The 144,179-nt window shown below is 40.2% G+C and overlaps 1 long non-coding RNA gene across 1 annotated transcript; it reads right to left on the reverse strand.

The window, feature by feature from the left end:
• Nucleotides 1-53,622: 53,622 nt before the first annotated feature.
• Nucleotides 53,623-117,830, reverse strand: LOC138957883 (uncharacterized). The gene is made up of 4 exons (XR_011453213.1): nucleotides 116,400-117,830; nucleotides 73,023-73,069; nucleotides 61,163-61,249; nucleotides 53,623-53,672 (listed from the first exon to the last, which is right to left on the reverse strand). It is a non-coding gene; the product is annotated as an uncharacterized lncRNA (long non-coding RNA).
• Nucleotides 117,831-144,179: the final 26,349 nt, after the last annotated feature.

Here is a 144,179-nt window from a genome sequence, read left to right on the forward strand (position 1 = left end):
TGTAAGTACTTTGACAGTGACTTAGTTAGAAAGGGAGTCTATCCATATGAATACATGGATTCGTGGGAGAGGTTTGATGAAGATGAGTTACCACCGAAGGATGCTTACTTCTCACGGCTGAAGGGTAAAGGTATAAGTGACGAAGACTATGAACACGCTAAGACTGCATGGAATAAATTAGGATGTAATACAATGGGTGATTATCATGATCAATATTTGTTGGCTGATGTTTGTTTACTTGCAGATATATTTGAGAATTACAGAAGAACATGTATGAAGCACTACAATCTAGATCCTTCACATTACATATCTGCACCAGGCATGAGCTGGGATGCATTTCTTAGATTTACAGGAGTAAAGATTGACTTGCTATCAGATCTACCTACACTTCAGATGATTGAAAATGGACTACGTGGAGGAATCAGTATGGCTTCACACAATTACTGCAAAGCCAACAACAAATACTTGGACGACTTTGATCCTATGAAACCTTCTAATTACATCATGTATCTAGATGCAAACAATTTGTATGGTTGGGCAATGTGTCAGACGCTTCCACTTCGGAACTTTAAGATCTATTCAGGACCATTTTCACAATGTGTTGTGCTGACAATATTAAAAGCAGGCCCAGACAGTCGAAAGGGATGGATACTAGAAGTTGACTTAGACTATCCACTATCACTTCATGATCTACATAATGATTATCCTTTAGCGGCTGAGAGGTTAAAAGTAAACCCAAGAGAACCTCCAAAGCTGGTGCCCAATCTGTTTCACAAAAAGAAGTATGTGTGTCACTACAGACTGTTACAGTTTTACATTAGACATGGATTAATTTTGAAGGCTGTTCATCGTATAATTTTATTTGATCAAGAACAGTTTATGAAACCTTACATCATGAAAAACACAGAACTGAGAACCAAAGCCGCTGATGCATCAGAGAAAGACTTTTTTAAACTGATGAACAACAGTTGCTTTGGTAAGACAATGGAAAACCCACACAAGAGAAAGGATGTTAGACTTGTTACAAGAGAAAATGAGGCCATCAAGCTGACATCCAAACCACAGTATCAAGACTTTAAATACTTTCATGAACAGCTGTATGGTATCTTAATGAAAAAACTTGTAGTCAAGCTTGACAAACCAGTATTCATAGGCTTTACTGTGCTAGAGTTGTCAAAACTGTTGATGCTTGAGTTTTTGTATGATTATTTGAAACCAAGATATCCCAAATCGAGAGTACTTTACACAGACACAGATTCATTCTTACTTGACATTCCAGCGGATGACATTTACAAAGATCTAGAAGCTGAAAGTCCTGCAGTAAAAGGAAAAGATTCTTTTTATGACACTTGCGACTACCCTAAAGAATCACCATTGCACTCAAATGTTAACAAGAAGGTTATTGGAAAGATGAAAGATGAAATGAATGGGAAGATAATTAAGGAGTATGTTGGATTGCGTGCAAAGATGTACAGTGTTGCAAGTGAGAAAGGGGTGGTTAAAAAAGCAAAGGGTGTAAGCAAACAGGTTGTAAAGTCGAGCATATCGCATGATAACTACAAGGAAGCACTGTTTCAGAAGCGAGTGTTTCACCATGACAACCCTAAGATCAGTTCCGCGCTTCATCAGATCAACACAACTATTGTAAACAAGAAATCTTTAGATGCTAATGACACAAAGCGCGTTTATTCATCACCAGAATATTCTTATGCAATTGGCCACTGGAGAACAAACGCGACTCCAAATAGTCTGAGTGTGTAATAAGAATTTTTGTCAATCGGGAAAACCCGCTATGACAGCTTTGTTTTGACTGCAGCGGGGGAGAGGACGTCGTTGCTTGTGAAAGGGAAGTGTTTGTGAAAGGGGAGAAGGCTTTGTTGAGTTTCAAAGCAGCCACCAAGTACACTTATCAAAAGCTTGAATCAAATAAACAAGTCAATTGAATAAGTTAACACTCGGCGGCCGCCCGAAGGCAGCCTTAGAGAAAGGGGGAATGTACGTTCTGGCTCACCGATTCCGACAGACCCTAAATATTAACGCAAAATAGGCTTCTGGACTAAACTTTTACTAAAATGAAACATGCGACAAAATCAGAAAAATACTGCATAAATCCATACAAAAAAAAAAATACAGTAAAGTAAGGTTGTTTTGAACCAATGCCGGGTCTGTCGGAATCAGTAACCCAGAACGTACATTCCCCCTTTCTCTCATACAACCACGGAAATTACAAGCCGTTGCAGGTGTTCAAGCTAAATAATCGTCTCGTATCGAAAACAAAAGCAGACGACAAATTTAGTCAGTTGGAGTTGTCTCCCGTACTCCTGTAGCATGCACTAGTCAGTTTAGATCAGTGCGCTGCATCTCAGACTCTGTGGCTGCACCAGACGGTTCGGGAATTCCCAACAAAAGAAAAGATCATACGGCACTGACAACTTCAGTGTCAGCTGAACACGAGAGCGTTCAGTCTTTTAGAAGATTTGTATCTTGAAATGAAAATTAACGAATATCGCGCTGTCCGAAGTAATGGAGTACATATCGGACAATGACCACGCTCAGGCTAAAACGGATAGGACATCTGACCGACATGCGGCAATGTGAATCGGACATTTGGGGATTTTCATCGTTATATGTCCGATGTCCGACGCCTAACGACATCCCTGCCTACATTATTCTGATTGATCACAACCAAACCTACTATCATTGGACACATCCAAATGCAAGCGTCTGTTCTTGAAAATTTCCCACTGATCTAAAAATAAAACCAGTGCAATTTCCTCTGTCGCGCTTTGCCACAGAAACTCACGGTTTGGCCTGTATTTCTGATTTGTGCGCAAAAGCTTTCTTTCTTTTTTCTTTTTTTTAACATAACAATGTTTAATGTCACTGTATGTTTAAAAGACCATGGTCATATTTGTAAAAAAAATGTTAAATTAGAAAATAAATAAGACTTTGTTTTATGATTTTTCCTACACCTGTGCTGAAAATAAGACATAAAAATGTTGGTATATAAGTCGCTCAAATACAAGAAGGAATGAATGGCTCGGTTTGAGTTTGTTGCAGTTGACCCTGCACAATACGATCTATGATGTTTTTGGTAACAATTTTGCCGTGACGTCACTCCTCCACTTCCTGTGTTACACAAACTCAGTGATGACCAATTTTGCCTGTACCAGAAACAAGCCAGCTCCGAAATTCTCAAGAATTCTAGGATTCTAAAAATAGTACCGTTCACGCGTGAACGGTAGGTCTTGCTGGTAAACCGGCGGCTTGGGTCACTCTGTTCCAACGCTTCGCTTCACTACGCTTCAATATTTAGGCCGCCTGAAAAGGCAGCCACCGAGTGCACTTTATGCAAATGACTTGTGTAATATTGTTCCACCACGATTGGTTCTGGTGTATCACGTGGTTCATGAATATTAAAACTTGTTTAAATCAAGCTTTGACAAGTGTACTTGGTGGCTGCTTTGAAACTCAACAAAGCCTACCCCCCTTTCACAAACACTTCCCCGTCATAGCGGGTTTTCCCGATTGACAAAAATTCTTATTACACACTCAGACTATTTGAAGCCGCGTTTGTTCTCCAGTGGCCAATTGCATAAGAATATTCTGGTGATGAATAAACGCGCTTTGTGTCATTAGCATCTAAAGATTTCTTGTTTACAATAGTTGTGTTGATCTGATGAAGCGCGGAACTGATCTTAGGGTTGTCATGGTGAAACACTCGCTTCTGAAACAGTGCTTCCTTGTAGTTATCATGCGATATGCTCGACTTTACAACCTGTTTGCTTACACCCTTTGCTTTTTTAACCACCCCTTTCTCACTTGCAACACTGTACATCTTTGCACGCAATCCAACATACTCCTTAATTATCTTCCCATTCATTTCATCTTTCATCTTTCCAATAACCTTCTTGTTAACATTTGAGTGCAATGGTGATTCTTTAGGGTAGTCGCAAGTGTCATAAAAAGAATCTTTTCCTTTTACTGCAGGACTTTCAGCTTCTAGATCTTTGTAAATGTCATCCGCTGGAATGTCAAGTAAGAATGAATCTGTGTCTGTGTAAAGTACTCTCGATTTGGGATATCTTGGTTTCAAATAATCATACAAAAACTCAAGCATCAACAGTTTTGACAACTCTAGCACAGTAAAGCCTATGAATACTGGTTTGTCAAGCTTAACTACAAGTTTTTTCATTAAGATACCATACAGCTGTTCATGAAAGTATTTAAAGTCTTGATACTGTGGTTTGGATGTCAGCTTGATGGCCTCATTTTCTCTTGTAACAAGTCTAACATCCTTTCTCTTGTGTGGGTTTTCCATTGTCTTACCAAAGCAACTGTTGTTCATCAGTTTAAAAAAGTCTTTCTCTGATGCATCAGCGGCTTTGGTTCTCAGTTCTGTGTTTTTCATGATGTAAGGTTTCATAAACTGTTCTTGATCAAATAAAATTATACGATGAACAGCCTTCAAAATTAATCCATGTCTAATGTAAAACTGTAACAGTCTGTAGTGACACACATACTTCTTTTTGTGAAACAGATTGGGCACCAGCTTTGGAGGTTCTCTTGGGTTTACTTTTAACCTCTCAGCCGCTAAAGGATAATCATTATGTAGATCATGAAGTGATAGTGGATAGTCTAAGTCAACTTCTAGTATCCATCCCTTTCGACTGTCTGGGCCTGCTTTTAATATTGTCAGCACAACACATTGTGAAAATGGTCCTGAATAGATCTTAAAGTTCCGAAGTGGAAGCGTCTGACACATTGCCCAACCATACAAATTGTTTGCATCTAGATACATGATGTAATTAGAAGGTTTCATAGGATCAAAGTCGTCCAAGTATTTGTTGTTGGCTTTGCAGTAATTGTGTGAAGCCATACTGATTCCTCCACGTAGTCCATTTTCAATCATCTGAAGTGTAGGAAGATCTGATAGCAAGTCAATCTTTACTCCTGTAAATCTAAGAAATGCATCCCAGCTCATGCCTGGTGCAGATATGTAATGTGAAGGATCTAGATTGTAGTGCTTCATACATGTTCTTCTGTAATTCTCAAATATATCTGCAAGTAAACAAACATCAGCCAACAAATATTGATCATGATAATCACCCATTGTATTACATCCTAATTTATTCCATGCAGTCTTAGCGTGTTCATAGTCTTCGTCACTTATACCTTTACCCTTCAGCCGTGAGAAGTAAGCATCCTTTGGCGGTAACTCATCTTCATCAAACCTCTCCCACGAATCCATGTATTCATATGGATAGACTCCCTTTCTAACTAAGTCACTGTCAAAGTACTTACATGTGATTGGGAAAGCAGTTAGTGATGAAGATAAAGACTCAAGTGTTCCCATCAGATGTTGAGCAGAATCGTAGAAGTGTAAACTATTCAGAGTAAAGGCCATGTACTTTTCTGAAGACTGCGCAATGCATCTTGCTTTGTATTCATCAGTTACTGCCTGCATGATCAGATGTGAATCATAACCGCGCAAGTTATGGAAGAAGATTGGAAGCTTCCAAGTCTTAGGATCAAACTTTAATTGTAGATTACATTTGCTGTGTGCTGCTCCTCGGAACTGCCCACTTACATGATCATGATCTCTTACTATTGGATTGTCTGTGTTTGGTGTCAGACTTTGTTCGCATATCCAACACTGTGTGGTAGAGTTAAACTGTTCTTGGTCTTCAGGTTTCATAACAATGTCTGAAAGATTCAGTTGTTTGGAGCAGTCATTTCGCACTTGGTTCATTTGCTGTAAGAAGTTCTTTGCTGCATTAGGTCCTCTGTACAATTGCGGTTTAGAATGTTTACCATCTGAACTAACAACAATAAATGCATATGAACAGACTTGATGATTACTTAGAGTTACTGTTTTAGGTAGGTCTTTTGGTAAAGGTCCTTCATATGGCACAATGATAGATTCAAAGTCAGCATAAACAACATAAGGACTTTTCTGTAGTTTGCATACATTCTTAAAATACACTTTGCTGTCTGGCGGCGGTGTTGTTAACTTCACAACCGCATCATCAACGCTCTTACAATGTTGCTTGTGTATAAGTGCTGCATGAATTGATGGAATACGCAAGAGACATCGCCTACAAAAGTCTTGTTTACTATTGTGATTGCTTGTGCTCGCCATCAGTCTACTCATTGTACGAATCAAAGTGTAATGATATTTTACACCATCAGTCATTAGTAACATGTCAACATGGTTAGTATCACAATCACCAATCGTTGGTGAGTTCTTTGATATTCTGACTGGTTTCAGTTCATCTTCCTCATCCCACGTGTAAACATTTACGGTGATGGGTTTGTTTTGCTGTTCAAATTTGTCAATGCTTGTAATGCTGACAGGAAATTCAATACCAGTAAAGTTTAGTTTATTTCTGTATGCATGATAGTTAGACACTCTTTCTGCATTTTTCTTTACACTGTACAGTCTTGCCAGAACACACCACATAAAACATTTGTCATCATCATTCTTTATGTTCAGCACAGCACGTTTTTTGACAAGAGCAGGAGGTAAAGGTATGTAACTTCTACCTCTGATGGGGGCAAATTTACTTAGCTTCAATTCTATTTTTAGAATTTCACCTTCTGACCATCCGGATCCTTTCATCTTTGCATCCTCTGCAGCTTGCTCAAACCGTTTCATCATTTCATCTGCCCAGTTTCCATTCAATTCTGCCATAGAATTAAGTGCTAGTTGTCTGGTTGAAACATGAACTTCTAGCACCTCATCACTGATTGTTTTGTATTTTATTAAACTGACTATCTGCACTTTTACTGGAGGTTCAATCAACAAATTGTTTGGAATTTGTTCAATGGCGTCTTGCACACTGGACTGCACATTTTGAGGATCCGTTACTTGTAATTCAACGGTGTCAAATACTGTCGATAAAGATTCTAATACAGAGTCTTCCATCGCTGTGAGTTTGATTTTATAACTCAAAATAAAAATATAAATCAAAAAAATGAAGTTGCTTAGAATTCTTTCTCAGAGCTTCCATTTTTGTTAACACTATAAAATCTGAAATAAAAAATCATTTAACATTTGTACCACGTGGAACTAATTGTAATTCCTCTTTTACAAAGGCTCTTTGCGGTGCTGGTTCTCTCAAGTAATATATAGGTGGATTTGTCTCTACTACTCTCTTGATTTCATGAATGTCAATACTCCAGATTGGATCCGTTGCACGCTTCCTGCTGTCACCCTCAGCTTCACCGGGTGCATATAAATATCTGACTTTCTGATTGAAAGGTAGTAATGCCACTGGTGTTGTTGACTTTGGAGCAACAGGTATTGTTTTCTGTTTGATTGCATCAACTGGTCTTAACCCTGTAGCTTTAAATACCTCCAGATTCATTGCTCTAAGTACTGATGGTAATCTTTTGACCCATTCAGTGTTACGCAATTTACTTTCTGTGTCCAAAAATTCCTGATGGTACTGATATGAAAACAGTTTTTCTGCCAACTGTTTGTTAAAGCTCTCAACAATAGCCTGTGACCTGTGGTTTCCTGGAATACCTCTCTTCACTGTAACATGATGTTTTAACAGAAGCTGGTTGACAGCTCCTTTAAACTCCTTACCATCATCGCACTGAATCATTCTGGGATACTTTAGTGGTCCACGTCTGTAAATTTCTTGCAGGGCAACAGCTGTAGCTATAGCACTTTTCTCTGTCAACGGTTCAGCATCTTTGTATCTTGTTGCAACATCAACTACAGTCAGTGCATACTTATATTTCTTCCTTCTGACTGTGTCGTGCGGTAAATACAGCAGGTCTATTTGATGAGTGTCATTCGGTTTAATGTTAACAAAGTGTGGTCGTGTAATTTTTCTTGGTGCAGGTAAATAGATCTGCCAAACTGCCTGCTTTGACAACCATTTCTTTGCTATATCTTGAGAAACACCTGCTGCGTCACTGAGCTTGTCAATAGCAGTTCTTCCTTTCCAGTATCCTTTTGGGGAATAATATATTTTAGATAACAAAGCATCACTCATGGTTTTTTAAATGACAGAATATTAAGATTTGACAGCACGCGCAATAAAGTAAACAACAGCCATACCAATAACAATGAAAACAATCTCGCCCACCTTCTGCTCTTCTGAAGGCTGATAAAAGTCACCCAGTTTTGGAGGAGCACTTGTCTTCATTTTCTTTCCAGTTACAAGATAGTATTCTTGAATGGCTGCATCAACATTGGCAAAGGTTTTGTTTGCATGTCCTTGCTGCCTGAGTTTATCATTCATAAAGTCTAACTGCGCAATTCGTTTCTTCTCGTATTCATCCTGTGCTTTCGCCAGTTGTTCCATGGCTTTGTTGTGCCTTTCCCTCTCTTCACCATTTTGCAGTTTAGAAAACAAATAGTTGCTGCCAGAAAATGCAAGCGCATTTACAATCGCACCTCCCACCATCATAACCAAGCTAGCCATTTTATTGTCTTACATGTTTATATTTTCTGGAATAATTCCTTGCTTCACCAGGAAGTCTTTTGTTGCAAAGGAAGCTGTCACAACACCAATTAGTTTAGCACCGTCTTCGAAGTCTAACTTTCCCAAGTCGGCTGGTTTCATTCTGAGGAGACTTTTACCCAGCATTGTGTAACCTACACTCAAGCCTCCAATCACTGCAGCGTGATAAACTAGATTAACTATTGTCTTTTCAGAACTCATTTTTATGTTATCAAAATTAAAATATTAAAATTATTCCATATGAAATGAATCCACTGCAGGTACTACTGTGGGCTTTTTTATTGTTTGTACTGCTTTGTTTGTTGGTTTTGGTGTTTCTGATTTTGGTGGTTCTGATTTTGGTGTTTCTGACACTTTATATTTGCCTTGCCAAAGTTTGTAAAGCAAGTATCCACCTCCTCCAACAACAGCTGCTACAGCTACTTTTCTGTATGATAGAAATGAAGATTTTAATTCTTGATCAGTTTGTGTGACCTTAGTCACTTCAGGAATGTTTGGTGTCTGCTCAACTTCAGACATAATGTTCTGCTTTGCCTTTTGATTTAACTTTTTTTGTCTGTTCCATTCGGCTAGTTTTTTTCCTGCTTCTACTCTACCAGGTTTCTTTGTCACTGTGTTCACTTCTGGTATTTTCGTCTGCTCCACTGTCTGCTTCAACTGATCTGTCATCTTTTTTATTCTGAAAATTAATGTGTTTGAAAGTAATTAATCCAGCAACAAATGGTACTAATAAAGCACCAAATCGATAATACAGGCCACAGGCAAGAGATTCGAGGGACTTGGAAACAACAGGGTCATGAGTTAGATCATGTGTTAAGTCTTCCTCCGAGTCGAGAGGTGTAAAATGTCCAAAAATCTTTGTGTACAAACCTATAACAGTCTGTCCAATACTTCTAACCATCTTAGAACCAAGCACTGATTCATACCGTCCATGATACTTTTCTATATCTTCTGAGGAAAGATGTTGTACTTCTTCCACAGTTAACTGCTGCCCAAGGTAGTGTTTTGTTTTTCCACAAACAGCAAGTGAATACAATCTTTCTTTTTTATCAGGTATAGTCCTACTGTCACAGATTTCAATATCTGTAGCAGTCTGCATCAGCAATTCATCACAGTTCATTTTATTTTGATGCAGAATAAAATTAAAATCTAGTAATTAAACTTGAGTAAGAACTTGGGTAGGAACTTAACAAGAACTTAGGTAGGAACTTGAGTAAGAACTTAGGTAGGAACTTAACAAGAACTTGAGTAAGAACTTGACAAGAACTTAGTAAGAACTTGACAAGAACTTGACAAGAACTTGAGTAAGAACTTGAGTAAGAACTTGACAAGAACTTAGCAAGGATTTCTACAAACATACATACTGAACTGGTTGATCAGTTTTTAAAACCAGTTTCGAGTGCTTAGAAGATTTCAGATTATTCTTTATTCTTTCTCTCTCCTGTTTGTTTTCAATGACATCATTTTCTCGAAGACACTCTTCAAAACTGTCACGGTCCTTTGAATAGAACAATGTTATTGTTTTGAGTTGCTCTCTAAAGTCTTTCAGAACTGCATTGTATTTTTGTGTTAATATCCAAACTGATATTAATGCATGTCGTCCACTGAATGCAAGCTTTGCTAGTGCACTTTTCTTTCTAACAATGTCACGTTCTGCTGCACAGTCATCAATAATAAACAGTGTTGGCGTGTTCTGAAAAAGATCGAAATAATGCTCCAAGCAAACATTTAGACGATCAGAAGGATTTACAATAAATATATTTTGATCAGACCATATGAATTTTCTCTCCTTGTATGTTCTGTTATGCTTTATGGTTGGACAGAATATGACTATGTGTTCAAAGTGATTTATGTAAACAGTCTGTAATAAATCCAAAACATATCTTGTTTTGCCGCAACCTGTTGCCCCACAAATCAAAGAACAGTGTGGATCTTTTGGAAGAAAATCTAGATACTTCATTTTAACACGTTCAATAAACAATATCCTGTAATCTGCTTTCAGAGATGTTTAACTGCGCATCTGACACAACAAACACGTAGATCTTAACTGATTTACTACTACTCCCTACTTCCTTTTCAATTTGTATTGTGATTCCTTCTGATCCGTTTTCAATTCGCCTTCCACTTCCATGCAGTTTGTTGTCGTCAGTTGTTCTGAGATCCAGCCATAACGCATATTTATTTGTCAAGAAATCTTCTACGCCAACACCGTGTAAATGTAGATCTTTAGCCACAAGATCAGATGTTGGGTCTTTCAATCTTCCTCCAGTAAAGTACTTTCTTGCTTCATCATAGTGTTGGTATGGCAGCATGCCAGATGCAAATATTTGGTTTGGCTGCCCTTCAATTGTGCAATATACTCTATTGATTAGTGGATTGTAAAACTTTTCTATTTGCCTTTCATATGAATCTTTTGGTTCCTCAAACAACATAAGTATTCCCTTCATTGACCTAGCTGGTGTATTCAAGTTAATGTTCCAGATTGGATCAGCCTGGCTTTTTGAAAGTGTACTGTGATTCAACACTCTTTCATAATAGATAGGCAGCTTAGAACTGTACTGATTTTCTATAAGTCTAGCCAGTTCAGGATGGTTTACAACATCAAACTCTAAAGAAATTCCAGACACCTTATACTTTGCTTCCGGGTCTTGTGAAAGCATAACACGATCATAACTATTGAAAGTCAGGTCGTATGACAGCCTGTCACGCAATGCTCCTTGATAGAAGGGAGGATGTGAATTTATGAGTTCAAAGTCAAGTGGAATACAAAATTTGTTTCCAAAAGCAACATTGACAGCGTTATCTTTTTTGTTGTCAGCTTTATCTCCTGCTCCTATTCTAACTTTTATCCCATTGTCTGACTGAATCCCTTGAAACACTCTGTTTTTCTTTTCATTGTCAGTCAACCAATTATCTGCATAAACTAAAAATACATCTGCATTATTCAATGACATCACTTCCCGCCCTTCCAGTTTGACAGTAATCTTCCTCACAATTGCTCTTCCTACATTATAAGCCAAAGTCCTATTTTCATCTGAGCCAGATTCTAATTCTAATTTGAATGATAGTCTTACAGTGCCTGGTACAATAACATCGTTCTTACCTAGATTAGGAAACCTAACAGTAAGTATTTCATTCTGATCAATAGTAGAAGGATTATTTGTAACTATAACTGTTTGCCTTATTCCTTTTACCCCGAGAGGTTCTTTCAGCCTTCTGTAAGGATCAAGAACAGAACCGAACGATTGTGCCATCTTTTTTTATTTTCAAAATAAAAAATAAGTTACAAATGGCAGAAGGTGGATTTGAAGATTTATTTGAGCCAGCGGACGACATGAGCGAAGCAATCCCTTTGGTTCCCTACCATCATTCACTGCATTATGAGGTGGCACGACATGAACTTCTGGAAGGTAAAGTTAGAGATTTCTACAAAAGTTTAGGAGAAGAACCTGATGTTTTAGATCCAAACCAGTTCAAAATGGAAGCAAATCATTTATATACAACTAGCGATAAAGGAGAAAAAGTCCAACTTACATATAAATCTAATCCTGCTAAGTTTCTATCAAAAGTTTCACTAAAACAAAAACTTACTGCTAATCGACTTAGGCAATTAGATATTGTGCCTAGCATACGGTCATCACCTTCCCATGTTGTTTCCTTACTTCAACAAGCAGAACTAGGACTACCAACTGCTACTCAAATAGAATCTGTTCCATTGCAAGATCTTAATAAACTCGCAGAAGAGGCTGATCAACTTATACAAGAGATAGAAACTTCTTTTTCTGAGGAAACTTCACTGAAGACTCCACATGAACTATTACCTATGAGAGAAATAGAAGCCCTTAATCAATCACTACAAACCATCAGAGGTGAAATAGCAAATAATCTGTCAAAACTAGGTCAGCTGGATGAAGATATAAACAAAGAGAAACAAAAACTTGCTGATGCTGATGATTTGAACCTAGAACAAGAAGTAAAAAACAGAATTTCTAAGCGTTTAAAAGATTTGCAGGAGGAGAAAGCCATAAGGTTAGAAGTTCTAAGTAACAATAGAGAACAACTGAGAACACAGGTCAGCAGAATAAAAAATACAATTCAAAGAATCCTTTACGAAGACACAACTCTTGCTGAAAGAATTAGAACGCTTTTCAGAGAGCAGGGAATCACAATAGCTAGTATACTAACTGCGTTAGGATTTGCAATAAGCACATTAGTGTTAACACTCACAGGTGGCACTGTCACACCTCCACCTCCACCTTCACCTTCATCTCCATCTGATCCGGGATGGGTAAAGAAACAACTCAAACACATTGCAGAACTATTAAAGAAACTAGCAGCAAAAGCTTTGGATGCACTTCCAGGAATCATTGGTTCAATTGTTAGCTGGCTGTTATCTTTTGCAGGTAAAGTTGTTGGTTTCATGGCTGAACATCTCTGGACTCTAATAGTTTTAATTGCAGGTGTTCTGCTAACGAGAATAAAGCAAAAGTAAGCCTACACCCACTCCACCAATTACTAGAGCAGTCTTCTGCGATTCATGATCATCACTAATACTAACAGCTTGATCATCACTAGTGACAGAATGATCTTCACCTGCAGCGTGATCTTCACTTGTCACGCTTTGTTTCTGTTCATTGTGATATGGCTGTAACATCGTTCTGATTTCTGAATTCAGTTCTTCACCCTTTCCAAGCGGCTGGGTGTCACTAGCAATAATGATTTCATTGTTATAATTTGTTATTGTTCCAATCTGCAGCTGGAGATCAGAAGGTAACATGTAAAGGCCGTTACCAACAGCAAAGTCAACTTTTGATCTTGCATAACGGAGAGAGTCTTGATACCTTTTGATGCTGGAAGGCAGATCAACTGCAGAGTTTATGACATCTTCTAAATTTGATAACAACTGTTTCTGTGCACCAAACCCTGTGCTTGTTCTCATTATGTTTGATCGTGTCTGTGCCTGCGAGCCTAGCAAGCACCACGCATATGTTCGGATAGATTCATTGATCCTTTCAACACCTGATCCAGTGAAACCTTTGCCGGTGTCTAATATAAAAGTAGTCCATGCATTGTGGTGCTGTTGTTCTATTGATCCTAACTGTACCTGCACATTTGAAGAAAAAGATGTATGACCTGGCCAGTAATCAAAATTATACCTCCTGTGGACACCCCATAAATATAGTGTTCCCATGCCATGGTTTTTGTCTTGCTTTTGCCTAAAGTCGGTCTTAAAATCTATATTGAATTCATTGCAGAGACGCTCATACACTTTCATGTTTATCCTATTGTTGAATGGGTTCCAGCTCTTTTCATGCGGCATTGGTGCCTGAAGTTCAGACAAGATTCTCCTGCACTGATAGTAAACGTGAAATGTGTACACACACTTTGTCAGTAAGTTTGAATTATTCATGTGGTCTGCATAGGACACTCCACATCCTGTGGTTGCACAGAATATTGCAAAGTTTAACTGATTCTGATAGAACTGAATTGGGTGAGAGTTCCACATCTTTGGAACACTATCATTTTTGATTGGGGGATTTAGGTAAGAATGGAATGGGTCAGGCACTTTAACGCGAATGGATTCTGTTTCTGTTACAGCAAAGTCCAACTCATGGAAAGAAATAGTCTTTGGATTGTAATATGGTCCAGTTTTGTATTTAACGTCTTTGTTGAATTTATACTGAATCATTTTTGTTGTTGAATAAAAAATGTTTATCACACTAACAAATGTGAAGACTGGTGTGCCAGTTAAACTTGCAAACCCTATCAACAATCAAAATGGAGGAATGAAAGTTGCACTGCATGAAATTATGTACAAGGTTACTTGGTATAATATCAGTAAAAAAAAGAATAACAACTGGGTTAGAATTAATGGTAAAACACATTCTGTAGAAGATGGTTACTATGACTTCTGCACTTTAGAGAAAGAATTGTTTGCTCCAGTAGGTATTACAGCGAGTTTAAATCATGCAAGTCTCATTGCTACTCTTACTATGCCCAAAACTAGAGAAGTAAACAGATCATTTGAGTTTCCAACCAAACTCCTTGATATGCTTGGAATTACAAATATATACAAGGGAACACGTCCCATTGACATGGATGTTAACAGTGTACTGTTTGTTCACATGAGAGAGCTTAACACATCCTATAATCTGTTTAATGATCAGCGTTCTGATCTGCTTAGGATTCTTCCACCGAGTGATGCCTCTTTTTGTAAAATGCACGTGCCAACATTTAAGACACTTCAGTTCAAGGACTTGGAGGAAGGGTGTCATGAATTCCTACACATTGATCTGAAAAATCAAAGTGGACAACCAGTTGATTGTTTGTTTAACATTACATTGGAAATAGTTCCATAAAATATTGAGTATTAAAATGTCGAGTGGACCTACAATAGTTTATCCTGTTGCATGTTCAACTATAGAGTTGAAAGATTTAGCAGACGCTATCGACTTTGAGAGCAATGCTGAAGTTGGTGCGGTGTATGCATTCGAGTTTACAGACACTGGTCATTACAAGAGAAAGGAAATCGACGATGAAAAGAAACCAAGATTCCTCAAACTAGGTCAAATCCGTGATGTTAATGTACCTGATCCAATTGTCGATGACATATACTACATGTGGAAACATCAGAATAAAAAATGGGTACTTAGTCCTGTTATCAAAAAGATTGACTGGGAAATGAAGTTTGAATTTGTGAGTCCATACACTCTTGTTGGAAAAGACGACACATTCCGTAAGTCAATCAATGCTAAACCACTAATTGTTAGCCTTGTTCCTGCGTTTAACAGCAGGGGAGAAGTTGCAGTTAAACCTTTCCATAAGAACAACTATCTCATTCACAGAAAACAAAGTGTTGAAAAGGACGCTGACACCATTGTCGATTTTATACCCAAGCTTCCAATAGGGCAGAATGCAACTATGATATTTGATATAGTTGTCAGGAAAAGGGAAGAAACCACAAACACTGTTCTAATGAGAGGAATAAATCTCAACTGGAGACCATTAAATGTTGAAGAAGTCAGAGTATTTATTGCTGTTCAAAAGGATTCTAACACAATAAAAAAACAGACGTCAAACCAAAATGTTGTTGTTAACGCAGATATAAATAATTTAACAGAAATAAGAAGTATTAATCTTACTTATCTTGATTTGATTGCTTTCTACTATACAGATAAGGTGTTAAGCAATGAACAGCTTCAAAGCTTAGCAGAAACACTGGCCAGTGAGAATTAAGATAAATATTTTATATTTTGCATTAAAAGATGACTAGCAGTGTGAAGCTTTATCCTAATATTGATGAAAGTGCAGCAGAAAGTCAACAATTCAGACTGGCACACATTAGTAATATACAAAAACAACTAGAAGATGAATTAGAAAAATATTCTCGCGCTAGACGTAAGTACTCAACAACTTACAACAGCCTTTCTAATGCCAGCACTGGTTCTACTATCCTTGCATCAGCTGCAGGTGTAACGGGAACAATTCTGTTAGCTACCGGAGTAGGGACTCCAGTTTCTCTAATCCTAGGTGGTGTCGCAGCAGCAGTTGGTGGTTTATCATTTATAGCATCAGCTATAATGAAAAAAATTGTGAAAAAGCTTGAAAAACACGAATCCATTTCCACTCTTGCATCATCAAAATTGTCTAGCCTAAAACTGTCTATCAGTAAAGCACTTGAAGATTCAAAAGTTTCTGACGAAGAATTCAAACAGATACAAACAGACTTTGATGACTACAAAAGTAAGAAAGCAAGTATTCAAACAAAAACACGAGCTGAATATAACAAGCCAATCGATATAGAAGATCTGAAAAAGCAGTTTTTAAAAAAGGGGATTCAAATAGGACGGGAAGAAAAAGTAAAAATAGAATCACTTGTAAAGAGTTAACTATTCGTTTAGACAGTCACATTGCATGTATCAGATATAATTCTAACAGTGAAAGAACACATGAAGTAAAGTTTGTAAATGAGAGAGCGTATTGAGCTTAAGAATGTTGTATCAGAGAAAGGGAGAATGTACGTTCTGGGTTACTGATTCCGACAGACCCGGCATTGGTTCAAAACAACCTTACTTTACTGTATTTTTTTTGTATGGATTTATGCAGTATTTTTCTGATTTTGTCGCATGTTTCATTTTAGTAAAAGTTTAGTCCAGAAGCCTATTTTGCGTTAATATTTAGGGTCTGTCGGAATCGGTGAGCCAGAACGTACATTCTCCCTTTCTCTGCCTTTGAAGCGAAGCGAAGCGAAGCGAAGCGAAGCGAAGCAGGGTGTTGACCTATTTTGGCGCAACTGGCAGTTGCGTGACCTGATTGCAGTGTTAGCTCTAACTCTTTTTTCCTACTCTTGTGATTGCTGTTGATGTATATTTGGAACCATTGACGTCACTTTCTCAGCCCAATCGCGAAGCAGGGTGTTGACCTATTTTGGCGCAACTGCCAGTTGCGTGACCTGATTGCAGTGTTAGCTCTAACTCTTTTTTCCTACTCTTGTGATTGCTGTTGATGTATATTTGGAACCATTGACGTCACTTTCTCAGCCCAATAAAGCCTGATATCCTCATTCTTTTCAAACATGGTTTTGAGTTCTTTTCTCATGTTGAAGACTTCATAAAAAGACATCCCAACTGTGCTGAATTTGGCTCTGTATGGAAATAGTAAACGGGCAATCTCCCTCAATCTCCGTGCATACGTAGAAGAAATTTTAACGTTTCTTTCCAACCAGCCATCCCAGGTCTCATTATGAATGCCTTGTTCTGCTTCATAAAACTTAAATGCGATTTCTAGAACCATTCCATATTGCAAATTGAAGCCCATTGAAGTTGCCTCCTGTCTTTGTATGTGTCTATATCCCTCAACTAACTTTTCAATGGCACTTGCTGATGATGTGATATCTTCCGGATTAAAAAAGAACACTTCCTTCCTAACTTTCATGCTTACATCAACAATTTTTGACTTTAAATATTCGTGGAGTTCATTGAACGTCATTGTTGTTTTGGTTTTCTTTGGTTTTCCTCCATACAAATCTGAAAGTTTCCGTTTTGGGCGTGAAGGAAATTTAGGTAGTTTTCCACTCTGAGATGGCCCTTCATTTTTCATTTGCGATAATACTTCAACAAAATTGTTGAGGTAACTGAGGTGCTCTTCAATAGTTAAAAACTGCTCAGAATTCCATTCACTCAATGATTCCGGTATATCCATAGTTGGTGAATGTAAAATTAAAGTTGATGACTGTGTTGAAAAATCTAATAGATTTTGATGAGCAACTTGTGATTCAAGAATTTCTCTCTCTAATTCTTCAGAAATGCTATCTTGAGACATAAATATTTAGCAAATATAGTGACAGTAAAAACACTTCTCTCACAGAAAACACAACTGCACGGCAGGCGAGTCCGGAATGAAATGGCAAAATCACCAGGCTATGTTACTATCAACACCAAGTGTTGGGCGGACGTGACGTAACTGTTGCTATCACATGATTTAATCTTGTCTTGCCATTGGAGGAATATAGAAGACAGGCTTGCTGTTTGTTTTTACCAGATCAATACGGTAGTTATGGCTTGCCGACGAAGGGCAGATTGGATCAATACGCACGCTGGCTGCAACTAGTTAATATTTCAATGGAAACTAAATTTAGCGTTGCACAGAGAGAAAGGGGGAATGTACGTTCTGGGTTACTGATTCCGACAGACCCGGCATTGGTTCAAAACAACCTTACTTTACTGTATTTTTTTTTTGTATGGATTTATGCAGTATTTTTCTGATTTTGTCGCATGTTTCATTTTAGTAAAAGTTTAGTCCAGAAGCCTATTTTGCGTTAATATTTAGGGTCTGTCGGAATCGGTGAGCCAGAACGTACATTCCCCCTTTCTCTCCATCTCATGTCCCTCTGTCCTCCATCCATCTAATCAACCGTCTGACTGTCCAACCATTCATCCGTCATCCATCTATTCATCACTCCATCTATCCCTTCACATGCCCTTTCACACGCAAATCTGCAAGCAGTTATATGCATAATCGTTGCATCTCTGATACATAGCATCACATTAACGTTTTCAAAAAAGACAAAACTTTATTACTGTTTTTTAAGCAATCGACAGAAAGCAGCAAAAATAGCATACACATAAAACAAGATCGTGCAATATCTCATATTCACTGTCCCCACTCACTGCGTATTTTAAACGCGTTCATGATGAAGGTTGCAAGTCTAAGTAATATTGATCTGTTTGGTGTCGCTAGAAGTAGCGCCAGTTTAAAGCTTGATGGGCGGTTGTAATATTTTGCAGGTATGTAGTACTCGCGAATACCAGCATATTTTGGACATTTCAAAACAAAGTGAATTTCATCTTCGGTCTCGTTTGCGCAGAATGGACACAAGTAATCTTCAGCAGTTGACGACCGAGTGTGTCGTAATCGATGCACTTTGAGTGGCGAGACACCAAGTCTTAACCTAATCAGGCAGTTTCTTGCTTTGACGTGCTTCAGGTCATTTAAGTATGAAGACATAGATAAGGCTGACTTGAAAGTGCTATAGAAAAGGAATCGTTCTTTACTGTGTACTGTTTCTATCCACTCTTGCTTGTATAATGTGACTAGTCTGTTCTTGAATTCCGTTATGAACGCATTTTCATTTCCAACGCCTTGTTGAATCCAAACTTGGTCAAAGCCGTATTTGTACAGCACATAGCAAACTGATGACGCCCATGTTCTTTTATTTTGTTCGTGTAAATAAAGCAGCATTTTATAAGCTTTTTGTGGCAATCGATGACTAGGCATTTTCAGGATGCGCAACCAAAATCGTATGGACTTAACAAACGTGTTGACAAATAACGGGTGTCTGCCAGTTTCTCCATACACAAGTGTGTTTGGTGTTTTCATGCTTGTGTTCAGAAACCTCTTAAGGGCAAACAGATGCACCTTTTCGATAGGTGAATGGTCTGCATCAAGGCCCCAGACTTCTGCCGCATAATTGAGCATGGGCTGGATCTGGGAGTCGAATAGTTTATAGAATATGTTTGGTGATCTTTCTCCTAGAGTCCACAGTACCTTAAAAATACCAATCACACCCTTTCTTGCACGCAGCGCTAAATCGTTCAGCGTGTGAGAAAATGTCAACCTTGTAGAAAAGTAAATTCCTAAGTATTTATACATGTTCACAGTTTCCATTTCGATATTGCCATACATCCATTTTTCAATCGCTGCAATGTGACCACCATTTCTGAAGATAACTATGTTAGATTTTTCTAAATTAACAGTCAAGCCAAGATTACAAGCAGTTTGGTATAGCACGTTTATCTGGTTCTGTAACCCACACACAGTGTCGGAAATCAAAATAACGTCATCTGCGAACATGAGAATCAATATCTCAATAAAATCTGGGATAAGTTGTATACCGTGTCGTCCTTTTCGCTTGATTTCGTCCGCCAATTCGTTAATGAAAAGTGAGAACAAAATTGGACTATTTATTTCTCCCTGCTTCAGGCCTCTCGGACACATGAAAAGGTCAGTGACCTCTGCTCCTGCCCTAACTTTTGCTTTAACAACGTTGTACATACTAAGTATGGCTTGGTACATTTTACCTTTTATTCCTTTGCTTTGCAACACCTTCCACAGCTTTGTACGGTCTACTGAGTCGAAGGCCTTCTTGAAGTCAATAAAAGCAACGTATAGTTTTTTGTGTGACAGTAACTGTCTTTGTACCATAGCAAATAGAGTAAAAATATGATCGGTCGTACTGTACTTTTTACGAAAGCCAGCTTGACTTTCATTTAATAGGTTGTTGGATTCTACCCAACTAGTTAGTCTTTTGTTTATGATAAAGCTGTATAGTTTGCTGCAAATATTAAGTAATGATATGCCTCTATAATTGTCTGGATTGTTAATATCCCCTTTTTTATGAAGAGGGTGAATGATGGATTCAGACCAGTCTTCAGGATATGAACCTGATGTAAACAGTTTGTTGAAGAACCGGGCTAGGAATGGTACAACATGAAAAGCTGAATTTTTGAAAAGCTCACTAATAACACCATCTGGTCCTGCAGCTTTACCATTTTTTAATGCTCGTATGGCTTCGTAAACCTCTGTTTCTGTTATGTCATATTCCAGCATCTGGGTAGTCTCTAGTTCATTTTCATCTACTACCTCTTGTGCTTCGTCAACAGTAGTATTGTTTGCGTCCGTTTCTGTGAATGTGTTGAATACATTGTAAAAGTGTTCATACCATTGTTCAGTTTCTATTGTGTTAGCATTAGTTGTTTTCCTTGATAAAGACCTTATGGTTCTCCAGAATGTTTTAGGATCTTTACCACTTTTTTGCAACAGTTCAATTGTTGCTTGTCTGTGGGCAACTTTTTTGCATCTGTTAAGTTCGTTGTACTCATTTCTGTTTTGTGTGTACACAAGTTTGTCTAAATTACCGTTGTGGACATTTCGTAAGTCATGTCTTACAGCTTGCCTCTTCTCTTTGCATTCAAAATCAAACCATGCCTGTTTACGTTCTTTTCCTATTGTTATACTTTTTTTCATACATTCTCCAGCTATAAGCAGTCCTTCTGTAAACTTTCTAATCGAGGCATTTACATCCATGTCTATTTTGCTTTCTGCTTCAATAAAACAGTGTTTTACCTCTTCAGAAATTACACATGCCATAAATTCTTCCCTTTTATCAGGGCACCAAACGAGTTTGTCAATTCTATACGTCCCTGGTTGTTTTCTATCCAACTCATGTATTTCACTTTGTATTTGAATGTAGCACTCGACAGGCATATGTTTTGACTCAATTTTTTCCGCTACGTGCACTCTGATGTGCAAATCAAGGAGGAGTCTGGAGACAATAATATAGTCAATCACACTACAACCCGAGGTGGATATATATGTGAAATTCCCACGCTCGTCACCCTGGCCACCGTTCAAAATTTTCAGATCGAACTGTTCGCAGACACTGAGTAAACATTTACCATATTCGTTCAGTTCTTTGTCTTTTGAGTTCCGTTTCACACAGTCTTTTTCTACGTAATCCTCGTGTATCGAAAAAATGTCGAGATTCTCATCGAGAAGTGTTTTGTGCACCGCATTTCTCGAACTTGTTCTGGCATTTAAATCACCAATTAATATAAAAGGGAGGTCACCACAGTCTTGTATAATATCCATCATGCAATGTTCAATGACAGCTATGCCATTCGAAATGTCCGTTTCTCTGTAATACACAGAATTGATTGGGGGCACGTACACACCCAATAAGATCACGTCCTGGTCTGTGGCCAAGAGACTCTTCGACAACTTTAGAATTATCATGTTGTCGTATTCTGTTTCTATTCTAGTCACAAAGCGGGACAGTTCTTTTCTGACAAGCAGAGCAGTTCCTCCGGAAAGGCGTGCAGTTACACTATCTGACAGTTTTATGCCTGGGGATACAAATACTTCATGAGTCGGGAATATCAAAGTCGGAAAAGTTATTGAAAAGGTTTCCACGAGTAGCACAAAATCAAATGTTGATAGATATGAACCTATACCTGGATCATAGAGGCGTTTTAGACCTTCAAGATTATACGTCAAGAAACTTACGGTTTTAGTCGAATGGAGTTGATTAACAGGGGCCCGGCCGACATCCTATCTAGCGCCTTCGCCTTCGTCTGTGACCCTATTGGTAACCGTGGATACTGGCGTTGTGCTGTGGACCCCACAGTCAGCAAGAGTCATCTGGCGCTTGTCCATTCCCTCCCTCACAGTCTGAGCTCGTGCTCGAGTGAGGGGGCGCTTGTCAGGCACCTCGGCGATGACGTCGTTCTCCTCTGCATTGTGTTGTGTCGCGGGTGACACCTCTGTTGCTTGTGCAGTGGTGTCCGTGGCGCCTTGTATGGAGAGCTCTAAAGCTCGCAGGTTTCCCTCCTGTACGTCGTCAGACTCGTCTCCACTAGTCTCCACCAGGGCTGCTGATCCGGATCTCCTGCTTCCACTGTATCCCCGTTGACCTCCTCAGTTAGCCCCCCACCAGCCGGCATCTCCAGGCTGTGCGTTGAAGCGTCGTCTGGGTTGACCTTGGTCTCCTGCTGTTGGGCCGCTGCCTGGTGTGTGTTGTCGGTACCTTTACTGGTAGCTGGCACGTTCCCTGGCTGACTGTCTTCGTCTGGGCTGCTGTATGTAGCTGTGGTCTCGTCTTCCATCTGGTAGTCTCGAGGTGCTGTAGTTCGTAGGTCGGCCTTTCCTGTCTCTGGGTACCGTGTATTCTCGCGTGATGTTGCGGAGTAAGTCTTTGAGTTGGGGGCGCTTTGTGGGATCCTCCATGCCTCGGGCTCTTGGCGATGCAAGTAGGCGTCCCAATCTTGGTAAGAGCTCCTGTCATACCAATCATGGTTCCAGTCGTTGGTGTTGTAAGGGTCTGCATTGTACTGGTGGCTGTGGGAGTCCCCAAACATTCCGCTTTGATAGCGCTGCTCTGTTGAGTACTGTGTCGGCACTGCATCTGTATCATAGCGATTCGTGTGTTCATCCGACTCTTGGTAGGATCTCCTGTCATACCATGCTTGGTTAGTGTTCTTGGGATTGTAGTCCTCAGCTGTGTTGTGGCGGTTGTAAGAGTCCCTGCGGGATCTGCTATGTGAGCCCTGACCTATAGTTTGTCTCCACTGCTGACCGCCCTCGCTGTCTCTGTTGTAGTCGTTTCGTGAGCTGTGCTGCTGCTCGTGTAGATTTCGTCTCCCTCTCCCAAAGGATGAACTCCGGTTGTAATGCCGCTGTTGTAGTGGGCCATCTACAACGAGTTTGTTGCCCCTGTAGTAAGCTTTCAGCCCTCTGTCACGATGCTCCTGGATGATGTTCTGTTGTCTGGTAGTGAGGTCAGCTGCTACAGTGATGTTCTTCCTTCTAAGCGCTTCTCTGCCTGTTGTGAGCACTTCTAATTTGTCGGACCATCTTGCAAATCTTGCAATCATTGGTTGTGGCCTTGCTGGGTTGCTGTCGTGCTTTTTGTTTCCAAGGCGATGGGAACGCACGATGTCTGTCCTGTCCCAATGTTTTTCTGGAACAGTATCTCTTAAAACGTCCAGCACCTTGGTGACGCACGTGTAGTAGTCTTCGTCTGCGGACTGTGCTATGTTGAAAAACTTCAGATTGTCACGTCTAGAAAAGGCTTCTAGCTTGTCTATCTTGTCGTCTAGTTCTGCAGCGGTTTGATTAAGTCTCTCTTCAAGGGTTGTAACTGCAGCGTGCGTATCCCGTGTTTCCTGCAGCATAGAGAAGTAGTTTTGTTCTAAGTCGTCTGCTTTTGACTGTATGGACTGAATCTGCTTTCTGACGTCACTGAACGAGCTGTCCATTTTGGTCATCAGTTCACTGTTCAGAGATTGAAACTTTCTCTCCTGTGTGTCAAAGAGTCTCTGCATTGTTGCTAGGTCCAGCGGACCCCCTTCCACTGCACTGTGCTGGTGGAGATTATGTTGCTGTACACCACCATAGTATGAGGGCGTAGATGCTGGTACTGATGCTGGCACCACCCACGGGTATGGGTCCGCCCCTCCCGACACAGCTGGGTAGTTGTTGTGGTTGGCCAGGTATCTGAGGTAAGTATTTCTCTCTTCCCCTGACCTCGCTGGCCCAGGGTTGGCCTCCACATCGCCGCAGGAGAGCAAGTATCCAGCAATGAACACAAACGCACTCATTGTGAGCAGCGGAAGTGTAAGCATGCTTGCTTGTTGTGGGCTGATGCAAAGCTTATATCTCGCATGTTCTTTGCTCGACTGTGTTGCGTTTCTTTTCATGCTCAGTATAACTGCAAGTTCGAGCCACGACCGCCGCAAACTGTCAACGCACGGGGAAACAGTGAGTGAGTTGTAGTCTGTACTGTCACACACTGCCACAACAATAAACAATGTCGTCAGCATCGTGGTCCGAACGCTACTCACTGGCCAGTGCACGTGCAGCAAGTGTTTTTGGGCTGCCTTTTCTTTACTCTTTTTGCTTCTTTGACTCATGTAGGAAAGAAAAGTCCAAGAGAGAGAGAGAGAGAGAGAGAGAGAGAGAGAGAGAGAGAGAGAGAGAGAGAGAGAGAGAGAGAGAGAGAGTACTCAGAACTCAGAATGGTTTATCTTCTGCGTTCGTGGGCTGAAACTCCCACGTACACTCGTGTTTTTTGAACGAGTGGAATTTACTGTGACGTGTATGACCGAGAATGGTTTATTATATTAAGGCCACACTGAAGAGAGATAGAGACAGAGAGAGAGAGAGAGAGAGAGAGAGAGAGAGAGAGAGAGAGAGAGAGACTGACAGACAGACAGACAGACAGACAGAGAGACAGAGACAGAGAGACAGAGTGAGTGAACCAGCGAGTGAGCAAGAGAGAGAGAGAAAGATGGAGAGACACACACACACGCCGGCACATACACACACACACGGACACACACACACACACAAACACACACACACTGAAACAGACATATAAACTCAGAGGCAAAAGAAACGCAAATACTGCAGTGAAGATGGGTTACACATGAATTCTAATGTCGAATTAATTATTTCGGGTTAACAATAACAAGGAAACGAATTGACCGATACAAAAACCATACGGAAAAGTGTATTGGGATGAGAGCATGACGTGCCATGTTCCACTGAACACTGTTTGAAGACTGTTGAAAGTCAATAGCGTGTTGCTCCTCCCTGGGCGTTGATGACTGTGGCGCACCTCCGGTACATGGAGAGGACGAGGTGATTACTTTTCTGCTGAGGAACCTGAGCCCACACCTGGGTCCCGCCAGCACGCAGCTCTGCTGCTGTGCGGGGTCTTCGGGCAAGGGCATTAATCCTTCTTTGTATGATGTCCCCAAAGTGTTCGATTGGGTTGAGATCCGGAATCGAGCAGGATGAGGCAGAAGGTTCACGCAGTTGTGACGCAGGAAGTTCTGGGTAGCACGTGCAGTATGGTGACGGGCATTGTCTTGCTGGAACAGGCAGTTCCGGTGCCTCTGGACAAATGGAACCACATAGGGACGCAGGACTTGATTGATGTAGCGGTCTGCATTGACACCATTCCCACGACATTGGCCGACGCGGTTCTGAAAGACGACAGGCCCCACTCGCTGATTGACACCAATAGTGCCCCATATCATGACGCTGGCACCTCCCCATAGATCATGCTGCAAGATGTTAATGTTAGCAAACCGCTGTCCAGGTCTTCGCCAGATCCGGACACGCCCATCGCCAGGTTCGAGGCAAAAGCGCTTCTCGTCCGAAAAAAGAACCCTCCGCCAGTCCCGATGGCGCCAGTGGGCATGCTGCTGGGCCCAGGTGAGACGATCCAGGCGATGCTGAGCTGTCAAGACAGGACGTCGAGCAGGACGCCGATTTACCAGGTTCTGCCCACCAAGGCGTCGGCGTACAGTTCTGGCACTGACGGGTTTCCCATGCACCCCGAATGTGTCACGGGCTGTGTTGGTGGTAGTTTCGAATGCATCTCGCTGGTTTTGATGGACAAGATGGCGATCTTGTCGGGGTGTTGTTACCCGGGGTCTGCCACGTCCTGGTAAGTCGCAGGTACTGTTAGTGGCATGAAAACGTTGCTGCAGGCGATAAACCGTGGTGACATTTACTCCAAATGCCCTAGCAACTTGCTGAACTGATTGTCCGGCATCAAGTCTCTCGATCGCCTGTTGGCGCTGATCTGGTGATAGTCTCGGCATCGCGCCTGTGTCGCAGAAATGAATGTTGTAACAGTTTTGTGAGTACGGTACAGCTTGCCTGAATACTCTGAACACGAAAAGCTGCTTTTCCACATTTTGCACGTGCTGAAAGTTGTCCCCATGACTGTTTGGGATCCCTGTCAACAAGACCTCGCGTGTGACCCAGATAACGGCAAACACGGTTCTGACAAGATAAGACTGCTAATACAACACGTGCAGAACATGCTAGTATCATGATTTTTTTTTATTTCAAGTCCATAAAGGTTTAATTAACGCATCCTTTATTTGCGTTTCTTTTGCCTCCGAGTATACATACACACAAACCAGAATGAGTGAAACTGAGCGAGAGAAAAAATGAGAAAGAGAGAGTCGTCAGTAAGTAGTGGTATCGACACGTAGTGATAATAACACGTAGCGCTAAAAGATGTAGTGCTGTCGACACGTAGTGATAATGAACGACTGATAGCAACTCATAGACAAATCAAGTTATTTGTAGCGCTAATCAACTTAGCGATAGCGGCACGTAGCACAAATGACACGTAGGACAAATGACACGTAGCACAAATGACACGTAGCGCTAGCGATACGCACCCTGAAAGAACCAAGGTATGTTTTATGATTGTTGGTTTGGTCTGAATACAATTTGGAATCTTACTACACTCTTGTTAATTGCGATTTTACATTTTGTTGTCAGAAGTATTTTGTTCGTCGGTTCGTGTCTGGTGCGTGTGGTTTGAATGCCGTCCTGACAAATGTCTTTTAAAAACACATTCATGGTAACATCTTCGACACAGACACAGACAGTTAGGAAGGGCTCCTAATATGGACGGCTCCTAATATGGACCACTTTTTGTTTCATGCTGATAACGAGCTTGTTTTCTTGCGAACAAGTTTTATTTTGTGTTTGGTAGTCCTTCTCTCTTAGTTAACCGTTATGCCTAATCAGAGTGAATTAGCTGTGATAGACATTCAGCAAAAATGTAAATACAGACAAAATCATAAAACAGCAGAATACATCGCGCGTCGTGAATCGCAGCGCTCCTCGTAGCGCCGCGCGTTGTAAATCGCAACGCTGCACAAAGCGCCGCGCGCTGTGAATCCACTTCGCAGAATGTTATTATCCAAATTGGCGGCGAAATCTAACTCGGATAAGCTTGTGCTAAGAAACGTTTCAAAACCAAGCTTTATGGACGTTTTTATGACTACGTACTCCAGCAGACATCAACTTGTGGTCGACGTGCGTGGGTTTTGCTCAAAATACGTAAGTATTCGTCAGTTTGGCTTCTCGAATTAAGTTTCAACTTAGTCTCTGTCTCGAACCAAATAGCCTACTGTCGTACTGACAAGTACTGAACGAATCGTCGGTATGCTACCACACTGTCATAGCATTGATACATTTGTACAGGTAAACATGGCTGTTTGCTGAAAAATCATTGTGAAAAATTGTAATGATGTCTCTGAAGTTTGATTCAGTCCGTAATTCATTCAGTGATTCATTTTGATGGGACGTCAACCCATGGTGAGGCTAATAATAATATTTGATCTGTATTCTGCCATGCAGTGCCATTGCCAACTGCCATGGTTGTTCTTGTGTGCACTAATTAGTAATTTACTAGCAATAGGAATTCTAGTTCGAGTTCTACTAGTAGTATGTTACTAAATCATTACTACTGCTACTACTAGTACTGAGTACTAGCTTTAACCTTTACCTTTGACCATGGGTCCTCCAGGACCCAGAGACACAATAAACCAAAGATTTCTCCTAAACTACTGAACAGAAATCAATGAAACTTTATGTATGTAACAAAATAGGACTTTCCTAGTCTTGGTCATGTTCCGGAAGGTTTGAGTGAACTGAGATGCCGAGAGGATCGACGTCATTTGATGACGTAACTCGTTGCACTGTGACGTATTTATTGACTACCACGACTTGATGCGCGGTTGGATCAACATGGAGTTGATGACATGGGTTGTTGTGCGTGCTTTGGAAAGCGTGGAAACGTAAACAATTATTGTTGCAACATCGGTCCAGGTAAGCCAATCGATGATTCATTTTCCCGTCCACCCGTTTGACAAGAGAAGGCATTGTGTAGATTGTTTTGGGGTAAATGAATGGCGAAGGGCAGTATTGTGATAACCGTCTAACCGATAACAGTATATGGAATAGTCAAGTGCAATGTTAGGTGTTCGTTTATTTGTCCTGTTACGTGTGATTTCACAGTAGATTAGGTAAATGTTTTGCAAATGATGTTTAGTGAGATGCGCTGTGTACGAGCATATGCTACCGTTGATGTTACAGCGGCATGCTGATCCAATCCAAGGTGGAAGAAGGATGAAGTTCTTATTCCTACTTATGACGTTCCTGAGAACTGCGGTCCCGATTGCCAGTATTATCAGTCCCACGTCGTAACCTGTTGATGGATGTCCGACGTCCCGCACAGTTCTCAGTCAATGCAAACAAGCTCGAGTTGCGACAGCGTATTCACGCATTCGAGAGATTGTTCAACTCTAATGGCTTCGCGTGAACGAGGACAGAACGATAAGTGATACATGTGATCTGATAATGAAACGGAGATAAAAGGAAAACAAGTGCATAGTCGATGAATTGACTATGAACGCATATACGTAAAAAGAACGAGCCAATATTTGTAATCATCAATAAAAGATCTTAAAATAATCGAGAAGCGATTCGTGAAGTGGGTAGGGTGAGAATGTTTTAGACAGATTTGTTTAATATCACACCCTACGCTACAAGTTTGGGGGCATTACGTCAGGGATATAAGCTGCATAATCCAGCTTATTCAAAATTTCCAAAATTCTATTCCAAATTGTTTGAATAGCATTTTTTTTTTATCTCCTGTGAAATTATCTTATTGTTTGTCTGTTCGTTCATAAAGTGATTTATAAAGAACTTCATCTATTTTCCGACGTGTGTTAGGAAGCTTCACACGTCAGTAAAGAACATAAAAAAGCTAGTCTGTGTGTTGGCGTCGCACAGCCAAATAAATCTGTAAACGCTAATGCGGAAACCGGAGTTCTTCGCTGCATTATAAAAAAAAAAAGAAGAAAAGTATTATTCTTTCACATAATACTTGTTTAACCACTGTTTCACATTGATTCACGTTTCACTGTGAGTGGTTGGCAAGAGTAGGACGTATTACGTAAGGGTAATTGTCTTCTCTTGAGAAAGAAAAAACCGTTGGACGGGCAGGTAAAATCAGCGGACGGTTTGCCTGATCATACTCTGGTTGATAGCTTCAGTTCCTATGTCAATGACAGATCATGATGATTTCAATGTTGAGTGGCTGGTTGATTAATTCAACTACAACGTTGGTAGGATAATAAGCCTAGATTCGAACCATAGAGAGTAGAACGAATTACAGGCAGGTAAAATCGGCGGACGGTTTACCTGGACATACTCTGGTTGATAGCTTCAGTTCCTATGTCAATGACAGATCATGATGATTTCAATGTTGAGTGGCTGGTTGGTTAATTCAACTACAACGTTGATAGGATAATAAGCCGAGATTCGAACCATAGAGAGTATAACGAGTTATTCTATATAAAACGCGATTTATATTTAGAGAATATACTCGTGGGAGTAAAGTGTTGAGACATTTTACTGTAGAATCAGTGACTCATTGTGTTAGTTATCGAGTAAGCGATAAATGAGTAGATTCTAAGGTGCCAACTTAGTCAGATCGAAATGTAAACTAATTGATTCTTTGCTATCTTATACGAATGGCGTGATTTGTATTGATTTAGTAAAAGACAGATTAGGAACTCTTCTTTTCTTCAGTAGAGTATCTTCATTTCGTGTTAAGTGACAAGTTGACAAGGGTGTTGTTTAAATGCAAACATCACGCACGCACAATCTTCGCAGCATGAGTGCTGTGAGAGATCCAAGTGAGCTCGATACAGAGCCAAATCAAAATGATATGGTTGAAGAAACCAGATCATCCAGTTCGCGCAGGAATGCGCAGAATGTTGCAATAAGCAACATACTCCCTCCAAAATCTTCAACTTCGCTTTTGAAGGAGTTAATTGAAGTTAGGAAAGAGATGGGTTTGGAGGGAAAAGAGCTGCAACTTTTCGTAAAAGAAGCGGCAACAACAGCCGCAGCAGCAGAAAGAGAAAGAGAAGAGAGAGAGAGAGAGTAAAGCATTGGAGAGCCCTTCTCATCAGTCTTACAACTTTTCTGTGAGAGTCACCCCGGGCAAGATAATCATGGTACCGACTATCTGAGTCGAGCCACATATGATTCAGACTAGAAACATGTCTAGCTATCCAAATCCAGCGATTACCATCTTATTGTGTTCGGCAATTTAAAAGCTTGGTAACACAGTTTGTTTGTGTTTATCAGAAATTCCTATTGTGTTTTATTCTAGATTAAATTGGGAATTTTATCTTATTCCATGGGGTTCTGTAACAAAATAGGACTTTACTAGTCTTGGTCATGTTCCGGAAGGTTTGAGTGAACCGAGATGCCGAGAGGATCGACGTCATTTGATGACGTAACTCGTTGCACTGTGACGTATTTATTGACTACCACGACTTGATGCGCGGTTGGATCAACATGGAGTTGATGACATGGGTTGTTGTGCGTGCTTTGGAAAGCGTCGAAACGTAAACAATTATTGTTGCAACATCGGTCCAGGTAAGCCAATCGATGATTCATTTTCCCGTCCACCCGTTTGACAAGAGAAGGCATTGTGTAGATTGTTTTGGGTAAATGAATGGCGAAGGGCAGTATTGTGATAACCGTCTAACCGATAACAGTATATGGAATAGTCAAGTGCAATGTTAGGTGTTCGTTTATTTGTCCTGTTACGTGTGATTTCACAGTAGATTAGGTAAATGTTTTGCAAATGATGTTTAGTGAGATGCGCTGTGTACGAGCATATGCTACCGTTGATGTTACAGCGGCATGCTGATCCAATCCAAGGTGGAAGAAGGATGAAGTTCTTATTCCTACTTATGACGTTCCTGAGAACTGCGGTCCCGATTGCCAGTATTATCAGTCCCACGTCGTAACCTGTTGATGGATGTCCGACGTCCCGCACAGTTCTCAGTCAATGCAAACAAGCTCGAGTTGCGACAGCGTATTCACGAGAGATTGTTCAACTCTAATGGCTTCGCATGAACGAGGACAGAATGATAAGTGATACATGTGATCTGATAATGAAACGGAGATAAAAGGAAAACAAGTGCATAGTCGATGAATTGACTATGAACGCATATACGTAAAAAGAACGAGCCAATATTTGTAATCATCAATAAAAGATCTTAAAATAATCGAGAAGCGATTCGTGAAGTGGGTAGGGTGAGAATGTTTTAGACAGATTTGTTTAATATCACACCCTACGCTACAATGTAATTGTTGATCACCTGGTTGTGCACATGCACACATGAGGAAAATAATCTAGGTGAAGTGGTCATTAGGTAATTAAGGTGTTAATTTGATTATAACACTCACGACGATATGGGTCCTGGAGGACCCATACATATTAAAGAGTGCCCTACGTGACTATTCCTTAACCGACAGCGCGGGTCGCACAGGCCCCATGATGTTCAAAGAGGTAGACAGCTGATTATTCTTCTCCCGATGATGCGGGTCATCCACGACCCATACTGTACAAAGTAGCTCCAGGCAGAGTGTTGTTTATACTTTTCCTGACAATACAGGCCTATACAAGAACTGTTGGCAAAAAACATACGCCTGCTTGTTCTGGATAAACACATTTTGTTTGAAAGTCTGAGAACCAATCGCTTTCGTTTTGGTATTGACATTCTGAGAACCAGTCGCCTTTGGTTTGGTTTTGAAATTCTGAGAATCAGTCGCTTTTGTTTCGGTCTTGAAATTCTGAGAATCAGTCGCTTTTGAAATTACGAGAACTGGACGCCTCCTTGAGCCACTTAAACAATCGCATCACTGCCACTCTTCGGCTGCATGATTCTATTTGTCATTCTTCACTTCCAAAGAGCGGCAACATCTTGTAACTGCAAGGATGGAGAGCAGAAAAGGTGAGTTGTTGTTGTTGTTGTAATGCAATGTAATAGTGTGTGTGTGTGTGTGTATGTATGTGTGTGTGTGTGTGTGTGCATGCGTGCGTGCGTGCGTGTGTGTGTGTGTGTGTGTGTGGTGTGTGTGCGTGCGTGTGTGTTTAACTTGTTCTATCCGGTTGGCCATTGAATGTACATACTGTTTTACATATTTATTCTGTGTTCTCACTAATTGCTGTCTGTTATGATTTTAAGTCTTGTCTTATTACTTTAAAAACAAAAGTTTTCTGTAATGTGCAATGAGCTTGTTTTTTCTATGAGGAAAGGCGCATTATAAATAAAATTCATTATTATTCATTATTATCATTATTATTACTGTTTCTTTTAACTTTGGTCTTGTATTTTCATCCATTTGTTTTTATACACAGTGGTGTAGGCATGTAATGGTGTCGTGATATCGTGATATTGTTAGTCAATGTTGTTTATCGTCTCATGGTGAAAGTAATAGAAAATCGATATCTTCTTCTCATTCTTATTTGCTCGATCAAACTTGGAGGCCAGTCCTTGAGACAATCTGTTCATGAAATTAATGGCCTGTGTCTTTGGTTGCAGATGCGCAGGAGAGACCAAGCATATTTGAGGCCTTGGCAGTAGCAGAAGGCGGCGCTTTTGAGGATGAGGGCCTGTGTAAGTTATAGAACCGCCCATCCCCCCATATGCATGATATTACAAACCACTAACACCCCCCTCCTCTCTCTCTCTCTCTCTCTCTCTCTCTCTCTCTCTCTCTCTCTCTCTCTCTCTCTCTCTCTCTCTCTCTCTCTCTCTCTCTCGTTTATGTTGTGTATATCGGCCGGTGTCACTATGCACGGTCATCTGGTTTATTTGCACTGGTTTTATTTCATAATTTTTGCATTGTTTTCTGTGTGCATGTACATGCAATGTGTGTTTACGAGTGAGAGGTCTGTGTTTTTGTGTCTTTGTTTGTATGTGTGATACAGAGAGAGAGAGAGAGAGAGAGAGAGAGAGAGAGAGAGAGAGAGAGAGAGAGAGAGAGAGAGAGAGAGAGAGAGAGAGAGAGAGACCGGAATTTCTGAATAGTTTCTTGAGTTGTTTTCTTTTCATCTGTTGCATTATCAGTTTGGCAATGTTTGTTTCAGCGCAAGATGTGGATGCAGATGCAGGCTCGGACACAGAAGAAGGCCTTGTCAGTGTAGATGACGAGACGAGTGAAGAGGAGCCGCCTGCACCAGCAGATAGTGGCACACCCAGTGAGGAGTCTGATTCTTCGGGGGAAGGGGCCAGACTGCCACAACATTCACGGGTGAAACTGCCAAGAATGGGACAAAATGGAGCAGGAATCCAAACCCCAACAAGGCAAAGACCCTTGCCAGAAATGTTTTCAGGGTTTCTGGCAATCAGGCTGTTGGTTGTCAGCATGCTAACAGTCCACGTGATGCTTACAGGCTGTTTGTAAATGACAAAATGATAAGTGACATTGTCCAGTTTACAAACATTGAAGGTTCCCGGATCTTGAAGGAGAAGTGGGAGCCAATGGACACAGTTGAATGTGAAGGTCTCATTGGTATGCTTCTTTTTCTGGGTACCAGAAAACCAGGCTTTGTGAACAGTCAACACTGACACATTGTTGGACTCTGTGAATGGTTTCACTATGATCAGAGCATGCATGAGCAGGAGACGCTTCCTGCTGCTCATGAAACATTTGCGTTTTGACGACAAATCAACTAGAACTGCCAGAAGGCAGAGAGACATATTTGCACCGTTCCGTGACATGTGGGACGAGTTCATGAAGAACTTGTCCCAACATTATGTCCCAGGCTGCTATGTGACTGTGGACGAGCAGCTGGTGCTCTTTAGGGGGGGGGGGGGACGCTGCAGCTTTCTGCAGTACCTGCCATCCAAGCCGGATAGATATGGCATAAAAATCTTCTGGGTGGCAGATTCTCAGTCCAACTTTCCATTGAAGGGTATCCCTTATTTTGGGCGAGCAGCTGGTCAGCCAAGGACTATCAATCTGGGGCGAAAGTGATAGAGAGATAGAGTGTGTGAGAGAGAGAGAGAGAGAGAGAGAGAGAGAGAGAGAGAGAGAGAGAGAGAGAGAGAGAGAGAGAGAGGCAGAGAAAGTGATACACAGATAGAGTAAGAGAGAGAGTAAGAGAGAGAGGTATGAAATCAGAGAAAAGGAAACACAGAAATAAAGAAAGAAAATGAAGAGAGAGAGAGAGAGAGAGAGAGAGAGAGAGAGAGAGAGAGCGATAGACAGAGACAGATAAACAGATTGACAAGCACACAGACAAACTGCTAGACAGACAGACAGACATACAGACAGACATAATACACAAAGAGAGAGGCAGATAAAGTGATAGAGAAATAGAGTGAGAGAGACAGACAGACAGACAGACAGGGAAAGTGACAGAGAGATAGAGTGAGAGAAAGAGAGAGAGAGAGAGAGAGAGAGAGAGGGAGAGAGAGAGAGAGAGATAGAGTGAGAGAGAGAGAGAGAGAGAGAGAGAGAGAGAGGGAGAGGCAGAGAAAGTGATACAGAGATAAAGTAAGAGAGAGAGGTATGAAATCAGAGAAAAGGAAACACAGAAATAAAGAAAGAAAATTAGTGTATCTATTCTTCCATGCCTCAGCAACTCGGGAGCACAACTTTTCCCGCAAAAAAAGCATGATCACATGATGTATGACTCTCTTGGAGAATATGGGTCGTGGAGGACCCGCACCATCGGTTGAGGAATAAACACTTCGAAGCCTCTATAAAAAGTATGGGCCATGTACGACCCGCATCGTCGGTTATGCAAGGGTGTATGTGTGTTCTGGCGAAGGTTAAACAAGCTCTGGTTTGAATGACCAGCTAAATGCTAATAGTAAATAAGTACATTATTTTTCATCAACGATGTATACATTTAAATATTTTATTAAAAAAATACCGCATGGTTTTGCTTGACCAAATCATTTATCAGCTAACAATATGCTTTTATTTCAGTTGGACCTGACTTGAGCATGGTTCCGTTGTCTCCGCAACAACAGCTGCAGGCATGTCCAGTTTGCAGAATGTGCAGGCTGAGTGTGAAGATCTGATGGCTGATCTAGACACAACATATAAGCTGCTTGACACTATTCCAAGGTAAGCAAGAAGCTTTGAAAATAGTTACTTTAAGTGACATTACTTAGTGAGTGTACATTTTTGTGGGTGAACCATCAGTAACTGTCCCCCCAACACCCCCACCCACACATACAAACACGCACACAAACTTGGGTTTGTACTACAACTATTAGTATTAACTACTCTTCATAAATGAGTTATGTAATTCATCAGAGGTTTAAAGTCATTATGGTTTTGCAAATTAGTAAGACTGAGACCATGTGGGTGCATGGATTCAGTAATGCGTAATTAAAACATGCAATATTCCTGCTGGTGAGTTCACTACAAACTGGTACTACATTAGAACTGGTCTATGTTATTTGTTAATTGTATTGTATGGGGAGATTTATATAGCGCTTGACGTTCTCTAAGCGCTTTACATATTAATGTCTACAAAATTAGGAGGATTCATCGTAATCTCACTGTCAAAGTGTCATGATACTATTGCCATTGACAGTGCAAGATCACTTCATAAAGTTATGTTAGTAAGTAATCATATGATATTGATAATTTTGATAAAGTGATTTACTGACGGTGACAATGACATGTTATCTTCATACTATTCCAGGTACAAGATGCTGAAAGTGCAGATATCAAGGGCTTGGGATTTCGGCTCCTGGAATCCTACAGATCAACTGCTAGTCTAATGTAAGGATTTTATTCAGTATGCTACCACACTGTCATACTCATGGTCATAGTGATAGCATTGATACATATGTATTAATTGTGTCCAGTATCCGCCGCAGAAAGAATTTTCCTCCTCTGACAGCTTGACAGGCCCAATTAAGAAAACCCGCGATGCTTTGAAGCTGAGTTTTTGTCGCGCGCTTCTTTCCTCGAAATTGCAGTAGTCGCCGCCGCAGTTGCTGCAGTTTGTCACTTCCAAGTGACAGAGTGTTGTTCCGCGTGTCGATGTCGACTCCAAGAAATGTGATACGTTGGGTGGGCCCCACCACCTTCTTCCAGCTAATGTTGAAGCCTAGTTCCCTCAATAATCTAATCAAAGAAAATAACATGTCGTTGCACTCCTCTTTTGTTGCTGCTACTAAAAGAAAATCATCTATGTATGCTAACACACCAGGCATGCCTCTCCTGGCCATGCACCTGCGAATTGACTGTGAAAGTCTATGGAAATGTGACGGTCCTACATTGCTACCAAATGGAAGCCGACTGTCAAACAAATAAGTCGGTATCTTTTCACCTTTGAAATGCCACTTGAGTCCCGTTACACAATAATCATCCGGACTGATGCACACTGAGCGATATGCGGACTGCAAGTCGACTTTAGCACACCAATAATCTGTCTTCGCTAAGGCACACGCATCAGAGACTGTTTGAAACTTCACCGACTCAGGGATGGAGTAATCGTTCATTGCCCTACCTGTTGGTTTGCTGGCATCATGAATTAGCCTAACGCTACCATCTTCTTTGGGGATCGCGGCTAGTGCGCTTACGACCGTTGGCTTCTTACTTGCCACTATATAATTTCCTTTTGCTATTTGATCTAACAGTTCTTGTTCTACCACGTCGCGATGATCGTACGCTGATTTATGATTGCTTTGTTCTGCTGCTAACACACATGTTTTATGTTTTTCTGTTACCCGAAAACCGTGCTGTATACCGTCTAACAAAAAATCTCTGTCACAATCGCCCTCTAGCACTGAGTGCCACCTTTGAGATTTTGCACTAATAGATGCATGATTTCCTAAAAACTCACAGTCATGAGGATCTAATTGAGGGAACGGGCTGGAATAGGTGGGGCCTACCGTTGTGTTGTCAGTTCGCTGCGCTGTATCCTAGGCACTGGTGTTTGCTGTCGCCTGGTGGTCTTTGCCGGGGTGCTCTTTTCCACACGTGTCACACACGTGTTCGAACCTGCAGCGGGACCCGTAGAGGCATGTGCCTTTGTTTGTGTACTGCAGGCACACCTCCTTCCCACTGGGTCCCACAGGTCGTCGAATACCGCTGCTTCCCATCGTGGCCTTGCCGCTTTTGCTGCCTAGAACTTGTTGGGCACGCTCAGGGAGAATCACTGTCGACAGGTGGGGGTTGGGGGTCCCCCAAGCAAACCCGCTGGTCGCCTGGCACTTCCTGTACTCGTCGTCGTACAGTAGCACCGACTGCCAGGATAACCTTTCGCCGAGCTCGCCCACCATCTCCGTATAACCGAGGTAGGCTTCGTGGTCGAAGTCCGGTGCATTCATTAGTTTTGCCATTACTCTTGCATTTGCGGCGATCCAGTGGCAGGGGGATACTTTGTCCAACTTTGGTTTGTTGGCCAGCTTGAGCGTGACTCGAGTGTCACCTCTTCCTCCACCGCCATAGAAGCCGGTACGAAGTCAACAATTCTTAAAAATGTCTCACCTAGTGAAGCGGTAGACTGTGTGGCCATGTTGCCAAAAAGGCCCTGGAGCGGTGCCACTTGGTCGGCAGCACGCAACGGCCCTCCCCCGTACTTCTTTTGCAGGTCTGCCACTGCCGCTTTTAATTCCACTATGTGGCCTCTTTTTAACTTGAGGCTTTCCAGGTCCTTTTCTCCTGCATATTTTAAAGCACTGAGGGTTGTGAACTCATCTTTTTCCAGAACCTCAACCACAGGTTGGGGCAGATTGTTTGCCCATGAAGTAGAATTGAACTCCATTTTTGCAGAACTGAAAAATCGCGGAACTTGCTTGCTGGCCGCTGCGCTGCTACTAATGACTTCGGTCCTCGCTCTCTCTCTCTCTGACTCCCTTATCTGTTACCATTGTTTCATTCCAGATGGTCTCCTTCACTCATCACCCTCCCCCCTGCCCTCCAACCCTCTTCCATTCCCCGCATTCGTTCCCACGGGACTCTGCTATCACTTCCTCCTGCATTACCTCTACTGACACCTCCTCCCCCCCCTCCTTTTGCTGCATATCTGTCTCGTTTAAATAGAGTTTATGGTCGCTGACCGCTCCCTCTAAACTCACACATCAACTGCTAGTCTAATGTAATGATTTCATTCAACCTTCCTGTTCTGCTGTAAGTTTGTTTTTTTAAATAGATACACACTTGTAAACTTATGTTAGTTTTCACACGTGAGCATGAAGGAATGTGCCTTTATGAGGAATGCATAGTGGGTTTGCAGTTATATAATATATTATCACAGCTCAGTTTTCTTGAGGGTTCCCAACTTCCGTGAGAACAGTGAAATTCTCCTTTGAAGACTGAAAAATATCTTTGATAACCGGTCTTAATTTGGGGGGGGGGGGTGAGGAGATTTAAAACACAAGTACATTCACATGTGTTTTTCATTTTCACTGTGTTAAGGTGCGGAGTTCATTTTCTACTTCTTTCTTTGTTTTCCCATTGACGTATAATTATTTGTTCTTGTCTATATGTTTTACATAGGTTCCCCATTAGCTGCTGTCCTCATCCCCAGGCGACTGTTTCAGCTGAAGCCGTGAAGGATACTTCTTCATGTAGGCGTGGACATCTTTTTCGTCGCCATGCAAGGCTTCCAGTACCATATAATTTTGTGAATACTCTGGGGACCTGTCATCGACTTTGGAAGGACGCTTTATTTTAACACTTTACCCCACCTATGTTGACCAAGATTTTTTAAGCCGAGACCAGCTGTGCTGCAGCAGGTCACTCAGAATTGTAGAAACTGTGTATCAACAGGCTAGAATGCTGGCGTTAGATCAACGTTACAGGAAGCGACTAAAGCTAACAGTCTGAGCAGAATGCGGATTTGTGCCGAATGAGAACAGATGCAATGTACATTGTGACTGTGTGTACGTATACTCACGGAATAAAATAACTTAACATTGTTTAAAATTTAATATCTCAAAATCGGAAAAAGTTACAGGAGTGATTTTTGTACCAACGTAAAGCTTGTTCAATTGCTCATTATGAGCAAAAAACCAGTATAGTCTGGCTTGTTCCGTTATTTTGCAATTTGAGCTCAAAGACGCATGGTGTCATTTTTTAGTTTACAAACTTAGCACTGTGTGTTTGACAGCGCTGTGCGTGCACTGGTTAATCGCAGCCGCAATTAAATTACACAGGAGCAGTGAAGGTTAGCCTCAATACGTTTATTAACAAAACAAATTTCATTTCACAGTAGCCGGGTGGAGTCGATTACGCAGATGCTGCACCCTAATGAAGCGGTCTTGCTGAGGATTGGTGACACGGGGCCGTCCTTGGCGAGGCAGGTCTCGAACGTTACCGTTGTTCTGCTGGTACCTTCTTCGCCACAAGGCAACTGATTGCCTGGTCACTCCGAATCTCCTAGCAACATCAGTATAAGTCATCCCTCCTCTCAACATTCCTATTGCGACGAGTCTATCGTTCACACACGTTCGTGGCATGGTGAAAGAGAAAGACAGAGTGGACAGTTTTGGGCAAAGAGAAAGAAACATTTTAGTGAGTTGTTCTCACTCACAAACAAACGGACAAACCAAAGGCAGTACTTTCATGCAATATTCGTGGATCAGCAGCAGACCTTTCAAGTACGGGTAGACGTGCCCCGAGAGTCAAAGAGTGCAGGCCTACCTGTTTACAGCACACACAGCGTGCACTGGCTGTCGGCAGCGTCGGCAAGCTTAGGCGTCAGTCTAGTAAACTCCAAAATGACACCATGCGTCTTTGAGGACCAATTGTGAAAAAACTAAGCAACCGAGAACATTCCGGGTTTTTTCCTCTTCTCAGAATTGTAGAAACTGTGTATCAACAGGCTAGAATGCTGGCATGAAGCGACTGAAGCTAACAGTCTAAGCAGAATGCGGATATGTGCCGAATGAGAACAGATGCAATGTACATAGTGACTGTGTGTACGGATATATATCCATACCTGGTCAGATAAGAGCCATATGAGTGGGTACAGATATATCCGTACCTGGGAGACAAGGAGTTAAGACTACATCTGAACTGATGATTTAGTCTCTCCATAATCAAACGCTGAAGAAGATTTCAGAATGAACTTTGTTAGATAAATTATGGTTGTTATGATCGCCACATTTTAGGTCCCCCCCTTTTCAGACTTCTCCGCTTTTAAGACCTTACGTTTTTGGATTTTCTGTCCACAACCCGTTGTACATTTACCTACATATTAAGCAGAGTTCCTCCTTTTTAAGACCTGCTTTTTTTGTTATTCTTGGAGGCCTGAAAAGGGGGTTTGGAGGGGGGCCCACTGTATTTTGTTTGTTCGAAATTCAGAATTCAAATAATTCTTCATCAACGAGTGATTACTGCCTCACCATAGCAGTTAGGTTAATCAATCAATCAATCAAGGTTAGTCTTACGGGTCCTGCTAATTACAGTCAACTGCCGTCAACTACCGTCAACTGCCGCTACGGAACTACCGTCAACTTTTTGTGTGTCTTGAACTTCTTTTTTTTCCCTAAATAAAGGTGGCTGAGTTCAAAACTTGCGAAGGTAGCGGAATCGCCATTTGAGGCGATAAGCACGGGATTTTTGTGATTCACGAAGTAGAAGTGGATGACTAGGCTGATTTTGATCTCACGAATGTGACCGACGCTGGGATTTTATACTGGAGCGGCAATGTCTTTCATCTGCTGCTCTGTGTACAGTCTTCTTCTTCTTCTTGTCGCTCACACTAGTTGTCAGCCCGGACAGCAAGACAAATGATGCCGCTCCAGTATAAAATCCCAGCGTCGCTTACGTTCATGAGATCAAAATCAGCCTAGTCATCCACTTCTACTTCGTGAATCACAAAAATCCCGGGCTTATCGCCCCAAATGGCGATTCCGCCTTCGCAAGTTTTGAACTCAGCCACATGCATTTAGGAAAAAATAAGAAGTTCAAGACACACAAACAGTTGACGGTAGTTCCGTAACGGCAGTTGACGGTAGTTGATGGCAGTTGACGGTAATGAGCAGGACCGAGTCTTACTAACTCTTACTTTTATCAATGTGCCGTGATGCAAAGACGTTGAGCAGTTTTCAGATGTTTATGAATATAGGGCTTTCAAACTTTACTGACATGTTGGACTCGATGACATCCAAACATGAAGTTCAGTTACCCCTTTTCAACTTTGAAGGTGACATTGTGGGCGAATTTTTAGCAAAAAGTTGGAACATGGTATGACTGTTCTCACTCACAAGGGAAGTAATTTAGTTATTTACTTATTTTCATTTTGATTAGCCTTCCTTCACCCATTTAAATCATTCATAAATGTTCATACCCAAGGGAAGTAATTCACATATATATCTATGGCCAATGTTTTCACAGGGCATCTGCACCCCAGGGATGAGATTCTTCCGCCAATTGCCCAAAAGTTTGTTCCCAGGACCATTTTTCTGAATCGTCTAAATCCGTTGAGAAAAAATGGGGGGGGGGGGGGGTAGAGTAGTTGTTGAGTTAAAGTTACTTAAATTTTGCACATATGACTGACAAAATGTTGTATGCTTCTACTGCTCGGACTCATTTCCAAGTCTTTTTTTATGGTCAAAGTGTCAAAAAATCTTCAGCTTCAGGGGGCTTTGCCCCTGACCCCCCACCAGGGGCTTTGCCCCTGGACCCCAATAATTTCCTCCCAAAACACTTTTAGGGAATCTCATCTCTGACCACGCACACTCACATGGGCTATAACTGACATGGCTTTTATGGGTATGACGCTCTTACTCACAAGGGAAGTAATTTACTGATAGTGTGTTTTCATTTCGTGTGGCCTTCACCGATTTAAATAATTTATTTTAGCTTATCCTATTATAGTGTGGATGAACACTGTCTCCACTCAAAATAGTCCTTTGCTATTGTACATTGTGAATCAGCATTTTTGTTTTTGTCCTGTTTGAATAAAGTGCAATACTTTTACAACCAAAGTGTTAATGTTAAAGATGTTTACATAATGTGTGAAGGATGATGCATTTGAAAACTAATATTGTTAAATGTAAATTGACCTGTGACAAGTCAGCAAAGTGCAATATCCAAGCATGAAACCCGCACACAATTCCCAAACAACATGCTTTCTTTTCCACAAAATTCCATCCAGGTGAAAACAATTATGTGAACGTCATAACATGGTGTTTTTTTACATTAATAATCAAGCCTAACACCAACTAACATGGTGTTAATAGGCATTTGAGCAAGCTTTAACACCAACATAACATGGAGTTAATAGGCATTTGAGCAATCTTTAACACCAACATAACATGGGGTTTTGCATGTTAAACCAGCAATAACATGATGTTAATCACGTTACAAGCAAGCTGTAACACCACCAAAACAAGCAAGGCAAGGCAAGGCAAGGCAAGTTTTATTCCAATAAAACCCCGTGAGGGTACATGGAAAATTAAAAAACACAGTAAAAACACATTTCATTCAACACCAAATAAAAGGAACTAAAACAAAAAGAAATCAGACTATGTACAGAAAAGGGAGTTGAGGGGTGAGGGAGAGCAAAAACAATACAAGAAACAATTCAACAATAATAATAATTAATAGTAATAATAATGATAATAATAATAATAATAAAACACTACAAGTGCAAAGTGATTACATACATTTCTTTACTATGGGGAATGGGGGGAAGGGGGAGGGGGGGGTGGAGGGTGAGTTAACATCCGGACAAAAATACTATTACAAACAACACAAAACAGATATCGGAGTATAAAGCTAAAAGAGAATTAAATTTTACTCGCTTCTCAAACAGTCCATGACAAGTGTCATAAACTTTGCGAGTTTTAGCAATAAACTCTTTTTTGTAGTGGAAAAAAGCTCTTTGAATTTAACTGAATTGGGGCGGGCATAATAATAGCACCGTAACAACTGTTTTCTTTAATTGGTAAAAAAAGGACATACAAAAATATAATGGAACTCGTCCCTAAGGTCACCTGATGAACATTTGTGACAGATTCTGTCTTGTCTGGGAACACCAAGAGTCCTACCTTTTTGTATAGGCAATTTATGATTCAGTGTTCTAAATTTTAAAACAGCGTTTGCTAAATTAACCGGCAGGATAGACAAGTACTTTTCAAACTCAAAATTATCTTTATACATTCTATAATTATAATAAAACTCATTTTTTGCAGTTTTGCAAGTTAAGTCTACGATAACATGATGTTACTTGGCGTTAAACCAAAGCTTTAATGCCATCACAACTTGGCATTTGTGCATGTTACAGACATGCTGTAACACGGTTTAACATGATGTGTTGACTGTCGCAAAACGCGCTGAAATTCCAGGCAATTTCGCAGCGATAACTTCAACAAAATCCAATCAAAATCTGGCGTTGTCGTGAACACCAAAATGTAATAAACCCATTGAAACTTGAAGTTTTGTTGGGATTTTGAGTAGTTTTGTAAGATACAAAACGCCACTTTTCGCCCAGTGATAACTGTGTTTTAATTTTAAATGTGTCAAGCGCAAAGAGCATAATTGTAAAGTTATGATGTTGCGCTATATAAATGCTCATTTATTATTATTATTATTTGTCATTTTGTTGTTTGTGTTTATTTGCTTGTTTGCTTACTTGTCGATTGTTTGCTGGGTCGTTCGTTTAATTTGTTTATTTGTCATGTTGCTTTACTTGTTTATCATTTATTAGACATTTGTTTTAGAAGTAAGGACCGGTTGTAAGAAAAGGCGTCGCCTTAAACCTCTATCCTTGAAAAATAAAGTTCCATCATCATCATCATCTCTCTCTCTCGGAGAGTCTCGCGAGTGGTCGCTGTGGCAAGACACGAACACATTTGCTGTGACAAAAGTTCAACATTTTTAGCAACAACAGCCACTAAGATGTCAGTTTTAGGCCTACCTAAAACTGTGGAGTCTATTCTGACCACCAATACCGCGGACCACGCTCTTATCTCCTGGAAGGTGACAGGCGAAGGCGACAAACCTGTCGTCGTGCTTCGCTTCAACTCCGCAGAGCAACAAGATGGCGAGTCGACATTACCAGTGGGCGCGTGGAGACGCAAACCCCCGTCACAGATACGCCGCGACAAGAAAAGGGCAGAAGACAGGCGTGCTACTTCACGGACTGACGAAACAAGAACAGAAAACATTGTGACACAGTGCTCCACAGAAACAAACAAAAGACAAGAACAAGAAAATAAGGCAAGTGATAACATTGTTGACAGTAGGCATACTTCGCCATGCGGTCTATTTTTAGCCACCCCTAAGTTCATAACTCCGTCACAACATGACAGTACACATTTCTGTGTTGACACGCCACGCTCTGCACGTGAGACAGACCCACCGCCTGCCACAGTGGAGAGGAACATGTAAATAAACAATAAAGACGACACCATGTCAGTGTTTGGGCGCAAGTGGTTGGCAGACCAAAGACTGTTCGCATGACAGTGCGGTAAATCAGACAGACGACAACAGCGAGAGTCTGGCACACAAGGAAAAGATAACGTCTGAAAGAGGTATTGACATCAGACACATCAAGCTGCTGGTTAGTGAACTGAGAGACCGCCGTAAACAAAGACTTCTCCGCGATAGAAGAAGAAATGAATCTTTTGATACTGTTGTACTTGAAAAACATATTGGCACTCAGAGTTTGTACTGCAAAAGTGATGATGTTGTGCTCATGTATGATTTCAAAACAGATCGTAAACGCTGGTTCTTCGATCAGTCAGACAGCATGACCAAGCTTCAGAAACATGCCATGTCGTGTCTTCGGACATTGCCCCCGATCAGCAAAGATCGGTACGCTGAGTTGTACAAAGAAGAACTGGAAGAAGATCTGAGAATAGTGTCTCGTGTAGTCCGCTTTCACTTGTAAGGACAGACGAGGCTTACCTGGTAAGGTGAAGGCTGGACCTGATTAAGTAGAGGTACACAGACTGCGACGGCTGTTCTAATGATTAGAGAGGACGCATGCGCAACCAATCACCTTTCAGATAACAATATGTTACAAAGTCAAACACATGTTTTCAAATAATTAAGTGCCCTAATTTTGTCCCAAATGCGGAGGGAATTACAGTCTCACTTAAGGGTGGGATTAGAATAGCCGTCGCAGTCTGTGTACCTCTACTAAATCAGGTCCAGACTTCACCTTACCAGGTAAGCCTCGTCTGTCCTTTCAATTTAGTCTCGGTACACAGACTAGACGGCAATTTCTAATGATTTTTTTAGAGATTGCCTTTGTGACATATTGCTCAACCTCCAATACAATTTGATATTACATAGAAAACTCACCCTAAGCCTTGCAGAAATAGGAGTCCAACAGAGACTGCCCCAAATTAACGGTGGCTGCTTTGTGGTAGAAGCGTGAGAACGTTGACTCACTGCTCCAACCTGCAGCTTTGAGGATAACATCCATGGGGACCCCCCGTGATGCTGCAGCTGAAGTACTTGCTGCCCGTGTGCTGTGTGCACCAAATACTTGGGTGTCCACATTAGCTCGTGTGAGAACGTCTCTCATCCACCGAGCCAAGGTATCCTTGCTGATGGGTTTATAGGGTTTTTGATAACTCAAAAGCAGTTTGTTTTCGCATCCCCGAAACTCCTTGGTTCTTCGAAGATATTCTTTGAGCACAGACACAATACACAAAGCCTTGTTCTGTGGAAAGGCTAAAAATTCCAGCGGTGCTAAGTGTTTTCCTTTGCGAGAATGTTTTAACAATACATTCAAATAAAACACACATTTTGAGTTGGAAAGATGCATTGAATTCACTGACAGACTGTGAAGAGTTTGAGCAGATAACAATGCCAAAAGCATTACAAGTTTGTATGACAATTCCTTCAGTGTTATTTGTTCATGTGGATAGTACAATTCCAAATGCTCCAGCACAACATCCACATTCCATGTGGACGCATATTTAGGAAAAGCGGGTCGAAGTTCAAACACACCTTTCACAAATCGTTTCACCAAATTGAGGACATCCTGCAATGTCTAAGTAACAAGATAGAGCCGATCTGGCCGCACAAATGGCACTATAGCCAAGTCCTGCCCTGAACAGTGTTGCTAGAAAGTTGATCGCATCATTCACAGTCGGCGAAACGGTATGTATACCTCTCCTGCACGCATAGCTTTTCCATTTTGCGATATAGGACGCGTAAACTTTCCTAGTTCCCTCTCTCCATGACGAAAAGATGATATTTGAAGCTTGTGCCGAAAGTCCTGACATTCGATATCTGATCCTGAGACTTCGCAAATGATCAACCTTAAGGACTTTCTCAGTCTGTGTTTTTCCTGAAGATTTGAGGGCATGAATAGCAGATTTTCCCTTGCTGACACAAGCACCGGATTGTTTATCAACATCTTTGCCAGTTTTGGATACCACGGTTGACTGGGCCAGTCTGGAACTACTACAACTCCCGTAGCTTTTTCTTTGTTGATTTTGTGCAGCATGCTGGCAATAACACAAAAGGGTGGAAAAGCATAAAAACGTTTATTAGACCATGATAGAGTGAAAGCATTCACCGCTACAGCTTCTGGATCTGGTCTAAATGATACATATTGAGGGAATTTACAGTTTATCCTTGACGCAAACAAATCTATTTCTGGTTTAGCACCTAGAATATCCAGAGCACTTGTTAAAATGTCAGTCTTCACGGCCCATTCTGTATCAAGATTGTGTACTCTAGATTCTTCATCTGCTTCTACATTGTCTATCCCTGGTATGTATGCCGATGAAACCCAAATGCCTCGCATAATGCAAAATGACCAGATTTCCTTAGCAACTGCATTGCATGTTACCGAAGTGGACCCCATTTTGTCAACACATGCAATGGCTGTAACATTGTCCATCATAAGCCTGAGATGAATGTTAGTTTTGTCCCTAGCAAAGGTTTGCAAAGACAGCAGTGCAGCTTTCAATTCCAGAATATTGATGTGCTGCTGTGCTTCTTGTTGATTCCATAGTCCACCTGTTCTACCTTGACTACACGAACAACCCCAGCCTTTCTTTGATGCATCAGTGAACATTATGAAATCTGGGTCACCATGATCAGTGTCCACATCATTAACAGATGACATGATATTCTCCCTCCACCATAACATTTCGGTTTTGGCTTCGGCAGAGAACTCCACTGAGGAGTCATAATCATTATTGTTTTGCTTCAAAGCAGCTTTCTTTCTTTATTTGGTGTTTAACGTCGTTTTCAACCATTCAAGGTTATATCGCGACGGGGAAAGGGGGGAGATGGGATAGGGGAAAGGGGGGAGATGGGATAGAGCCACTTGTTAATTGTTTCTTCTTCACAAAAGCACTAATCAAAAAATTGCTCCAGGGGCTTGCAACGTAGTACAATATATGACCTTACTGGGAGAATGCAAGTTTCCAGTACAAAGGACTTAACATTTCTTACATACTGCTTGACTAAAATCTTTACAAACATTGACTATATTCTATACAAGAAACACTTAACAAGGGTTAAAGGAGAAACAGAACCGTTAGTCGCCTCTTACGACATGCTGGGTAGCATCGGGTAAATTCTTTCTCGTCCCAACCAATATGGGACTCCCCCTAACCCGCGGGGGGCCTTCAAAGCAGCAATTTTATTTTGTCCCATGCATCTGTACCAGAGAGGGCCAAATGTCACCGCCTGAAAAGCAGACACTACTTGCCCAATGAACTTTGCGAGTGTTCGTACTGTGGCATACCCCTGATGTAACAGCTCAGTGGCTAGTTTATGTATCCTTTCCTTCCTCTCTGTTGTTAAAGTAACTGTCATGTCCTCTGAATCAATTTCAACCCCAAGATATCTTATTTTGTGGGAAGGTATCAAAACAGATTTCACCGGATGCACAACAAATCCTAATTTTTCCAGAAGAGACAATGATTCCTTTACATTTTGCACACATTCTTTTTCAGAATCTCCAAAAAGCAATGTATCATCAATGAAGATTGTTGAAAGAAATCCTAGTCTGTGTAACTGGGCCATGACTGGTTTCAGTAACTTTGTGAACAAACGTGGACAAGGTGCTAGCAAAGAGCTTATACGGAAAGTCCGTAGGGATACACTCTTTGGTGCTAGTCCGTTTGGGCACGCAGTGAAAACAAATACTTCTCCTTTCCAGAGAAACTTCAAATATTTCTGAGATGCTTTATTTACCGGCACTGAAAAATATGCATCTTTGAGATCCAAAGAACAGAAGAAGCAATTTCTGGTGACTAGCTCCAAAGCTGTCTTCAGTGTTTCCATTTTGAAATGCTGATAAATCATGTTTTCATTCAAATCTCTCAGATTTAAAATTAATCTCCATGTATTGTTCTTTTTTGGTCTCACAAAAATTGGAGACAGAAAATCATCCTCCGAGTGATCTGTTTTTCTTATCACCCCTTTTTTTGAGAAGTTCGACAATTGCTGTTCTCTGTTCTTTGGAAAAATTATAGTTTTGAGGATTTTTTCTCTGTACAGGGGTCTCTGTGAAATCAATGTTTATCCCTTGTACCATTTCCAAAATGTCTTTATCTATTGAGACTTCCTTCCAAGAGGGAAGGCAGTAACGAATTTGACCTGCTTGAAAATGATCTGCTTGTTCCTGTAATCTATTTTTAATGTTTTCAACTTCATCATAAAACTCCCTCACCTCTTTGTCTTTGCGCACATCGGGAGTTTTTGAAAATTCTGTGTCTACTGTTTTCCTCTGAATTTTTCGAATCCCCGATTCTGACCTCTCCCCCGAGCTCTGGGACTGAAAGACTGCCCTCGTTGATTTCCGTATGTGTTCCCTTGACCTAAAAAAGGCCTACCACCTTGCCCCTTGCGCTGGTATGGTTGGAAACGATTGTTGTAGCTTGAAGTGTGCGGAGTTTTCATCTTGTAAGTCTCCTTAGCACCTTTGATCGCTTTCTCGATATCCCCGCCAAAAAGCATGTCACGACTGGGGAGGCTTTCGTTTGTGCAAATAGCTGCCATGTCCTTTGGCAGAACGCGAGCTAATTGGTATTTACGGCGGATGCTGAGCTCTTGCTGCGCTGTTCCCAACAGACAGATAACATCACCACATGCGGACAACATCCCATTCAGTTCTGCCCTGAACTTCGTACTCTCTACTGTCACGGTACTACCACAGACCTACATTCTAATGGATGGCTGGCTTTGGATCTATAGGTCACTTTAGTGGGAATATCGGTCAACTTCGAAACCTGAGGACCAGCCACTTCCGGTTCCCCTTTCAGAGTAATGAGATTGCTGGGGCCGTAGAATTTTTCATCCAGTTTTGTCCTTTTTTTTCCAAAATTGATATTAGTCGGAAGAAACAAGCACACGTGTGGTGGGGGTATTTCCCGGCGAGTTTTCAGTGTTGTTGTTGTTGTTGCGAAGCGAAGCGGCTTCCCAGTGCGGAAGGCAGGCAGTGTGTGCATCAAACAGTGTTGTTGTGATGGATGGATGAGTGAGTGATGACGGTGAATGAGTTAGTTAAACTATGACTGAATATCTATTGATTGATTGATATTAAAGTGAACATTAGGGGGGAGGGGGGGTAGAAATGCACCATTGTGCACTCGCCTTGATGTAAGGAACACTACTGCAGTCTCCAACAGTTTCAAAGTGGGTTAGACAGGCTCTTGATAAAGACTGAGGCAAAATGTGCCAAATCACACATTGTCTTGTAAGACGGAAAAATCTTCATTTGTCACCTTTCTCCACTTTTTTGAGTGTCAGTGCATAGCCACAATGGTCACAGAAAAGATGCAGCAAACAGATTTGAAAAAGACCCAAAAGTGAACTTGTTATGACTATTTCTAACCTTTCCCACCTTGTTCACTTGGCCGTACCCAAGCCAAAAGGCTAAAAAAAATCATAACTAATTCCATGTTCACTTTTTGGTGGGGTGGACCTATTGTTCCAGACTCGCCTTGATTAGAGCAACACTAGTGCAGTGTCCAACAGCTTTTAAAATTTGTTTTGACCTCTTGACAATGTACATGTAAACATGTAACCCTAATCCCTGACTGTTGTGTAGCAAGAAAAAATCTTCATTTCTCCCCTTTCTCCACTTTTTTGTGTGTCAGTGCATAGCCACAATGGTCACAGAAAAGATGCATCAAACAGATTTGAAAAAGACCCAAAACTGAATTTGTTATGAATATTTCTCACCTTTTTTGGACTTAAAAAAATTTGGCCCAACAAACACAGCAAAAATCTTCATTTTTCCCCTTTCTTCATCATTTTGTCAGATCGAATTCATCCTCGTCCTGTGAGGGAAAAAAACCGTCTATGAAATATTCATAGTTGTTATACGAATTGAAAACAAAAAGGCTATTAATGAGAACACAAACAAGCCAAAGTTTGCAAACTACTAGCTTAGTAGACTAGGAGTAGGAAAGTCTGCAAGTGTACTGTTGCACAACTTACAGTCGACAAAGCGAGTATTTACGGCGACAGGGAGAACAAAAAACGTAAGCAAGAAGATTTTCAATATTGAAAAATAAACAGTTCATAAGTTATACGCGGAAAACATAGTAATAGCTTTCATTTTACCCGAAGAATGTCGTCGACGTTGAAGTTTTTGCAGACGACATTGCTGGTGGAATTGAAACCGGATGTGATCGGTCCTCAGCAGTTGGTTTGACCTCGTTTCTCTCACTGCCTGACAAGGCGAGAGAGAGCGCGCGCACTGAGACAGCCATCCATTAGAATGTAGGTCCGTGGTACTACGATTTCTGTTGTCAGTGCACACCTCTTTTGTGAAGGTGTGAAGTTTGCTTGCTGCCGTAACAAGTGCTGCGGTTGATTTTGAAATCAGCTTCTGTACATTGAGCAGTCGCGTGTCATTTTGTCTTGCACCTCTGTCGAAGTTTGCTTTCCCTATCACCTCCTCATTAAGGATAGGAGCCTTTATTTCCACACAGTTTGCCGGAATAAGGATACTTTCCATCTTGTCCTTGAGCTTTTGGTCTGGTAATTTGACAGTGAATCTGCTTTTAGTGATTTTTGCGAGCTGCTCATCCACTACACCGCCTATTTTCTCTTCAACTTCCAAGTCTGTCTCCATCGCAGCAAAAATATCATCAAGCTGATCCACTGACTGAGCTGATGCTTGACGCAAAAGTCAAATTCTGATTCTGTTGAACCCTCTGCCACAGAACCTCTGCCGGGGTCAACAATAGCTTCACGACAGTCGTCCAAACAAATGGACTGTGAATAGTGTGTTGACTGTGTTGACCGTCAGAATTATTTTAAGAACCAGGCTGCTGCAGTCAGTTGATATGTTTCGCATTTTGTAGGGTTCCCATGCTGCATAGGTAAAGTGGCTTGTATAACCCGACCATTCAGTATCAAAACACTGTTTATATGTGTGTAGGTTGTAGTCATCACAACTAATCGCATTTTGCCTTTTGTTTCAGAAAGGAGGATAAGTTACAACAAGATCGACGCTGAGAGTATGCCAGATATGCCTCGGCCACATGGCGACTTCCGAATTTAGATCCACTCGGCATGGTGACAAGTCTTGATGAAAAGTATAAGACTGAGGACAGCAGTGGAAAAAGTGGCCACATGGCAGGTACCTATTGCTTAGTGTCTGCAGTGCAAAAGACAGATAGGGTGATGGTAGATTTACAATTGAACACAGTACCCTCATATCTACTGCTGATTTACGACGGGCAAGCTACAACCCAGGGCAGAGAACACAGCATGCGTTGTAATCCAACTTTTCATTTGTTTCAGGAAAGGACGTCCTTACAAATTAACATTACAACTCTCTGATACAAAGACATAGTGCATAGTGTACTCTAAACAAGAGGTTGTGCTACCACAGGAACATCCCGATAATTGAGTGGGACAGGATTAAAAAGCTTCCCAGGGCTGCAGTGAGGAAGTACATGGTTTTTCTGTTATTGACCTTAATAGCTTTCACACAGCCAGTATATGAGAGGTAATGATGTTCTTGGTGACCGTCCATGCCCAAGCACACGGAGCTGGTTGCCAGCAGGACAACGTGTCAATGGACAATATCATAGACTTCGGAGTGCGAGGACCAGGAAAACACAAACTCATGTGAACCTGTCTGAGTGTGACCATCGTGACGCCCATAATATTTAACTCTTAGTCGTTTGAAAATTCCAAGAATATATTATCTTGATACGCAAGCTCTAGGGTAGGTTAATGATTGTAGATAAATGTTGCCATGATGATTATGCTGATGCATGAGCGTGTGTGTGTGTGTGTGTGTGTGTGTGTGTGTGTATGTGTGTGTGTGTGTGTGTGTGTGTGTGTGTGAGGATTGCACAAGATCTCCTTCAGGGACAACTACACCAACAACAAATACACAGTCATTTTATCTGTTTGCCTTCTTTTGAAAATTATACATGGAGTAGATATGATAGTTAGTTTTAACTGTGTGTGTGTGTGTGTGTGTGTGTGTGTGTGTGTGTGTGTGTGTGTGTGTGTGTGGGGGTGTGTGTGTGGGTGTATGTGTGTGTGACGGAGTGATTGAGTTTGTGTTACTGTTTGTAGATTTCTTACGGGAGCCTTGAAGGCTTCGCCTCTTGTTGTTTTGACGCATGTCTCTAGCCATGACACTCTTAAACGTTGGACGTCGGTGTTTCCTGTGTCTGTGATTGATTGATTTGTTAATCCCGCTTCAGCCCGCTTTTTATTTTTATTTGTTTTAACTTTCTTATTCCGTTTCTTTTGTCATTCATTCACAACACTCACAGCACTTAAATGTAAATTCGTTTTGTTTCTATTCGTTTTATCAACTCTAAATTAAAAAGTGTATCTAAATCGACGGGGTGGAACGCTTTCGGTCTTTATACTGTGCAGATTGGCACAAATGGGTGTCCTATTTTGCTATTACGTACACCGAACGGTTGAAGGGAAACTTAGGAGGAGGTGCGAGCGAAACTTTCCCGGAACGAAACGGAACAAAACGGAACGAAACGGAAAAGGGGCGGTCCTTAACAACCGGAATAAAACGGAATAAAACGGAAATAGTCCCAATACTCTAGAAATATTTTTACCTGGGGATTACTTGCGTCTGTGTGCATGTGTGCGTGTGTGTGCTATCGGCAAAACGCTCCTTGGAGTTGTACGTGTTTTGATTCATGTATTCTCAATGGAAGTGTTGAAGAGAAAAGGAATGGCAAAATTTAGAGTGGTGTCATAAGTATTGCATAATGAAGGGCGACAAACTGCAACATGAAATTAGGGACATCGCACACATCTCCACTGCATCCAATCTAAACAACGCAGACTGACTGACTTTCACAAGGTGGTTTGTCCGTGATGTGATCGTTTTCATCAGACGTTGATGACTTTTTCGCTGCGTGGTTGTACAATTATGAAAATGGTCATGAAAGGCCAAAGCCAGAAGGAGTGAACTATACAGGTGACAATATTGATTACTTCAAAATATTGTCAAATCAATATTTTAATAAACAAACAAGCAAACAAAAGCTCACCCGACGAACATCTGATTTCTGTGAAGTTGCCATTTTGCCGGTTGTTTGTGTCCTGAAACAGAATGTGCATGCATTAATACTGTTAAAGTGGGTTTTTTCTGCTTTTGCATACATTATTTGAACAAAAGTCAGAAATCTTATGAAGATTTTAAAAACGTTTTCCGGATCATTGCATAACAATACTTGTAATAATCCAACATTTCTCTCAAATTAGTTACAGTATGTAGGCAAAATAAGTAAGGTTCAAAGCAATACACCAAGTAATTGCTGAAATACAGAGCTTTTTGTCATAAAATCCCTCAAAATTGTCGCAAAAAAACACGTTTTTTACCGCTCGTGCGATGCATACCTGCATCAGAAGGAATAGTATAGCACAAACAATACGTAGGCTAGCTAAACAACATGTTATTGATTTGACTTTTTTTCTCGTGTGCAAAAGATGCACAGTTTTCCCTGTTGTGCTTTTTATTCGATTTGTAATTGGTCCCTTGCGTTTTTGTCCGGTCGATTTTGAGGGTACCCTTATTTAAGTGGTGGTCACATGATCCCTGTAAAAGAAATATTTAATCCGAAAGGTGATCCAGATAGTCAAGCGAACGGCCTTAACTGACATAGACAGTTTTTAAATGAAATGAAACGGGAATTAATGCTTTGATTTGGGTGTGAAATTTGTCGCAATAATGTTTTGGATAAGTTAAACTCATGTATACCCCCCTGGTAGTGGTCCTTGGCTGTTCTGTGTATTTCATTCAGAATTGTTTAGCAGCAATCAGACTACTATGATTTTCCTGGTGTGATTTTGTTTTGTTTTCGTTCTTGTAGCTTGTCTGCTAATTCGGTCTTCATAATAGCTTCTCACAAACATCAAGGCCTCACATCCTGCTCTATCGCCTTTTATCATTAACAATCCTTTTCAACGCATATTATCAAATGCATTTTATTAATGTATGCCATTTATGTGTGTGTGTGTGTGTGTGTGTGTGTATGTGTGTGTGTGTGTGTGTGTGTGTGTGTGTGTGCTTGCGTGCATACGTGCGCGCGTGTGTGTGTGTGTGTGTGTGTGTGTGTGTGTGTGTGTGTGTGTGTGTGAGTGAGTGTGTGTACGTGTGTGTATGTGTAGGCATTGCACTTCCACTTAATTATTTGTTTCCTATCATAGTGATGCAAACGTGCCTTCAGTCTCATATGTTTGTGTCACATACCGTCATTTTATTTGTATCTTTTTTCACAAAAATCCGGGTTTCACAGAAGACGTTCTATAAAACAAAAGTTGTAAAACACTTCTTTTTTTTTTAAAGTTTTGTTAAAACCTGGCTTTGAGCAGCGCCAGCCGTTTCCAGACATCGTTTTAATGGTGTCTCGTAAAATAACTATACCCTCCCTAATTCAACAATACTAGTTTTTTTTCCCTTTAACACAGCATAATATCATGAAAACTGCTTAAGGTATTTTAGTTATGTAAAAGGATGTCTGAGGCCCTGAAATGCATTCTCAAAGTTAGGCTCCCTGTCGATGATTGTGCGTCGTTTTGCACTACCAAAATGATGACGAAAACGATGTTTGGTGGCTTGTTGCCAGACCAGCAATGTTGTTTTGTTCCTCGGTGACCATATCGCCTTCTGTTACATCTTTATCAAGAAAAAGTAAAAGTGACGCGTCGATTATGAGATAAAAGGCAACACTTTTCTTTGACAGTTTTTCTTCCCAATTTGTGGAAGCAGGGCGCTTGTCATAAACGTTAAGTAGCATCTTTTTGGAGGTTTTACTTGTACAAAATCAACAAGAAGTCTGTACTGATCTAAGCTGTTCTAACATACTTATCATAAAGACACTTACCCGTTCTTTAATGTATACAGAATTCAAATGTTCAATAATTTCGATGATGTCACACATGACGTAAACATTGAGGATGTACTGTGTGTTGTGAAAGTGGCACTGAAATTGGACTGCATGTGTTAACAGAAAATGTTATCTTCCTCATTTGACAGCAGTTTGTAAATATAATTATTTAAATTTCCAAGCAGCTGCAGTAGGTAAGCCAAACAAAATAATGTTCGTGTACCCATGTTAACTTTGTAACTAACAACAATTTCTATCGACCCCTGTCATCAGGCATGACGTCACGTCTAAATCTATGTGGGATGTCCAAGAGAGTCTTGCACTTTGGGGTCAAACACATGCACGCATCGACATCACTCAATAATATCACAGTGTTGAAATTATATAAACATTATGCGGGACCAAGCCGGCAGGCGAATGTTGATAATATTGTTGAGACATGTCTGTTAACATTGGCTAATTGTCAGCGTATTCGAAATAACACTCTTCTTGAGGTGTGGTCATTTGATTGTTTATTTGTTTATAAGTTCACAATAGAATCTTCATAATGTCATCAGTAGTGGTTTTGTGGAAAAGTTAAATACCCCATACTCATGTTTCAGTCGTTATGTTGGACATAAACACGTTAAACCCTAATATTGCTATTTCATATGTTACATGGATTTCCATTGGTCAATTGAGCAAAACTGAGCTCAGTGCAAAAGTGATATCGACGACATTTCCGTCGATATCAGTTTTGATATCGACGACCTCTTTATTGCTTCCCCACTTCAAAAACAAAAACACCTACATTTAAAAACAAACAAATATATATGAAAATGTAATTATCCCATAATTTAGTTGAGCAAGTGACTAAAGACTTTTTAAAAGAAAAGACATTTTGAAATACTGAAAAGTACAAGAAAAGAGTGAACAAAAAGAAATAATAATCAGAGGGAGGGATATGGAACAGCCAAAACTGAGACAAATACTTTTGTAATTTCTCTACAGTAAATACAAAATGTCCAGAGAATTAGCAATATATCTAACATTGACTGACTGTGTGACGATATCTTCTGCTATTGGTCTGTTTCGACAGTGATATCAAAATCTCGACCTCCGGTCTCGATTTTGATATCACTGTCTCAACAGACCATAGCAGAAGATATCATCACACAGTCCGTCAATATTGGGTATTCTAATTGTTATTTCTGATATGAGCTATCCTTGATTTTACAGACAAAATCCCTTTGAAATTGAAATTAAGCCAAGAGCTAAAGAGTCTTAGAAGGTCTTGGAATTAGTGTTTGCCTAAATACTGTGTTTGGTAGTCTTTTCAGGCCGTGATATTCTCCAACGGAAAGTGTGTTTGTTTATGTTATGGCAAGCGTTTTAGCCCTGTATATGGCTCCGAATGTGCATGCGTTTGCTAGACTGTAGGTTTGACTTCCTCAATCCAACGGTCTTAACCTGTTTTGGCGAATGGGTATTTATGAGGACTAAATAAAATATGATGACGAACGGAAGTCAGGACTCCTGACACAGGAGAACTGGGTGAAGCAAATTTTCTCGCTGATTCCAATTTTTTTTAAATAAATTGGCATATTTTCGGAGCAGTTTTGAGCAAATCATTGTGAGTGTTTCAACATTTAAGTACAGCAAATGTCCCTTGAACCTGTTTAGGTCAAATTAAATCGTCAGAAAACGTCCCAAAATGGCGCCTTATGTGTTCTAACTTTAATGATCACAGAATCCTTTTCGTCAATTTTATCATTATCCCACAGAGTTTATGCAAGAAAAGGGATAGCGGCGATTAATGTACAGTTAAATGAGTGATCAATAGATGCCTGTCATTTCGTTTATGCTTTATTAGCATCTCCAAAAATTATATATTACTCCTGTGAGTACACAAATCTTTGAATTATTGTGGCTTACTTTTCAACGTGTAATTTTACCCAAAAAATCCCAAAGAGGTGGACGTTCTTTATGAAATGTTTGTTTTGTGCTAATAAAAAAAAACTATCGACCCCTGCTGTCAACGAAAACTGTCGACCCCTGCAGTCGACGTGAGGCAACTATGAATATATACATAATTATAGATGTCTGATTTTATGATTATATACCTTAATCGTACCTTTTTTAGTGGAGCGATATGAAGATTCAAATGAATACTAAGACGGAGCTCAGATACACTATATGAGATAGGGACTGAAATCAAACGCCCATTACAAGCAATGTTCTTCTTGTGTAAACAGTGTGGTTAGAATACAGAATACAGAATACAGTATTTATTGAGCCAAGTGACATTAAAAAAACATTTTAAGCACAAGGAATTTAGCGTAGTGTTGGTAAAATCACGCACACACACACACCCACACACACACTGACACACACACACACACGCCCACACATTCACTGACATACACACCAACACACACACGCCCACACTACAGCAGTCACGATCACACCATCACACGCAGGGCAGACATGAGGTAAAACAAATGACAATCATCTATTAAAAGAAAAAGTACAAAGAGTGGTCTAAGATGCTGGTGGAAGGGTCTACACAGAATACAATTTTATAATCTAATGCATAGTTAGAACTAGCCCATCCCCTCCACCCACCCACTCATGAATGACTAAAATAATGCAGCTAAAAATATAGAAAAAAATAAAAATCACACATCAAAGTCCCACTCAACCCCCCCCCCTCCCCACCACCACCACCACCACCACCTAACACTGAGTCACAGGATGTGGTGAGCTCACCGCCAGCAGGATCACCGACTGCGAAGCTGCCCAACTGAGGGATGGGATGCGTTAAGGGAGGAAACAGCTTGGGGGAAGAAAGAGGTCTGGAGACGTCGAGTGCGTGCCCCCAGGGATCGGAATCGACGACCTGAGGGCAGGCGCTCGAAGAGGGGATGGCCAGGGTGGGACTCGTCAGCCACAATTTTCTGGGCTCTGGACAGCATGCGCTTGGCATAGAGGGATGCTAGGGAGGGCAGCTCACAGCCGACGATCCTGCTAGCAGTGCGCACCACACGCTCCAGCTTGTTCTTGAGCAGCTGGGAGGTGTTGCCGTACCACACTGTGATGGAGAATGTCAAGATGCTCTCCACCACGGCCCTGTAGAACTGGACCAGGATGACCTGGCTGAGGCGGAACTTCTTGAGCTGGCGCAAGAAGTAGAGGCGTTGCCGCGCTCGCTTGACGATGGCGTCAACGTTATCATCCCAGCACAGGTCGTTGGAGATGGTGGTGCCTAAGAACTTGAAAAAGTCCACCATCTCGATGGGATCGCCGTTGATGATCAGTGGAGCCACAGGGCCTTTTTTCCTGCGAAAGTCCACCACCATCTCCTTGGTCTTGGTGGCGTTCAGCAGGAGATTGTTGTTGTCGCACCACGACACCAGACAGTCGACCTCCTGGCGGTACACGGTCTCATCACCGCCGGTGATGAGACCTTCGGCTGTGGTGTCGTCAGCGAACTTCACCAGCTGAACTGAGTCATGAGAGGCGACGCAGTCGTTGGTGAAGAGGCAGTAGAGCAGCGGTGAGAGGACGCACCCCTGGGGTGCTCCGGTGCTCAGGACCAGCGTCTTGGAGAGGAGGCCGTTGACCTTGACTGTCTGGGGGCGCTGAAGGAGGAAGTCAAGGAGCCACAGGCAGAGGGAAGGGGCAAGGTCAAAGAGGAGGAGCTTGTCATAGAGTTTTTGGGGGATAATGGTGTTAAAGGCCGAGGAGTAGTCCACAAAGAGGAGGCGGGCATAGGAGTTGGGGGTCTCGAGGTGCTGGAGGATGAAGTGGAGGGCAACGGCGACAGCGTCGTCCACAGACCGGTTGGCCTGGTAGGCGAACTGGAGGGGATCGAGCCTACCGCTGATGACGGACTGGAGGTGCTTGAGGACCAGGCGCTCAAGCACTTTCATCACCAGGGAGGTAAGGGCCACCGGTCTGTAGTCGTTCATGGCCGACGCTGTGGGCTTCTTGGGGACGGGGATGATGGTTGAGGCCTTGAAGCAGTGGGGAACAGTACAGAGCTGGAGGGAGGAGTTAAAGAGGTCAGTGAGAACAGGTGTCAGCTGATCCCCACAATGCCGTAGGGTAGGGCCTGAGACGCCGTCTGGGCCAGCCGCTTTCCTGCTTTTCTGTTTGCGGAGAAGCAGCCGGACATCCCGCTCACTGACAGTGAAGGGGGGAGGCAGGGGGGACGAGGGGTCGGGGAATGACGCCGTCACAGGGGTGTGGTTGTCGCGGTCAAAACGAGCGTAAAACTCGTTAAGTTTGTCAGGGAGGGTGGGGTCGTCGGCTACTGGGGGGCTCTTCTTCTTGTAGTTCGTGACCGCCTGGAGCCCATGCCACACAGCACGAGAGTTGCCGGACTGGAATTGCTCCTCCAGTTTGCACTTGTAGTCCCACCTCGCCTTACGCATCTCCCGCTGGAGGTCGTACTTGGCCCGCTTGAACTGCGCCTCGTCACCGCTCTTGTGGGCGTCGTCCTTGGCCTTCAGCTGCTTCTTCAGGCCGCCGTTGAACCACGGCTTGTCGTTGGCCCAGGACTTCACCTCCTTGGTCGGGATACAGACGTCTTCGCAGAATGCGATGTAGGACGTCAAGACGTCGGCCTGCTCGTGAACGTCGACGCATGGCTGGGTAAGCGCCGCCCAGTCTGTACAGTCAAAACAGCCTTGCAGCTGCTCGATGGAATCTGAGTTCCAGCGTTTAACTGTTCTGACGTGGGACTTGGCTGTCTTCAGCCGCTGACGGTAGGCAGGGAGGAGGTAGACCATGACGTGGTCGGAGCGACCGAGAGGGGGGCGACTGATGGCGCGGTACGCACCACTGATAGTACTGTAGCAGTGGTCGAGTGTAGCCTTGTTACGCGTGCCAACCTTGACGTGTTGTTTGTACCTGGGAAGTTCCTTGTTCAGCTTCGTATGGTTAAAGTCCCCCATCACCAGCACCCGACAGTCAGGAAACCTGTTCTCCATTGCAGTCACTTGCCTAGAGAGTTCTTGAATGGCTGTAGCTGCGTGTGCCTGTGGGTGAATATACACGCCGACCAAGACAAGGGAGGTAAACTCTCTCGGCAAGTAGAAAGGCTTGCACTGTAGAGTTATCGTTTCGAGATCTGGCGAACCGTGCGTAAAAAGCACTGTACAGTCAGTGCACCATCGATCATTGATCATAAAGCAAATCCCACTAATTATCAGATCTGCAGAGTGTTTTTTTTTAATAGATTAAGACCGTCCCTCCACTTGAATAGATACCAGAACCCAACTGCCTGGCTGTTATCTGTGCGAGGTTGGAATTCTTGAATGTATCAATTTCCAGAGTCAGCGCTGATATAAGTTACACAATTAATTCATCAAAAAATGTTCTAACCCCGCACAGACGGTGACCAGGTGGGTGTTAGTGTTACCTAATGTACACGTTGAAGAATGGTCTTATCCCGTTCACACGCTGGACAAGTCTGATAAGCTGAGCTGAACCATCCAAACAAACAAGACTGTACCTTTATCCTTTTACGAAAGTAAACTGCAGGACTAACTATGCAGCTCAAAATATCAAATGACTTAGACACCCACTCTTTGTATCATTCTCAAAATGCATTCTACACTAAACATTTTATAGATTTCTACTCATAAAACGTATTCCTACGATACAGGCCTGATTAGGGTCAACATATAATTGAGTGGCTTCGAGCCTTATTTGTCTTACCTATTGTTTTCATGTGTCGATTGTCCTCCTGGTCAGTACATCAGCTCCAGACACTCGACCTGCCTGTGATTCACTGTGGGAGCGAGGCTGATATAAATAGTTTACATTAATTTCACAATTTCTGTGTTTAGTCATGCAACGTCATGGTCAAAACTTGCACGCACTCACCTACCCAAGGGCGAATAAGAGTACACACACACACACACACACACACACACACACACACACACACACACACACACACACACACACACACACACACACACACACACACATACACACACACACAATACAAACACACATATGCACGATCGTACAAATCTTCAAACACACAAAGTTAACGACACAAACGCATGCACGCACGCTTTCACACACACACACACACATACACACACACACACACACACACACACACACACACACACACACACACACACACACACACACACACACACACACACACAAATAAAATAAAGAATTCTTAGTTATTATACGAAATTACAAGAGTCACAGTTGGAGACTTTTAACTCCGAAATATAAAATGGTTCTCAAGTTAAGCTGAAAATGATGCAGGCAAACATGAAAGTACCAACAATATTCAGAACAAAACAATCTAATGTATACAATTGCTGGACATTGGATAAACAATTTGATATCACGAGACATGAATGATATCAAAATAGCTGCAAATAGAACAAGACATTCGATACACCATGGAAACATTCACTGGAATGTGACAGTACAAAAGAAGGGGAACGTTTTTCTTTTGTAATGAAATAATCCAGGAGTAATCGAATTGCAAAACGGGTAACAACATGAACAAACAAAGGCACAATTCAGTACAAAAAGAAGCCCTGTAAAATGTAAACATTACATGTTAGACTAGAACAATCCACAGGAACTTCAAAGGGTTTAATAATTATTATACACATATATATGCAATGGGATCATTGTTTTAATTAGCATCTAAAAACATCGTGCAGAGTAATTGTGCTTCACTTCAAACATCAACGTAAATTGCAAACATGTTAAGTTTCATACTGAAATCTCTGTGTTTAACAGAGTAGCGTTCTTGTTGAAGCTGCTAGTATTATTAAATGCACTAAGTTTTTGTACAATCAACTAACCTGGCAGCCGGAAGAATTATTCTCAGAGTGTGTATTGTTTTGTTGCTATGTTGTAGATGTTATTCTAAAATGTCCTGAATTACTTCTTTTCTCCTCATTGTTCAATTTTGTACATGTGCCTGTCAATTACGTATTCGTTTAATATGCTTACTATAGAATGTGTTGTTATGCCATGGTTGTATGTCGTGAAGAACTAGTCAGCAAACAGCACACACTAATTTTGAACATTTTTAATTGAAGTCTGGATCATCAAGTAAACAAAGTTCTTGTTTCAATTGTTCGCATGTTTTTTTGAAACACCATTACCTATAAACTCCAACATATTAGTTGTCAATGTTTTTTTTCCTAGGCAATACGCGAGAAGTTAGCACCGTGTTTTGATTGATGTGTGAATACGAATGTTGATGCAACGATTTTATAAGACCATGCAACATTAACATTTCAACGTTACTGATTCTTTGATTAACTATATTTTTCCTCCTGATCCTTCAACTTTTGTCACACTTAAAAATATGCAAAATTGTAATCGATTTCATTGAAAAATGAGATCATCTTGGTGCGTTCCCAACTTTTGTGATAAACTGGATATGTCGTCATCAAAACATAAATCTAAATAATGGGGAACACCTTTTTGGCTCACGTAAGTGTAGCCTATGCGATGCTAACTTTTGTCTGTCTGTGCGTGCGTGCGTGCGTATGTATGTATGTATGTATGTATGTATGTCTGTGGTAGAAACTTTAACATTTGAAGACGTCACAACATTTGAAGACGTCACATTATGACGTAAGAGGGTTAGACGTCACGCGAAGGAATTACTGAAAGTCTCGGTCATTGTTATTTTGCCGAGCGGGCCGAGACTAGTTTTTTCTTCGAAATCGGCCATTCAGATCTAGATCTAGTGTCTCGCTTTCTTGCACAGTATCACCTATGCCGTTTACTGTGTGTGTGTGTGTGTGTGTGTATGTGTGACGAAGTGATTGAGTTTGTGTTACTGTTTGTCGATTTCTTACGTGAGCCTTGAAGGCTTCGCCTCTTGTTGGGGATCGTTCCTGACAGTCTGTATTAAAACATTTACTCAAACCTTGATAAAAATAACCGACCTACCGTACCGTACCGACCTTCTTTCGTTTAGCCAGGTCATTGGAAACAAACATTTAATGTTTTGGAACTTAAGGTTATCCAGTTTACTTGTTTGATTATGTGCTTTCAAGTTAATGTTCAAGATGAAGCACAATCATTCTGCCGGAAAGTTGCACTTACCTCTGACGCTGGTGGTCGACACTGGGCTCAGCAAAGCTGCGTGTTGTGAATCTAAACTTACCTTTGCTGGGTTTCTGCCTAAAATTCACTCTACATGCATGTGTTTTGATAATTATAGTCAAGTGGTGCGTGACTGGTGGCCAGATTTATTGGTGTATGTCATTGTACTGCACACTCACACACACTTCAAGCCAGTGTATTTCTGTATCAGCAAAAGTGGATTAAACAAGAAGTAGGCAACCATGCACCATTACATCCAGTCGACGCACGATAATACAATCAACCATCGGGACTTCCACAAAAGCCGACGTTACTTAAAATAGAATGAGTCATTCTGGGAAATCGTTTATCAGAGGTACTCGATAATAATACAACCCTTTGATAACTTCGATCTTCAATACATCACTCAAACTTTTAGAATTAATTTAAATGAATACAATGCAAGAAATACGAGTTCAGAAAAAAACTAAAAAATTAAAAACAAATGTTTCAAAATATTCTTGCCAACTAAGCGTATCGAACTCGTGACCGCCGGGTCTGTGGGCGAGCACACTACCACTGTAAATAGAATGTTTGAGTTCGAACGTTATATGTGAGTTCTCAATAAATATGAGGCTTATATCGCGCGTATTCCGTGGGTACAGTTCTAAGCGCAGGGATTTTTTATTTTTATTTTTTTTAATTTTTTTTTATGCAATTTATATCGCGCACATATTCAAGGCGCAGGGATTTATTTATGCCGTGTGAGATGGAATTTTTTTTACACAATACATCACGCATTCACATCGGCCAGCAGATCGCAGCCATTTCGGCGCATATCCTACTTTTCACGGCCTATTATTCCAAGTCACACGGGTATTTTGGTGGACATTTTTATCAATGCCAATACAATTTTGCCAGGAAAGACCCTTTTGTCCATCGTGGGATCTTTAACGTGCACACCCCCAATGTAGTGTACACGAAGGGACCTCGGTTTTTCGTCTCATCCGAAAGACTAGCACTTGAACCCACCACCTAGGTTAGGAAAGGGGGGAGAAAATTGCTAACGCCCTGACCCAGGGTCGAACTCGCAACCCCTCGCTTCCGAGCGCAAGTGCGTTACCACTCGTCCACCCAGTTCTTGAGCATGTGTCGACTCCTCGGTTTGCGAGTTTCTCTGTTCGTATTTGTGTACTGTACGTTCTGTCGATCTCACTCGAGGTAAATTAAGTTGATATATAACTGACCCTATGCGCCCGTGTACTTCGTATGAAAAGCAATTTTAAGTAGCGTTAATTTCAAGTGTGACTGACATTACGTTAAAGAACTGCACTTAAAATTGCTATTACTTTTGTTTGCGCTAGAAAGACTGCTAACATTTACCAACTACTTCTTAGCTGTCTCACATAGCAAACTTCGTATGTTAGCAGTTGTGTCTATGGACAGAAACTAGTCCGTTTTAAGCAACAAACTTAGAGTTAACGCTGCCAGATTAGTTTAAAAGGGAAAAGGCGTAATGATTTTGTGGTTTGTGTGTTTTGACATGTGCAAGTTATCCAGAGAAGGAAAAGGTGCATGGCAAATAAAACTGTTTTGAGTGCTCTAGCACGGTTAGTTTGTCAGAACAGGAGGTGGTCCATAAAAGGAGCCAGTCCATATTAGGGGCCAAAACGTGTGCCATGCGACGGCTAGGTTTTCGCGGTACAAACAGCTTATGTGCACAGAAACAAACGCACCGTCTTTGAAATGCTATGGCATCAATGAAACTATTTGTTCCCAGGACACCCAATACAGCTCTCTATGTAAAGGGTGTATTCGTATCAAAATATGCCCAATGTGTTCTTGAAAAATGCCGAAGTTACTTTTTAACAAACAGTTTGGACCAAAGCGTTTAGTTATGAGTGCATACACACACAGTTTCCGTCTTCGGTCTACTTTGTGTGTTTATCAAAGGGTAGTTATAACCTGAGCCAACATTATTGCGACATGATATGTACCACAACTAAAACATTCATGCTGGTGTCATTTCATTCGAACTTTCTATGCCATTAAAGGCATTTAACACACTTTTCGGACCAAAGATTCCTTTCACATAGGTCACGTGACCGCCGCGCAAATAACGATACCCTCAAAATCGATACAGACTGTCTAAATATTATTGAGAATTTTGCCTCTGATTTCAAAGAAGTTGTATATATGTTCCTTACACACAAACGTCACAGCATATTATCATACGTTATTTGTATTTTTGACGAAAACATGACATTTTACACAAACCGAGACAAACAGAGTTCCTCCAAGACCGCACCAGCGGTCGAGGTGAACAATGCCTGTCGATATTTTTGTCAAAAATACACATAACATTTATGTATTGATTGATTTTTGTTAGAATTTATTTTCTTTTTCTACGATTGAACGCACACACACATGCTCTCTTTTGTTATCTCCACTAGCCCCCTAAATATAAGTTTTTGTCGGACTCTGACGTCACATGGCTTCAAGAATGAAATACCAATGTTAAATTTATACACATTCCGTCAATGTAAAGTTTATTAAGTTCTCTATCTGAAGATCATGTTCCACTTGTGAATTATATTCCTTTGGCTTTACTAGACGACACTTATTGCCTTTGGTTGCAACATAAGGCTTAATATAACATAAGGTTTTTCAAGAACACATTCGCTGATGATACACAGCTTCATCAGTCTGCCCCCCTTGCTGGAGTTGACGATCTGGTATCTCGGACACAGGATTGCATTGCGGACCTCAGTGATTGGATGTCTTTAAACAAACTCCAGTTAAATAGTGACAAAACCGAAGTTATGCTGGCCTGTCCCAAGAAATTTCTCAATCACCCTTCTCTTCCTGCCTCTCTCACTGTCAACGAACTACCTATCTCTTTCTCTCCGTCTGTCCGCAGCCTTGGCGTCACTCTCGATCCAACTCTCTCTTTCCAAAAACACATCTCTAACATCTGCAAGTCCGCCTATCTAGAGCTGCGCAAGATTAGTTCAGTCCGTCACTACCTCACCGCTGATGCAACCAAAACGTTAGTGTGTTCTTTAGTCCTCTCAAAGATAGATTATTGCAATTCTCTTCTGGCCGGTCTCCCTAAGTACCTTTTAGATAGACTTCAAAGGATCCAAAATAACGCTGCCCGCCTGGTCTTCAAATCTTCCAAGTATGAACACGCCACACCCCTTCTTCACTCTCTACACTGGCTGCCAATCACTAAAAGGATCGAATACAAACTCTCCTCTCTTTCTTTTGCCGTCGTTTCTGGTTCTGCCCCAGAATACTTGTCAGAACTCCTCAATCTCTACACCCCCTCTCGTCAGCTTCGCTCCGCCGCCGACACTCGACTCTTCCGACTCCCCACAGTGCAAACAAAAACATGTGGCGAGAGGTCCTTCGCCTATCAAGCCCCTGTGACCTGGAATAGATTACCACTGCCTCTCAGACACACAGATTCTCTCACTACATTCAAGACAAATCTCAAAACACACCTCTTTCAGCGCAAGTGATTTCCCCCCCCCCCCAGCATCTCCCCACCCACCCCATCCCGCCCCACCTCACCCCCTACCTAGCGCCTAAAATAACGTGTATATATATTTTCTGCGCTTTGTGTCAGCACTGTGTGTGTGTGTGTGTAAATAGTACCGTTGACACGTTTTTATATAGAAGCCTACTGTGGTTCTTGTGCTTAGGCTGTGTATTGGACTGTCATTGTATGCCTGCATTATTAGTTGTCAGTAATTATTACATGTGCTGATTGTTCTCTTTGCCTGCGCGCGTATAGTATGTTGGTTATGTTTGGTCATAGTATGTTTGTTTATGTTTGGTCGTTATCTTGCCTGTGCGTGTATTGTATGTTTGGTCGCTTTCTTTGCCTGTGCATGTATAGTTTGTTGGTTATGTTTGGTCGGTTTCTTTGCCTGTGCGTGTATAGTATGCTTGGTCGATGTATGTATTGTAAAGCGCTAAGAGTAGACATTTTTCTAGAATAGCTCTATAAAAGTTTGCATTATTATTATTATTATAAGGCTTACTGAAACAAACTTGTGATTTGTAGCAACTTCAAATGGAGCAATTACACAAAAAAGAGGTTACAATTACGGCTTAAGACATCGTTCTCCGTAGGGAAGCATACTTTTTTTTATCCGATTTTGTGAAAACATGCGCGCCTGATACAAAACAAGAGCAAAGTGACCCAGTTTTTAAACGAAATATGACCACGGATGACTATACTGTGCGTTGCGCCCTGACAAAACAAGGAAATTGAGTCGTTTGCCAGTGGATTGAGTATGTTCAGCAAGTGTTGCAGTATGCAAGATCATAATCTCAACTGAAATAAAAAGGTCAAAACGGAAGAAAGCTCCACTATTTCGACAACTTTACTGTGTGCGAGTGCATACAAGTGCCTTTTTTCTCGTCCACTTTAAGCTTCAGAATCAGTATTTGTACAAAACCAAGGATTCAAAAGATAGTTCCCGATGCGTTTTCTGTTATATTGTCAGCAATACCACAACATTTAATGCCGGACCTTTCAGTTTGCATTTATGATCTAATTCAAAATATCGTCCTCCAGTAGGGGTGTCACCAATAAGAAGCAAATTACATCAGCATCTCTGGCAAAATGTAAACATAAAACTGTATTTTTAAGTCCTGATACAACTGCCTTGCTCATAGTATAAATTGTGTATACAAGTAAGCCGTATTTCCTTTAGCGCAATAAGCCAAAATACCTTAGAACGCTAAAATGTTAGCACAGTTCTCGGAAAAAAAGGGTTGTATTATCAAAGCACGGACAAAATTACATTCTCTACAATGTGTTGAGACTATATTTCTCTTACTGAAAATGAAAATTTCAGAACAACAAGGTCAATGTGAGAAAATTAAATAGCAACTGGCACTGAAACTGCCACTACTGTGCAGGAGTATAGGAATGACAAGTCACGTGACTGACAATGTCAAGGAAGACAACATAACACTATTTCCAAGCGTATTATGACTGAAATCATTTCTGTTGCAAAAGTGCGACTTGAAGCAATAGTTTACCAGCGTAGGCATTTTCCACTGGCCCGTCTTTTTCCTCTCACATGCTTCAGACATGACAACTGGCTTGAACTTGTGCAAGTGCGCATGTACCTACACACACACACACACACACACACACACACACACACACACACACACACACACACACACACACACACACACACACACACACACACACACACACAAACACACACACACGTGGAGACAGAGAGAGAGAGGTAGAAAGACACAGAGAGAGATAGCAATAGACAGACAGACAGACAGACAGATAGTCTCTTCAGCAACGACTGTGGTCAAAGGTAAAAGAAAGTGGACATCCAAGCAATAATATGATTTTTTTTAATTTATTGAAGCTTCTTTGCATACTACTGTTATTCTGTCTTTAGATCATATAACTTATCAGTGCGTACAACACTTTTGGTCCTTCCCGTTGTGGTCTTTATAGACAGGTTCCACTGTACGCCAAACCATTGCTCCCCCGCCCCTCCCTCAGCCAGTGCAGGCCAACTTCATGATACTCCCAACCACCACTCCCTCAGCTAGTGCAGGCCAACTTCATCATACTCCCAACACCACTCCCTCAGCTAGTGCAGGCCAACTTCATCATACTCTTAACCACCACTTCCCCGCCCCTCCCTCAGCCAGTGCAGGCCAACTTCATGATACTCTTATAACCACCACTTACCGCCCCTCCCTCAGCCAGTGCAGGCCAACTTCATGATACTCTTATAACCACCACTTCCCCGCCCCTCCCTCAGCTAGTGCAGGCCAACTTCATGATACTCTTAACCACCACTTCCCCGCCCCTCCCTCAGCTAGTGCAGGCCAACTTCATGATACTCCCAACCACCACTTCCCCCTCCCTCAGCTAGTGCAGGCCAACTTCATAATACTCCCAACCACCACTTCCCGCCCCTCCCTCAGCTAGTGCAGGCCAACTTCATGATACTCCCAACCACCACTCTCCGCCCCTCCCTCAGCTAGTGCAGGGAAACTTCATGATACTCCCAACCACCACTTCCCGCCCCTCCCTCAGCTAGTGCAGGCCAACTTCATAATACACCCAAAGCAACCACCACTCCCCGGACCCTCCCTCAGCTAGTACAGGCCTACTTCATAATACACCCAACCACCACTTCCCGCCCCTCCCTCAGCTAGTGCAGGCCAACTTCATGATACTCTTAACCACCACTTCCACACCCCTCCCTCAGCTAGTGCAGGCCAACTTCATGATACTTCCAACCACCACTCCCCGGACCCTCCCTCAGCTAGTACAGGCCTACTTCATAATACACCCAACCACCACTTCCCGCAACCTCCCTCAGCTAGTACAGGCCTACTTCATAATACACCCAACCACCACTCCCCGCCCCCTCCCTCAGCTAGTGCAGGCCAACTTCATAATACACCCAATGCAACCACCACTCCCCGGACCCTCCCTCAGCTAGTACAGGCCTACTTCATAATACACCCAACCACCACTTCCCGCCCCCTCCCTCAGCTAGTACAGGCCTACTTCATTATACACCCAACCACCACTCCCCGCCCCCTCCCTCAGCTAGTGCAGGCCAACTTCATGATACTCCCAACCACCACTCCCCGCCCCTCCCTCAGCTAGTACAGGCCAACTTCATGATACTCCCAATCACCACTCCCCGCCCCTCCCTCAGCTAGTGCAGGCCAACTTCAAGATACACGTACTCCCAACCACCACTTCCCCGCCCCTACCTCAGCTAGTACAGGCCAACTGCATGATACACCCAACAACCACTTCCCCCCCCCCCCCCCCCCCGCAGCTAATGCAGGCCAATTTCATGATACACCCAACCACCATTTCCCTGCCCATCCCTCAGCTAAAGTAGGCCAACTTCATGATACATGTACTCCCAACCATCACTTCCCCGCCCCTCCTCAAGCTCCAAGATACTCCCAAACCCTCCCTCAGCTAGTGCAGGCCAACTTCATGATACTCCCTACCACCACCCCCCCTCCCTCAGCTAGTGCAGGCCAACTTCATGATACTCCCAACCACCACTCCCCCCTCCCTCAGCTAGTGCATGGACATTTTAGCAAGTAGAATTCCTTTTGTCTTCTTCACTTTTTGATTTAGAAAGTACGGTATACAAATATTTTTGAATTTACCTCGCAGACTGCGTATATTTAAGATAAAATTGCCATCTGCTACTGCTTGTATTTGTTCCGCAGACTTGATGACAAGTTGTACATTTGAGAACAGAATTGCTGAGCAGCCTTTGTAGTATGGCAAATGAATTAATTAGTGTGCAGGCTGCAGTCACTCTATTTGAACGACTGTATTTGAATAAGGATTACATGATGTCATAGTTGAAAAAAACATCTACGGCATTGCTTGAAAGAGATGTGCACTTTCTTCTTGTGTTTGAGTAAACTGTCATTGTTCAAGAGGTGAGCAACAAAGACAAACCAAGGCAACGACAAACAGACATCTGAAGCTCACACAATGACAAACAGACATCTGAAGCTCACACAACGACAAGACACAACACAGAACCATCAACACCACCAACACAATTACTGAGGTGCAACTAGAAATAAACATAAAAAGCAGCATTTGCCATGTTTTACAATTCACGAATGTGTGCGTGTAAGCGCCAGGTTTTCACACAACAAGGAGACTTCATCAAGGCTTACCCACAACAGGTCAGAAGGTATCACGCATACGTTTTAAAACGTGTAAAAATAAATCGAATGTGAATGATATGCCCCGTATGTAGATACGTTGTTGTGTTAAAGCTCAAGGCTCAATCGTCGCATGAGTGGAAAAGTTGTGGATACACTTTCCCCCCTGCTGCTGTTGTCCTGTTTTCCGCTTATGATCTCAGTCAAAAATTATTTATGTTTTTAGGTATAACCAACTGATCTTTTGGAATTCTTCATACAATCATTTGCTTTAGTCTTAACTATAAAACAATTTTTGTAAAGTTGTAACTCATTTAAGTAAAGAGAAATTATGGCCGTTTTGTAATTTAAGTTGTTTTTTGCAGCACCACGAAAATAGTGTTTGCTAAAAACAGGGGACATGCATATTGCAAAAAAACACATTGCAGGTCAGTATCTAATGCCAAAAACAGAGCAAAAAGATACGTTCAATTTGCATAACTGCAGGAGATGAAAGCGTAAATTTATCCTCCCTATTTATGGGGAATTCCGGTTTTCCGCAAGAGTTACCTTTTCTTAGCTTGGTCTTATCTACTGTCTATTTACCTAAAATAGTTTAGAATTAAAATAAAATCAGGAATTTGGATGACTTGGGAATACTTCAATTTGTTCTGGCAGTAAGCCATTGTTCTTTGCCTTTTCTAACGCTGGAAGGCAAGTACACAGGTTGTAATAGAAGTGTCAAATTAATCAGTGAAGCGAAGTGGTTCTTATTTTACCCTTTTGTTTCTTTACCTTTCGCAACGCATCGAACTCTTGTAAACAGCACTGTCGTCAAAGGACAATCGTTCCTAATTTGTTTAATTTTTTGTCAGATTGTGTCCTCATAAATGACCGATTATGTACGGATCGCCGTTAATTGTTTGACTGTACGGAACGCATTAACAAAGATGATTCAAATCGACCTTCTGTGCTTTATCCAACATACATGATACAGGCCACCAATGTAATAACTTAACCATATCTTAACACACGTGTATATCGTGCAAATGATGTCGGCTCAAATTAAAACCTGACAGGGACCTCAGAAGTAATAATGTTCCGCTTATGAGGACACATTCGTTGTTCTTGTGTGTGTGTTTTTTCAAACATCGAAAACATTGCGTAAGCTTGCATTTAAACCTGGTATCACACAGCAGTTAGGCCATGCAAGTTTAGTATTATATATTTACCGCACTTAAACAGGCCATGTCTTACAGGCATATGTCATCTGACTAGGCCGTATAGAAGCAACGAATTAACTTCACCAGTTTTGAATTAATTAGCAAACGTTAGGGCAATTCCAGGACAGACTAGCTAGATAGATATAGGGTTTCTCTTTAGATCTAAAACAAGCACATATTACAGACTATATTACAGACTATATTGCAGACTATATCAGACTATATTGCAGACTATATCAGACTATATTGCAGACTATATTGCAGACTATATTGCAGACTATATCAGACTATATTGCAGACTATATCAGACTATATTACAGACTATATTGCAGACTATATCAGACTATATTGCAGACTATATCAGACTATATTGCAGACTATATTGCAGACTATATTGCAGACTATATCAGACTATATTACAGACTATATTGCAGACTATATCAGACTATATCCCAATGAACTTTTTGTGAAGAAGTGAAGGAATGAAATACAATAAATTACCAAACGACTTGTGGAAGCGTAAGCCTAAGTCTCCTTGCTGTCTGAAACCCATGCGATAAATAATGTCCACCTACCTTACACTTCCTTCCCGGTCAGCGTGTGTTGTTGAAGCTTGTAACACCTGAACAAAACAAATTCAAGGTGTGTTACTCAAAAAGCATGAAGATGGAGCACTAAACAGAAATATGCAAAACAGTAACAGAAACAAAAAGTTCACACTTACATTTGACTATGTACGTAAGTGTCTGAAAAGAAAAAGGAACATGAGATTGCGGCGGTAATTATTATGACAGATCTTTGTTGATTTCAAAGAGACTGACTCCACGTAAGTCTCCCTTCCATTTTCTCTTGTTCATGTAAATGACAGACACAAAGTTGGTGTCTTGACGTACCATTGTTTCATATGTTATTATGTGATGCACAGTTGTGTATGGACGACTGTATTTACAGTCTGTCTATACATTAGTGAGAACTTTGCCTCTGATTTCAAACAAGTCGTAAATATTCATAAAATACAAAAGTCACGGCATATTACATATTAATGTAAAGGTATTATGTGCTCTTTCTGAAAACCATGTTCGATTTGTGAATGATCTCCTTTTGGCTCTACCAGATGACATTTATTGCCCTTGGTTGCAAAGTAAGGTTTTATTGACACAACTTTAGTTTTTTGACAACTTCCAATCGAGCAATTATTAAAGGCAGAGTAAGCCTCCCGTAAACCATCACAGATACGGTCAGGCTTTTACACACAGTACAAACACCATTTCATTTAAACACTCACCAATTGAGAACATCCTAGGTGCCCTCCGTAAAGAGCGAACAATTTTCAAAGAATTTATTTTTGCGTGGTTTATCTTACCCCTGAGCCATCGTGAACCCGTGTGATCCAGTTTTCCCTTTTGACAATGCAGTCGTCATAGTTAGTCATTTGAATGCGACTCGACGTGAGCTTATCTACAATAGCACGTTTTTTGTATGCACGAAACAACGGCTGTGGTTCACAAGAACTCTAGCGATGGCTTTTGACTGTTGAGAGGAACGGCGATTTGCACTGATAAACCGGCCGTCGTCTGCTACGACCCTTGCGTGACCCTGCTTCCGGGCTTTTCTTTTTTTAAACTTTCACAACTTCGAATTGTTCTGATCTTGTCTTGATGAAAAACGAATTCTTTTATGATTAAAGAATGTTTGTGTAACAAGCTGTCAATTTATTAATTAGATTTTAAAAGTTAGGTCTAGCGCAAAAACGAGGCGCCGTTGTTGTTAACGGAACAAGTCTACGAAAATAAATTCTTTGAAAATGTCTCACGCTCGACAGAAAGCAGCCAGGATGTTCCCGTTCAAGCGTTCAAATGGAAGTATGCTTGTACTGTATTTAGACGCTCGGGGAGCTCTGTGATGGTTTACGGGAGGCTTACTGTGCCTTTAAATAGAAGGTTGCAATTACAGCCTATGACATGCTTCTCCATGGGGAAGCATACTTTTTGAGCCTATTTTGTGAAAACACGCGCGCATGATAAAAAACAAGAGGCGAAGCCTTCAAGGCTCCCGTCAGAAATCGACAAACAGTAACACAAACTCAATCACTCCGTCATACATACTAAACACACACTCATACGCACATAGACAGACGGACACACACACCTTTACAAACAAACACACATACACACACAAACATACACACAAACTCATGCACACACACACACACACACACACACACACACACACAAACACATACACACACACTCTCTCTCAGTCTCTCTTTCTTACACACACACGCACACACACACACACACACACACACACACACACACACACACACACACACACACACACACACACACACACACGAGTTCACATACACAAACAGTAACAATAACACATGTGCACAAAATGAACACACACACCGCGCGAGAGAGAAAGACTACAGGGAGGCATGACGTCATCAGTGATGCATTAATTGACGTCAAACACTTTTGACCGAGACGTAATCTTCTTATGCGAACTTTATCCATAGACTCGGAAATGTTAAAGTTTCTATCACACACGCACGCACACACGCACACACGCACGCACAGACAGACAAAGTTTAGCATCGCATAGGCTACACTTACGTGAGCCAAAAACAAGAGCAAGGTAATCCAGATTTTCTTAATAAAAATGACTACTGGTGATAGTACAGTGCGTTGGGCCCTGACAAAACCAGGAATTCGAGTTGATTGCCAGTGAATTGAGTATGTTCAGCAAGTATAGCTGTATGCAATATCATAATTTCAACGGAAGTAAAACGGTTAAAGCGGAAGAAACTTCCATTATTTCGTCGAATTCACTGAGTGCGATTACATACAACACGCATTTTTGCTCATCCTCTGTGATCTTCAGAATCAGAATTTGTGCAAAAATATGGTTTTAAAAGAAAGTTCTCGATGGGTTTTCCGTAAAATGTCCAAATTATTGTCAGCATTTTGCTTTACCACCGACACTCATGCACCCATCTCTCTCTCTCTCTCTCTCTCTCTCTCTCTCTCTCTCTCTCTCTCTCTCTCTCTCTCTCTCTCTCTCTCTCTCTCTCTCTCTCTCTCTCTCTCTCTCTCTCTCTGTGTCTCTCTCTCTCTCTCTCTATCTATCTCTCTCTCTCTGTCTCTTTCTCTCTCTCTCTCTTTATCTCTCGCTCTCTCTCTCTCTCTGTTTGTCTTTCTCTCTCTGTGTCCCTCTCTCTCTTTATCTCTCGCTCTCTCTCTCTGTCTCTGTCTCTGTCTCTGTCTCTCTCTCTCCTTTTCGCTATTTGTTGCGTACATAATAGAAAACAAGTCGCGTAAAGCGAAATTACTCCATTTAGTCAAGCACACGAAATGAAAGGGAACGCACTGCCTGTTTTCTCCAAGGCAATACAGCTTCATCAATCTCCGCGACAAGGAAATCGCTCACTTTCAACACGTGCAAAACGCAATGAAATTGACAAGGTCAACTTATGTGCAGACCTGCTAGTGACTTAACCCCCTTCGTGTGTACACGCAAGCACAAGACTAAGTGCGCACGGAAAAGATCCTGTAAACCATGTCAGAGTTCGGTGGGTTATACAAAAATGAAAATACACAACATGCCTCCCCCGAAATCGGCGTATGCTGCCTGAATGGCGGGGTAAAAACGGTCACACACGTAAAAATTCACTCGTGCTCAAAACGTGAGTGAACGTGGGAGTCTAAGCCCATGAACGAAGAAGAAGACGACAAGGCGGAATAGCGCGGTAGCGTATTGCGCTAAGCAGGAAAGCGCGATTTTCTGTAATCTTGTCTGAGCTTGTTTTGATTAAAACATATCATACCTATGTGTTTTTGGAATCAGGAAATGATCAAGAATAAGAGGAAATCGTGTTTTTATCGATTTCTTAACTTTTAATTGTAGTACTGATTAATCTATTTTCGTTAATTGTGATCACATTTTAAGAGTAAACATGGCATAATTATGTATATATTTTTAGATTCAGAATTTGATGAAGAATACGATGCAATCAAATCTAGATCTGGTTGCACAATTTTGATTTTAATGACAACTTTAATGAGCAAACTCATTCATTATTTGTAAAGCCTCCAAACTGAAATACAATACCAAAGTCCGGCCCTTGTCAACGATTACTTGACCAAAATGTAAACAAAATTGGCTAGAAAAGGAGAGCGTGACAGTGCTGCCTCAACTTTAACAAAAAGCCGGATATGACGTCATCAAAGACTGTTATCGAAAAAATGACAAAAACGTGTGGGGATATCATACCCAGAAACTTTCATGTGAAGTTTCATTAGGATAGGCCAAGGAGTTTTCTCTGACTCGTTCTACACTCACACACACACACACATACATACACCACACCCTCGTTTTCGATTCCCCGTCTAAGTTAAAACATTTAGTCAAAACTTGACTGAATGTAAAAAAGGGATCTTATGCCTACATATACGACATGCCATGGTATCATAATCCTAAACTTTCTGAAGGCGTATTTATATTTATTTTTGAACATAATTGTGAACACTTTGAAACAGCACTCACATATACTCAACATGTATATTTTTCAGAGTACAATCACTTTTACCTCTTCTTCTTCTGCGTTTGTGGGCTGAAACTCCCTCATACACTCGTGTTTTGCGCGAGTGGATTTGTACGTGTATAACCGTTTTTACTCCGCAATTTAGGCAGACATACGCCGCTTTTGGGGGAAGCATGCTGGGTATTTTCGTGTTTCTATAACTCACCGATCTCTGACATGGATAACAGGATCTTTTCCGTGCGCGCTTAGTCTTGTGCTTGCGTGTACACGTGAAGGGGGATAAGGCACTAGCAGGTCTGCACATAATTTGACCTGGGAGATCGGACAAATCTCCACCCTTAACCCACCAGGCGACAGCGGCCGGGATTCGAACCCACGACCTTCCGTTTGGGAGGCCGGCGTCTTACCGCCACAGCGCCCGTCCACTTTTATCTCTTCTGATGCCAAGTTTCACAAGTATACGTTTTGAAGGTCTGTGCACAAATGTTTTGGTGAACTGTTTCATTATTTTGATATGTGATTGTTTGGACTCTGATCAGCAGTGTTTCATTTTTTGGGTTAAAAGCGCTAGGATGCTCACGGAAATAAGATCTTGCAAATTGAGAAACTGATCTATTTGATCAAGACGTCATATAATTACACTATTTGCGCGTTATAAATTCTTGTATTATTATTGTTATTACTATTTTCATCAATATCAGAAAGACACGTTACAATAATTCAAATCGAAACATATCATTTCAACAAATGTAAACCAGAGATTAGCGGACGACGAAGAAGAAGAACCAGAGATTAGTACCATTTACCAAAATAGGTCCTGTCATTGTAATTGATCGGTCAGATACTCCTTTCCAATAACCCAACCCTCGTTTATATGATTCTTCGCGTGTCATCATATTCAAAATTCCGTTTCATAACTGATTTCTCTAAAAATGTGTTTACATTTGTTTCAACGCAGTCTGAAAATATCACAGGCAAAGTATTAGCAACATGTATTTTTGGACCAATCGGTGTCCGATGTCTTTAACGCAAACCACCCGGTCATTCCTGAAATACAGCGTGTTTTTGTTTTGTTATGGTGCCCTTCAATCTTGACGCCCAAACTTGAGCGGGAAAATGCCTGTAGTTTAACATTATTGTAGGACCTACTGTATCTGTTTTAGCCATTAAAATATTAGAATGTATCTGTCGTTTAATTTTAAAAATGGATGGGGTGCAAAAATAAACTTTCGGGGTTTTGCAATAATTGAGATGATTTCTCTTGTTCTCTTGATATGAATAAATGGTCCTGTAATCCATGTCAGAGTTCGGTGGGTTATACAAACACAAAACTACCCAGCATGCCTCCGCCTAAAGTGGCGTATGCTGCTTTAATGGCGGGGTAAAAGCGGTCATGCACGTACAAATTCCACTCGTGCAAAAAACATGAGTGAACGCGGGAGTTTCAGCCCACGAACGAACAAGAAGAAGATATGAAAACTAATTTGGCCTTAAGTAGACATGCCTCTTTTATATACTCAACGATAACAGAAGGAACACACTTTCAAGTTTTGTTTCATATGAGCAATACAAATGCAGTGGATTCATATTTTGAATATAGTTTACTAAGGCTATTTTACTTCGAGCTACACGACATTTTTAGTACTCAGTGTGCATTTGCATTTTTTTTTAGGCACATGAACCCGTTGCCTGATTAGAAAATGTCATCATTAAGGTTAGATTAACAACGATGGGAAAAGAGAAGATTTGGAGAAAACAATTATAATATGCGTGACGTCACACACGGATGAAAAACGCAAGTCACTGGAGCTTTTGACATTGCATTTGTTATTGTAATACTAAGTGCATGGCAAACAAAAGTTGCTGCTTTAAGTACAGCTATTTGGAGAAATGGCTAATAATGCAGAGGTTGCTAGATAGTGAAACAGTTTAGCTGTAATAGGCAGATAATTCGTCAACACACGTCAAAACGGTGTGAGATTTAGTATGAAACGGATACACTTTACTATGATTTGGATACAGAATATCAGGAGAATCAAGCAGCTCAGTGTTCATCTGCAGGAAAACCATTTGTGTTTACTTATTGCAGGAATGCTTCAATGCTCGAAGAAACGTTAGGCAGCACAATTACAAATTGTAGGGGCAAGCTGATATTTCTAAAGTTTATTGCTTTAGAACAGTTTCATTTGTACCTAACATTTAGTAAACGTTCTTAAATACTCTGAATCAAAATTCTGATTTGTGCGCACTGATATGATTGACTCTCAATAGCACAATTAAAGTGCAGCCACAACATACACATGTCTGCATTCTGTTTATATTATTTGACATTGCAACTAGATCTGCCCGATCTTGCTTTAAGGATTAACACATATTTGTAAGAGATTATTTGGCAGAAGTTAAAGTTACTGGACCTATCCGGTAAGGTGCCTGGAGCCTCTAGGGCTTTCAGTCATGCCTCAGGCAGTTATCCGTTTGAAAAAAAAAAAACCAAAAAAACCAAGTCATTCACTTTCATGCAAGGAGTCAACATCTGCAAATATTTTACGAATTAATTTTTGACTGCCTCCGGGCAATAAGTAGCCTCGGTTCACATCAGGTCCAGCACGTGAAATAATTGCGTCAAAAGACTACATGGAAGTCTATTAGTCTCGGCGAGAGGGAGAATTCTTTCTGTTTTGGGTACTTTACATTGTGTGTGATGACGTAAGAAAATTGTAACAGATGAAATGTGGGTCCTTTTTGGCATACCGCACACAGCCTTGAGCCCCAGAACGTGTCCACCAAAAATGTGAATTACATTTTGTCGGGAGATGCAACCTAATACACCGCTTACAGTTTCGTTTGGCTTGCAACACTTAGTTAGGGCGGTAAGGGTCGAAAACAAGGTCAATTATAAACTCACAACACAGACCCACTCATCACAACACAGACCCACTCATCACAACACAGACCCACTCATCACAACACAGACCCACTTATCACAACACAGACCCACCCATCACAACACAGACCCACTTATCACAACACAGACCCACTCATCACAACACACACCCACTCATCACAACACATACCCACTCATCACAACACAGACCCACTCATCACAACACAGACCCACTCATCACAACACAGACCCACTCATCACAACACAGACCCACTCATCACAACACAGACCCACTTATCACAACACAGACCCACTCATCACAACACAGACCCAGAGAAAGGGAGAATGTACGTTCTGGCTCACCGATTCCGACAGACCCTAAATATTAACGCAAAATAGGCTTCTGGACTAAACTTTTACTAAAATGAAACATGCGACAAAATCAGAAAAATACTGCATAAATCCATACAAAAAAAATACAGTAAAGTAAGGTTGTTTTGAACCAATGCCGGGTCTGTCGGAATCAGTAACCCAGAACGTACATTCTCCCTTTCTCTCATACAACGCTAAATTTAGTTTCCATTGAAATATTAATCCAATCTGCCCTTCGTAGCCAAGCCCAACACTACCGTATTGATCTGGGAAGGAAACCAGCCAGCGTGTGTTTTGCGAGGCCTGCAAGCTTGTCTTCTATATTCCTCCAATGGCAAGACAAGATTAAATCATGTAATAGCAACAGTTACGTCACGTCCGCCCAACACTTGGTGTTGATAGTAACATAGCATAGTGATTTTGTCATTTTTCCTGGTGCTGTGGTGGTGTGAAGACGTGTTTTCTGTGAGAAAAGTGTTTTGCCTGTCTCAAGAATCTATAGAGTTAGCTCCAGGAAGTTAGAGAAGCAAACGCTGCACAACAAGCTCTGTTGGATTATTCTAGACAATCAACTTATTTAATTCTTCCTGAAAATATGAATCAGCAAACAGAACAAGAAGATGATCATGGACTTCATACTGGGCTCAGTCAAGACTTTGAGGTGATTGATTTACCGAATGTTGACACTGAAAAACTAGAGAGTTTAAAAAAACACATTGAGTACCATACAAAACTTCTTGAATTTTACAAACAACTTGATTCAATTTTCCAAGAGAGAGGACATAAGGCTGCAGAAGAGTTTGAATTGAAAGCAAATCTCCCCAAAAAGCCAATACCTGTTACCTTCCAAAACAAACGGGGAAAGAAATCAAAAGTCTTGACTTCACTTAGAGGGTCGGAGCTCCTAGAGGGTCTAAAAAATCATCTGTACTATGATGGTTCAACAAGCGAATCTTTGTTGTTTAGTACAAGCCGAACAACAGATATTGAGGAACTCAAACAAAAGCTTCTTGTTTGTGAAAAACAATACAAAAGTAAAGCAACAGATACCCTAAAAATTGTGGTTGTTTATGGACAATATTTAGATGTGCTGAGGAATAGACATTTTGGAAGATTCAAGGGTGTTTGTTTAGAAGTGTTACGTATAACACCTAGATGGGCGAGAGATCTCATTAACATAAGCATTCTTCTCAAGACATATCCCAAATTCCAACAACTAAATCTTCCAATAAAAACAATGTTGTCTCTTCGCAAGCACATCCATCAAGCCTTGGAAAACAATGAAGAGGAAGCAGCTTTTTGGATTGGTAAGTGTTATTTCTCTCTATTGCATACATTTGTTTACTGGTAACCAACGAGGGGATCTGCAGTTCCCCTCCTTAGTAACGATGAGCATAATGGTTTATTTTTAGTATAGCTCTATTAAATATGTATTTGTTTACCTGTAACTAAGTAGAGGAACTGCATTTCCCCTCCTTAGCAACGATGAGCTGGATTGGTCAGTGTTATTTCTCTCTATAGCATACATTTGTTTACCTGTAACTAAGTAGAGGAACTGCATTTCCCCTCCTTAGCTACAAGTTTTCATTCTTTTTGTTTATGTTTTCAGAATAACCGGTGGATCCGGCTGGGAAAACGTGCGTGCTTCACTGCTCTACTTCGCTTCAAAGGCTGCCTTCGGGCGGCCGCCGAGTGTTAACTTATTCAATTGACTTGTTTATTTTATTCAAGCTTTTGATAAGTGTACTTGGTGGCTGCTTTGAAACTCAACAAAGCCTACTAACTCCCCTTTCACAAACACTTCCCTAACGCAAACAACGACGTCCTCTACCCCACTGCAGTCAAAACAAAGCTGTCATAGCGGGTTTTCCCGATTGACAAAAATTCTTATTACACACTCAGACTATTTGAAGCCGCGTTTGTTCTCCAGTGGCCAATTGCATAAGAATATTCTGGTGATGAATAAACGCGCTTTGTGTCATTAGCATCTAAAGATTTCTTGTTTACAATAGTTGTGTTGATCTGATGAAGCGCGGAACTGATCTTAGGGTTGTCATGGTGAAACACTCGCTTCTGAAACAGTGCTTCCTTGTAGTTATCATGCGATATGCTCGACTTTACAACCTGTTTGCTTACACCCTTTGCTTTTTTAACCACCCCTTTCTCACTTGCAACACTGTACATCTTTGCACGCAATCCAACATACTCCTTAATTATCTTCCCATTCATTTCATCTTTCATCTTTCCAATAACCTTCTTGTTAACATTTGAGTGCAATGGTGATTCTTTAGGGTAGTCGCAAGTGTCATAAAAAGAATCTTTTCCTTTTACTGCAGGACTTTCAGCTTCTAGATCTTTGTAAATGTCATCCGCTGGAATGTCAAGTAAGAATGAATCTGTGTCTGTGTAAAGTACTCTCGATTTGGGATATCTTGGTTTCAAATAATCATACAAAAACTCAAGCATCAACAGTTTTGACAACTCTAGCACAGTAAAGCCTATGAATACTGGTTTGTCAAGCTTGACTACAAGTTTTTTCATTAAGATACCATACAGCTGTTCATGAAAGTATTTAAAGTCTTGATACTGTGGTTTGGATGTCAGCTTGATGGCCTCATTTTCTCTTGTAACAAGTCTAACATCCTTTCTCTTGTGTGGGTTTTCCATTGTCTTACCAAAGCAACTGTTGTTCATCAGTTTAAAAAAGTCTTTCTCTGATGCATCAGCGGCTTTGGTTCTCAGTTCTGTGTTTTTCATGATGTAAGGTTTCATAAACTGTTCTTGATCAAATAAAATTATACGATGAACAGCCTTCAAAATTAATCCATGTCTAATGTAAAACTGTAACAGTCTGTAGTGACACACATACTTCTTTTTGTGAAACAGATTGGGCACCAGCTTTGGAGGTTCTCTTGGGTTTACTTTTAACCTCTCAGCCGCTAAAGGATAATCATTATGTAGATCATGAAGTGATAGTGGATAGTCTAAGTCAACTTCTAGTATCCATCCCTTTCGACTGTCTGGGCCTGCTTTTAATATTGCCAGCACAACACATTGTGAAAATGGTCCTGAATAGATCTTAAAGTTCCGAAGTGGAAGCGTCTGACACATTGCCCAACCATACAAATTGTTTGCATCTAGATACATGATGTAATTAGAAGGTTTCATAGGATCAAAGTCGTCCAAGTATTTGTTGTTGGCTTTGCAGTAATTGTGTGAAGCCATACTGATTCCTCCACGTAGTCCATTTTCAATCATCTGAAGTGTAGGAAGATCTGATAGCAAGTCAATCTTTACTCCTGTAAATCTAAGAAATGCATCCCAGCTCATGCCTGGTGCAGATATGTAATGTGAAGGATCTAGATTGTAGTGCTTCATACATGTTCTTCTGTAATTCTCAAATATATCTGCAAGTAAACAAACATCAGCCAACAAATATTGATCATGATAATCACCCATTGTATTACATCCTAATTTATTCCATGCAGTCTTAGCGTGTTCATAGTCTTCGTCACTTATACCTTTACCCTTCAGCCGTGAGAAGTAAGCATCCTTTGGTGGTAACTCATCTTCATCAAACCTCTCCCACGAATCCATGTATTCATATGGATAGACTCCCTTTCTAACTAAGTCACTGTCAAAGTACTTACATGTGATTGGGAAAGCAGTTAGTGATGAAGATAAAGACTCAAGTGTTCCCATCAGATGTTGAGCAGAATCGTAGAAGTATAAACTATTCAGAGTAAAGGCCATGTACTTTTCTGAAGACTGCGCAATGCATCTTGCTTTGTATTCATCAGTTACTGCCTGCATGATCAGATGTGAATCATAACCGCGCAAGTTATGGAAGAAGATTGGAAGCTTCCAAATCTTAGGATCAAACTTTAATTGTAGATTACATTTGCTGTGTGCTGCTCCTCGGAACTGCCCACTTACATGATCATGATCTCTTACTATTGGATTGTCTGTGTTTGGTGTTAGACTTTGTTCGCATATCCAACACTGTGTGGTAGAGTTAAACTGTTCTTGGTCTTCAGGTTTCATAACAATGTCTGAAAGATTCAGTTGTTTGGAGCAGTCATTTCGCACTTGGTTCATTTGCTGTAAGAAGTTCTTTGCTGCATTAGGTCCTCTGTACAATTGCGGTTTAGAATGTTTACCATCTGAACTAACAACAATAAATGCATATGAACAGACTTGATGATTACTTAGAGTTACTGTTTTAGGTAGGTCTTTTGGTAAAGGTCCTTCATATGGCACAATGATAGATTCAAAGTCAGCATAAACAACATAAGGACTTTTCTGTAGTTTGCATACATTCTTAAAATACACTTTGCTGTCTGGCGGTGGTGTTGTTAACTTCACAACCGCATCATCAACGCTCTTACAATGTTGCTTGTGTATAAGTGCTGCATGAATTGATGGAATACGCAAGAGACATCGCCTACAAAAGTCTTGTTTACTATTGTGATTGCTTGTGCTCGCCATCAGTCTACTCATTGTACGAATCAAAGTGTAATGATATTTTACACCATCAGTCATTAGTAACATGTCAACATGGTTAGTATCACAATCACCAATCGTTGGTGAGTTCTTTGATATTCTGACTGGTTTCAGTTCATCTTCCTCATCCCACGTGTAAACATTTACGGTGATGGGTTTGTTTTGCTGTTCAAATTTGTCAATGCTTGTAATGCTGACAGGAAATTCAATACCAGTAAAGTTTATTTTATTTCTGTATGCATGATAGTTAGACACTCTTTCTGCATTTTTCTTTACACTGTACAGTCTTGCCAGAACACACCACATAAAACATTTGTCATCATCATTCTTTATGTTCAGCACAGCACGTTTTTTGACAAGAGCAGGAGGTAAAGGTATGTAACTTCTACCTCTGATGGGGGCAAATTTACTTAGCTTCAATTCTATTTTTAGAATTTCACCTTCTGACCATCCGGATCCTTTCATCTTTGCATCCTCTGCAGCTTGCTCAAACCGTTTCATCATTTCATCTGCCCAGTTTCCATTCAATTCTGCCATAGAATTAAGTGCTAGTTGTCTGGTTGAAACATGAACTTCTAGCACCTCATCACTGACTGTTTTGTATTTTATTAAACTGACTATCTGCACTTTTACTGGAGGTTCAATCAACAAATTGTTTGGAATTTGTTCAATGGCGTCTTGCACACTGGACTGCACATTTTGAGGATCCGTTACTTGTAATTCAACGGTGTCAAATACTGTCGATAAAGATTCTAATACAGAGTCTTCCATCGCTGTGAGTTTGATTTTATAACTCAAAATAAAAATATAAATTAAAAAAATGAAGTTGCTCAGAATTCTTTCTCAGAGCTTCCATTTTTGTTAACACTATAAAATCTGAAATAAAAAATCATTTAACATTTGTACCACGTGGAACTAATTGTAATTCCTCTTTTACAAAGGCTCTTTGCGGTGCTGGTTCTCTCAAGTAATATATAGGTGGATTTGTCTCTACTACTCTCTTGATTTCATGAATGTCAATACTCCAGATTGGATCCGTTGCACGCTTCCTGCTGTCACCCTCAGCTTCACCGGGTGCATATAAATATCTGACTTTCTGATTGAAAGGTAGTAATGCCACTGGTGTTGTTGACTTTGGAGCAACAGGTATTGTTTTCTGTTTGATTGCATCAACTGGTCTTAACCCTGTAGCTTTAAATACCTCCAGATTCATTGCTCTAAGTACTGATGGTAATCTTTTGACCCATTCAGTGTTACGCAATTTACTTTCTGTGTCCAAAAATTCCTGATGGTACTGATATGAAAACAGTTTTTCTGCCAACTGTTTGTTAAAGCTCTCAACAATAGCCTGTGACCTGTGGTTTCCTGGAATACCTCTCTTCACTGTAACATGATGTTTTAACAGAAGCTGGTTGACAGCTCCTTTAAACTCCTTACCATCATCGCACTGAATCATTCTGGGATACTTTAGTGGTCCACGTCTGTAAATTTCTTGCAGGGCAACAGCTGTAGCTATAGCACTTTTCTCTGTCAACGGTTCAGCATCTTTGTATCTTGTTGCAACATCAACTACAGTCAGTGCATACTTATATTTCTTCCTTCTGACTGTGTCATGCGGTAAATACAGCAGGTCTATTTGATGAGTGTCATTCGGTTTAATGTTAACAAAGTGTGGTCGTGTAATTTTTCTTGGTGCAGGTAAATAGATCTGCCAAACTGCCTGCTTTGACAACCATTTCTTTGCTATATCTTGAGAAACACCTGCTGCGTCACTGAGCTTGTCAATAGCAGTTCTTCCTTTCCAGTATCCTTTTGGGGAATAATATATTTTAGATAACAAAGCATCACTCATGGTTTTTTAAATGACAGAATATTAAGATTTGACAGCACGCGCAATAAAGTAAACAACAGCCATACCAATAACAATGAAAACAATCTCGCCCACCTTCTGCTCTTCTGAAGGTTGATAAAAGTCACCCAGTTTTGGAGGAGCACTTGTCTTCATTTTCTTTCCAGTTACAAGATAGTATTCTTGAATGGCTGCATCAACATTGGCAAAGGTTTTGTTTGCATGTCCTTGCTGCCTGAGTTTATCATTCATAAAGTCTAACTGCGCAATTCGTTTCTTCTCGTATTCATCCTGTGCTTTCGCCAGTTGTTCCATGGCTTTGTTGTGCCTTTCCCTCTCTTCACCATTTTGCAGTTTAGAAAACAAATAGTTGCTGCCAGAAAATGCAAGCGCATTTACAATCGCACCTCCCACCATCATAACCAAGCTAGCCATTTTATTGTCTTACATGTTTATATTTTCTGGAATAATTCCTTGCTTCACCAGGAAGTCTTTTGTTGCAAAGGAAGCTGTCACAACACCAATTAGTTTAGCACCGTCTTCGAAGTCTAACTTTCCCAAGTCGGCTGGTTTCATTCTGAGGAGACTTTTACCCAGCATTGTGTAACCTACACTCAAGCCTCCAATCACTGCAGCGTGATAAAACAGATTAACTATTGTCTTTTCAGAACTCATTTTTATGTTATCAAAATTAAAATATTAAAATTATTCCATATGAAATGAATCCACTGCAGGTACTACTGTGGGCTTTTTTATTGTTTGTACTGCTTTGTTTGTTGGTTTTGGTGTTTCTGATTTTGGTGTTTCTGATTTTGGTCTTTCTGACACTTTATATTTGCCTTGCCAAAGTTTGTAAAGCAAGTATCCACCTCCTCCAACAACAGCTGCTACAGCTACTTTTCTGTATGATAGAAATGAAGATTTTAATTCTTGATCAGTTTGTGTGACCTTAGTCACTTCAGGAATGTTTGGTGTCTGCTCAACTTCAGACATAATGTTCTGCTTTGCCTTTTGATTTAACTTTTTTTGTCTGTTCCATTCGGCTAGTTTTTTTCCTGCTTCTACTCTACCAGGTTTCTTTGTCACTGTGTTCACTTCTGGTATTTTCGTCTGCTCCACTGTCTGCTTCAACTGATCCGTCATCTTTTTTATTCTGAAAATTAATGTGTTTGAAAGTAATTAATCCAGCAACAAATGGTACTAATAAAGCACCAAATCGATAATACAGGCCACAGGCAAGAGATTCGAGGGACTTGGAAACAACAGGGTCATGAGTTAGATCATGTGTTAAGTCTTCCTCCGAGTCGAGAGGTGTAAAATGTCCAAAAATCTTTGTGTACAAACCTATAACAGTCTGTCCAATACTTCTAACCATCTTAGAACCAAGCACTGATTCATACCGTCCATGATACTTTTCTATATCTTCTGAGGAAAGATGTTGTACTTCTTCCACAGTTAACTGCTGCCCAAGGTAGTGTTTTGTTTTTCCACAAACAGCAAGTGAATACAATCTTTCTTTTTTATCAGGTATAGTCCTACTGTCACAGATTTCAATATCTGTAGCAGTCTGCATCAGCAATTCATCACAGTTCATTTTATTTTGATGCAGAATAAAATTAAAATCTAGTAATTAAACTTGAGTAAGAACTTGGGTAGGAACTTAACAAGAACTTAGGTAGGAACTTAACTAAGAACTTAGTAAGAACTTGACAAGAACTTAGTAAGAACTTAACAAGAACTTGGGTAAGAACTTGACAAGAACTTGACAAGAACTTGAGTAAGAACTTGACAAGAACTTGAGTAAGAACTTGACAAGAACTTAGCAAGGATTTCTACAAACATACATACTGAACTGGTTGATCAGTTTTTAAAACCAGTTTCGAGTGCTTAGAAGATTTCAGATTATTCTTTATTCTTTCTCTCTCCTGTTTGTTTTCAATGACATCATTTTCTCGAAGGCACTCTTCAAAACTGTCACGGTCCTTTGAATAGAACAATGTTATTGTTTTGAGTTGCTCTCTAAAGTCTTTCAGAACTGCATTGTATTTTTGTGTTAATATCCAAACTGATATTAATGCATGTCGTCCACTGAATGCAAGCTTTGCTAGTGCACTTTTCTTTCTAACAATGTCACGTTCTGCTGCACAGTCATCAATAATAAACAGTGTTGGCGTGTTCTGAAAAAGATCGAAATAATGCTCCAAGCAAACATTTAGACGATCAGAAGGATTTACAATAAATATATTTTGATCAGACCATATGAATTTTCTCTCCTTGTATGTTCTGTTATGCTTTATGGTTGGACAGAATATGACTATGTGTTCAAAGTGATTTATGTAAACAGTTTGTAATAAATCCAAAACATATCTTGTTTTGCCGCAACCTGTTGCCCCACAAATCAAAGAACAGTGTGGATCTTTTGGAAGAAAATCTAGATACTTCATTTTAACACGTTCAATAAACAATATCCTGTAATCTGCTTTCAGAGATGTTTAACTGCGCATCTGACACAACAAACACGTAGATCTTAACTGATTTACTACTACTCCCTACTTCCTTTTCAATTTGTATTGTGATTCCTTCTGATCCGTTTTCAATTCGCCTTCCACTTCCATGCAGTTTGTTGTCGTCAGTTGTTCTGAGATCCAGCCATAACGCATATTTATTTGTCAAGAAATCTTCTACGCCAACACCGTGTAAATGTAGATCTTTAGCCACAAGATCAGATGTTGGGTCTTTCAATCTTCCTCCAGTAAAGTACTTTCTTGCTTCATCATAGTGTTGGTATGGCAGCATGCCAGATGCAAATATTTGGTTTGGCTGCCCTTCAATTGTGCAATATACTCTATTGATTAGTGGATTGTAAAACTTTTCTATTTGCCTTTCATATGAATCTTTTGGTTCCTCAAACAACATAAGTATTCCCTTCATTGACCTAGCTGGTGTATTCAAGTTAATGTTCCAGATTGGATCAGCCTGGCTTTTTGAAAGTGTACTGTGATTCAACACTCTTTCATAATAGATAGGCAGCTTAGAACTGTACTGATTTTCTATAAGTCTAGCCAGTTCAGGATGGTTTACAACATCAAACTCTAAAGAAATTCCAGACACCTTATACTTTGCTTCCGGGTCTTGTGAAAGCATAACACGATCATAACTATTGAAAGTCAGGTCGTATGACAGCCTGTCACGCAATGCTCCTTGATAGAAGGGAGGATGTGAATTTATGAGTTCAAAGTCAAGTGGAATACAAAATTTGTTTCCAAAAGCAACATTGACAGCGTTATCTTTTTTGTTGTCAGCTTTATCTCCTGCTCCTATTCTAACTTTTATCCCATTGTCTGACTGAATCCCTTGAAACACTCTGTTTTTCTTTTCATTGTCAGTCAACCAATTATCTGCATAAACTAAAAATACATCTGCATTATTCAATGACATCACTTCCCGCCCTTCCAGTTTGACAGTAATCTTCCTCACAATTGCTCTTCCTACATTATAAGCCAAAGTCCTATTTTCATCTGAGCCAGATTCTAATTCTAATTTGAATGATAGTCTTACAGTGCCTGGTACAATAACATCGTTCTTACCTAGATTAGGAAACCTAACAGTAAGTATTTCATTCTGATCAATAGTAGAAGGATTATTTGTAACTATAACTGTTTGCCTTATTCCTTTTACCCCGAGAGGTTCTTTCAGCCTTCTGTAAGGATCAAGAACAGAACCGAACGATTGTGCCATCTTTTTTTATTTTCAAAATAAAAAATAAGTTACAAATGGCAGAAGGTGGATTTGAAGATTTATTTGAGCCAGCGGACGACATGAGCGAAGCAATCCCTTTGGTTCCCTACCATCATTCACTGCATTATGAGGTGGCACGACATGAACTTCTGGAAGGTAAAGTTAGAGATTTCTACAAAAGTTTAGGAGAAGAACCTGATGTTTTAGATCCAAACCAGTTCAAAATGGAAGCAAATCATTTATATACAACTAACGATAAAGGAGAAAAAGTCCAACTTACATATAAATCTAATCCTGCTAAGTTTCTATCAAAAGTTTCACTAAAACAAAAACTTACTGCTAATCGACTTAGGCAATTAGATATTGTGCCTAGCACACGGTCATCACCTTCCCATGTTGTTTCCTTACTTCAACAAGCAGAACTAGGACTACCAACTGCTACTCAAATAGAATCTGTTCCATTGCAAGATCTTAATAAACTTGCAGATGAGGCTGATCAACTTATACAAGAGATAGAGACTTCTTTTTCTGAGGAAACTTCACTGAAGACTCCACATGAACTATTACCTATGAGAGAAATAGAAGCCCTTAATCAATCACTACAAACCATCAGAGGTGAAATAGCAAATAATCTGTCAAAACTAGGTCAGCTGGATGAAGATATAAACAAAGAGAAACAAAAACTTGCTGATGCTGATGATTTGAACCTAGAACAAGAAGTAAAAAACAGAATTTCTAAGCGTTTAAAAGATTTGCAGGAGGAGAAAGCCATAAGGTTAGAAGTTCTAAGTAACAATAGAGAACAACTGAGAACACAGGTCAGCAGAATAAAAAATACAATTCAAAGAATCCTTTACGAAGACACAACTCTTGCTGAAAGAATTAGAACGCTTTTCAGAGAGCAGGGAATCACAATAGCTAGTATACTAACTGCGTTAGGATTTGCAATAAGCACATTAGTGTTAACACTCACAGGTGGCACTGTCACACCTCCACCTCCACCTTCACCTTCACCTCCATCTGATCCGGGATGGGTAAAGAAACAACTCAAACACATTGCAGAACTATTAAAGAAACTAGCAGCAAAAGCTTTGGATGCACTTCCAGGAATCATTGGTTCAATTGTTAGCTGGCTGTTATCTTTTGCAGGTAAAGTTGTTGGTTTCATGGCTGAACATCTCTGGACTCTAATAGTTTTAATTGCAGGTGTTCTGCTAACGAGAATAAAGCAAAAGTAAGCCTACACCCACTCCACCAATTACTAGAGCAGTCTTCTGCGATTCATGATCATCACTAATACTAACAGCTTGATCATCCCTAGTGACAGAATGATCTTCACCTGCAGCGTGATCTTCACTTGTCACGCTTTGTTTCTGTTCATTGTGATATGGCTGTAACATCGTTCTGATTTCTGAATTCAGTTCTTCACCCTTTCCAAGCGGCTGGGTGTCACTAGCAATAATGATTTCATTGTTATAATTTGTTATTGTTCCAATCTGCAGCTGGAGATCAGAAGGTAACATGTAAAGGCCGTTACCAACAGCAAAGTCAACTTTTGATCTTGCATAACGGAGAGAGTCTTGATACCTTTTGATGCTGGAAGGCAGATCAACTGCAGAGTTTATGACATCTTCTAAATTTGATAACAACTGTTTCTGTGCACCAAACCCTGTGCTTGTTCTCATTATGTTTGATCGTGTCTGTGCCTGCGAGCCTAGCAAGCACCACGCATATGTTCGGATAGATTCATTGATCCTTTCAACACCTGATCCAGTGAAACCTTTGCCGGTGTCTAATATAAAAGTAGTCCATGCATTGTGGTGCTGTTGTTCTATTGATCCTAACTGTACCTGCACATTTGAAGAAAAAGATGTATGACCTGGCCAGTAATCAAAATTATACCTCCTGTGGACACCCCATAAATATAGTGTTCCCATGCCATGGTTTTTGTCTTGCTTTTGCCTAAAGTCAGTCTTAAAATCTATATTGAATTCATTGCAGAGACGCTCATACACTTTCATGTTTATCCTATTGTTGAATGGGTTCCAGCTCTTTTCATGCGGCATTGGTGCCTGAAGTTCAGACAAGATTCTCCTGCACTGATAGTAAACGTGAAATGTGTACACACACTTTGTCAGTAAGTTTGAATTATTCATGTGGTCTGCATAGGACACTCCACATCCTGTGGTTGCACAGAATATTGCAAAGTTTAACTGATTCTGATAGAACTGAATTGGGTGAGAGTTCCACATCTTTGGAACACTATCATTTTTGATTGGGGGATTTAGGTAAGAATGGAATGGGTCAGGCACTTTAACGCGAATGGATTGTGTTTCTGTTACAGCAAAGTCCAACTCATGGAAAGAAATAGTCTTTGGATTGTAATATGGTCCAGTTTTGTATTTAACGTCTTTGTTGAATTTATACTGACTCATTTTTGTTGTTGAATAAAAAATGTTTATCACACTAACAAATGTGAAGACTGGTGTGCCAGTTAAACTTGCAACCCCTATCAACAATCAAAATGGAGGAATGAAAGTTGCACTGCATGAAATTATGTACAAGGTTACTTGGTATAATATCAGTAAAAAAAAGAATAACAACTGGGTTAGAATTAATGGTAAAACACATTCTGTAGAAGATGGTTACTATGACTTCTGCACTTTAGAGAAAGAATTGTTTGCTCCAGTAGGTATTACAGCGAGTTTAAATCATGCAAGTCTCATTGCTACTCTTACTATGCCCAAAACTAGAGAAGTAAACGTTGAGTTTCCAACCAAACTCCTTGATATGCTTGGAATTACAAAAATATACAAGGGAACACGTCCCATTGACATGGATGTTAACAGTGTACTGTTTGTTCACATGAGAGAGCTTAACACATCCTATAATCTGTTTAATGATCAGCGTTCTGATCTGCTTAGGATTCTTCCACCGAGTGATGCCTCTTTTTGTAAAATGCACGTGCCAACATTTAAGACACTTCAGACTTGGAGGAAGGGTGTCATGAATTCCTACACATTGATCTGAAAAATCAAAGTGGACAACCAGTTGATTGTTTGTTTAACATTACATTGGAAATAGTTCCATAAAATATTGAGTATTAAAATGTCGAGTGGACCTACAATAGTTTATCCTGTTGCATGTTCAACTATAGAGTTAAAAGATTTAGCAGACGCTATCGACTTTGAGAGCAATGCTGAAGTCGGTGCAGTGTATGCATTCGAGTTTACAGACACTGGTTATTACAAGAGAAAGGAAATCGACGATGAAAAGAAACCAAGATTCCTCAAACTAGGTCAAATCCGTGATGTTAATGTACCTGATCCAATTGTCGATGACATATACTACATGTGGAAACATCAGAATAAAAAATGGGTACTTAGTCCTGTTATAAAAAAGATTGACTGGGAAATGAAGTTTGAATTTGTGAGTCCATACACTCTTGTTGGAAAAGACGACACATTCCGTAAGTCAATCAATGCTAAACCACTAATTGTTAGCCTTGTTCCTGCGTTTAACAGCAGGGGAGAAGTTGCAGTTAAACCTTTCCATAAGAACAACTATCTCATTCACAGAAAACAAAGTGTTGAAAAGGACGCTGACACCATTGTCGATTTTATACCCAAGCTTCCAATAGGGCAGAATGCAACTATGATATTTGATATAGTTGTCAGGAAAAGGGAAGAAACCACAAACACTGTTCTAATGAGAGGAATAAATCTCAACTGGAGACCATTAAATGTTGAAGAAGTCAGAGTATTTATTGCTGTTCAAAAGGATTCTAACACAATAAAAAAACAGACGTCAAACCAAAATGTTGTTGTTAACGCAGATATAAATAATTTAACAGAAATAAGAAGTATTAATCTTACTTATCTTGATTTGATTGCTTTCTACTATACAGATAAGGTGTTAAGCAATGAACAGCTTCAAAGCTTAGCAGAAACACTGGCCAGTGAGAATTAAGATAAATATTTTATATTTTGCATTAAAAAGATGACTAGCAGTGTGAAGCTTTATCCTAATATTGATGAAAGTGCAGCAGAAAGTCAACAATTTAGACTGGCACACATTAGTAATATACAAAAACAACTAGAAGATGAATTAGAAAAATATTCTCGCGCTAGACGTAAGTACTCAACAACTTACAACAGCCTTTCTAATGCCAGCACTGGTTCTACTATCCTTGCATCAGCTGCAGGTGTAACGGGAACAATTCTGTTAGCTACCGGAGTAGGGACTCCAGTTTCTCTAATCCTAGGTGGTGTCGCAGCAGCAGTTGGTGGTTTATCATTTATAGCATCAGCTATAATGAAAAAAATTGTGAAAAAGCTTGAAAAACACGAATCCATTTCCACTCTTGCATCATCAAAATTGTCTAGCCTAAAACTGTCTATCAGTAAAGCACTTGAAGATTCAAAAGTTTCTGACGAAGAATTCAAACAGATACAAACAGACTTTGATGACTACAAAAGTAAGAAAGCAAGTATTCAAACAAAAACACGAGCTGAATATAACAAGCCACTCGATATAGAAGATCTGAAAAAGCAGTTTTTAAAAAAGGGGATTCAAATAGGACGGGAAGAAAAAGTAAAAATAGAATCACTTGTAAAGAGTTAACTATTCGTTTAGACAGTCACATTGCATGTATCAGATATAATTCTAACAGTGAAAGAACATATGAAGTAAAGTTTGTAAATGAGAGAGCGTATTGAGCTTAAGAATGTTGTATAAGAGAAAGGGAGAATGTACGTTCTGGGTTACTGATTCCGACAGACCCGGCATTGGTTCAAAACAACCTTACTTTACTATATTTTTTTTGGTATGGATTTATGCAGTATTTTTCTGATTTTGTCGCATGTTTCATTTTAGTAAAAGTTTAGTCCAGAAGCCTATTTTGCGTTAATATTTAGGGTCTGTCGGAATCGGTGAGCCAGAACGTACATTCTCCCTTTCTCTGACCCACTTATCACAACACAGACCCACTTATCACAACACAGACCCACTCATCACAACACAGACCCACTTATCACAACACAGACCCACTCATCACAACACAGACCCACGTATCACAAACGCACGGCTAGCTTTGGCTGTCACTACTTTAGCACACTTCGTAACACGCGCGTAGAACGCAAGATACAAGCAAATAAAAGCAGCTGTTTCCAATCTGTCCATTTAAAACTGTCAGAGCATTTGGTTTCCCCTTTTTCCTGTTACGATGTTATCGTTGTTTGTCCTGTTATTTCAATCAAAATGATTTTCTAGCGAACTGCTTTTGTACAGGAGCTACCATAAAATACGCCGTTTTTTACATTTAGTCAAGTTTTGACTAAATGTTTTAACATACAGGGGTAATCGAGACGAGGGTCGTGGTGTCCCAGCCAGCAAAATTTTGCGCAGCGAATGCGTGTCGCAGTCGCCAAACTCTGCGTAACAACTGCACTGGACGCATGCGTAACGCGCGCGATTTTGCAAAGCGAAATACATGCGTGACACACTCGTTTTCCCTCAGATTACGCAGACCATACGCACCTCCAGCGCACGCTTATTTGACACCAAGACAAATTCGCACTCTCCACGCAGACGTCACGATTGCTTTACGCATTCTCACGCTATTAACGCGCTCTCCACGCAGACGACACGATTGCTTTACGCATTTAACGCGCTCTTGACGCAGATGTCCTGATCATCTTACGCACTCTCCACGCAGATGTCACGAATTATTGACGCATTCTCAGGCATTACGCGCTTTTTACGCTCTCTTCACGCAGATGTCACAATTGCTGTACGCATTCTCACGCATTTGACGCACTCTCCACGCAGATGTCACAATTGCTTTACGCATTCTCACGCATTTGACGCACTCTCCACGCAGATGTCACGATTGACCTACACAGTTTTACGCAGACCACACAACCGCTTTACGCACTCACAAACAAATAATGGGCAGTGCACAACATTGTATTGATCCAGAAAGACAAAGGTCAAGCGTGCAGGTTCGATAACAGAGATGATCATAATTATGTACAAGTTCTAAAACAAAAATGCAGTCAAATAAATTGATTAAAACAAAGGAGAGATTTGAATCTCGCTTATTGCCATTGTGACTTCCAGGTTTTAATTTCACTGCATTTTGACATACCAGCAGCACGGAAACAAAAATGATCAAAATACTATTCAAAGCAGAATTCAAATTGGCAGAACAAAGAATAAATAGAACAAAACCCTGATAGTCATCATCGATACGCCGTAGTACATGCAGTGAAGAATCCAGTATAACTTATAAGAGAGAATTTTGATGTACACTCGTCACTATATCACATTGATGTAAACAAATAAATAAATAATTGGCACAGCCTAGGCATAGGCAGCAGTGAGTTGTATCAACATGTTTGAATACAGAACAGCAACAAAAAGAGAAAAAAAGTTCTACAAGCCAGCTAATAGTTGAACTTCAGATTACTAATGATATCACAAACAAACACTTAGTTAATGCCCATTCTCCAGGGATCGAAATCCAGTCAATGTACACCAAACTAGGATAACACATACATTTAGAATCTATCACGACTGCATAAAACATTGGTATGCAATTCACAAAGCAAGGAACTTGAAACATGAACATTGACATTAAACATACATATGTGCCCCACACACATTTCGGACAAGGCAGCTGAACGAAATTCAGATGTGGATGGAGCACAAAATAATTAGATGGGGCGGCGTGAAAGCATACTGGGACAAGGAACAAGCAAGAGAAAGAGGATAAGAAGATAAAAGGAAGAACAAACCGAAGAATAAGAAAGAAAAAAACAAAATAAGAGAAGGAGAGAGAAAAAAAAAGAGAAAAAAAAAAAAGGAAAAAAAAAGGGAGACAATCATATGAATGTGTACCATTTAAATAAAAGAAATTAAAAAAATTACTTTTAAAAAGGAGACATTTCAGGTTTTGATTTGAAGTGTGTTAACATATTCACATATACCAGTAACTTTGCATGGAAAAAAAAAAGTTCACAATGATTTGAAGCAAATTCAAATGCCAGAGAAAAAACAGAACAAAACCCTGATGTCATCATTGATAATCAGTGGTACGTTCAGTGAAGAAAAAACAATTGACACAACCTAGACATGGGCAGCAGTGAGTTATCAAGTTTCACTACACAAAAGTAACAACTACAATAATGAAACAAAAGGTAAAATGCCAGCTAATAGTCAAAATTCAGAACAATGATATCAAAAAGAAACACTTATTCAATGCCCCTTCTCCACTGATATGTATAAGCACACCAACATGACATAAACTCATAAATTTAAAACAAAAACATGACATAAAACTCATAAATTAAAAAAAACTTATCAGACTGCGTAAAACATAGGTTTGCCATCTCAAAATGGATGTAAAACACGCAGCTGACTCACAAAATGATAGACAAGTCTCCAGCGGCCAGCTGCTCAGCAAACAAAATAAGGTGGCGAGGATCAATATAATTGAAATGCATTTTTTTTTGCTGTTTCGGGAGAACTTTGCTTCATTTACCTTACACTGCCTGCATTCAAGGGCTAAATTTTTATCAGGTGCACCAAGACTTACATCTATAGAAATCCAATCATAACGGTTTTAACAGCAAAAAAAAAAAAAGTATATTTCTAGTCTCGCTTCTAAATTCTCAACTCAACTCCAAAAAATAATAAAGAACAACAAAAACCCGCATCATGCATTGTCTCCTTCAAGCTGCCTAGGTTGTTTGCGTTCGACTCCCATAAATGACAAGGAATTGTTAAAACCTTTTCTTTCTATTTGTTCACTTTTTGTTTTCTTCTTTTCTGAACTCTTTATACTTGTATTTTATTCATTTTAATTTAGCCTGAAGGTTTGAGTCGTGTATTAAAAATCGAATATAGTGTGTAAGTGCCCTTGAACAGCTTTTCCAGAATCATGTATTCTATATTTTTAGTATGGGATACCCACAAGAAAAGTTCAAATGCATCCATGCGTCTCCACTGATAGTAATGGTAGTTGAGCACTTCCAGTTTAGTCTTCTGTCGTTCTGACACAACCTAAAAGGGTACATCATGTCTGAACATCATCTGTAGAAGAGTGTGAAGTTTAAAGCTTAGCACACTATTTCACTGCTGCAGCGGTTATGCTATCTCAGCGGCCAGGCAGCTTGGAGCAAGCAGGCCATAAATAGCCTACCCTGCGCTGGCGGTGACCTCTTTAGTTTCGCGGGGAAATGCCAGCTTCACAAAGCCCTTGTTCATTGTACTCTGGAAGTGTACAGCGTGCTGGGCCAGTGTGAAAAAATACGTGTTTCTTGGTATGAAATGGACTGGTTTGCGTGACTTGAACGTTGGATTACCGTCATCTTGTGTATATTGTTACTCGGATATTCAGGCTTTGTGTATGTGCAAACTAGAGTTCCTGATAGGATTCGGTTTGTTTGATTTTGAAGTAATACTGCTATCGAATCTACCGGCAGGTCCTTCTTTGTTGTACTTCCAAGAATCAGAACGTGCGCATTGTATACCATTTTGTAACCACGCTCAATGTTTATACCAACGACCGACTGTGTTTCTGATGTTGCCGTCAGTAAGTACTTAGTCTAAACTGTGTCATAGAGTGAGAATAAGTTTTTTAGGCTGTTTTTGTGTTTGAGTTTGGAGCAGTTAATCCACGCGCCTAATCAGTGCATGCACCGTTTGGAACAGGCACTCGACTCTAGTGCATTTCATCTGTTCTGTTTTTTGTATTGCTTGTTTTGTTTCGTTTTGTCTGTTCTGTTTTGTTTGCGATAATGAAACAAACGTTAAATTGTCGTCGGATCGACGAGTTTTGTTTCCTGTGGTATATATACAAGTTTGTGAGAACAATACGAGTGAAAAACTGTGTTGAAAAACTTTCAAATCGACTTGTGTGCTGCTATTGGATTACTGACCAACAGTTGCAGGGTCAGGTAGGCTTTTTGTTTTCTTCACATGCAGCTAACAATTTGCATGAACATGTATTGAAAGACCGTTTTTTCTTTCTTTTATATTACAGGCATTTCTTCTTCTTCTTCTTCTTCTGCGTTCGTGGGCTGAAACTCCCACGTACACTCGTGTTTTTGCACGAGTGGAATTTTACGTGTATGACCGTTTTTACCCCGCCATTTAGGCAGCCATACGCCGCTTTCGGAGGAAGCATGCTGGGTATTTTCGTGTTTCTATAACCCACCGAACTCTGACATGGATTACAGGATCTTTTCCGTGCGCACTAGGTCTTGTGCTTGCGTGTACACACGAAGGGGGATAAGCAACTAAGCAGGTCTGCACAAAAGTTGACCTGGGAGATCGGAAAAATCTCCACACTTAACCCACCAGGCGGCCGCGGCCGGGATTCGAACCCTCGACCTTCCGATTAAGAGGCCGACGTCTTACCACCACGCCACTGCGCCCGTCTTTACAGGCATTAATTGCACTATTTTGAATTATATAAACGCAAAACAAATTTCACATGCGCACCATACGCATGCCTATAATATGTTTTTAAATACGACATTAATTAGTGTTCTTTTTTTTGTGGCACATTTAGGATGTTTTGTTTACTGTGTTGTCTTCTGCCGTCTTACATACTGTGCCGTTCCTGTTTCTTTAAATGCAACATGCACATGTTTTTCAGAGTGTAAAGAGTGGCATAATTATATACTTGAGGAGCAAACACTTTTTCTAATTCTCTCATTTACCCTTTCTTCTGTCTTGAAAATTGTGGCATGTTTTGTTTCATACTATTGACATACATGTATTATCCGCCTATGTGTTGTCGGGGTATAATATCATGTGGCACTTCGCGCGGATTTGGGTGAGCGCGCGCGAGCTACGTTTTTTTTTTCTCCTGTGGTATATTATATATACAAGTTTGTGAGACTTGTATAGGAGGGCCGTGAGGTAAGCTTTTTTGTTTTATTCACATGCAGCTAACACTGTAACATGAACATGAACTACCGTAAGATCTTTTTTCTTTCTTATATGTTACTGACATTATCTACACTATTTTGAATTATATACTTATATAAACGCAAAACAAATTTTACATGCGCACCATCAATGACTTCTACTAGTAGTCCTTGGCATAATATGTATGTAAATATACGACTGTATATACTCTACTGTTTGTATATATTTCGTAAAGTGTTGTATATATGTATTATGTACTTGGGGATTACCTTTGTCTTTATCTTTCATTATTTTGTGTTCTTTTATTGTGGCACATTTAGGATGTTTTGTTTACTGCGTTGTTTCAAGGTGTTTCATTAAATGCAGCATGCACATTTTTTTTCAGAGTGCAAAGAGTCGCATAATTATATACTTGGGGGGGGGAGGGGACACACTTTTTCTAATTCTCTCATTTATCCTTTCTTCTGTCTTGTGAATTGTGGCATGCATTGCAATAAATACAACTATTGAGAGATGCCCGGCAAAACACACTAAAAACATCAGTTCCAAAAGGCACACCAATTATCCCGCACTGAACCACTGCTATCTCTCTGCTCGGCGGCACCCTTATCAACACAGCTAACAGAGAGCGGCCACGCACGCTCGTGGCCGCTCGCTGCAGACAAAGAAGAGTGGTCTGACCCAATTTCAGGCGCCACTGTGGGTGGGAGGTGTTGGAGGGAAATGGGGGAGGAAAGGGTAAATAGGCAGGAGGGGAGTGGTTGTTCCCAGTTATTTTTAGCTGGAGCCAGTCTGCAGCTGACAGTGCCTGAAATGGAACACAGTGTTAGCTTAAATAATGTCCAACAAAACCCCAGACTCTTCTGTACATTACCCATCAGCCACACAGACCTGAACTGTGAAATACAATTACTCACTAGCAATTTCTCAGGCGAGTCAAATCTTACATTCATCAAATTTTTGCAACTAGCATTGTAAATAAGCCTACAGAGATTAAAAAGTTCAATTACTGCAAACCAAATCATGAAGGCTCTTCCATGGCCTGTTGTCTCTTTCTTTTATCACAGGCTTCCAAAAACCAGTCTTGAACGGCCGTCTTCAAGGTCTTGACCTGTGGCACCCGTACAGCTTCACGGAACAGCCTCTGCATGACAAAACAAAAAATAACATGAACTTAGATCATCAAACAACTATCACTGATTTGAGAAAAGTCTCAAGTTTATTTCCTGACGCCTGTAAACTTGCTAAAAATCATACAGACACACAAACTTGCATACACACCATACGCTTTTACAACACACCAACTATACTTGAGTGAGGAAATTACAACACATTGTAATCCTTGTAGAAGAGAAGTAAAAAAAAATACCTACCCTAATATTTGTTTTAACCCTTTCGCTGCCAATCAAAACTTGGGTATGTGCATTCCTGACTGCCAGGGAATATTGGAGTTTGGGGTGTAATAATTCACACAAAAATCTAGCTTCAAACTGGCAGTAGGTAGGTAAGTAAAACCTATGTTGTTTTTAAAGGAAATTGAACCAAGAATCTGTTTTTAGTGTCTAATCATGGAAATGATAATTAGTTTGGCTTATAATGATGTTTAAATATGAACTTTTGAAAAATCAGCCCGGCGCATCTTCCGGTGCCTGTGGATCAAACACAGGTGGCTGTTTTGCTCGCTCCAAGAAAGGATTATAATTACTGTCATCTACCTGTTTCCAACGAATTGTCCGAAAGAAGATCTCCCCCTTCCCCTGTCAGTATCCATAATCATTTGCACCGCCTGTAGCGTCAGTCCGGCTTTGTTTTTCCCTACTAGGGCCCGGTCGACAGTCACCGTTAGCCATTTTGACGAGTCGAGATATCTCTCCCATACCCTGTCGTCAAGGCTGAAAATAGCCTTCAAACGCAAAACCGCGTCACCATTTATGTTTATTCATGAGAATGAGGTATCCTACCAAGCCATTGGCTGCTATTTGTGTGTCAGCAGTGACGTAGCATTTCTGGAAAATCCCGGAACGGAGAAGACGGGTTTACCCGTCCTAAGGCGCTGCGGCTGCACAAGCGCATGACTGGTATACCCGTCATAAGGCAGTCAAGTGGTTAAAGTTACCTTTACTATGACTTTTTCTTTGGGGGCCTTCGGAAATTCATAATACATGTACTGTAACGTGCTGACGCATATGTGACGACATCATACCGTTTGCTAACATCCTTATTTCGTATGTAGTCGAAAATCCATGACACTGACAAATGAGCTCAGGAACTTGGCTTCTAGCAATTTAATGTTAAGCGTAAAAGCTTTGACAACTATCATTCACATGTGAAACATGGCAAATTTAAAATTGATTCCAAAGAACAAAATTTGAGACAGAAATAACTTGTTGTTTTGTAGACATGGATTTTATCTTCTTCCTAAAAGGACCAGGATGATTTTACAAATTATGAAAAACAACTCACTGTCGATGGCTTTTAGTCGCAGCGTACACCATGGTCTCTTTCCCTGCCCTCCCCCAGAGCCCCCTGTCAGCAACCGTGTAGCCTATGGAACACCTTCGTCATCACAGCATCAGTAGTCGTCTTTAGTTCATGTCCACCAACCACACCGAGCTCATGGTCATGGATCTGAAACAAACAAAACAAGCCAACTGAATTCCAAAAATCAAATATTCAGACAGCTCTTCTTCACATACAAACAATTCAATCTGGAAGCATCATACTGTCACCTGGAACAAAAAATCAATAATCGCACTTGCTTTAAAAAAAAAAGTTTTCAGAAGAGCAAATGGTGATTGAGTGTAGCATTGTCATAAAATGTAATCACACACCTCAGGTGACCTGCATCAATCATTCAATACTATCTCACAAATCTTCATTTGGAAAGCACAAACATAGTTAGAAGAGAGCGTCAACCGTGATACTATTCAGTGTGGACAATTTTTTTCTGACCCATAATCCGATGCCTACACAAAGTGAGAATCAGAACTCACAAGAAGGCACTGTTGCATGTTTGTGATTATTTGCTTGAGTGTAGCACTTGCAGTTTTGAACTTGAGGAAACAGCGTAGCAATTTCTGTTACATCCCTGAAAACCTAGCAGATGGCAGCTCTGGCCACAGAGCAATATTTGCATTATTTCTCACAGATGCAATGATCACAGAAAACAAAGTGGTGCATGCATTTTCCGCACCCCACATGAGAAAAAGAGGCCCATTATTGTGCGTCCTCCATAAGCATAGTTTTATCATCAAAATGTGTTGGTTAAATTCACAAATGTGACCAATACGCATAAACCTTGCATGAATTCCCAGGATAATGGGAAACTGGTCATGACTGAGAACTGATGAACAGTTAAGATACACCCGTGAACCGTGATGACATCTGGCATCCTCCAAAAAGCACACACTCAAGGTAACATTTAAAGCCTAAAGAGCGTCTAACAATAACATGTCACTCTCACAAGATCTTGCTACAGTTATCTGGGGAAAATAGCACAGGCATGACTGGTCTGCTTCAACAATAGCATTCAAAGCCACCTACCAGTGATCACTCCTTCGACAGATCCATCATGTGCCTTCAACATCTTCCACACTCAACAGTAAAAAGATGACTCCATCGAACAGTAGCACAGGCTCTGGCTCCACCATGATTCTTTGGCGACCAATTACTAAATTAGTCGCATCAGGTCCATCTGCTCCTGTAGAACCTTCTCCAGCAGCAAGAACTGATGTTTATCTTGCCGCTCTGCTCTGCTCGTAGTCTTGTGTCCGCTGAATGGAAGAAAAGAAGAACAAAAAGTCATTTACATGAAGCATTACATATTTTAGACAATCTGTCGGCCTGAAAAGAAACCATCAGCACTAAAAAACAATCTGAGCAAATGTTCAAAATAAACGTGACATCTCTATATTTTTGAATTCAGGAGAAGATGAGGAATATATATATTGCAATCAATTTTTAAAGGGGCATACAGAGTGGCATTTGATGGGATAAAAAGATGTAGGGACTCAGCAGTTGGAGATGAAAATGTTTGTGTGTATTTACTTTAAGCAGATTTTTTTTTTTTTTTTTTAGACAGAAGAACAAACACACACTAAAACTCCTTGTTTAAAGTTGAACTGACCTTAACTTTTCCTCCAAACACTAGAACTTTTTGTATTCATTCAAAAATATTCATCAAAAAGGTTAAATATTAAATTCAATTTTGCAGACTTTGGATGAAAAGTTACTCTTCTCTGGCATCCCGCGGACACAGTTCACACTTTCTCATCAATGAGATGCCTGTGTTAATTAAAAACAAACATCAATAAAACTATTAAAATAAAATAAAAATTTAAATATAAAAATAAAATCGACCAACCGCCCCCACCCGATTTTTTTCCCTTTGCTGGAAACAATACATTTGTTTCACTAAAACAGTAAAAGAGATCAGCTGAATTTGTTTGACACATCTGGTTATAACTAAAAGAATAAAACACAAAATAAGCCAAAGTCACAGAACAAAAAGACGCTGTCAGTGTCACTATCAATGACTCTGAATGAGACACTCATTGCTATCGAGCCATACCTGTTCATCTTCACCTTGCCGGGACGGAACGACAGTCTGCGTTACTGGCATCGGTGGCGGTGTTAAGGTCACTGTCCATCTCAGCTTTCTTCACCTTCAGTTCAAACAAGCAGTGAGCACCGTCATACTCAAGTCAAAGCTTTCTGAAAAAATAAATACTTGGAAGTTAAATAGGATCACATTGATTCCCAAACCTAACAGTAACAGTAACACGCAAACATCAAAACTGGAATATTAATTATTAAATATAAGCATCTCAATTTCACTAAATTAGTATATTTATTTTCTCTGTGGTGTATTTTTTATTTTTATTTCAAAAAAATCTGTTTTTCAACTTTATCACTGCACACGCTGACACAGCCTCTGCCTGCCTCTCTAGTCTATGCATGCCTCGGGAACAAGGGTAATTTTTCTCTTTTCCGAGACTCAGACACAGAATATTCCACTATAGTATGACTATGAGTCTATGTCAGTATGCGGAACTGAAAGTTGAACATCTGTGGAAAAATAAAAAGATACAAATAAAAAAAAAAACAGATATATGAAGAGCCTATTAGTATTACTACTAAAGCTCCTGACAACTGCTGCCGCAATGACTCGACCAGATTAGGAACCAACCAAAGTTCACCAAGAAACAGACAATGAGACATAAAATGATAAACGAAAATTCAGTTTTTATGGTGCCGTGAGCGACCCGCGAATCGGGATTCGGATGGTATTTTCACTCTTCCACAACTCCTTAAAAACAAACCACTGCATCAATCAACTTTATGTTTTTGGAAAAGTTAGTTCATTCATCCATCTTTCAGACAAAACAAACATGAATGAATAGAACAGTGTTCTTCTAGGCGAAAAAAAAATCGAAAGTGTGAGAAATTCTCTCTGCCATCAAACTCGGAAGCCGAAGCCGCGAGCTATCAAAAATTCAAATTCCCAAATCTTTCCTTCAGTTGATCAACTTACCTATTCTTGAAAGAAGTCAATCTTCATTTCAGAGAGAAGGATAAGATTACCTTGCATCCAATAAGCAAGTCAAAAATACAAGTCAATATGAAGAAAAAGCAAAAAAACGCCGATACAATGTGGATTTGACAGACTTCTTGCCAACAGGAAGTTGGAGATTGTCTGATTGAGGTCTGACAGACAAGGGAAATAACTTCAATAAATTGCTCTTTTCAGTCAAGGTAACTGTCTCCCCTGAAATTGAACTTTCATAGAGATTTTCTTCCAAAGCAAAATAAAATAAAATGAAAATATGCTGAGAACAAATTTTATGTAACCATTAACATCAGCCTTTATTTTGAGTAGATAATTAGTTTCAAAGTTACTTTAGTTTACATTTTTTTGTTTAATCTGAATTTTTTAAATGTTTTTATCGTTTTGTTATGGGTGTTCATATAGATTTCAGTTATCTTTTCTGTTCATATAATATTTTTATTATGCTTTGCCTAGATTTTTCCACGACATTATTTTGTGGAAAGCTGATTCCTACAACAATACCAAATCCCCATTACAATAATTATATTACATGCTAAAACAATTATAATGATAATACAAATTAAAATAATCATATTTATTTTAAGATAAAAATAATCAGGATAACAATTAAGCAAATAAATGTTGGTAATAACAAAATGATTAAATAAAAATTAAATGGGAAAACCATTACATAAAATAAAAATATTTTTATTAAACTTTTAAATGCATTTTTTTTTTAACCGAAACTGTCTTAAGATAAACTGAAAAATAACAGATTGAAAGTTTTTATGCAATTTTTTTTCTAAAACAAAAAAAAAGAAGTTTTTGAAGAAGAATAACTATTCATAACCAAAATTTAAAAGTAAATATTTTTTAATAACATAAAATATAATAAATTATTTCATGAAGTAAATGCATAAACCCACGGTATAAAATTAGGAAAAACAAAAATTGCAATCACCTTTTCATTGAATCCATGCGTGCTAAACACTGCGTGGTGAAGTCGTTTCGAATGCGACAATCTGCGTAAAAGTTGGCGAAAAGTAACGCGCGCGAAGCGAAGGTGTCACGAGGCCGTACGCATCCCCGCATGAAAAACGCAGAAATAACGCATGCGTCACGCAGAATCATGCTGGCTGGGGTGTGTGAGAGTTAGTGTGTGAGCGTGTATGTATGTGTGTGTCTGTGTGTGTGTCTGTGTGTGTGTGTGGGTGTGTGTGTGTGTGTGTGTGTGTGTGTGTGTGTGTGTGTGTGTGATCTTTATGACATGTTACATGAGAGTTCTTGGGTATGATATCCCCAGACATTTGTTTTCATTTTTTTGATAAATGTCGTTGATGACGTCATATCCGGCTATTCGTGAAAGTTGAGGCGGCACTGTCACGCTCTCATTTTTCAATCAAATTGGTTGAAATTTTGGTCAAATAATTTTCGACAAAGCCCGGACTTTGGTATTGCATTTCAGCTTGGAGGCTTAACATTTAATTTATGAATTTGCTCATTAAAGTTGTCATTAAAATCGATTTTTCGCAAACAGATTTAAAATTGATTGCATCGTATTCTTCATCATACTCTAAAAATATATACATATGTCATGTTTACTCTTAACATGTGATCACAATTAACGAAAATAGATTAATTAGTCTTACGATAAAAATTTAAGAAATCGATCCAAAAATGATTTAATCTTATTCTTTATCATTTCCTGATTCCAAAAACATATAGATATGATAGGTTGTATTCAAAACAAGCTCAGAAAGTTAACAAGAATACAGAAAAGTGCGCTTTCCTGCTTAGCACAATACACTACCGCGCTAATATGGCGTGTCAATATCACTACATTTTGCACGTGGAAGGTGAGCGATTTCCTTCACGCGGGGATTGACGAAGCTGTACAGTCTTGGTAAAACAATACAGTGCGTTCAGTTTCATTCCGTGAGTTCGACAACTTGACTAAATGTAGTAATTTCGCCTTACGCGACTTGTTTCAATTCAAGTCATTTGACCACAACATTCATGAAACTGAGCTGTTTGTGTTAAAATGTGTCCTTTATTGAGAACAGTCTTGATTTTTTTTAAACTTTGGACGGCAACTGAGACAGTGGGTAAAGACTCTTTATAATCATATTATTACATGTGTAACTGTAAATAGCCATTATACTGGATGGTTTAAGATACACAGAGGCGTTAGACAACGGGATTCTCTTTCAACTTATTTGTATTTAATTTGTGCAGAAATTTTGTATTTAATGATCAGACAAAATGATAAAATTAAAGGGATTAGATTAAAAGAACGAGATGTTTTATTGTCGCAGTTTGCAGATGACACCACCCTTTACTTGGATGGAAGTAAGGAGTCATTTATAGAAGCTATATGTACGCTTAAACTGTTCGCAAATATGTCTGGTTTTAATATGAATTACTATAAAACAAATGTTATTTGGAAAGGTAGTAAAAAGAATTCGCATGTTAGATTTGTACAAGATCAACATTTTTGCTGGAACCCTGGTATTTTTAAGGTTTTGGGTATACTTTTTCGGTTGATTTACAATGTATTGTTCACATTAATTATCAGGATTCATTAAATTATAATAACAAGATGTTATATGTATGGGGAAAGAGACATCTTACCCCACTAGGTACAATAATAGTTATTAAAACCCTTGTATTGTCAAAAATTACATATGTGTTTATGTGTCTGCCTGATCCTGATAATAAATTATTGAAAGAATTGGATAAATTGTTATTTGATTTTGTATGGAGTGGTAAAAGAGCAAAAATGAAAAAGACAGTAGTGCGTAAAGCCCTTGAAGAAGGGGGGTTAAATATGATGAATATTTATGTATTTTTGTCAACATTCAAGATTGATTGGATGCGAAAAGTTGTTTGTGGTGTTTCATGTTTGAAGATATTTGTTATTAATATGTATCCAGAATTAAATATTGTGAACTTGGTTGGTAGCAATTATGTGAAAGTGTTGAAAAATACGGTGAAAAACAATTTTTGGCAAGATGTGTTAAAGCGTTATGAAAAGTTATGTGCAAATGTTTACCTGTTAATATTGATGAATGTTTGTGCGAATATCTTTTTTATAATGATAACATAGTGAGAGATAAAAGAAGTATTTATTATAAGAGTTGGTATGAAGAAGGAATTGTATATGTGAAACATTTAGTGAATTTTGAGGGTTAATATTTGAATTATCAGGAGTTTTCTGAATTATTTTCTAATGTTAAATGTGATATTTTGTTGTACTGTGGAATTGTATCCGCTGTGAAAAGCTATCAGAAGAAATTGAATGTTAAGACATTGAATTGTCAGCATGAATCGGTGGATAGTAGAGTGTGGTCAGTGATAACAAAGGAAACCATGTTGTGAAGAAGGTGTTTGTGCAGTCTAACGTTATTCCATCCGCGGTTTCAAAATGGAATAGCACCAGTAAAAGTAATATGAATTGGACATTATTTTATTTTGAAACCATTTCAAAGTACTGTTAATTGTTGTAAGTTTAAGGTGGTTTCAGCTGCGACTCTTACAACGGATTCTACCTTGTCATAAATATTTATATTTGTGTAAAATTAAAAAGTCACCTCTTTGCACATTTTGCTGCTATCATGAAGAGACAATTTTTCACTTATTTTGGGAATGCATGATTGTTAAAACCTTCTGGATTAAATTGAATAATGTATTGCACACAAAAATGTTTACATTGTGAACATTTGACTTTTTCAAAAGGATTGATAATATTTGGAAATGATGATAATGTGAACACTGATAATGTTTTAGATTTGATTATTCTTTTAGGAAAGTATTATATTTATAAATGTAAACTTCAATGCTCAGTTTCACTTTTGAGTGTTTTTTTTTGAAAATATTTAAACAAAGATATTATATTGAAAAGAAACTGAATTTTATCAGGAATAGAAATTTTGAATTTTTGTCAGAGTGGTTACCCTATGCGCAGATATGTTAGGTTATTGACCAAGGCGAAGTGTCCATTTCAGCTTCACTTTTTCCACAGTTTAAAATTGTAGGTTTTTATAAGACTTTAGGCAAGAGTGTGTGTGTATGTCTTATGTCTGTCTCCTTGTCTTATCCTCTTATCTGTCTGTCACCCTGTCTAATCTTATGGGTGTCGGGGTGTCTTGTATTTTATTTACTTTTGATTATTGTTGGGTGGAACTTCAAGAAGAATCTATTATTTGTATTATTATCTAAGAGTGTATACATTATAAATGATATCACCACCAGCATTACCCCTCTCTCTCTCTCTCTCTCTCTCTCTCTCTCTCTCTCTCTCTCTCTCTCTCTCTTTTTATCAGTATTGTAACCGGGGGAGGGCAGAATAGAGAGACCAGTGTTGGAGCCAAACTCTGGGGTCCTGCCGACGAACTGCGCAAGACTGCGGACTTCCTGGCAGCCACTGGTCTGAGGATCTAGCACGGCCACCAACATCGAACGCAGAAGAAGAAGAAGAATCAGTATTGTAATCTGCATGTTATGTTATGCTCCGGCTTTACTTGTAGGCGAACGGTATGTTATATGTCCGTCTGTCTGTTATGTCCTAATGTTGTTAATATATGTCTTGTATACTTGCCATTTACATATTTATTATAAATGTTGAAGGATGAATGATGATACATTGTAGACGGATGCATGTTTTTGATTAAAAGCCCCACAATGATGTGCTTGGCAAAAAAAGAAGAAAAAAAAAAGAATTGGTGTGCATTTGTTTGAATGTATGTAGAATATTACTATATGATAAAAAAAAAACTTTTTCAGTGACTTAGTAACAATTATTACATGTAAAATAAGCAAAGCGATGAATCAAAACATGTTAGTTCACGGATGACAAGATAATCTTAAAACTATTTATCAGAATGATTTGAAGTTTTCCAGAAATGCTTTAGATGTTCTGATAATTGTTTTGTTCGAACGAATAAGCTCTAGAAAAAAAACAGTTGAAGTGATACAAATGTTGACTTTGTGGGTACATGATTCATGAAACTGGAAAATGTGTATATCTTTCACTTTTTCCCTGGAGCTTATCCATTCGAACAAATCATGTATCAGCATGTCTAAAACACTTCTGCAAAAGTTCAAATCATTCTGATGAACGGTTTTGAAATCCTCTTGTCATCCGTGAACTAACATGTTTCGATTTTACGTTTTCCTTAGTTTTCATTTAATAATTTGTACTAAAGTCAATCTAAGACCAATTTTGTTTGGAGCCATATGCTATCATTCTACATACATTGAAACAAATGCACACCAATTTTTAACACAAACAGTTCAGTTTCATGAATGTTGTGGTCAAATAACTTGAAGAGAAAAAACGGTGTATTGTATGGTAGCTCCTGCATTCTTTGGGAAGGATATATATGCACCCGTTGTACCGTTGCGTGGTAACGTTGCCACTAGCCGACGGTTTGAAGGTTCGTTTCTCATCTGCTCGCTCATATTACGATGTTATTTTGACCATTCGTTGCTGCACTAATGGTAAGGTTTTTTTCAAGTTCACAAAATAGCTTTATTTGTATATTTGTATGCTCACAGTGTCCTGAGGATCATATGAACACATTGTTGATGAATTTGAAGTTAGTTCAGTTTTTGACTCCCATGTCACAGTTTGGTAGCCAGCTCCAGAGAACAACCCATATGTGAAAAAGAATTGAGTTTTGCGTTAGGTAATTTAAATAACGGATCATCGCCAGGATCGGATGGCTTGACAACCAGATTTATTAAATCTTTCTGGTTACGGTTGAATCTTAGAGTAATTTCAGAATTTAATTGGTGAGATGTCGTTTACACAGGGAAAAGCAGTGATTACTCTGATTCCAAAAGGAAAAGAGTTACCAAGAGATGATTTGAAAAATTGGAGGCTTGTTTTATTAACGAATACAGATCATCAAATATTGGCGAAATACTTGGCGCTCCGGCTTTCCTCTGTCATTACAGAATGGGTCAGTGAAGATCAAGTTGGGTTTATTGAAGGAAGAAAGTCAAGTAACATTCTTAGAATGATAGATCATGTTATTGGTTTTCTGGACGATCAGAATAGACCTGGTATGTTATTGGTTTTCTGGACGATCAGAATAGACCTGCTATGTTATTGGTTTTCTGGACGATCAGAATAGACCTGCTATGTTATTGGTTTTCTGGACGATCAGAATAGACCTGGTATGTTATTGGTTTTCTGGACGATCAGAATAGACCTGGTATGTTATTGGTTTTCTGGACGATCAGAATAGACCTGCTATGTTATTGGTTTTCTGGACGATCAGAATAGACCTGCTATGTTATTGGTTTTCTGGACGATCAGAATAGACCTGGTATGTTATTGGTTTTCTGGACGATCAGAATAGACCTGGTATGTTATTGGTTTTCTGGACGATCAGAATAGACCTGGTATGTTATTGGTTTTCTGGACGATCAGAATAGACCTGGTATGTTATTGGTTTTCTGGACGATCAGAATAGACCTGCTATGTTATTGGTTTTCTGGACGATCAGAATAGACCTGGTATGTTATTTACCCTCGATTTTCAGCTGCCTTTGACTCAGTGTCGAAGGAGTACATGACCTTGTCATTTTAAACAAGAGGCGAAGCCTTCAAGGCTCCCGTAAGAAATCGAAAAACAGTAACACACACTCATTCACTCCGTCACACATACACACACACAGTAAGCATAGGTGACACGGTGCAAGAGTGGGAGACACTAGATCTGTCTGTCTGTAGCCTACTTACGGGGACACGACTGCCAGATCGACACTGCGCTTTCGACGGCGCTTCCTCGCGCACACACTGGAAACACGCTGTGCAGATCAACCTGTAGGAAATCTCCTTTGGTATCTTCTTTATCTATTTTTCTGGGGCTACGAAACCGAACAATGTGAAATCGTCTTCCCGAAATCGGCGAACTGCAGCTGGGTGAGAACTTTATCTATACCACAATCCTTCACGCGATCTGACTTAACCTTGACCCCTGACCTGGTCTACATACCACACGACACAAACCAGTCACCTGTTTTTACCCCCCCACCACCCATTTTCTTTGGATACACACTTTAACTACATACGTGCCGACGAAATGTTGATCATTGCTTCAATACTGTGAAGCTGTTGCTTGGATAACAACCAGGTAATATTGTTATTTCGGTGTTCAGTCAAATGTTAAAGTTTCTATCACACACAAACACACGCACAGACAGACAAAAGTTAGCATCGCATAGGCTACACTTACGTGAGCCAAAAACCATTTGATTTTGGATTTTGGAGATCATTTTATTTCATGGGTTAATGTCCTGACAGCAAATACAAAGATGTGCATTAACTATATGGGTTGGATATCCAAAACCTTTGATGCAAATTCCGGAAATTCGTCAGGGTTGTTTTTTCTCATCTCTGGCCTTCGTTTTAGCACTGGAGTTAATGGCAATTAAGATTAGGAATGATCAAGGCATAAAAGGATTATGCCTGCCCGGTTCCGATCTTGAATTAGATAGTTATTCCAAAATATTAAAGCTGATTAAGTATGGGGACGATGTAGATATGCATTCAAGAGATAAACATGATTTCGAAAGGATGTTGTACATTATTGAAGATGTTCTTGTATATCACATTTAAAAATGAATAAAAGTAAAACAGAGGTTATGTGGCTAGGTTAAAAAAAAGAACGAGACGAATTCTGTTTAACTCATTGTCTCCCAGGTACGGATATATCCTTACCCACTCATATGGCTCTATTCCAGCGTGTTGATGCACAGTTACTACAATTCTGAGTGACCTGCTGCAGCACAGCTGGTCTCGGCTTAAAAAACCTTGGTCAACATAGGTGGGGTAGAAAGTGTTAAGGTTTTCAATTTAAGAATACGTTGAAAATTCTTGGTATTTGCTTTTGTAATTATATGCCTGCCTCTTGTATTGAAGAAAATTAGAGTAACCGTACATTACTATTAAAAAATAATTATAAATTGACAAAGAAGAAATTTGAGTATTACAGGAAAATGTTGTATTATTAAGACGTTTTGGGTGTAGCAAATGTGTTACCCGATGCAAGCTCCCGTGGCAACAAGAACTGTGCTCGATACATTGAACGCTATTTTTTCCACTTTTTATGGAAGAAAAACACTCCAACAAAAGGGCGTTTGAAAAAGTAAAAAGGAATGTATTGTGTTCAGATTATACAAAAGGAGGTATTAATATGATAAATATGTATGATTTTTAAGCATCATTTTTGCTGACATGGGCGCAGAACGTACAAAGTGATTTGTTTGAAAAATGGAAAATAATACTGACTTTTTGGGTTGAACATATTGACAATGGATTTTGCTTGTTTTAAAAGCTCAGCATGTGTTAAGGATTTTGTTGGATTGAATTTGATACATTCACACTTTTGGAAAGAAGTATTGAGTATATGGTTAGAAAATAGACCGCATGTTGGATGAGTGTTTATTTAACTACCCGGCCATTGTGTACAGAAGTAAAATGCTTTTTTTTTATATAAACATTGGATTCAAGCTGGCATTGTATGTGTTAAAGATGTATGGGTTGGAAAGGAATTTATTCCCTACGCACAGATTTGAGAGAAAGTGGAGCATAATGTAAATAGGCAGTTTGCATATTGGGCCATAAAAACAGCCTTGTGCGCGCGAGCCAGCAAGCCACGTGACAGTGAACAAAACAACACTCAGCCAGCCACGAGAAAACAGCCGGTCACGCCGCGCGGATTTTGTCACTTGCTAGTGATGGCGAAAAGTACGGTGCCCTGCGCTGCACGCTTTTGGCAAAATAAATATCAAGTTCAGCTTGATACAAATTATATGATGTGGCACAGTAAATATATTGTTGAATTGAAATAGCACGGTTTATATGTAAATGTGAATAGGGAAAAGAGTGAATACTGTATATAGTGTTAAATATTGTTTGAGTGATTGTTGATATTGTGTTGAGCCATGCAGCTATGTATTATTGTTCTTCTAAATACGTTCACTCGAAGTCTTACATAGATGTTCAGTGTAAATGCCATTATGTACTTTATAATTATGTTTTTATATCATTATATGCGGCAGACACATATCTTAACTCCACAAACATATATATATATATATATATATATATATATATATATATATATATATATATATATATATATATATATATATATATATATATATATATATATTACAAAATAATTTGAGAGAGGTGTTGTACATTATAAATCGTATGTCCATCATAGGTCCACATACATACAATTTTTAAACATATTGGGGACAAAAAAACAAAACAAACTTTGGCTCGTTGCCATCAAGAGTTTTGGCATCCATCTTTCAAGTAATTTCCTGATCGTTACAGCCTTTACAAATAGACAATAGTACTCAGATAAGATGTTCTTAGTATATTTGTAATGAGATGGATGTATGTAATCTACAATGACGATATGCATTTCATAGATCCTGATGGTTTCTTGATAGGCGGAATGGACTGACGCATCTGTACTGTGGGCGTCATCATGGCGCTCCTATACGCCACAGAACTCTCTAAATAAACTGATGTACAAAAGAAGCTGTCCGTTTTTGATTCTACCACACACACAAAATTAAAAACAGCACAAGATATACCAGAGTTTGAATAGTAAATTTTAAGGGGCTTATTGTCCGTCAGTTCTTAATTGCCTATATTGGACATGAATTGGTTTATACGATTCGAGTTTTACGCCCTCACGGCTTTTTGATGTTTGCGTGTTTAGGTGGTATCAGCCATCTGCACTTATGGTAGAATGACTAAGATCTTTAACGTGCCATTGTGGTGACACGGGGGTGGGAGATGGATACCGTCTCTGTGTCTGCACATAAAGTTGACCCGTGTCCGTCCCGGCCCGGATTCGAACCAGCGACCTCTCGATCACAAGTCCAGTGCTCTACCACCTGAGCTACCCGGGCCCCCTAGAGTCTGAATGCTTCCTCCGGGACCTTATTTAACCCTGGAAACAGTCATAATTTGCATCTCCTTTTTACACCGAACACCATGGCAAATTCCCCTTGGGGATCTTTAGTTAATCTACAAATCTTCAGACGTGATACAGATGAGTGATGTAGCTTTGGAGCATTGTCTTGACTCTTAAGGATGAAAATACCATATTTTCTTCACTCAAACTGTGGACAGGGTTGACTTCAAGTACACCTGCAGACTCAGCTTTCTAGCAGATGAAGCTGTGACACAGGGAGAAGTTACGGATGGCCGAAGGACTCATTATCTTAAAATTCCGTACCGCCCTAGCTAACTAAAGGTATGTAAAGGCATCTGTGAGAAAATTGTGTACAGCTTTTGACTGTGAATAAAATAATCTGTGACAAAAAGACAAATCGTTGCTTCAGCAATGCTGTGACCCCTGCACTGTCGCTTTAAAGGATTGGTTAGTTGCAGATAATATGTTATTAATAACGTTACTAAAATTATCAAATAGTTCATGGAGACCTCAATGTGAGTGGAGACCTAGAAGTGAGTGTGCATGTGCATCTCTCTTTAGATATTCGGTTATTCAAATGTGTAAACAAAACATCCATCACCTTACCTGTTGCTTTTGAAGAGTTTATTGTTCCAGTGTCAACTCAGCATCTGAGGTAAGCCACACACAAGACGTACACGTAATAATCAGTGAATGTCGAATCACAGTTCTGATCATATCAGAGGTGTTGTTCCAGTGTCAATTCACTGTCTCTAACACAAGCCGCATTCAAGACGTGCACATAAACATTAGTAAACGTAGAATCACAATTCTGGGTATGTCAGAGGTGTTGTTCCAGTGTCAACTTAGAGTCTAACCATGGCTTTCCACAGAAGTTCCACCTCCAACTTCAACAAATAGGAGGTCCTCGGACCCCCTCAGTAAAACTTTCGAGGGTCCGAGGACGTGGTGGTCCACACTCTTGCTATCGGAAGGCACATTCCTCACAGATCCATATTCTTTGAAGTGCTCATTTCAATGTTATACCGATATTGTCTGATCGCTCTAGAGAAAGAGTATGGCCATATCAGTTAGATTACTCTGAAAACAGCACTGTGAGTAGGCATGATATTGGACATTAACGTAATATGCAAGTTCAAACGTTGGTAACCACACTGTAGATAATGTACACAGCCCTTTGAAGACAAAGAGAAGTTTTTCAAAAAGTTTGCAAGTCGTGTCCAGAAGCAGTAATGGTATAGTCGTGAATGTGCTCTAACAACTACTGTTCCGATGGTCAGTCGCTTTGTGGAAATAAACTCAACTGTCACTTTTCTTGTCAGGAAACACGAAGGTTTACAAAAGCTTGATGCAGTCTCCCTTTTTGCATCAAATTATGGCACTTTGCAGATCAAAAGCATTTTTCGTCATATCAAGGCACGTAAAACATCAATACCAAATACTATATTGTCCATTGATAAACTCGTTGTTTTTCCTGTCACACCCGAAGTCTGGTAGATCAATGGAGAGCAACATGTTGTCACAAACTGAAAGTCAATTCCACAAGTCATTTGGATGTGCGTTTGACAAATCGGCTTCCACATTTCAAGAATCTGAAGCAAATACTGTTTAGAGATGATGATGTGATGTTATCTGCATGTGGTATCCATGTAACAAAAAAAATTTTAAAAAAACAATTAAGATTAAAACACATGTACAGTTGTTGTCATACTGTCGCACCTCACGCAGTGTAGATCACAAAAGACCTACACTTTTTATCAAAAAACAAAAACAACTTATACTACAGCTTAAAACGTGGCCATTGTGCTGTGTGTTTCAAGAGAGTGGCGTGATATTCCCAAGAATCCGACAGACAGTACTTCATAACCTTCATAAAGACTTGGGGTCTTCTGTCCAGTTCCTGACGATGGCAAATTGCTACAGGCTGATACTAACGCACCACGTGACTCCCATACTATGAGCGTGAAGACAAGCTCTTAACTTGTTTCAAGTTGCAGGCCTAATCATCAATGATCACAGAAAAGTCAACACGTTACACCTTGGCCTGCTCCACACTGACAGCAGTAAGTTATCGCCGCGCGACTGAGACGCAGTGTCATTATACGCCGGGGGCGGGCCAGTGACAGGCTGTCAAAGCTGAGTGGGCGGGACCAAAGCCAACGTGTCCACGCTCGTGCTCGTGGCATGTGCACTGACAATTAAAGTCAGCAGTCCCAATAAACAAACAAGTCCCTAAAACACTGATACCTGGGGGTGCGTTGCCTGAGCAAACGTTCTCTAACGTTAGCAAACGGTTTTTTAACCAGCGCATAGCTTTGTCGTAGCAATCGCGAGCGTTATCATGCGTTTTAAAACAAAATTATTAATTGAGGTCAGCCAAACGTAACAAGGTCATGGACGTAGAATCACATTTCTGAGTATGTCAGAGGTCATAGCGTAACGCAACTGCTAGCTGAGAAAGGACTATGCAATGACAGTTTGTTTCCCTTTCCCACCAATCTCCCCGTCGCATTGAACTTCCAAGTTTTGGCGATTAAATTGTCTGACTTCTGACTTATCTCTCTCTCTCTCTCTCTCTCTCTCTCTCTCTCTCTCTCTCTCTCTCTCTCTCTCTCTCTCTCTCTCTCTCTCTCTCTCTCTCTCTCTCTCTCTCTCTCTCTCTCTCTCTCTCTCTCTCTCTCTCTCTCTCTCTCTCTCTCTCTCTCTCGTTTCTTTGTCTCTAATTCTTGGACTGGACAATGTTGTTTTATGGTCGATGTAAGCGTAGTGCCATTCCTTGCAAGAGACTTTCATGGTTTCGCACGCTTTTTCTCACGTACGGTCCTTATCGCTGCCAACGCTAGTTATGTTTCTCGCACGTATAAAGTATAACAATAGGAAAAGAACGTAAACAGGCATGGTTTGATTTTGAATGCAAAGAGAAGAGGCAAGCTATAAGACTTGACTTACGAAATGTCCACAACGGTAATCTAGACAAACTTGTGTACACACAAAACAGAAATGAGTACAACGAACATAACAGATGCAAAAAAGTTGCCCACAGACAAGCAACAATTGAACTGTTGCAAAAAAAGTGGCAAAGATCCTAAAACATTCTGCAGAACCATAAGGTCTTTATCAAGAAAAACAACTAATGCTAACACAATAGAAACTGAACAATGGTATGAACACTTTTACAACGTATTCAACACATTCACAGAAACGGACGCAAACAATCCTACTGTTGATGAAGCACAAGAGGTAGTAGATGGAAATGAACTGGAGAGTACCCAGATGCTGGAATATGACATAACAGAAACAGAGGTTTACGAAGCCATACGAGCATTGAAAAATGGTAAAGCTGCAGGGCCAGATGGTGTTATTAGTGAGCTTTTCAAAAATTCAGCTTTTCATGTTGTACCATTCCTAGTCCGGTTCTTCCACAAACTGTTTACATCAGGTTCATATCCTGAAGACTGGTCTGAATCCATCATTCACCCCCTTCATAAAAAAGGGGATATTAACAATCCAGACAATTATAGAGGCATATCATTACTTAATATTTGCAGCAAACTATACAGCTTTATCATAAACAAAAGACTAACAAGTTGGGTAGAATCCAACAACCTATTAAATGAAAGTCAAGCTGGCTTTCGTAAAAAGTACAGTACGACCGATCATATTTTTACTCTATTTGCTATGGTACAAAGACAGTTACTGTCACACAAAAAACTATACGTTGCTTTTATTGACTTCAAGAAGGCCTTCGACTCAGTAGACCGTACAAAGCTGTGGAAGGTGTTGCAAAGCAAAGGAATAAAAGGTAAAATGTACCAAGCCATACTTAGTATGTACAACGTTGTTAAAGCAAAAGTTAGGGCGGGAGTCGAGGTCACTGACTTTTTCATGTGTCCGAGAGGCCTGAAGCAGGGAGAAATAAATAGTCCAATTTTGTTCTCACTTTTCATTAACGAATTGGCGGACGAAATTATGCGAAAAGGACGACATGGTATACAACTTATCCCAGATTATATTGAGATATTGATTCTCATGTTCGCAGATGACGTTATTTTGATTTCTGACACTGTGTGTGGGTTACAGAACCAGATAAACGTGCTATACCAAACTGCTTGTAATCTTGGCTTGACTGTTAATTTAGAAAAATCTAACATAGTTATCTTCAGAAATGGTGGTCATATTGCAGCTATTGAAAAATGGATGTATGGCAATAACGTAATGGAAACTGTGAACATGTATAAATACTTAGGAATTTACTTTTCTACAAGGTTGACATTTTCTCACACGCTGAACGATTTAGCGCTGCGTGCAAGAAAGGGTGTGATTGGTATTTTTAAGGTACTGTGGACTCTAGGAGAAAGATCACCAAACATATTCTATAAACTATTCGACTCCCAGATCCAGCCCATGCTCAATTATGCGGCAGAAGTCTGGGGCCTTGATGCAGACCATTCACCTATTGAAAAGGTGCATCTGTTTGCCCTTAAGAGGTTTCTGAACACAAGCATGAAAACACCAAACACACTTGTGTATGGAGAAACTGGCAGACACCCGTTATTTGTCAACACGTTTGTTAAGTCCATACGATTTTGGTTGCGCATCCTGAAAATGCCTAGTCATCGATTGCCACAGAAAGCTTATAAAATGCTGCTTTATTTACACGAACAAAATAAAAGAACATGGGCGTCATCAGTTTGCTATGTGCTATACAAATACGGCTCAAGTTTGGATTCAACAAGGCGTTGGAAATGAAAATGCGTTCATAACGGAATTCAAGAACAGACTAGTCACATGTATTATACAAGCAAGAGTGGATAGAAACCGTACAAAGTAAAGAACGATTCCTTTTCTATAGCACTTTCAAGTCAGCCTTATCTATGTCTTCATACTTAAATGACCTGAAGCATGTCAAAGCAAGAAACTGTCTGATTAGGTTAAGACTTGGTGTCTCGCCACTCAAAGTGCATCGATTACGACACATTCGGTCGTCAACAGCTGTAGATTACTTGTGTCCATTCTGCGCAAACGAGACCGAAGATGAAATTCATTTTGTTTTGAAATGTCCAAAATATGCTGGTATTCGTGAGTACTACATACCTGCAAAATATTACAACCGTCCATCAAACTTTAAACTGGCGCTACTTCTAGCGACACCAAACAGATCAATATTACTTAGACTTGCAACCTTCATCATGCATGAACGCGTTTAAAATACGCAGTGAGTGGGGACAGTGAATATGAGATATTTCATGATCTTGTTTTATGTGTATGCTATTTTTATTGTTTTTGTCGATTGCTTAAAAAAATAGTAATAATGTTTTGTTGTTTTGAAAACGTTAATGTGATGCTATGCATCAGAGATACAACGATTATGCATTTATTCCCCCCTCTGCTTCTTTACCTCTGTAAACTTGTAGAGCTAGTTATTTTTCGATAATGACCCAGCAACCAAACAAATAACGAGCCAGCAACAGCCTGAATCCTCGATAGTGCAATGGGTTGAGAAGCTGTTCTGTTTTGGTACTACTTTTGCGACTGAAAAGTTCCGAACGCTCTATACGTACGAAATATACATCTCTGGAGCAAACAATACAAACATACCGCATTTAAATTAACAACTACAGGCCTGAACACATGAATCTCCATATAAAATCCATGAGTTAGGTTGTTTTCTGAATCTAGATCTGCCGTGCACACACCGTTCATCACAAGCAAATTCCCAAGGCAAGTAACTCATACTCTTGCTGACAAGAGTAGTTCCCCTTCTTTTAACGCAGTTTCTTCGACAACACTGACTGCAATCCGACGGTCAGTTTTCAACAACATTTCATTTTATAAACAGATCACACGCAACCAAATGCACACATCTCATCAATTTAAACAACATAAAGCGGTTTCATACACTATTTTCCTCAGAAAACTGAACTTCATACAGTAATTAACGTTGGAACACGGGTGCAAAAGTTCGTCTGCTAGTCCCATTTGACGAAAGAACATTATCCTGAACGATACTAAAACATAAACAGAACACACAATATCTGCCTTTACCGCCACAGCAGAATAACAGCATTTATTCCCCCCTCTGCTTCTTTACCTCTGTAAACTTGTAGGGGTAGTTATTTTTCGATAATGACCCAGCAACCAAACAAATAACGACCCAGCAACAGCCTGAATCCTCGATAGTGCAATGGGTTGAGAAGCTGTTCTGTTTCGGTACTACTTTTTGCGACTGAAAAGTTCCGAACGCTCTAATGTACGAAGTATACATCTCTGGAGCAAACAATACAAACATACCGCATTTAAATTAACAACTACAGGCCTGAACACATGAATCTCCATATAAAATCCATGAGTTCGGTTGTTTTCTGAATCTAGATCAGACGTTCATCACAAGCAATTTCCCAAGGCAAGTAACTCATACTTTGTCTAGCGACAAGAGTAGTTCCCCTTCTTTTCACTCAGTTTCTTCGACAACAGACTGCAATCCGACGGTCAGTTTTCAACAATATTTCATTTAATAAACAGATCACACGCAACCAAATGCACACATCTCATCAATTTAAACAACATAAAGCGGTTTCATACACTATTTTCCCCAGAAAACTTAACTTCATACAGTTTTTAACGTTGGAACACGGGTGCAAAAGTTCGTCTGCTAGTCCCATTTGACAAAAGAACATTATCCTAACCGATACCAAAACATATACAGAACACACAATATCTGCCTTTGCCGCCACAGCAGAATAACAGCATATCTGTGTACTTGATTTTAGTCCAAAATAGGAAAACTGACAAGAAGTGTTAACAGAATGGAATGATTTGCACGGAACTATACAACCGCGCATTAATCGATCGCCTGCGCAGGTTGACTGGTTGAGTGAATAGGATTCGATCAAACTTTCGCAAAAAACCTCCTCTTTTCTTTGAATAACTGAAGAAAGGAGGAATAAAGAGGTTACACACCTCGTCTCAGTGATTATCAAAAATAATGGTCTCAGTTCGCGGTCATGAAAAAGCTCGCTAAAGCTCGCATTTTTCATGATCCGCTAACTTCGACCATTATTTTTGATAATCACTGAGACTCGGCATGTAACCTCTACATCTGTGTACTTGATTTTAGTCTAAAACAGGGAAACTGACAAGAAGTGTTAACAGAATGGAATGATTTGCACGGAACTATACAACCGCGCATTAATCGATCGCCTGCGCAGGTTGACTGGTTGAGTGATTCGGATTCGATCAAACTTTCGCACAAAAACTCCTGTTTTCTTTGAATAACTGAAGAAAGGAGGAATAAAGAGGTTACACACCTCGTCTCAGTGATTATTAAAAATAATGGTCTCAGTTCGCGGTCATGAAAAAGCTCGCTGAAGCTCGCATTTTTCATGATCCGCCAACTTCGACCATTATTTTTAATAATCACTGAGACTCGGCATGTAACCTCTACATAACTGTTTGCAGATTTGCGTGTGGAAGGGCATGTGAAGGGATAGATGGAGGGATGAATAGATGGATGACGGATGAATGGTTGGACAGACAGACGGATGATTAGATGGATGGATGACAGAGGGACATGAGATGGATGGAAGGATGGATGGATGGATGGTTGGCTGGATGGATGGATGGATGGATGGATGGAAGGATGACAGAGAGACATGAGTGAAGTGTGACAGAGACTGGATTTTGTGTTGATGCATTACTGTCCTTTTTCAAACGTTTTGCTGTTGTAAATGCCTGTTTCCACTGTCGTCATGTCGACTGTCATTACGATGATGATGATTTTTATTATGATTAATATTATTATGATTATTATTCATGAAGCATGTAATTTTGAAACTTTGTACACCCCGAATTGAAATGGGCCCAAGGCCTAATCAATAAACCATCCAGACTCCAGACTCCAGACTCCAGACTCTCTCTCTCTCTCTCTCTCTCTCTCTCTCTCTCTCTTTCTCTCTCTCTTTCTCTCTCTCTCTCTCTCAATCTCTCTCTTTCTCTCTCTCTATCTCTCCAGGAAGTTATTCTTCATTGCTCATTCAATCTGTTATTGATTACGCATCCACTCTATGGGACTCAGCAAGTGAAAATTCCTAAAAACCACTTAACAGACGACATAAAAGAGCGCTAAAAGTAGTATTACTAAAGCACACTGCTCTCACAGAGTTAGACTATATAAAATTAATGGATCCTACCTCTAAAGTCGAGGCTGCTTTTTAACAAAGGAATCCTTATGCATACAATTATATCCGAAACTTTACCCCAAACAATTTGTTCAAAGTTCTCTTTGAAGAATTCACACCACCTTATGAAATTTAACACTCCTCTTTCTAGGATAGACTTATTTAAGTATAGTCTAGTTTATTCAGGTGGCCGTCTTTAGAATGCTCTTCTGAATGCCTTACGGGAAGCTGCCAGCACAGATTCTTTCAGAAACAAATATATATCACATTTAATGAAAATAGTATATTCTTGATTGTTCTGTCCTTTCGGACACAGTCACTCACTTTTGATTTATCGTTTTTGTTCACGAAATTATGATGTTCTGCAGAATATCTATCGTCTTGCAGAGCTGATGTACTATTGCATAGTATTCTGACTTTAATTTGATTTGCAAATGTTTGATTTGCACCACAGGAGCTTGTATCAAATCGCCGGTTGATCATTATTTACATTCTACTACTACCATATACTACTACTATATACTACAAGGAATATAACGCAGAGTGCTCGGCACTGCCGACTCGCTCCGTTTCAAGCTTTCTACATCACTTTCTGCACCCCCTTCCCGAACGCACGAACCTCACACACAAACAAAAATGATTAAGCTTTCACTTCATGCAACAAACTCGAAATAACCATTCACCAACTTCGAGAAGTTTGTCAAGAACGGGCTCGGTGTCCACACCACTCCATGAGAGGAACCTCGAGCCTCGACGAATCGAAAGTGGAACTCGCGCTGATGTTTTCCGCTTTTCGTACGCTCTCAAGGGTGTACAACATTCTAGCGGCCTGCAATTAGTCCAATATAACTGATGAGGGACACAGCAGCCTCAAACCCCGTGAAATGATACACAAAACATTCTCTTTGAGCTTAACATTGCGAAGACCGGCAGTTAACCAGGTTCAAAGGCCACAAAAGGTTACATCCGGAGCGTTCCGCAGTAAAAGTTTTACAGCGCATGCTCAGAAAACCGTCTGCTCCGGCAATGGGCGTTCTTTGACCGCCCGTTCGACTTGTCCGATGGAACTGAGAAGCACGGGAATTAGTCGAGCTTGGACACAACGTCATTATTCTTAGACAAGCAGGTATGTACACTTCTTAACTTTACTTTTGTTGATGAACAGGCGTTTAGATTAAACGCGAAGTTTAGATTAAAAGAGAACTTAGACGATTTACCAGTGTTCGTAACATGACTCTAGTCTAAAAGATTAAGAAATGTTGGCTGTTGTTGTCGAAGAAACAGCAAGCTTTAACTTAAAATAATCATTCCTGGTTTATAATGCCCCCAGGTAAACTCAAGAACCACAATAGGTTTCCAAACGTACGTAGGGGAGACCGGGGCTAGTCCGCCCCCGGGGCACATCCGTCTTTGTCTGTTTATTCTTACGTTTGCCACCTTTTAGTCATTCACACCATGTGAGAGTGGTGTCCCTTCTTCCCGCCATATCCTGCAGAAGTTCAAAGGTTGCGCGCCCATATATCGTGAGTACAGATCACAAAAAGTGTTTTTCTTCATTTTTTGTAACATGAATGCATTGGAGTTGACTTAGGTTTTGATGCATTACCTCTGAGAACAAATACTTAGTCTTGGTGTCGAGTGAAACTAATTAAGGTCGAGTTCTGACGAAAGTTTTGCTTCTTCCTTCCCATGTTGTGCTCGCTATCTGGCACTAGAGTTGCCTGCCCGTGCGGGGGCAAGTCCGCCTATTTGTCATGGGGCATGTCCGCCGTGAGCAGTATGTACAACACATGTTCATGCGAACATAAAAACTGTCTGCACATTGATATCAGCTACACATTTGTCTTGATGTAAAATAAAAAAAATCAGTCTTCTAGTTCATCAAACTCGCCAGTTATGCTACCAAAAGCATAAAAGTAGGCGGACTAGCCCCGGTCTCCTCGCCAGTTATGCTACCAAAAGCATAAAAGTAGGCGGACTAGCCCCGGTCTCCCCTAACGTAACTTTTTGTTACATTCTTTCGTATTTTGTCATTGGCATTTTTGAACCTGAATATTGAAGGGAATTAAAAAAGCTTTCCCACTAAAGCTTGCCCACTACTAGTCTTGTACATACTATGGGATGAGAGCGGCGGACTTGCCCCACCCTGTAGGCGGACTTACCCCGACTTGGGGCAAGTTCGCCTACGTTAGGGTAGGTCTACTTAAAGCAATATGTACAACAAATGTTCATGCGCACATAAAAACTGTCTGCACATTGATATCAGCTACACATTTGTCTTGATGTAAAATAAACAAGAGGCGAAGCCTTCAAGGCTCACGTAAGAAATCGACAAACAGTAACACAAACTCAATCACTCCGTCACACACACACACACAATACACACACACACACACACACACACACACACACACACACACACACACACACACACACAGTAAGCATAGGTGAAACTATATGCAAGAAAGCAAGACCCTGGATCTGCCAAGAAGTCTCGGCCCGCTCACAATAACAATGACCGAGACTTTCAGTAATTCCTTTGCGTGACGTCTAACCCTCTTACGTCATAATGTGACGTCTTCAAATAGTTTCTATCACACACGTCGAACACTTTTGACCGAGACTGACGTAATCCATAGACTCGGAAATGTTAAAGTTTCTACCACAGACATACACACATACATACGCACGCACGCACGCACGCACAGACAGACAAAGTTTATCATCGCATAGGCTACACTTACGTGAGCCAAAAATCAGTCTTCTAGTTCATCAAACTCGCCAGTTATGCTACCAAAAGCATAAAAGTAGGCGGACTAGCCCCGGTCTCCCCTAATGTTCGTCTGCAGTGCTCGTTTCACTTTGTAAAACGCGGTCGTTATGATTATGGCTCCTCCCACTGTTAGCCCCGCCTCTCCGTCTCTTTGAGAATCTAGATTCAAGATGGCTAAAAAAAGGATTGGTGCAGTAAGCGAGTAGCAGCCCCCTGCTTAGTTGACCTACTTTCATGGACAAGCATACGATTCTGACTGGAGGGTTGCAGTGGTGGTTAGTTCCAGAATCAAGACATGTCAGCTAGTAATGGCTAGTTTTGGGGTTACATCTGCAGTCACTTGTTTTTGTTTGTTTGTTTGCTTGTTATTTAATTTTTTTAATTATATTGAAGACTGTTACACGGAAGAATTTGTTTTAATGCGTTTTATTGTTGTTTGCTCGTTTTTATAAACTAGCTGTGCTGGAAGCTGAAAGTTGTAGCTTTTTAAGTCAACTAAATTATGTGTGCAATGTAAATGCAAAATTAATTTGCCCAGAGAAAAAAAGTTTATTTCTGTGGTTGAGTTCAAGTACAAGTGATTTTTTCTCTAAAACATTCAAACAGTCATGAATTAACTTCAAATTTAGACTGACCTCACCAGTCGTCTGTTTCTTACAGGCGAGGAAAGGCGAGATTGGCGAGTAGGGCGAGGAAGTACCATTTCTTGGGCACATCTCGCCGCGAGTGACGCTAGAATTCTCGCCTCAAACGCTAGGTAGCTTTAGGCTTGCTCGCTTGGCGAGAAAACATGGCGGCCACTCAGCTGCCCATCCAACTAGCTGTCCACGACTTGGTTTTTTTACCGACCAGTGCAGTTTAATTCTTGTGTAGCTAGCCACCAAACCGTTTCATAGACAATCTCGCCTCCTATTTTCACGAGTGGCTAGCCGAAAGAATATCTCGCCTGAAAGAAACACGCGACAAAAATCACACACTCAGGAAAGAGTAAATTCTTTGTTTTTAAACATATTTATTACATACATGTATGTATCACAGTTTTAACATGTATATCAATTTTGATTATAACTCGTCAGCATTATACTTGTCTCGTCTAAATATCGGACCCTATTGCTACGATGAAAACACAATAGCGTTTATATAGCTATTCTGACATTAAATTCTGTGTTAAAATCATGTTTTTGTCAGCAACAATTACCAGAATGCATGAAGTCACGGAAATAACCGAACATTGAAAAACCCGCGGACATGTATTACGGAGACAACTCAAGATAACCGGATGTTTAGCATTTCGTCAATATGCTAGGAATCATATGACGTCATGACGTATCATGCTTGCTTATGTGTTTTCGAAAGTCTGACTTCTGTTGGGAATTCGCGTGGTGATCGAAGACTGCGGTAAATCTGTAGATGATAAGAGAACAAGGATAGTCTCAGAAGAAACGCCTAAATGTTTCAGACCGGTAACTTCATTTCAACATAGCACTATACAATGGACGTTAAATGTGACAGGAGAGTTTGCTGATTTTGTGTTCATTGGAGAGATCGTCTGCTAGAATCAGAGATAGGTCGCTTCAGATTGCAGCTTCTGGAAATTTGCAAGGTTTGTTGCCTGTTAAAGAACTGGATTTTACACGTAATGTGTATCATGTACAGTAAGCAACAACAAAAACACACACAAAGCAAATGGCATCGTCTGTCAACTAGTCACAGAAACAAACCTGGCGAGGTATGCGTGTACTTTATACACGTGGAGGAAACCGGAACCATGCGTCTTTGTTATTGCCGATATGCTTTTGGATATTGGCAAAAATGGCCAACTTCCTTAGCATTATGCTTTGATGATCGGAAAAGGGATGTGTGAGACCATCCAATCACAGCCCCCATATTCCCCCACGTGTCCATCAGAATAGCTATATAAAGTAATGATAGTTGTCTGCTAGGCAGTGTGTTTTTTTATTTACTTTTAAAACTGAGTTTTGTTATATAATTGTGTTTTTAGATACAACAGGCAGAAGCTTCTGGGTATGCCTGGCCAGCTGCAGGAATTCCACGCGACTGATGAAGGAGATGTAAGTTCTTTGAAGAACACCCGTGCCCCAAAGATCCTGTGGCTCAAAAAAGATTGTCCAGTTATGCTGATCCGCAACATAAGCGACCGGTTAGTCAACGGCAGTCTTGGCCATGTTGTCTCCACCATGACAAAGTGGTTGTCCACTTTGAGAAGACCAACATGACAGGGGAGTTGAGCCGTACTGCTTTCTCAGGTATGCCTGTGTTTTTTTGTTTACCTGAATATTTTACTGAGTTGACATTTTATTTTGTCATCAAAAGGCATCATTTTCATGAGTTTTCATTTACAGTGGGCCGTCGCGATATAACCTTGAATGGTTGAAAACGACGTTAAACACCAAATAAAGAATGTAAAGAAAGATTTACAGTGGGCACCCCCACCCCGCTTTTTTGAGACAATTCAAAATCTGACACATTAAGCTCTTAAAAAAAGAGGGAGGGTAAATATAGAGAGATTATGAACTAACAGAGAAATCATGGTCTTAAAAGGGAGGGTAAATATAGACAGATTATGAACTAACAGAGAAATCTTGGTCTTAAAAGGGAGGGTATATATAGAGAGATTATGAACTAACAGAGAAATCTTGGTCTTAACCCTTTTCTGACGGGCTACGACTATAGTCGTAACAGCTAAACAGTCTCTACTGCCGGGCTACGAATATAAACGTAACAGCAAAACTCCGTACAAATCCACATCTCAGTCCATGTTTTCAGTGCATAAAAGTGTTTCAGTGGTTACTTCCCTTGACCACTTCCTGTGTTTTCCCGATCACGTTTAATTTGGAGCATTATCTGCCGAAAATGAATCGAAATCGAAGATTTTCTTTACAAGAGGTTGTGAGAGAGCTCCAACTTGACTCTGATAGTGACATTGAAGACGACGATGATATTGAAGAAGCAGAAATAGACGATTAGGAGGAATTAGTGCACGGTGTTGAGTTACGATGGACGACTCGAATGAAACACAGCCCAGCACAAGTGATGAACAGTTAGTTATTTGCTTTTATTTGAAGTTATCCATTTTTTGGCTGTTTCTAAATAGTCGGGTAGCTGAGTTCAGAAAAGTGCAACATGCTAAACGTTGAGGGTTACAAGCATCCACCTGGTCTCAATGGAGAGTCTGGACGTGGAGTAGTGTAGTCTAGGTAGGTGGACATTCTGAATTTGGTTTGTTTGGCCGCCATGACACTTTTCAAAATGGCCGCCTGAAAATCTTATGCGGGCCATATCTCACGTGTTATATGGACTAAAGTGACAAACTAAAGGGCTATATATATGTATTTTGACATGAAGAATTCAAATATGCAAGAATAAACATGATCTAGGTAGGTGGACATTCTGAATTTGGTTTGTTTGGCCGCCATGACACTTTTCAAAATGGCCACCTGAAAATCTTATGCGGGCCTTATCTCACGTGTTATATGGACTAAAGTGACAAACTAAAGGGCTATATATATATGTATTTTGACATGAAGAATTCAAATATGCAAGAATAAACATGATCTAAGTAGTGCATTGTATGATTACTTCGAAAAATATGTCCATTCTGCGTGAAATTCTCGCGTTTTTCAGTCATTGTTGTGCCTAATCATGTACATGCTCAAAATAACAGCCAAATTACCAGCAGTACATGATTGCAACCCGTTGGGGGACAGTCTTTTTGGCGGACATGAATATGCTTCCGACGACAGCGCCTGAGGTGCACCTGGGTTTCTTGGCCGGCGATTTCGTCACCAAAGAAACGAAACAACTTTTCAACCAGATCGCAGATGATCAAGCGATGGAACACGTCAACAAAACTGGAAAAGTCGCTGGAGGACTTGTTGGCATTACAAAAACAGACACAGCCAGGGACAGGTGGTCTCTGACACTCAGCGCAAGGTCTCAGCTGGCTAAGGACACTCAGGCCATGTTTGGCCTGTCTAGTGCTGCTGATGAAGATGACGAGCACGACTGTGCACACAAGGACTTCGGGAAAAAGAGGTTGAAACAGGATCAAGATGATCTACAGAAACTCATCAACTTGTTTCAGACATTCAACCCCTTTGCTCACCCATCACCAGACCTGATTTCACTCACAACTTGTGACGTTGCCAGTGATGTTGTGAAACATGACTTGCTAACAGCAGAGGAAACAGGAAAGGAAGTCATCTCAGAGTTTGTGCAGAAAAGATTTGTCCTGAAAGAGACTCTTTTCCATGACAGAATCAAAACCAAGAAACTCTGCACCTTGGAGAGCATGTACACACTTGAAGTCAACACTGGAAAGGAGAAAACTGTTGCCCTCAAAGCCGACAGGGACTTGTTCAGACGTGTGATAACAGCTATGGAAGCAGGACGGGATGTTGACATCAACAAGATGTTGGAACAAGAGCTTTGTGGAGTGCCTCTCTCGCTAGCAACTGCTGACTGCAGATTGCGACTGCCAAGAAACAAAGCTGATCTGGCCAAAATACTTCAGCAAAATTTGCCACAGAATGCTGCTCCAGCTCCAAGCACAACCTGCACCATAGTTGATGGGATGGCGATGATACAAGTCTTGGGGAATCGGATGGGAGCAAAGACTTTAGGAGAGTGGAGTGACAATGTTGCAGGACACGTTGACAAGTACTTCTCACACTCCTGCACCAGAGTTGACTTGGTCTTTGACAGGTACATCAAACAAACAATCAAATCGACGACTCGAGGCAAGAGAACGGACGGCAAGAAAGGGATAAGAAGGAATGTACTGTCACGCACTCAAGCTCCAGGCAAATGGGACAGATTAGTAATACTATTGGAGGAGAACAAGGCCAGCTTGGCCAACTTCCTTTGCGAAGAGCTGGCAAAGAATTTCAGGAATGAGCCTGGAAAAGAGCTGGTGCTGAGCGGTGGCTTTTCTGATGCCGAAAAGGCCTGGTCGTCATCTGACAGAGATGTCACACATCTGTCATCTGCTGAGCATGAAGAGGCAGATACCAGAATGCTTCTTCATGCCAAAGAAGCAAGAGAACAAGGATATCCACAAGTAGTCATCGTCAGCCGTGACACTGATGTTCTTGTTCTACTTGTCGCTCACCAACCACAGCTCAGTATCTTTGTGTGGATGCAAACAGGAACACCCCGGAAGAAGCACTTTGTGCCTGTGCATCAAATTAACATCACTGACCAACAAAGAGAATCATTGCGGCATTCCATGCAATCACAGGTTCTGACAGCACAAGCCAGTTTGCTGGCATTGGGAAGAAATCTGCATGGAATGTTTTCCTCGACAACCCCCATCTTCTCCAAAGACTTGGCATGGAAGACTTTCCTGATGAGGAAGTGCTCATGGATGCAGAATCATGTGTCTGCAAACTCTACAACCCAAACACCCAGCACACGTCCACAAAGCCGCTGCGATGCGACGTTTTCCACAGCGTGAAGAAAACGCTTGAGAGCTTCCCCCCCACACAAGATGCTTTGAACCTACACATCAAGAGATCTCACTACCAGGCACTTGTGTGGAGGCGGGCTCTGGAAACTAAGCCACACCTACCGGCTGTTGTCAACAGTGGATGGAAGCTGATCACGAAGGAGACTGGCGACGTGATTGAGCCCATCCTGCTGAGTCGTGCACCCACAACTGACACAAGACAACGTTTTCTCGAGCTCATAGATTGTGGCTGCACATCTTGTGCTACAAGACGCTGCAGATGTTGGTCCAGTGGACAGGGATGCACAAGAGCATGCCGATGCAAAGACTGCAGAAACCCACACACTTTGGCAGGGCTACGCAACTAAGCCTTGAAATACCACTTTGTGCCTGAGAAACTATTGTTCTGTTTCCATGGAGGCATGTAGCCTGTCATACTCAGTGATCCAGAAGCGACAAATCGTTTCTTATAATGTTACATACCCATTATTGTGCCATCATTACATGTTCATTGCTAAAAAGGGAAGACCTAACGAGTGTAATGCATAAACGTTTGTGCATCATGTTGTACTATGGTATTTGACATTGTTCTTGTGTATTGAAGAGTCAGAGTTGTTGTGTACTGAAAGTGCATAATTAGCATGATAATTATGCTATATTGTATCATTGGTGTTTCAGAAGTATTTCAATTTTCAGTTTATATCATCACCCAATGTTTGTATTTTCTTGTCATCGTTGATTTCAATTTGTTGTTCTCCAAAGCAATATGGAGTAAACTGTTTGGACGCTGATATGGCATTGTCTAAGATAGCAAATTCAGAAAGATAATACTTACTAAATTCGTACATCGCACAGAGCTATTTTGTCAAATATTTAATTTTTGTAAGGAAATGTGAATGTTAGGGTTATTTTTTGTGCCACCATTGACTTTGTCATCATGCAAAACATAGGAATTGACTCCATGTTTTTGAGTTTATCCCAAATATAAGCTGAGATATGAAGAAAAATGTAGATTGTGGCGGCCATTTTGAAAAGTGTCATGGCGGCCATAATATCCAAATTCAGAATGTCCACCTACTTAGATCATGTTTATTCTTGCATATTTGAATTCTTCATGTCAAAATACATATATGTAGCCCTTTAGTTTGTCACTTTAGTCCATATAACACGTGAGATATGGCCCGCATAAGATTTTCAGGCGGCCATTTTGAAAAGTGTCATGGCGGCCAAACAAACCAAATTCAGAATGTCCACCTACCTAGACTACACTACTCCACGTCCAGACTCTCCATTGAGACCAGGTGGATGCTTGTAACCCTCAACGTTTAGCGTCCCATTTTTTTGGCAAGCTACAGATTTCAGCTACCCGACTAAAAAGGCAGTCTCAGGCAGGCATGATTGCTAGATAAAGGCTGTGTCAGTCAGAAAAGGGTTAAAAGGGAGGGTAAATATAGAGAGATTATGAACTAACAGAGAAATTTTGGTCTTAAAAGGGAGGGTAAATATAGAGAGATTATGAACTAACAGAGAAATCTTGGTCTTAAAAGGGAGGGTAAATATAGAGAGATTATGAACTAACAGAGAAATCTTGGTCTTAAAAGGGAGGGTAAATATAGACAGATTATGAACTAACAGAGAAATCTTGGTCTTAAAAGGGAGGGTAAATATAGAGAGATTATGAACTAACAGAGAAATCTTGGTCTTAAAAGGGAGGGTAAATATAGAGAGATTATGAACTAACAGAGAAATCTTGGTCTTAAAAAGGAGGGTAAATATAGAGAGATTATGAACTAACAGAGAAATCATGGTCTTAAAAGGGAGGGTAAATATAGAGAGATTATGAACTAACAGAGAAATCTTGGTCTTAAAAGGGAGGGTAAATATAGAGAGATTATGAACTAACAGAGAAATCTTGGTCTTAAAAGGGAGGGTAAATATAGAGAGATTATGAACTAACAGAGAAATCTTGGTCTTAAAAGGGAGGGTAAATATAGAGAGATTATGAACTAACAGAGAAATCTTGGTCTTAAAAGGGAGCGTAAATATAGAGAGATTATGAACTAACAGAGAAATCTTGGTCTTAAAAGGGAGGGTAAATATAGAGAGATTATGAACTAACAGAGAAATCTTGGTCTTAAAAGGGAGGGTAAATATAGAGAGATTATGAACTAACAGAGAAATCTTGGTCTTAAAAGGGAGGGTAAATATAGAGAGATTATGAACTAACAGAGAAATCTTGGTCTTAAAAGGGAGGGTAAATATAGAGAGATTATGAACTAACAGAGAAATCTTGGTCTTAAAAGGGAGGGTAAATATAGAGAGATTATGAACTAACAGAGAAATCTTGGTCTTAAAAGGGAGGGTAAATATAGAGAGATTATGAACTAACAGAGAAATCTTGGTCTTAAAAGGGAGGGTAAATATAGAGAGATTATGAACTAACAGAGAAATCATGGTCTTAAAAGGGAGGAATAAGTTTTAAATTGAGGGGTCTAAAAAGGGGGGTTCCACTGTAAAACAAACTGGGTACAATTAAAAAAATAAACATCTTGGTTCATAAAGATGAAACAAACAACAATATGCTTCCCTCAAACAGGCTAAAACGCTGGTCGGACAAGAAACCACCATTCATCTCGCATTGTTTATATGGATGGAATATTTGATATTTCCCGCTATTACGAGTTAGTCGTGTGACAGAGAGTTTTCTTGCACACGAGACTGTAGATGTCTCACGACGGCGTAGCCGAAGTGAGACAGCAGCAGTCGAGTGTGCAAGAAAACTCTGTCACACGACTAACTCGTAATAGCGATTATGTCTCACAGCATAGGCATAGAAAGACAGAAATGAGTTTTTGGGGAAGAAATAACAGGCACAAAACAAGACTGAAAAACACAATTGCCCTTTTACACATACCCTACACACGCATGCGCGCAGAAGATAGATTCAATACGTTTCGTGTCTTTTCTGGTTGAATGCATTCAACAAAGTATCAACCAACGTTTCTGAATCTTTCAATGAAAAAAGATAAACTTATTTTGAACGAAACAGCACATACCAACGAAAGCTAAACACACAAACACACACGCGCACTAACACAGATTGAATGCAAAGCGCGAACGAACACGGAGGATTTTTGTAGGTCAGGTCGTGGGAAAGTCCACCCGAAATGTTCCACAGGGGAACTGGTTGTGTTTGTATTGTTTATTTTCTCACATTGATGTTGATGGTTTTTACAGTGCTGTTTTGAAAGAATATTTTCCGAATTTGGGGCACACTTTTGACTTTTGGTTCGTTTATCTCGTCGAAGCAACATTCGAGTGTTTCTAAATCAAAACCTTCCAACACCGCTGGTGCAGATTAGACCTGCCTGACTGTCTGCGTGCGTGTTAGAGCTGAAGACGAAGCCTCAATCGCCAAAGCGTCACCTATCTGTGGGTCCTGAGCATCGGATGTACGTTGATACGTGGTGAGATCCGCACGGAACTGTCTATGCAACTTTTCCTAGTCACAGGTGTAAGGTTCGATCTTTTATTTGAAATTTTGTCCTCTGTGTACGTAGCAAAGCGTTTCGCCATTTTCGGTTTTCGTTGCAGACGACGATAGTGAAAGTAGTACCTATTGTTTTGTTTTGACCTTTCGTATTCAGGGTTCTTAATTGAAGCTTGGTAAAGGGAGCTTGTCGTGTAAGTGGAAAGTTGACGAAGCTTTTGAAAACAGAAATTGAATGAAGAAGAAAATGTGGCTTTCAGTTATATACAGGAGAACGGGGTTGGTGTTATTCTTTTTCCGTCAAACACGAAGTACACAGATAAAACACGATTGACTGACCAAGGCCTGTTGGCACACACAACAAAATGTAACAACACTTTGATACCCATTTTTCTACGTTCGTGATCACTTGAAATGAATACTGAAAACATAAGTATTTAAGGTAGTGACTGAATGTATGTGATGGTAAACATTTTCAGAAATAAATGCATAATCAAAATAATTGATTTCGGCATCAAAGCGTGTAACATACAATCTTGCACACGTTTGCTTTAGTAGTGGCAAAGAAGGAATGCGTGTGACATCGTCAATTATTACACAATGTACTCTGATTTTATCTTCAAAGTGGAACCTGACTTCTAAGATCTTCAACATTCTCAGAAAAACAGGTATTGGAACAGGAGGGAGTCTTAAAATAGATGTGAATTGTGAGAGGTTATGAGAAAAAGAATCTGAGAAAATAGCCTTATAGCTTTCTGTACTACATGCATTTCTGGCGGGCTAGTAACTTTCTTGTTGGCGAGTTAAAATTTCAAGATTTGGCCATCCCTGATAATGATATGTATACATGTATTAATAAGATTGTGACTTTCATTTTGTTTGTAGTCCATGCCTGATCCTCGACAGAAGAAGGACATTGCTGTGAGGCATCAGTTTCCAGTACTTCCTAGCTTCGCACTGACCATCCACAAAGCCCAAGGACTGACACTTGAAAGGTAGCTAGCAATAGACAATGTTTGGAAATAACTCTACCAGGATTTGCAAGTGTTTGAGAGTTGCGCCCCGCTTTAGTGATGTCCGGTTCCAGAGAGCCAAACAAGAATAATATGTGGTCGACCAGTTAAAACTGAGCACCTATGTTTCCCAAACTCCCATGATCTCAACAAACACATGACTAGGTTATTTTCTGCAATTGCTTTTTTTAACGGCATGGTCAACAACAAATTTGTGCTTTCGCTTGCAGTTCAATATTTTAAAAAACAACTCCTGTAAATCTGGTACAACACATCTAGTCATGTATTATTCTCTATTTATTCCCCCCTCTGCTTTTTTCTCTCTGTACACTTGTATGGCTAGTTATTTTTCGGTAACTTACCCAGCAACCAAAATCACTTACCCAACATGCCTGAATCCTCGACAGCACACAGGTTTAGGAGCTAGACTTTGTGGGATCTACTTTTGCGATTGTAGCAAACAATACAAACATACCGCATTTAAATTAACAACTGCAGGCTTGAACACATGAATCGTATAAAATCCATGAGTGCGGTTGTTTTCTGAATCTAAATCTGCCGTGCACAAACGTTCAACACAAGCTAATTCCCAACGCAACTATAACTCTCATACTTTGTCTAGCGACAAGAGTCGTTCCCCTTTCAAATTTCTTTTCACTCAGTTTCTTCGACAAAAACTGCAATCCCATGGTCAGTTTTTAACAATATTTCATTTTATAAACAGATCACACGCAACCAAATGCACACATTCCATCAATTTAAAGAACATAAAGCGGTTTCATACACTAATTTGCCCCAGAAAACTTAACTTTTAACATTGGAAAAGGCAAAAAAGGCATGTGAAATGTCATAGGAAAAGCATGTAACTTTGGCAAAATGAAGGGTTTATTGAAGTGGATATTAAATCTGAGTATTCAAAAAGGCTTTATCAGGTCGAGTATATATTTTTCTCGTGTCTTTCAGGTTCCAAACTACATATGCTGAGGACACAACCAATGAGCCATGTGAAGAAGACTTCCACTGGAAGGGATGGAGTCTGATCAGGAACCCCTAGACGACGACCCAGATGTTGATCTGGACTGCACTCCACTGGAGTTCAAGGCAGTTCTTGCAGTACAAAATGCTGCAGAAAAAGTGTAAACAGGTTTTCTGCAGTAAAACAACAGCACTGTTTTACTGCAGCATTCTTGATTTCAATTTTACTGCAGTAAAATGTTTTGCTCCAGAAAAACCCGTTGCTTCGGCGAAAGATGACATTATGCAGAAATGCTGCAGAAAAAAACAGTTTTTCTCCAGCAATAACTGAATACATGTAATGCCAAAATGCTGAAGAAAAAGTGTAAACAGTTTTTCTCCAGTAAAACATCACCGTTTTACTGCAGCATTCTTGATTTAAATTTTACGTTGCTCTCGTGAAAGATGACATTATGCAGAAATGCAGCAGAAACAAACAGTTTTTCTCCAGCATTTCTGTTTTTCTGCAGAATAACTGAATAAAGTCATAATCCGCTAAGGATACAAATGTCCTAGCTCTTCAGCATCAATAGGACATTTGACCGCTTTCAGACATTTCAATAGGACATCAGAATTGTTTCATTTTCAAGAATGACGCTCGTCCTGTTACCCCCTGTTTTTGACACTAATGTAGCACGCATAAGATGCCGTTGAATAGCCAAACGTGTTCAGCTTTTGTTGAACTTTGGCAGGCTTTAGTTTTATTGTTTGGTGGCATAACTAAGTGCGCTTCGTCAAAATGTCTTGAACTGAAAGCAAAAGCAGACGCAAGACTAAGTCAGTTGGAGTTGTCTCCCATACTAACTTTAATGTGCTGCAGAAAAGTGTCACCCAAACGCAAGATCTGCACTGCACAACTTTAGTGCACCTTATGCTAGAGTGCTTGGGTCCCCTCCCCCCCGCGGGTTAGGGGGAGTCCCATATTGGTTGAGACGAGGAAGTATTTACCGATGCACCCCAGCATGTCGTAAGAGGCGACTAAGGGATTCTGTTTCTCCTTTTACCCTTGTTAAGTGTTTCTTGTATAGAATATAGTCAATGTTTGTAAAGATTTTAGTCTAGCAGTATGTAAGAAATGTTAAGTCCTTTGTACTGGAAACTTGCATTCTCTCAGTAAGGTAATATATTGTACTAAGTTGCAAGCCCCTGGAGCAAATTTTTGATAGTGCTTTTGTGAACAAGAAACAATTGACAAGTGGCTCTATCCCATCTCCCCTCTTTCCCCGTCGCGATATAACCTTGAATGGTTGAAAACGACGTTAAACACCAAATAAAGAAAGAAAGAGTGCTTGGTCGCTTTTTGAAAATGTGTATCTTGAAAGGAACATTAACGAATATCGCGCTGTCCGAAGGAATTGAGTTCTTATGGACAATGTCAGCGCTCAGTTCAAAACGATAGGACATGTGACCGCCATGCGGCAATGTGAATCGGACATTTGAGCCTCTATGGACAATAAAGTGTTTTTATTGTTATTGTTATTGTTATGTTGAAATAACATTATAAGGTCTCTACAGTGTGGGGACTATGCTGCATTATTTTATGGTCTGTAATTTCATTAATGTCCTTATGATTTCTGATGGTTACTTTTGCAAGCATGAATTTAATTAGTACCATACAAGTAATGTGCTTATTTCAAGAATGTTAAATGTTACCTGGATGTTGTTATGCCTTCATGGTAATTGACAGTGCAAAAAGCAAAATGTAATGAATCGTCTAGAATGTTAGGAAATATGCAAGTAGTAAGTGGTAAAGTTACATTGTGTGAAAGGATTATCTGCCTTGCTTTGACAAATGTTTTATTTTGTTAGTTTGTTATTCGAAATATTCTTAAATTCATTTCCTTTGCTGAAGCAAAAATTAAATTCAGCTACAGAAACAACATTACATGTGTCTTGTCTTAATAGATGGTTGGACGAATTGGTTTTGTGTTTTAATTGGAACAAATATAATTAACTTTGTGGTAAAGTATTAAAAGAGATTGTAATTCAATCAAGTTGGCGTTTTAATGAAACAGATACTGTGATTGGTCAGAATGCTCCAACTAATTCAAAATTACCTGTCACTAATTGTCGATAACCACTCGCTAAAAAAGCCATTAGCTACCTGCTGGCAAGGCGCATTAATACAGCCTCAACTATAGTCTCGGTTAGCTTTGAGGGTCATTTTACAAGGAAATATGAAGGCCAGTGAAATACCGAGACCATAAGGTATGCGAAGTGATGTAAGTTGATGCATGAATTCTTCCTGACTACGTCAGTCAATTCCAAACATCGCTTTTGTGATGAAAAGAATTTGTTTTGAGTTAGCTGTCCAGAAACCCGTCAAAAAATAAGGGAAAATGTATGTGAAAGAAAACAAAACAGGAGCAAAGTGATAAGATAGGAATACAGAGACATATTTCTTGGGACTTGACCCTTGCAGTTGCAGGTAGGTGGACTGAAAGTAGTGTGTGAACAGAACAGAACCAATTCTGTCTGTTTACCATCGCATTAAAGCAGGAAAGAGATCGTCGTCAGATTGAATTACAACATAATCCCTCTGTCAGGCTTCAATTAGCTTTGGTCGGGCGTCAATCCACGATGACGACCTCTAAGTTTCAAATGGAAGCATGTTAATGTGTAATTATAAAACACTTAGACATAGAAATCTTCATTATTTGAAAAATGAAATAGCCTAGATGTTGTAACTTAGCACACGCCTCATGATATCTTCATATAATTAAAAAATAAAACAACATTACAAATTAAGATTATTTAATCCAAATGGAGACTTATATTAAAAAGATAACTCATGACAATAAAAATCAAAACTTTACTAAATGTAAAAATACCTGATTTTTGTTTGTGTACTTGTTAGTATTTGTGTTCTTTCAGTCCTTCCCGATTCTCTCTACTGCACATTCAGTCAGAATGTGAAGAAAAACACTCCTTGTACTTTGATAATAAATCAGAACAGCCATTCTAAAAAAGAACCCCCACCCCACTCAAACATACACTCACATATTACAATAACTGTACATTTACACCTTCTGAAGATGGCATTTTTTCCCATTGCTGGTCAAAAAAAGGGGAGGGGTCCAAAACAGCACATTTGTTGGCTGTCTCTGTCACACACACATTCACACATACACACACTCACACTCGATCACACACACACTCACATCATAATCATTAACATAAATACTTACCATGTTAATAACTTCATCCTTGCTTCGATGATAACTTGTTAATAATTTTTCCTTTCGATTTATTTACAACCAATCAAAAAAAGCTTTCTATTATTCTTTTTAACCAATCGAAACGTCACGCGCTTTTTGACTGCCGTTTGCAGGCGGAAATGACCTTCTGTATTCGTCCGAAGGAAACGGCTGAGTCAAAATATTAAGCGCAAAGAGAATGTTTTGTCTATCATTTCACGTGTTTGGGGGCTCCTGTGTCCCTCATCAGTTATATTGGACTAATTGCGGGCTGCTAGAATGTTGTACACCCTTGAGAGCGTACGAAAAGCGGAAAACATCAGCGTGAGTTGCACTTTCGATTCGTCGAGGCTCGAGGTTCTTCTCATGGAGTGGTGTGGACACCGAGCCCGTTCTTGACAAACTTCTCGAAGTTGGTGAATGGTTATTTCGAGTTTGTTGCATGAAGTGAAAGCTTAATCATTTGTGTTTGTGTGTGAGGTTCGTGCGTTCGGGAAGGGGGTGCAGAAAGTGATGTAGAAAGCTTGAAACGGAGCGAGTCGGCAGTGCGGAGCACTCTGCGTTATATTCCTTGTAGTATATAGTAGTAGTATATAGTAGTAGTAGACTGTAAATAATGATCGACCGGCGATTTGATACAAGCTCCTGTGATTTGCACCTAGTCATAAACATTTATAAACTACTGTTTCTATATAATGCCTTATGTACATAAACTTATACTATTTAACTAATTATGTATTTATGTAGTAGTAGTTATTATGGTAGATTTAGTCCCTCTTTAGGGCTAGGGCCAGATGCAAAAAAGTATACCTATGCTTATTCTGTTACCCTCGTAAAATAAAATAAATGTCATCTCTCTCTCTCTCTCTCTCTCTCTCTCTCTCTCTCTCTCTCTCTCTCTCTCTCTCTCTCTCTCTCTCTCCCTCTCTCTCTCTATCTCTATATATCTCTCTCTTCTCTCTTTGCTTGTCTCTCTCTCTCACTCTCTCTCTGGCTCTCTCTTTCTCTCTCTCTCTCTCTCTCTCTCTCTCTCTCTCTCTCTCTCTCTCTCTCTCTCTCCTGTTCTCTTGTTTTTATTTAACCCTTATAGTAACCGATGTATCAACAGATCACAGGACGCGATTTGGCGTTGCAATGCAAGTGAGGGTGACAGACAGCATTGTGACACGACATTCAGCTAAGTATTTGTTTCCGGCTCGTTGGACCTTGCTTGACATTGAACATAATTGTTTGTTGTAACTTTGGGTTTCTCCGCGTGTTTTGCATAGGAGAGAGACAATGACAATGACAATGACATTTCTTTAAGTTTTACGAGGGTAACAGAATAAGCATAGGTATACTTTTTTGCATCTAAAGAGGGACTACATCTACTATAATAACTACTACTACAGAAATACATAATTAGTGAAATAGTATAAGTTTATGTACATAAGCGCATTATATAGGAATATTGTAGTTCATAAATGTTTATGACTAGGTGCACAGCAAATATGTGCAAATCAAATTAAAGTCAGAATACTATGCAATAGTACACCGACTCTGGAAGACGATGGATATTGTGCAATACAGCATACTATATTCTTTGAAGTGCTCATTTTAATGTAACACCGACGTTGTCTTGAGACGCAGACGCAGACGCAGATAATTTATTCAATAGGTCCAATTCATTCTTCTTACTCGGCGTGACGTTATCAAATGGATCGGCTAGCTTTAGCCCTAAGGGGCACAACTCCGCTCATACTCTCTTCGCGCCGCCATATTGGATGACGTCTTTGTTAGTTTTCTTCATTGCACTCTTGTTCTTTTTGCGTATTTCACTGTGTATGCAGACAGGGAAAGGCGCGAGCGCCGTAACCAACAGCGAAAACAGCCACACGACCACTCAGCGAACCGAAACAGAATCCCTAAGCTGCCTAAACGACAATAGTCAATCTATTGTCCCGAACCTACAACCCGGTCTGCCCTCGGGCGGACCACCCTCATCTTCCAAAAAGGGATGAATTGTCTCGTTGCTAAACCAAACAAACAACTATTACACCCTCCCTCCAATGAACCTGTACGCATAGTACACATACGGGGAATATAACCCGTTAATATACGACCACAGTACATTTAGTACAATACATCCTAGTACACTGACACCATGGAGGAAAAATCCCACCATAAATCATACATAAATGATTATCTTTATTGTTTTTCTTCTTGTGAATAAACACAAGAAAGAAATGGGCTGAACAAACAAATACACGAATCACCGAGCCTTATATAAGCCTCAGTCACTGTGAGGACATTTGGGTAATAAACCACCAGTACGTGCAAGTACATCCTAAAAAGGGAAATGAATAATAGTCATCTATAAATGATTATTCTCAATTGAGAATCAAAATAATGAGGATATGGGTTTGAATAGTTGTCCCCTGACGAGGCTACCTTTCAGTTTCCCCAGAACACCTCTCTAAAACCACAAAGAAGCTATCCTAGCAATTTGAAACTGTAAATATTGCCGAAAAGTACTACAATTGGGAGAGGTACTTAGGGATCTCTGGGCTGCCTACTGCATTTGCCGGGTTTGGCAGACCCTTGATTTTTACCCCCTATGCCACACAACGTGTCATTTTCCCTTTTGTCGAGTCGCCACCCAACGCTCAAGCACTGTCAGAGATCGTGCAAGGCATCCAACATGGCGGCGGATGACCAATTCCAGAGAGTTACGACCCGTGATTCTCATACCGCGCGCGCCGAGTAGAAATGCTGTTGATAACTTGAGTTTCTACAACGGGCATATAGGCCATAGCCCCTTATGAAGGATGCAAATAATTTAACTCATCAGGTGCAAAAAAGGTACAACATCACAATCGCACAACACAACGGATTAAAACATACATTACACGTTATTTAACTAAGAGGTTAAAACCTCTGAAAGAGAGAGAGATCAAATCAAATCAAATTTTATTTTTCAAGGGTTGTGGCATAAGCAATACAACGAGCTTTATTTCAACCAGCCCTCGCCCAGAGAGGGGACTAATCTAATCACATATTTACACGGATATTAACGTAGAAAAAAAAGGTAGAGAAAAACAACATATGAATATTTACACATTACATATTATACACAAATATAAAGCGTCGTATATGTAACGTAGTGAAAACAATGCTGAATACACATGCATGAGTAAATGTGTTATTAAAGCTTTGAGTGTTTTTGTGTGGATATAATGAACACTGATGCTTTGGACAAATGAAAATATAACCAAA

Source organism: Littorina saxatilis, unplaced genomic scaffold, assembly GCF_037325665.1.
Source record: "Littorina saxatilis isolate snail1 unplaced genomic scaffold, US_GU_Lsax_2.0 scaffold_179, whole genome shotgun sequence".
NCBI lineage: Eukaryota > Metazoa > Mollusca > Gastropoda > Littorinimorpha > Littorinidae > Littorina > Littorina saxatilis.